General features: G+C 49.1%; 7 protein-coding genes across 13 annotated transcripts; 4 read left to right on the top strand and 3 right to left on the bottom strand.

Moving 5' to 3' along the window:
- Positions 1-8172: 8172 nt before the first annotated feature.
- Positions 8173-33179, top strand: JAM3 (junctional adhesion molecule 3). The gene is made up of 9 exons (XM_088534549.1): positions 8173-8257; positions 27695-27760; positions 28662-28775; positions 29014-29166; positions 29409-29611; positions 29942-30041; positions 30617-30746; positions 31469-31523; positions 32172-33179. Exons 1-9 carry the CDS (start codon positions 8221-8223, stop codon positions 32205-32207), a joined length of 894 nt encoding a protein of 297 aa, XP_088390675.1. The 5' UTR covers positions 8173-8220; the 3' UTR covers positions 32208-33179.
- Positions 33180-35689: 2510 nt separating this feature from the next.
- On the bottom strand, positions 35690-61397 carry NCAPD3 (non-SMC condensin II complex subunit D3). Of its 2 annotated transcripts, none has more exons than XM_088534559.1 (34): positions 61251-61397; positions 60951-61113; positions 60645-60826; positions 60010-60189; positions 59507-59568; positions 59147-59234; positions 57810-57943; positions 57022-57094; positions 56522-56647; positions 56093-56345; positions 55539-55601; positions 55260-55343; positions 52466-52539; positions 51461-51595; positions 50528-50748; positions 49152-49343; positions 48736-48833; positions 48489-48604; positions 47257-47364; positions 46608-46722; positions 46406-46513; positions 45156-45394; positions 44350-44429; positions 42715-42852; positions 42231-42364; positions 41874-42073; positions 41475-41585; positions 40946-41101; positions 39648-39817; positions 39272-39411; positions 39069-39146; positions 36258-36332; positions 36101-36161; positions 35690-36007 (listed from the first exon to the last, which is right to left on the bottom strand). In XM_088534559.1, exons 3-34 carry the CDS (start codon positions 60807-60809, stop codon positions 35884-35886), a joined length of 4101 nt encoding a protein of 1366 aa, XP_088390685.1. In that variant the 5' UTR covers positions 60810-60826; positions 60951-61113; positions 61251-61397; the 3' UTR covers positions 35690-35883. The 2 variants fall into 2 exon arrangements, with proteins under 2 accessions (XP_088390685.1, XP_088390684.1); XM_088534558.1 differs by having other exon boundaries at positions 40943-41101.
- Positions 61398-61892: 495 nt separating this feature from the next.
- On the top strand, positions 61893-70125 carry VPS26B (VPS26 retromer complex component B). The gene is made up of 6 exons (XM_088534555.1): positions 61893-62146; positions 64463-64619; positions 64908-65072; positions 65508-65683; positions 66446-66588; positions 67002-70125. The coding sequence occupies exons 1-6, from the start codon at positions 61924-61926 to the stop codon at positions 67146-67148; spliced, it is 1011 nt and encodes a 336-aa protein (XP_088390681.1). The 5' UTR covers positions 61893-61923; the 3' UTR covers positions 67149-70125.
- Positions 70126-70631: 506 nt separating this feature from the next.
- THYN1 (thymocyte nuclear protein 1) lies at positions 70632-80111 on the bottom strand. Its single transcript, XM_010215752.2, has 8 exons — positions 79978-80111; positions 74947-75030; positions 73895-74121; positions 73388-73456; positions 72567-72659; positions 71796-71891; positions 70991-71141; positions 70632-70864 (listed from the first exon to the last, which is right to left on the bottom strand). The coding sequence occupies exons 2-8, from the start codon at positions 74987-74989 to the stop codon at positions 70818-70820; spliced, it is 726 nt and encodes a 241-aa protein (XP_010214054.1). The 5' UTR covers positions 74990-75030; positions 79978-80111; the 3' UTR covers positions 70632-70817.
- ACAD8 (acyl-CoA dehydrogenase family member 8) lies at positions 75806-80926 on the top strand. The gene is made up of 11 exons (XM_088534560.1): positions 75806-75895; positions 76212-76312; positions 76669-76838; positions 77489-77598; positions 77842-77918; positions 78266-78403; positions 78801-78936; positions 79039-79136; positions 79236-79388; positions 80049-80151; positions 80815-80926. The coding sequence occupies exons 1-11, from the start codon at positions 75814-75816 to the stop codon at positions 80865-80867; spliced, it is 1221 nt and encodes a 406-aa protein (XP_088390686.1). The 5' UTR covers positions 75806-75813; the 3' UTR covers positions 80868-80926.
- A 1411-nt stretch (positions 80927-82337) lies between these two features.
- GLB1L2 (galactosidase beta 1 like 2) lies at positions 82338-100697 on the top strand. 2 transcript variants are annotated; one of them, XM_088534556.1, is made up of 20 exons: positions 82340-82433; positions 87213-87272; positions 88047-88244; positions 88481-88549; positions 88847-88942; positions 89768-89876; positions 90112-90204; positions 91855-91936; positions 93663-93727; positions 94996-95080; positions 95232-95369; positions 96030-96110; positions 96381-96487; positions 96904-97050; positions 97455-97526; positions 97662-97740; positions 98333-98420; positions 99456-99570; positions 99907-100023; positions 100463-100697. In XM_088534556.1, the coding sequence occupies exons 1-20, from the start codon at positions 82351-82353 to the stop codon at positions 100547-100549; spliced, it is 1971 nt and encodes a 656-aa protein (XP_088390682.1). In that variant the 5' UTR covers positions 82340-82350; the 3' UTR covers positions 100550-100697. The 2 variants fall into 2 exon arrangements, with proteins under 2 accessions (XP_088390683.1, XP_088390682.1); XM_088534557.1 differs by lacking the exon at positions 87213-87272 and having other exon boundaries at positions 82338-82433.
- Positions 100698-104313: 3616 nt separating this feature from the next.
- Positions 104314-109877, bottom strand: B3GAT1 (beta-1,3-glucuronyltransferase 1). 5 transcript variants are annotated; one of them, XM_088534547.1, is made up of 6 exons: positions 109759-109877; positions 109455-109601; positions 107408-107504; positions 106996-107335; positions 105776-106072; positions 104314-104432 (listed from the first exon to the last, which is right to left on the bottom strand). In XM_088534547.1, exons 1-6 carry the CDS (start codon positions 109760-109762, stop codon positions 104346-104348), a joined length of 972 nt encoding a protein of 323 aa, XP_088390673.1. In that variant the 5' UTR covers positions 109763-109877; the 3' UTR covers positions 104314-104345. The 5 variants fall into 5 exon arrangements, with proteins under 5 accessions (XP_088390673.1, XP_010216981.1, XP_010216982.1 ...); XM_010218679.2 differs by having other exon boundaries at positions 106996-107504; XM_010218680.2 differs by having other exon boundaries at positions 106996-107504; positions 109742-109851.
- Between the last annotated feature and the right edge of the window lie 28608 nt (positions 109878-138485).

Below are 138485 nucleotides of genomic sequence, written 5' to 3' on the forward strand. Positions count from 1 at the left end.
CGAGCCGTGGGGACGAGGACAGGGCGGGAGCTGCGCGCAAGCCCCGTCCGGCTGCGATCCCCGCGCGCCCCGAACGCTGCAAACTGGCATTTCTTTCCCCGGATGGCACTTATTTATAGCAGCGCTTGACCTTTTCCCCAAGTTGACATCCTCCTTTCCCTTCCTCTCCCACCCACGCGCCTCCCGAAACAGCCCCGGCTCCCTCCGCAGCCCGCTTGCACGCGGAGATTCCCGCCAGGATGCTGCACGGGGAGCAAACCCCGTGCATGAGCCCCCTCCTGGGCTGCAAGGAGCCGCTCCGCGTGGCGCCGGCTGCGGCTGCGTGGGTGGAAATCGCCAGCAAGACGCGGGGAGGGCAGGGGGAGCCGCAGCAGCCGCCGCGGCTCTTCCCAGACCTGCTTTTCCCGCTGCCGTTTCCCGAGGCTGCGGGGAAATTAATAACCCCCGTGCGCGCAGGCAGCCGCCTGCCCCGCGGCCCCAGCCGCCTTCCCCGCCTCTCCGCTCCAATTCCTGCCCGGGCGCGGGGCCCTCCGGACAAACTGCAATCGATCCTGCGCTCCCGCCTGCTTGATGCACTGGGAAGAGGAATCCCGGCTCCTGCCCCAGCAAGGAGCCGTGGGAGCCAAAGGCCAGCCCAGCCTGGGATGCATGGCATGGCCTTTGCTGAATGCTCTCCGCTCCCTAGCGCCATTCCAGGACTTTTCCGGGAATCCCACGGTGCGGCACGCGAGCCACCAGCTCAGGCCCAGGCCGGGTTTTCCCTGGAATCCATGAGGAAGCCAGCTGTGCAGAGCAATCGCACGAGAGGGATCATTGCCACACACATGGGGCACGTGCCCGGGTCACCCCTGCGGCCGCGGCTTCCCGGGAAGCAGATGATAGGCCCCCCGCATGAGGAAATTGCAAGGAATTTGCAATCCTGGGGGGAGCCGCGAGAATCCTGCAAGGAGCATTTGGCTCGTGGGGATGGAGCAGCTTAGAGCCGGGCAGAGACATTAAAAACACACGAGGGGATTAAGGCAGGGGCCGCCACGGGAGAGCACAGCTGGAGAGCAGGGTGGCCAGGGCCACCAAGAGCTGCCATGAGGTGCCACAGAGGAAACCGGCTTCAGGAAAAGCCTAGAGGTCCCCAGGGACCCATTTCCACCCTTGGAGCCTGCAGGCCCTGGGGGAACACGGGGATGCTGCAAGGAAAACCCCACGCGCACCCCACGGGGCCGGGTCGGCCGGGATCAACTTTGGCGCCGTCCCTCATCCTTTGGGATTTGTTCTCGGCAGCTCTAATCCTCCGCCTTGATTGCCGAGGCTCCCGATCTCATTAGCCGGGCTACGCGGCCCGGTTATGTGCGCGGGGAGGGGAAAATTGATATTAATCCCATCTCAATAATCTGGCATTTATTGGTTTTTATTTTTAACCTGCATGGAAGCAAGCCGCCCCGCTTGCAAAGGCCGGGCTTTTCCCGTGCTCCGGATAAACCGGCCTTGGCCTGGAGGGCCGAGCATCCCCCGGCATCCCAGTCCCATGCCAGGAGCCGACCGTTCTCCTGCAAAACCCATTCCGGATTTTTCCCCTAATTACAAGGGAAAGCAAGAGCTTCCCCGGCCCCACTTGGGGACATCCCCGCTCCCGGCTGCCTGATTAAGAGGGAGCCATTAACATCCCGTCAAAGCAGCTTCTCCGAAACCAGCTTTGACAAAACTGCCACCGCAGCGGCGCGGGGAGGCAGCCGGCGCAGGCGCCGCGCGCGGTTTTCCATCATTTTGACAGCCTGCACGCAGGCGACTTGGGCACCTTTGGGAAATTCCGGCCCCGCGGCGAGCGCCAGGGCACCATCCATCTCCACAGCAGCGGATCCGGCAAAGGCACCGGGATGGGGCGGCCGAGGGGGCTGCGCAAGGCCAGGGCTTCGCTCCGCAGGATGAAGCTGGAGCTGCGACGTCCCAGCGCTCCAGCTGCATCCTCAGCGCTCGTTTAAAACAGAAAAAAAAAAATTGGCATGAAAAGCTATGTATATTGCAAACCAAAATGTGTTGCGTTTTAATATGTTTTCCCAGCCCAAACAAATTTGTTTCTTACTCTCGCAGGCTGCAAGCGGGAGCTGCCCTGGAGCAACACACCGAGGAGCCTGCGGCAAAGAGCCCGTGTCCCCGAGGAGCCCCTGTGTCCCCAAGGACTCCTACCTGGCGGGAGAGCAGGGCCCAGCAGCAAAGGGGCTGCCCTGGCCCCCCAGCCCCATTTAAAGGCTCGGGGGCTGCAGCTGTGGCCCTGGTGGGGTCCGGGCCTCAGCTGCCGCCTGTGATTGCTCCGCATCCTTTCCAGCATCCTGGTCCCTTGGAAGCGCCCTGGGACACGGCGTCCCCGCTGTCCCCAATGCCAGAGCGGGGTGGTGACTCGTCCCAGCTCCGCCACACGCTGCTGGTGGCCTCTCCGAGCAGCCCTGCGATGCTCCCCAAGGTGCCCTTGCTGAGAGATGCTTAAAACACCTGGAGAACCCTTGGAGCGGACACATCCCCCATGGTCGGGGGAGCCGGGCTCCGGGCTCAGCGTGTTCCCCCCTCCGCCGCTCCTTCCTCCTCCTCCTCCTCGCGGGCGCCCAGGATGCCGCGCACAGCGCGGGGCCGCAGGGCTGAGTAACGCGCTGCCGGGCTGAGTAATCCGCGCGCGCTGCCGCCCCGGCCCCGCATCCCGCCGCGCTGCCCGCGCCAGGGCCCCGCCGGCCCCGAGCCCCTCCGAACCGGCTCCCGGCCTCGGCTTCCCTCCCCGTCCCGCAGGGATCCGCGCTCCTCTCCGGGGGAAACACGGCCCCGGCATCACGGGGAGCGGGAGGGAAAGGGAAGCCTATAAATAGGAGCCGGGAGCGGGAGGCGGCGGCCGCCGGGGTTTTCTGCGGCAGCGAGCGCAGCCGCTGCCTCCCGGACGCGGCTCCTCTGCGCTTCCCGACGGGGCATCCCTGTTAGCCCGGCGGGAAGGCAAATCCGCAAAGCAAATGCCCGCTGCAAACCCGGAGCCCGGGATGGAGCGGGGTGCCGGGTGCCGCGAGCGGCCGGCGCGGCTCCGCGAGCCGAGGGACGCAGGACGGCAAGGAGACAGATGGGCAGGAATGGGAACATAAGTTAACTAGAAGGAAGCGGATAAACAGCAGGCACGGAGCAGATCCGCGCGCATATGCCGCTCCGCACGCGGCCAAGCGCCGCGAGGCTCCCGGCCCGGATCCCGCAGCCAAGCGGGACGGGGGGCCCGGATTCGTGCTGGGAAGAGGCACCGAAGGCCGACAGGGAAGAGGGAAGCGGTGCCGGGAGCCTGCGGAGCCCGCAGGGCCGCAATGCCAGGGATCAGCCACCACTGGGCACCGCTCCTGCCGCGGGCACGGTGCATGCGCTGAGTTTGTGCAGGCTCAGAAGCACCCAGGCACATTCCTGGGAAGATTATATATAAATATATATATATCTATATAAATCTCGCAGGGGCTGTTAAACCAAGCGATGCCACCTCCAGCCCACGACACCCCCAGGCTGCCGATGCCAAGGGCTGCGTGTGCCTCTCCATATGCTCATCCCGCTCTCCCGGCCCTCCGGAGCTGCTGTGAGACCCGCAGCTCCGCTGGCTGCAGCGGGATCTGAGCTCATCCCTGCGGCTCCGCGGCGGCTCCCCGGCACGCGCGGAGGGGGCGGCCACGGGATGACTCAGGAGATGACGAGGCAGCTCGGCCTCGCTCCGGCAGAGCCTCCGGGAGGCCCGGCCTCCTCCCGCTCCGGGCGCGCTCCGGCATCCGGCCCTGCAGCCGCTGTGGTGCCGGACGCGCCGCGGCTCAGGACTCCCTCTGGCGGCCCCAGGCCCGCGCGGATGCCGGATGCTTTTTCCTTGGAAAACGCTGCCCGATGCTGGGGAGCATCTCCAAGGTCCTTGCTGGAGGCGAGTCCTCCTCTTCCTCGCAGCCCATGCGCAAACACGTTGCAAACTCCCCCTGCCTTTGCAGATCGCGGCAGCCACAGGGGACCTCGGTGACAGCAGCTCCCGTCCCCAGCATGGGCTCCGTTTTCTTTGCAAAGCATTTTGCTTCCAGAAGGCAGGAAAGATCGCTGGAAATTTGCAGGGTGGAGGGGAAGAGTTCCTATATTTCCCCCCCAACCTGCTCTTATTAAAACATCCTTCAAACAAATAGACGTTTTGTCTCCGATCTCATGCAAGTTTCATGTCGCCACAGAGGGTGGAGCTGGAACCCTGCTGTTAGCGCGGGCAGCAGCAGCGCTCGGCCCTGCCGTGGGATTCTCCATGCGCGGCGGGAATGCCGCCCCTTCCCAAGCCCTGCAGCCCCGGGATCCCGGCGCCCCGCGGCGCTGGAGCGGGATGCGAGCGGGGAACCTCTTGCCACCAGAGGGAACCCCTGGGCTGGAGAAGTCCCGGCTCGAGGTTCCTCAGTGAAACTGGTGACCCAGTTTCCGCGTCGCGCCGGGCCCGGCGTCTCCGACCTCCTTCCAGCGGCTGATCCGTGCGCGGGGATGCGGCGCAGCCGGGATGCGCTGCGGATGCCGAGGAGTGCGGAGCCGAGCGGGAAGGCAGAGCCGGGCAAGGGCTCTCCGGTGTTTATTAGCACTGCAGGGAAAAGCCACTTAGTGTGTGTGGGTGGATCAGGCGAGCAAGGACAGCTGGGACACTCGCAGCAGCACTGGGGTGGAAAACCAGCAGGATTTCCAGGAAAACGTAGCGGGCCGGGCTCGGGTTGCTGTTCCCGAGCACCGTGGCTGGATCAGGAGCAGCCTTTGCATCCAAAGTCACGCAGAACCCCTTGCTCGCTGCATAGGGACCATCAGGTGAGGGGCATTTCCAAGCTTTGCAGCCATGGTTTTCCTGCATGGAAATGGATCTTCCCCTCCACTCCCAGCTGCTGTGCAAGGCCGCAGTCTGACCCGGGCAGATCCGGGCTCCCAAACTCCCTCTTCTTCCCTTCCAAAGCCCCGGCAGGTTATGCAGCCATCGGCCGTCCCTCAAAGCCGAGCACAATATTTAGCTTGGCCGCGTGGCTCTCCAAACAACAGGCTGAAACTCCCCACGGTGCCGTTAGCAGGAAGCCCAGAGCAGGGTCTGTTTAGGCAAAAGATTCAAATAAACCCCCGGCTGGGCCGGCTCCAGCACAAAGCCCAGCAGAACCTCCTGGCCCGGCCGGAGAGACAAAGATGACAGGAGGAGGGAGAAGCGGAGACGCGGAGCAGCGGGATTAGCAGCGGCAAACTCGCAGCTAAACCAGGTTTATGTCAGGATGCATTACCCCGGAGTGACAGCGCGGATGGGTTTGCTCCTTTGCCATCTATAAGTGGCAACTTCGGCCCCCATCCTGCTTGCTGTGAATTAGCTGGCATCTGCCTGATCGCCTTTGCAAGCACAACTCAACTGGCAGAGGTTAGGGCCCTCCAGAGCGAGCACGGCGCTCCACGGCAGGCGGGAGGAAACTCCTCCGTATCCACCTGGTTCGGGATGCCGAAGGGAGGGCCTTGCACCAACACGGAGGAAGCAGGAGCTCCTTCATGCCCGGGATACCAGCAACCTGCCTGTAGGACCAGCCCCCTGGGAGCCCGAGTGCCACGGGGCTCCCTAAGGAAGCGCTTTTCCCTCTCTAAACCTCGCTTTCCCTCGGGAGCAGAGAGAACTCCAGGAACGGCCAAGCGGAAGGAGCCGCTGGTGGAGACGGAGCACAAGGTGCCCCCAGGTCGCAGCTGAGGACCCGGAGCGGTGTGAAGGCCGGAGCCGGGTGTCCAGCCCGACGCGCCGCTCCGCGCGCCGCTGCCACCACCGCGGTGGCCCCGGGCGAGGGGAGCGAGCGGCGGGCGCGCTGCCCTGCCGAGCAGCTGGCCCCGCCATGCGCAGATGTGCCGGGGACTTGGCTGCGAAGAGGGCGCGCGGGCAGCACCCGCGGCCGCTCGCCCAGCTGCTGCAGCGAGGAGAGAAAGGGCCCGTGCGCACCGGGCGCGTGCGGCAGCTCCGTGGGCACCGGGACACACGCGGGAAGCCGCGCCGGGAGCTGCGGGCCGGGCGTTTGTGCAGCCTCCACGCGCTTGCTCCGCGCTGGCCACAGACGTGCGATGCCCTGTGTGCAAAACGTCCAAAGTGCCTCTAATTAGAGGCTTGCGATAAAAATACCCGTAGTCCATAAACAGAGCGAGGCAGACGGGGAAGAGGCACATGCCAGCATGACTGACGCCCGGGGAGCGAGACAAGATTAGGATCAACGCGGCCTCACACATCCAAATGGTTCAAAATAGATGAGCATATGCCTGAGAAATGAACTAGGGGGAAAAAATGATGGGACTGCAGGAGGAGCGGGGTCACGGTCCGTGACGCTGGGTAATCAGCAGCTTGTCTAGACGACGGCGAGCAAAAAAAGACACGTGAAGGCATCCTACTGCCTCTGCCATCTATGGGCTTTCCTGTGCCAAAGGAAAATGACCCTAGAGACACTTCGGATCTTCTAACAAAACTGCGTCTGCTGGAAATTGTCCCTGGGCCCCTGCCCTCTTGCTATGTGCAAGGAAAATTCTCCTTCCCCCTGAGCAGAGGGGGGTTTCACCAGGGCTGCTCTCCCCCATGGGGACTCTGCAAGCAGCCCAAAGCTTCCCAGACCCCTTCTTGGGACAGGAAAGGAGCCTGTCACAGTGACTGCATCCAAGCGGGAGCGAGCTCAGCGGTAGGGAGGGCTCCAGATGGACAGCCCCGAGGCCTCGGGCAGGCTGCTCGTGCGTGCACAAGGTGATGCAGCCCGTTGGCAGAGCCCTTGGAGCCTGGCGCCTCCCGTAATGACATTCCTGCCTGCCGCGGGTGTTGGATCGAGAGCTCCTCGTGACAGGCACAGCCTGTTCCCCCAGGTCCGAGCAGCTTCTCCGCAGCAGGGCTTGAACGGCAGAGTGGGCCTCCAGGCTCTGTAAGAACTAAACGAATCTCTGTTTCATTCAAGCTGCCCTCAGCTGCCATCCGATCCCGAGCACTTGGCGCACGGCGCGTTCCGCACAACCTTGAGGAATCCCCAAGGTGCGGCCTTTTAGTCCTTGGTTTAGTCCTTGGGAGGGCTCCGGGGTTGCGCATCCGCTCCCTTCCCTCCCATCTTGCTCTCTCATCTCTCATTTCGAGCATCATTGGGAAGCTCTTCAGAGAGCAATGAAATCATAGGAAGAGACAGGTTTATGCTGCCCCTCGTCACGCCTGAATAAATCTCCGCACGAGACAGGGCTGCTCTGAGCCCATATTTTATTCTAGTCACTCGTTTCGACATTAAATAATGAAATGGGAGCTCCATTTGGGTGTGAAAACCAATGTTTTACATTGCACAGCTTTGCTGTCCTGATTCGAGGGGCACTGTGTTGTATTTATGGTGGCTCCTTTTGCTCGCTGGGCCGTCCGCTTCAAACGGCTCCTTCAAGTGGCCGCTCTTCAGCATGGTCTTAATCAGGTCCCCTGCACCGAGCGCTGACAGCGGGTGACGTGGGAACCCCAGTCACCCTGGGCTGACTCTCAACGCAGAGCACGTGTCCAGGCCCATGATTGTTTATTTATTATTTGTATTTATTTGTATTTATTATGACTAGGCGGGGGGAGTGGGATAGAAGGTCTTTTTGGTGCTTGTGAGGAGCACGCAGCGGCTCGGGATGTTTTTGGTGCAAAGCGACTTCTTGGAGCCAAGGATGCAGGGTTGGAGGCCATGACCCTGGGGGCTGTGGGGTGGAGGCCATGGGGTGGAGGACGCAGAGCGGAGCCTGCAGGGATGGAGGCCACGGGGATGGAGGATGCCGAGTGGAGGCCGGGGACGGAGGATGCGGGATGGAGGCTGCAGCATTGGAGGCTGCAGGGCGGAGGCCGCGGGGCAGAGGCCGCGGCACTGAAGGCTGCGGGACGGAGGATGCTGAGGGGAGGCCATGGGATGGAGGCCGCGGGGCAGAGGATGCCGGGCAGAGGCCGCGGCGCTGGAGGCCGCGGGGAGGAGGTTGCAGGATGGAGGCCGCGGGGTGGAGGCCGCGGAGTGGAGGATGCCGAGTGGAGGCCGCGGGACGGAGGCTGCGGAGCGGCGGTCGCGGGGCGGCGGCTCCGGGCGCGGGGCGGGCGCAGCGCGGGGCGGCGCCGGGCGGTACCGGGGGGGCCCGCGGCTTCCCCGCCCCCGGCGCCGCCGCCGCCCCCGCGGGCGGCCGGGCGGGCAGTGCGCACGCTCGGCGCGGGGCCGCTTCGCAGGGCGCATCATGGCGCTGCGGCGGCTGCTGCTGCTGCCGCTGCTCGGTGAGTGCCGCGACCGCGACCGGGAGCGGGGGGCGCCGGCCCCGGGAAGGGGGAGGCAGCGGCCGCGGGAAGGGGGGATGCGCCGGTCCCCGGGATGCGGCGCGCGGGGCACGGGGGATGCAGCGCGGCCGGCGCGGGATGCGCTGCCCCGGTACCGGGTCGCTGTCCGGGCCCGCAGCGGGACGCGCTGCCCCGGAGCCGCCGCGCGATGCGGGAGGGGGGAGACGCGCAGCAGCCCCGGCGCCGCGGGGATGGGCGCCCCGGGCCGGGCGGGCGCGGGGCCGGGGCGGGAATGTGCGGGCTCGGCAGGGCGCACACAGCGCCTATTCACGCGCCCGCACAGGCGCCTATTGTTCCGGGGGCCCCGCGTGGACGGCTGCAGTTTTAATTGCGAAAACATTTGCTAATTCCGCGCAGGAATGAGTTGGGGCTCGTTTGGTGTCCGGCTATTAATAGGGCCGGGGGGAGCAGGGCGACAGCAGCCGGAGGGCTGGCGGCAGCAAAGGGGACGCAGGGGGTTCGGGTGACACCGGCAGCTGATGCGGAAAGTTGGGCTACTAAAGTACACGGGGAGGTGCACACAGGTACGTATTTACTTATACACACACAGATAACTGTTCTGAGTTAGCTCAGCACTGAAGTTTATTGAAATATTTCAAACAGGTTATCTTGGGGGAAAGAAAAAAAGAAAAAGAGAGCAAGAAAACCAGTTCTCTAGCTGCACATAACTCTCAGAGCCTCTGCGGCTTTCGGTGAAGGGGATTTGGGCACTATTTACAAAAACATGAGTGGAAGGATGACAGGATGACTTGGAAAGCTGGAGTGAGGAGATGGTTCCAACGCTGCACCCCACAGTAGCCAGAAATAGGGCTGAGAATAGAAAAGTCTGGGAACTGCTCCGCTATGCTTGACTTTACATCCTGGAAAGCACCCACTAAGCTCAGGAGAGGCTGTCAGGGGCACATAAAATCATAAAATCCAGCACGTACCGAAGCCTGGAGGGTTGGTGCTGAATAAGTCCCACAAAGAAGTAAGGTCGAAACAGCCCCTTCTCTTCATCATGGTCTTAAGTCGCTGCCATGAAACACAATTTGGTGAAACATGGATTCAGTTCACACCAAGCTAGAGCACCAAAAGCAGCTAGAAACTCTGAAGGGGAAATGGCCATGTGGATCTTGAGGACAGAGCCATGGAGCCCTCCCCAAATCTCTCAAGCATTTCCTGGTCAAAGTAACATATATTGATACTTTATTACCCGACAAGTAGGTATCTCCCTGAGGTTTTGTTAATACACCAGATTCCGCAAAAAGCCTTTTCATGTAGTAGAAATGAGTAGAAGGACTTTTTTAAAAAAAAATATATATGAAGTCCATCTGTCCCAGCCACCAACAACTGTTCGAGTCAGCTGTCAGTGCCAAAAATCACTTGGTGGAAATGTTGTTAGCTCCATTGCAATTATGATAAGTCGCCTGCTGGTATGTTCTGATACATTTGCAGTATTACTTTCTTTTCAGCAGGCAGTAAAGATCAGGACAAACAGCTCTCAGAGCTGGCCCCAAATCAGATGCTTAATAACGTCTTCAAAAAAATTCTTTGGAAGGGCAGGGTTGCTATTTGGGCAAGGAATATCTGGCATCACCACCAAAGAGTAGTTTGATGCACATCTACTTTACAGCTGCTGACAAAAACATGACACCAGCACATTCCCTCTTGCCCTGAATACTTCCCAGAATTATTTGGTTACTGAGGCACAAGTAGATTGAAAGAGTAAAATGTTTTTGTGTGTGATGAATCAGAGCAGCGGAGTGAGGTGCTGTCCTGATCATGAACTTGGGTTCTTTTACTGACCTGTTTATTTTCCTTGTAAAGTTCAATCCTGTGTCTCTTGGCCCAATACACTGAGGATTTGCACCAGAAAGGCACGCCGAATTGCCCAAAATCACCTAAGCGAGTAAATAAAGCAGAATGAGCATTTGCATCCAGCTTCACCAGGGAGGACAAAACCTGGTGCACAGAGCGGCCAAGGGTGGGTCTGTTTGCTGAGTCTCCTGCAATATCTTTAGCCTGCTCCAAAGGTAAAACACTGCTTAGCCCCCACTTACTCTTGCTTTCTCTGCAGCTCATTTAAGTAGTTATTTCTCTAAGTTTCTCCTGCAAATTGTGCTCTCTGCTTGGTCCTTTTTTTGTGACGAGCGCCTGTGTGCTGGAGCAAACTGGCCTCTCAGTTGTATATTTAGAGCTAATGCTTCACAGCTGATTGCACCAAGCCCGGATGATCCAGAGGAGGAGGATGATGCGGGGAAGGTTCGTGAACTCCTTGCACAACAGGCCTGAAGTGGTGGGAGGGAGTTAGGAGGGGAAATTTCCACAGTCCAACTCGTATTTTTTCAGGATCCCGAGTTCTCGACGGTCCTTTTCTACAAAAGAACAACATTTTTTATTACAAAGATGCCCCTCAACAGGATGAAACAACTACTCAGGGCATAAAAGCTGGAGGCCTGCTTTGAAACTGCTGTTTACTCAGAGATCCAAGATATAAAATTAATTAGGATAATTACATTCTCAATCTGGCTTCTCTATCAGCTAGACGATGAGCTGCAGCATCTCCTTCCCCTTGATAAAGGCTGTTTGCCTTCTCCCTGCACCCTTGGGGAGGATCATGTTTTTGTAAGACCCAAGATCAAGGGTGTGCGCCACGCAGGGAAACCTGCTCTTCCCCAGCTGGGACACTGCCCAAGGACCAATTAAAGGTTGAATTGCACTAATGAGCGCTATGGACACAGCCTTGATTTTCGCCCAAAGGGGCTGGATTGCTGGGTGGGTGCAATTCTGTCCATAGCTGTGCTTGGGGCAGGAGAAATACCAGTTGGGTTGCAGCTCGTGTTCTCTTGTGCTGGAAATGGGGAAGTTCAGTGCAAGAAACAGAAAATAAATAAAATAAAATCCCAAGATTGACTTTTGGGTGTGTGTGGAAGCCTCGAGTCTGTTTTTTTCTTAATACCCTCCAGAGTGCTGACTCTCCTTAGTATTAACTTGAGATAGGGATATTATTCAGAAACTTGAATTCTTTTTTCCAGTGACTTACCCACTTCACCTGAATGTTGGCCTCAAGGATAACTGTCTCCTAAAAACTTCTGCTTCTCACTTTAGATAAGCAGAGGTTAAACAGGCTTCCTCTAGGGATAAATTTGGGGAAAGGTTTATATGGGAGCTGTTCCCCGCACAAGAATGGTCAAGTGAGGTTCTGTTATCGCCTCTTGCTCAGCCCTTTGATTGCCTGGCTGCATTTCATGCTGTAAGGAAGCTTTGTGTGGCTCCTCTGATGAAGTTCAGCTGTTTAACACATGGCTGGGAAGCACAAAAACAGCGAGACAGCTGCATAATTGAGCTGCTGCCCAACTCTTATTAGAGCAGCATCCTAAGCCAAGCCTTCAAATTTCTTAGAGAAAAACTCACTAAAGTGCAAGGAGCCAGCTCTCGAGAGGGTGTTCTGAAGCATCTCATCAGAACTACCTCTCTGCTGCCTTGGGTGCTGAAGGAAATGGGTTTTGGTGTTGATGAACTGCGGGTAAACCACACAACTTTTAGGAGGGAAAGAAACACAGATGCAGAAAGAAAATTTTATAGAAGAGAGTTGACAAAAAAAAATAAAAAATCAAAAACACTTCTGCAAATTTGCCCGTAGCTGAGAGCACAGTCAGATTGGATTCCTATGAGCTAACCATGGCAGCAAGAGCCATCGATGGGAGTCAACATGGAGCTGGCATTAACTAATTAAAAAGAAAACCAATCATGTACATGCTGGAACCTGACAGCCCACAGGTACTCAAGATAAGCTTAAATAATAATAGCAATTGCTTTGTGCTGCAAGAATCACTTCCCAGCACAAATAAAGCACTGCCCTGGGTAATGTACACCCCGTGCCATACCCTGCATGAGGGGTTTGGAGGGGCCCCGCTGTGGGACAGGGCTTAACACACAGTCACTCAGTTACAAACTCAAGGGGAAATGAAGGTTTCAGCACAGCAATAGATGAAATAGATGAAATTAAATTGTGTTCAGATAAAAAGAAGAAAACCTTGAGCATTAAGTAATAAATCCCAGGGATTTCAGAATTAAAGCCGGAACACTCTCTAACCTACTCCCATCAATGTACCTGATTACAGCATAAATGTAAGATCATTGCCTGTTTAAGAGTCCTCTTAATTTATTTGCGCACAGCTGGCGCATCTGAAGACACTGAGCTTTAAAAACTGAGATGTGCTCGCTCTCTCTGTCTGACATATGGTTAAAAGGTAACATTTCACAATATTCAGCAATATTTCAAGATTTGTTATCATGCTATTAAAAGTATTTATGGGTAACTTGGGTGAGATTTTCTGCAGAGCTGGAGAAACCCACTGAAATCTAAGGGAATTGGTTCCCATTACTAGGCAGTGCTTCTAACTTCCACAGCCGTTGGAAAATCCCCATCTAAATGAACTATCAGGAAATTCCTTTTCTAAATCATCAGCCTTATACCAGGGAGATATAATTTGGTGCCCTCTGTTTTAAAGGCTGTTTTTCAGAGAGCAGAAGTGTAAGAATTCGAAAAATTTGGGTCCATTCAAAGTGTTTCTGTTTGCCTTTCACCCCTCATCTGAAACACCTAATTCACTGCCATTTTTGACAGTCCTGTCCACAACGCCTCATGGTGTATAATAATGTTATAATAGTTTATCCTGAAACCTTTAGTGATTGCTGGTTGGGAACCCAGGGTATTCTCCATATCCAAAGTCAGTCAGAATTTTTGTTCCACGAGCAATAAAGAATGAGAGCAGCAAACAATGCAGAGCTGTTTTGAGAAGCCAAGGTTACCTTTTAAGAGGGCCAGCAGCGCTGTGCATAGCAGAGCTGCTTTTCATTCCCAGCAGGAAGGTTCCTGCCACTTCCCATCTCTCCGGGGTGGCCGCGTACTGTCGCAGACCTGCTCAAGTGCAGTCGATTGCACAGCTGAGGACTTAATGATTTTGTCTGCACAAGGCTCTGCTAGGACTTTTAGGCCAAGGTCAACCACAGAGACTGTTTGTTTGCTTTGCTAGGTGCTACCCTTGGAAAGCAAAGACAATGATTCTGTTTCAATAGGTGTCGTTGCTTGTACCTGCATTACAGTGCTGTATACGGCTCCTCATCTTTCTTTGCTAGGAAGAATATATCTCACTAAACCAATTTGTGTCCTCGGTCAATGAAAGCTACCCAAGGGATGCATTCCCCGCACTACTGGCCTGCCATATAGATTAGGAGCATTCCTTAGAGAATCGGATGGTAATAGCTGCTCGAGCAGCCTTTGAATCACTGCAGTGAAAACAAGCGCGTGTCCACAGGCAAGGCACAATGTCTACTCCTTACCCCAAGGATCCATTAGGGAGATTGCTGCTTGCTAATGGACTTCCTCCTGAGATGCTTTGGCTGCCAATACCCTCTTGAATGATTTCCGACAGCTTACACAGTTAGCAGCAGGGAAGGTGTTGCAAAGTCCTGTAGTTCTTGCTGCTCCTGTAAAATAGTTTTTATCCCTTAAATAAATCTTATCAAGTACTGTTTTTAATACACATTTAAATCAGTGAGTCAGTCTTCTTCTGCACTGATCTCTGCAAAAGCTCCAAGATAAATCTTCCTTTATATTGATCGTGTTGTTTGGAGTTAATTACTTTCAGTGCCTGGAAAACATCCTTTCTCTACTATCCTTGCAAGGTGATGTTCCTTAAAACAAGAACTCCCAGCTCCCAACCAGTCCTCACTTCCCTGGGCTCCCGGAACCCCCCAGTCTTTGGAAGCATGGGGTGTTTTTGTTAAGGTTTTTGCAAAGTTTAGAGACCTAGAGCCAAGGTGAAAGGAGCAATACACAACCCTATTAGCATGAATGATAAATGCTTTTCTGACAGAGCTGGACACTCATGCCGTGAAATTGGGCGTGCAACAGCTTAGCCTGAACCACCAGGCATCTCCTTGCTGATCTGCGGGTTAGTAACCCCAGAGGAGGTGCTGGTTTCCTTCTCCCTTGGGTCTGAGCTACTCTGCTGAGTTTGCATGCGGCACGTCGATGGGTCTGGCCCGATTTCTCAGGGATCAAGGAGACAACTTATCTGATTTCTCGTGTGCCAGCGCAGGGCTATTAGTTGGCTACAGGTTGGTCAACGCTGCGAGAGCTTCCTTTGAACTGGGGACCTGGAGCTGAAAGCCGGGGCGCCTCGTCATCCCACAGGTTCTCCCTCCAACAGGGCTCACATTTGAGTCGCTCGTGTCCATATGTACCCGGCGTTTCCCTTGGATTTGGCCAGCGTTCAGCATCCCATAAAGAAGAGGGCAGCGCAGTGCTCCGGCTGCTAGAGCAGCCCCGTGCGTGCCAGGAGGGAGATTACCCCAGGTACCAACTGCTCTCTCCTTCCCTCAGGAATCCTCCCAGGAGCCCGGCTCAGCAGCAGCTGTCCTCACGCGCGGCCCTCGCGTGCTCTCCCACGCAGGCCAAGATAAGCCCCTTGAAGTCTTGCTTCTTTCAGCTGGCAGCAGCTTCTGAGGCTCCAGGGCCCCCTCTCCTGCTTGCCAACTGCTCCGTCAGGTCTGTGCGAGCAGCTGAGCTCGGGGCAGCGCTGGGGACACCAGATTGCAGGACCCGTGCGGTGCTCTGCGCACATGGGAGGGCTCGGGAGCCTTCCCTGGCATGTTTGCACCCTGCCAGCAGCCCACTGCTGAGCAACAGCAGCAATTGTGCTCTCCGAGGCCTTTTTTTTAAAGTCAGATATTTGGAACTGCCTCCGTTTGGCAGTCCCGACAGCTTGACTCAGCTCCTGAGGGTAAACAGAGGCAAGCTGGGCCCGGCCGGCTGGAGATTCACCTTGGTAAGTCGTTCTCCCAAGAGCAGAGAGGGTCACAAGACTTGTCCCGTTAGCAATGCCGTGCTCGACACGCTCTCCCAGCCCGTTCATTCGAGTTTGTGGAGAGAGGCCCGCGGCACCGAGGGGATCGCCGGCTGTCCTGGCTCTAACACTGCGCAGCCTCCAGGAGTGCCTGTTTTGGGAGCTTCTTGTGGTCTAGCAACAAACATACCATAAGTCTAGCTGCTTAAATGTCTTCCAAGTGTTTTTCAATTCCTGGCTCGTCCTCGGGCATTTCTGAGCCACACATATCGTACGTCTCACATCTGTCACTCAGCTTCATGTTCAGGACACGAGGGGAAGTCCTTTGCTGCAAAGCCTTTTCCCTCTCCCTGGTTTCATTTTCATATCTCTATCCCTCATTGAGGAGCAATATCCCTTTCAAAGAAATGCCAGGGAACCCATTTGCAGAATTTACTGCTGCTTCCCAAGGCTGGAGTGTCCTCCTCTTTAGCAACAAGCTGTTAAGCATGTTCTTAAGTGGCAAGATAAGTGTTACCATCCTTTCATCTCCTGGCTCAGAGCATGCTGGAGATAACTGATAAGGGGATGACAGCACAGAAGATGCATAGGCACCTTTGGATTTAATTCCTACTTTGCAAGGCAGTCTTTAAAGCACAGCTGCGGTGGGAACACAGGCTGGTAAAATAAAGCTGGTCCTTCCTTTTTCAGCATATGTCTTTTCCTCATGTCTCTGCAGCAGATCTGCTGTCAGTACCAGCAGAGCCCATGCAGAGATGTGGAGGGAGTTAAGTTCTCCACTTCAGACCCTTTCTTTTGGTGCTGGCATCCAAGCGACTCCACATGATTTGGAATCTGCTAAGAGATAGTAGTGCCAAGACAGTCCAAAACAGCCAGTGATTTGGATGCACTAGACATGCTTTGAAGGGGAGCTGATCCGGCGGGGCAGATGTTCAACATCTTTGGTGATCACACTGCTTTGTGGCATCTCAGACTGGGCTTTCAAAAAGGAAGACTCCCCAGATCCCGAGTTACTTTGGGACTGTGTCTAGACGCTGCTTTCGTTGGTGCTTTTATTTCCACAGTTCTTTTTTTACAGCAGTCCGTTTTGGATTCGAGCTCTGCCTTTAGCAGGGCTGTGTGAGCAGCGTGGAGCAGCAGCCTTGCACACATTCCTGTGCCTTGGGTCTGGGGAGAGCATTACATCAGCTCCAGCACCACGTGGGGCGCAAGGCTGCAGACCACACTGGAACAGGCTGTGCATTCAGCTCCAGAATTCCTGCTCCGCTCCTGCGTCTGCCGCTGGGACAGGTGGCCAGCACATGCTTTGGGAAGGGTCCTGCTTGGGAATGGGCTTCGAGGCCAGCTGTATCCGGCCCACATTCCAGCTGGGTCCTTGCACCCCAGCTTCTGGCCTCAGTGCTGGGGATTCCTAGCCCTGGGACACATGCCGGGCATGCAGTGCAAACTCCTTGAAGCGCTGTGCCAACCTGCTGCTTTTCCCTGCGAGGAAGGAGGGCAGAGTGGGTGAAGCAGCTTAGCAGCTCCTCCGGGGCGCAGAGCCCAGCGAGATGCTGCTCATCCCACACGCACCCGAGACAGTGTGTGTGAGGGAGCTGGACGCAGGTGAAGCTTGCGAGCTGTTGGCATGCCAGCCCTGGGGACATCAGAGGTGCTGGGCTAGCTGAGTGAGAGCTTCGTGCAAGTTTTTGGCAGGGTTTCCAGCTCAGTTTGCGAGCAAGCATGATCCGGAGCAGACAAGGCCTGCTGCACTGAGGAGACAACATCCAGGTGCTGCAGCTGAGGCCATCGAGGAGCCCTAGTTAGAGCCAGGCTGTTAGAGTGGGCAAAATCCTATTTCTGCACCATGCATGTGCTACATGGTGGCAAGTCTTTTAAAGATCAGGCCACAAACCTTCCCATAGCAATACCCGTTTATCTGCCTGACAAGCTTCCCATCTGCTTTGTCTGGGGAGCTGCTGCATGGCTGAGCAGTGCTGGCTTTTCCAGCCTCAAGCTCTTGCATCACAGCCCAAAGTGTGAACAGAGGCCACAGCCTCCCTCTGCAATCGGCCCCCAGTTCCTCTGTGCCTCGCTGTTACTCAGCGCTTCTCAGTGACAGGGAATTAAGTAGGATTTCTAGGTCATTGTGGGCCTGTCAGGAGGAATTGTCTCCTTTAGCCCTCATTATGGAAGCTCTTTCTGCAACACCAGACTTCAGAACAATTGCAGCCCGGTTCCCTAAACATCAGCTAATGAGACAGAGCTGTTAGCAGCAGTTTGCTAAATAAAGGCTGCTTCTGCCTGAGACAGAATAAATCCAGAATGGATTTTTCTTAGCCGTCTCTCACACTGAAGGTATTTCAAAGGACCCTTATTAAAATAATGAGCTAGATGTTCCTGTGTGGTGGCTGCATAGGGCCAGCGCTGGATGATTGTGCCAAGTACTTCCCCGAAGCAGTGACTTCAAGTGACTTGTGCTCAAGTGACCTGAAAACATTCCCAGCTCCTTTCATGCTTCAGGCCCCTCTGATTTTGAAATGTCTTGAGCGCTTACCCCGAGCTTCTGTGACCTTGTCCCACTCAATGACTTGCTGCCTCATGGTAGGGAAGTTACTTGTAGCTCTTGGTTACCTCAGCTTCCTTCGGTGCCATAGGACAATATTCTTCATCCTCGTTCTGTAGCAAGGCACGTGCAGCATTTGTGTGGGGAGGCTCTGGAAAGGTGAAGGATCCAAGATCCGAACAGATGCCTGCCCTCGCGTTGCCATCCCTTTTCGAGTGCAGAACTGTGTCCAAAACAGCCCATGGTTGCTCAGCAGCAGTGTTTGGATTGCCCTTCAGTGTTTTTTTGGAGCAGAGCACTCTGTCTTGGCCAATTTCAGATGAATCCAGCATGCTGGCAAGCCACACAAGAGTGACAAGAGACAGCCTGGACAGTCACTGAATTGTACCCAGGCTCAGGGAGTACTGCAGAGAGGGTTGCCTTGCACAAATGCTTCCCAAAGGTGCTGGGCGTTTGCAGCTTGCTGTTAGGAGGCAGATGAGCTTCCTCCTTGCATTGGATGCCAAGGAGAAAGGACATAGCCCTCACCTGAATGGTCTGAGGCCAGGTAATACTGTGGATGCTTCTGAAGCAAAAATTTTCTTTCTACCTCTTCCTGTTCTCAGAAAAGATGGGATGAGAGGTGAGCTCTGAAGTGTGATGGGTCTGAGTGCCCTCTGGCTGGAGCAGCCATAGGAGAGCCAGGAGCTATTACCTGGCCAGTTTGCAGGCTCGTTTGAAGTGGTGCTTTGATGTGGCAGTGGGAACAAGGAAGGTAAATGGTGTCTAGACAGGTTTTTCTCAATCTCTGTTGCTGTCTGTCTCTGCAGCAGCGCAGGCAGTGCCAAACAGGCTGAGCAGCTCCAGGATGCGGGAAGCAGAGCTATTTTGAGGAAGGTGGGAACACGGCTCCTTCAGAGGGCCGGAGGCTGCCCTCGCTCAGCCCCAGTCCAACCGTGGCTCTCATGGGCCATCTCCCTCAGGCTGCAAGGAGCGGAGCCGCTCAGATTCCTGTTGTCCCTCCCTTCAGCTGGGAGCAGAGCCAGGAGAGGCCCTGGCAGCATCTGCCATGGGGGGCAGATGTTAGGGGAAACACAGTCATCCATAAAACACTGTGGCTGGGATCTTCAACGGAGCCTCAAAGGTTAAGTGCCCATGGAGCAAAACGCGCTGGTGAAGGTCAAGAGAGAAATCCTGGCTCCTGGGACTGCTGTCTCGCTTGGAGAAGCCTTTGGAAGTAGCTCTGGCCCCTGGGACCAGTCCTGTTGCAGCATCTGCGCCTTGTCCAGGTGAATGCAGCTCTTGGCCTCATTTGTTGAGGCATGGCTGGGGAGCAGGAGGAGGCTGCGCAGCGCCAGGTTTCAGCTCCTGGGGGGGCTTTCAGAGGTGGCAAGTGACTGTTTACAAGCCAAGTCTGGCTTCTGTCTTTTACATCCAGCTGCCAACTTGTGCAAACGTGAGCTCACAGCAGAATGTTCCTGACCCTGCCTGTCCTATCCCCTTCACCCCTGCCAAAGTAGGGCTCGGCCACAGGTTTGGAGCAGAGCTGGAAACTTGGCTCTGAGGCAGGGAGCAGAAAAGAGCCCAGCTTGCTCTCCTCTGCCTGCACTGGCCTCTGCGCTGCTGTGGGGAGTACAAATATGTTCCCAATCTGTTTGTTTCACTGACATGACTCCAAGACACACAGAGAACCGATACACTCACCAAGAAGGGGCCATTGTTAGACGGACCTTCTGCTGGAACCGCTGCTCTCTGGCGCTTCCCTCGTGCTCCAACCACGGCACCAGGAGCGCCTTGTCCTTCCCCGGGCCCCAGGTTTGGCTGCAGATGAACACAGACCCAACACAGGGTTAGGCTTGCTTCCCTCGGCGTGTCCATCTGCGTGCCCCGAGCTGGCTCGCTGATTTACGTGCCCATCTTGCAGGTAATCAGGGCTGCGGGTGGAAGAGGCTCCAAGCATTGCCTCCCCGTGGAGCACCCCAGCTTGGCACTGACACATGGCTAATTGTGCCCAGGCAGGCAGCCCAAGCGGGCGGGCAGCCTGCTCTGTGCTCCAGGGAAAGGCAGTGATGGACAGGTCAGCATTTGGCTCAGGAGGAAGAGTCCCAGTGGAACCAGGGAAGAGGAAGGGACTTACCTCGTTTCATCCTCTGGGGTATATTCCCTCCATCCAATCCAATTTTGCTTGCAACTTTTATGAACAATAAACCTGTCCACTATTTCCCTTGAAGGAATTGGCACAAATCCAATAGATTGCCATAGCAGATCCTGTTATTAATGTCAGCCTAATCATTCCTTTCTATGTCCTTCCTACCTTCTTTGCTATTCATACTCCTAAAAAGCCTGCAGGAAGTTAAAAGTCCAGCCCAGCCTCTTCTCCAGCTGCTCCTGAAGCTGCCACTGGATGCGGGTCCTAACCCTTCCCTCCCTTGGCTCTTGGGGCTGTGATACCAGGCAAATTGCCTGTCCCAAACCCTCATGCATCATCCGCAGACCTCAGGAGCCACCTGGCAGCTCAATACATAGCCCCCAAGCTGGCAGGACAGCGAGCAAAGCCACAGGCAAGGGGACAGCACATCCCCAGGACTGTTGTTCCACACAGGATGGCAACGCTGCTGCTGCCGGGCCGGCGTCTCGCTGGGAAAAGGGCCTCTGACCAGGACACAACCGGGAGCGCTCGGCTGAGAAAATTCTCTACTAAAAATAGCAGCAAGAGATGTTTAAGGAGAAAAACAAGTCAGGGCCTTGGGAGAAGCTAGTTCCCAGATAACTGGCTAATTGAACTCCCTCAGGACAAGGAGTCTTTTAACTCTTTCGTGCCACAACTCCTTTCCGTGCTGCTGGGCGAGGTGACCATGGTCAGGAATGCAGCTTGGGATGCACCAGCACGGCTTTCCCCATCCCTCTTTGCTTTGCCATTGCATTCTTTTCCCCCCTCTAACTCATGCCACATCTTCCTATTAGCGTGCTCGCTGTGTCAAGCCTTTTATCTTTGCCAGCCAGTGACTTCATTCGGGCTCCCTCTAATTCTTGATGCGCTTCCTAAGAAAATAATCTCTGCTGAGCCCCGCAGCGCGACTCCCTGTGGGTCGGCAGCCCGTGCTGGGGCTGCGCTCAGCAAGGTAAGTGTTTCCACATCTGCTAGCACGATGCGGGGCTGTCTCTGGAACAATATTCCCCGAATCCGCACGTCTTTGGGCCTGCACGTGGCTGGTGCGCAGGCGCCTGCGGAGCGCCCGTTCCCGCTGCCGATCGCGTCCTTTGTTCCGATGGATTCACGGGCCAGCTTCAAAGCCGGGCTCCAGAGCCGGCTCCTCCTCTCCTCTCCTCCCGGCACACGATGACGGCAGCAGCTTCCGCAGGCTCCTGCTCCGAGCTCAGGGGCGGCCGTGGAAGCGCCTCGGCCGCGCGCGCTGCCCCAGCCCGGCGCTCGCCACGTTCACACTGAGGGGCTTTGTGCTAGACAACGGCGTGTGAGACCTGAGGGTGAAATTACACACACAAAGGGGGAGAAAATTGATGCCGTAAAACATGAAAAGACGTTCCTGAAAGGGGAGCTGTTTCCAGCCTTGTCATCCAGCAACGCTCTGCGCGCCTGCTCCCTGCCTCTCCCGTTCCCAGCTGGAGCCTGTGCCTGCAGCTCTCGGCTCTCACGACTGCTGCTCTCCTCCCAGCTCCTGTTTTCTGCAGGAAGAAGACATATCTGGTCTCCCATCAGCAGAACTTTCTATCTGTGTCTTGGTGGTCAAGCTACAGGCTGGGGCCGAGTTGAGGATCAAGAGATTAGAGTCACAGACAGAGGAATAGGGGATTATAGGCTAAAACCCTGCGAGTCTCTGTATTGATGGTTGGGCCACAGCCAGACATTAAGGAGCATTGCAAAGCCTGCTGCTGATAGCGTATCCGCTTAGGCCCTCTCTTTGCATCTCAGGCAGCTTTTGATATATGCGTCCTCATCAAAAGCCAGGGTCGGGGAGGTGCTGAGCATCCCGGCTCCCGCTGAAGTCAAATACCTGCTGAGATCAATCTGTGCACGGGCTGGCGTTCAGCCTGGAAAACGTCACTTTAACTTATGAGATTCTCTGCAAGCTCGAAGCAGAATTCCCACACAAGCCCAAAATAAAGGAACTTGCACCTTTTCCCTTCTCAGGTTCGTCCCGCCTCTCCGAGGCTGGCTGCAGGTCCCCACCACGCAGCACTGACCTGCCTCTAGTCTGGAGGATTTTCCCTAGCATCCGTCTGCTGCAAGGAGGGACCTGCTGGGAAGAAAGCAGAGGACAGGAAGGCCATTGCCCCTGGCTCTTATCAGAGCTGTCTGCTGGTTCCACCCACTTTGCACTAATTTGGAACCAGCATCTGCACCTTTCAGGATTTGCAGGAGTGAGAAATAACGTGGGATGTGCCTGGATGCAGTTCTTGGGGCTGGCTAAGGAAACAATGGGAGTCAAGTGGGAATAGGCAGGAAGGGCTGGTTGCCAAGCTGCTCTCTGCAAATATTCCTGCTTCTCTTCCAGCCCTCCTCGGTTTGGTTCTTGACCCTTAGCTCTTGCAGGACGCTCCTGCCTGCTAAACAGACCACACAACTGGGTATCCAGTGTATTCCCAAGTCTTCCTGAGACTTCCAGTTCCTCAGTTTCTCCCTCCTCTGAGCCGGGAGCAGAGCTTAACTGATGAAGGCAGAGCGCTCTCACAGACGGTCATTGGGGAAGGCCACATTTAAGGAGCTGGCCAGCTACACTGCCTGTGTTTTCGTGCCCTAAAGCAGATAGGGTGGGCATGAGCTGACCTTTGGAGGTGCCCTCCTGTCCCGTCTTCCATGAATGCATCAATTCTCCTGGGCAGGACTGGCCGTGAGCCCGAGCAGCTTGAAGATGTAATTGCTCTGCCCGTTTGCTAATGAGAAAGGCAAGAACAGCGCTCAGGACAATGCGCCTGTTTCGGTGCATTGGTAGCCAAGAGCTCTCTAATTGCTTCCTTGCTGCCTTATTTCTCTCCTGGCTTTTGCTGAGGGCTCAGCGTGGCCATCAGGAGAAGCTCTCCTGCCCCTGGCCTCCCCCCCGAGCCACCTGCCCCTGGTTTTCCCTGGAAAGGCAGTGCCGTGCTGCAAGCCCCAAGCAGCTGCGTGCGGGGATTGACCTCGGTGGGCAATAGTAAAACACAATAAATGATGTGGAGGACCTAATCCTCCCGGTATTAGTATCTGACACAACACAGAAGCTGTGTGCCCTATTCCCTGGTGCATATCTAAGAAAAAGACTTTAGGTTCAGATTAGTATTTCTTTCTTGGGAAGGGGAAAATGATTCAGGAACCCAAGGGTTTGTAATAACAGCCAGCCTCTCCAATGCACAGTTTTCCTATTCTTGTTTCCTTGCCATTCCTACTCCTGGCTCATCCCAGACTTTCAGGGGCGAATCCTAACCCCTTGCACCTTTTCTCATTGCAAATTGCGTTATGCAAGGAGATGCAACCAGACAACAGCATTTAAATGCTACCTCTGTGGTGCTGCCTCTTAGCCTCTCTGGCCACGTCTGTTTTGAGGGCTGAAAAGCTGCCTGAAGATAACGGGATAGGTGTGCTATGCCCTTCAACCAGGAGCTTTCTCCCCATGTTGCCAGCTCAGCCAGGAGCTGAGGCTCACGCTGAGGCACGGAGCGAGCTCGAGCTGTCCCTGTCCAGACAGCTCTGGAACGTGGCTCACGGGGCCTCTTCGCACGGGCCCAAGGACTTGGAGAACTCTCAGATCTGGAGAACAGGCTGTCTCCAGCTTCTGTGACGGCGCGGATTGCGCAGGGCCTTAACACCTCGACTCTAAACACACGCACTGCCATGAGCCAAGCTGCAACCAAAGACTGTGAGATCCGGCGCGCCAGAAGCCCGTGACAGATGGGTACTTGAGGGAACGTGTCTGCAGCTGCCTCGCAGCCCCGCGAAGCAAAACTTTGGAAAGCCAGCAGCAAGCGCTGCGTGATCCCCACCAGCAAAACCTACGCGTCCCTCGCGGCCTGGGCGAGAGGAAGAACGTTTGTCTGCACAAGGAGCCTGTTCTGCAGAGACTTGTGTCTAAGGGGGCTCTGCTTCTCCTCGCATCTCTCTAGCGAGCTGTGTCGCTGCTGAGCATGGCTGCGTAGGCTGTCTGCATACACATGGCTTTGCTGCCTGATTAGGGGGTAGAACAGTAAATCCTCCTGTTCGGAAAGGAAAAAAAGAAAGACAAGCCAGGGAAAAGGCTGTGTGCATGGCCTGGATGCTAATGGACCTTCTCTGCAGCAAATACAGACAGGTCTGTAAGGTGCCGGGGTGTTCTCGTGTGAGATAGGTACCATCACCTCTCTACCTATGAGAAAAGCCAAAGTCAGTGCCACGTGAAGCACCATTTGCTGCTCCTTAGCACTGCATCTGCCTTCCCTTGGCTAATTGTGCTCCATGTCCCCCCCAGGAAGGGGCAGCTCTGTTTGCAGGTGCCCCTCAGAGATCTGGCACCCTTTTAGGTGAACAGTACAAGCCATGCATCTCAAGCCACGCTGCTTTATGACAGCTGGTAAAAATAAAGCACAAGCAGCTCTTACAAACAGCACAGAGGATTTATGACTAAGTGGGGTGCTTTCCAGGGTGGGCTGGCCACGGTCTGACGATGGCCTTTTTATAACTTGTTATCAGCTCCCACACAGACCAGGTCCATCTGTTACTTAATTTGACCCGAAACACTCCTCAGCTTTTGTTCCCTAATCTCTGGCTGCACATCTACATTGTTGTGCAGCAGCGCAGCCCACCCGCGAGCCGGGGAGGCGCCGGGAAAGCCGGGATACAAGGGAGGAATGCTGCTCTGCCCGACACTTGGACGCCCATCCGCCCCCCTGCTGCCTTGAAGCAGCTCGGAGGGGCTTTTAACCTGCCACTTGGATGCCAGGGCAAATATATAGCCAGGTCTGCCCGGGCTGGCACTCTTTAGAAAGCCAGGCCTTGCATCTCACATGTCCATACAACTGCCTTAAGCTACTGCAGGAACTGCCACCAAAGGCCCCAAAGCACAGACGTGTTGACACGCAGAGCAGTGAGCTAACACCATCCAGCACCAGCAGTGCTCCTGCTGCACAAAGTAGCCGTCCAGAAAGCAAAGATGCTTAATAAGGCATGTGCTTCACAGCAGCATTCCCACGTGGCTTAGATGCATTTTGAATTTCAAATCAAGCAGCAGGGTAATGATGACAGGCACCTCAAGCAAGGCATATTTTTGCTGCATTAGTGGGTTGTTTAAATACAGCTATGTGGTTTTGCATGGCTTGCACCAAGCTATGCATTACTTAAAATTACTGTACCAGAGAACTGTGATATCAGCAAAGCAGCACTGAAGTCTTTCCCATGCTCCAGCATAGGGTACTGGCAGCAACTGATTTTAATTTGTTGCCGGCCGTCTTTTTTTACCTCACATATAATACTTGAGGAATATTTTACCTCCTCTTATGCCTGCCTAGAATTTTTACACAGATCAAAGACTAGGATGAAAGGAGATGGAAGGTCAGGCTTTATGTTAAGCCCAGTAAAAAGGGGGATAGAAGCTTTAGCACAGTTTAGCTGCTTGGGAAAGCTGCTATTTTCTTCTGTACTTTCTGTGCATCATTTAAAGTGATTCAGATAACATGAGTCACAGTAAAATGCATGGGCTGGATCTCTCTGACTAGAGCAAGTGCCCTAAGAATATGCTATAGACTTTGCTGCCTTGTGCCACATTCCGTATGGGAGAACTGATGGCATTTGGGATTCAGCTGTACGTGTGGCCCAGTCTATGGTACACAGGGACCTGGTGGGTACGAAGGTGAGGGAAGGAGGGCACGTCTATGCAAGGCTAGTCCACAGGCCCAAGGTGCTGAGGCCTTTGAAGTGAGATTTACATAACCCAAAACCTTCGCCGTGTCTTTGCACTGAGCCGAAGGAGGCCTGAAGGAACACTTGGGAATACGTTTTTCTAAAGGATGACAGTTACCCACTAATGATGGTTTAACACACACAACACAGTGCAGCCACCCAAGAGCTAGTGCCTGCCAGCGGCAGCGAAATCCAGCTCAGCACAGATTGTCCTGCTGCTGGAACCCGAGACTGGAAACAGCTGGGAACTGTTGGCTTGGAGCAGATTTCCCCAGCCTCCCGGAGCCCGATGAAGGAATCTCCCAAAGAAGTGTTAAGAGGAGGGGGAGAAGACATTCTCCCCTCCGCTGCTTTACCATCTTTGTTGATACTTAGGATTTTTGTCTCCCCACATAGCTGTAGTTTTCCTGTTATAAATAACCTGCAATTTGCAGTGTTTTTGTGCTACACAGAGCAAAACAAGTCTAGTTTAGCCCACAGTCAGTACACACAATAATGCAAGACTCTCTCTCAGTCTCCAAAGTCTCAGCTTCCATCTAAAATCTGTTGACACTGCACTTTGGGGCTGAGGATGGACCTAAATCTCTTGCATTTAATGGGTGGGAAAGATCCTCCTGTGAATAATCCCTAAGAAACAAGATGGGGGCCAGAGTTTGATGGAGTCCCACATTCCCAAGTGTGTCCCCAAATTCTAGGGTGGTTGCCTACTTCAGATGAACACATCTTTGGGATATCACTGTCTTCTTCTTCCACTAAACTGAGATAGTAGCTGTAGATGTGTTTTAGTCTGTCACCACACTAGCTACTTGGTTGGACACTTTTTCTGAGAAAGGATCTGTTATAAACAAGAACATAGAATAAAAAACTAACTGCAGTTATCAAATTTCTTTTAAGAAACAAAGCAATCTCGACAGGGTCCCTCTCCCACCCTGTTTTTCTCTAGCACTTGAAAAAAGACAGACTTAAAACATATGTTGGTACAGACCAGATAAACGCTGTGCAAGCTGTCTTCTGCAGCACAGCAAGTCTCCATCGTCATCTGCTGCTTCAGCTCACGGGGAAAGCAATCATCTCGAGAAGTGGTTAGTGATGCAGCTCTTCAGTGAAGGAGGTGCTGGCTCACAAGACGAGAAGGGCCTTTTTCTTTCTTCCTTTTAAAACCTGGGTCAAAGACCTCGTCAGAGCCACCTGTCCCCATCAAGAGGCAAATCAGGGTCTCCACACTGAAGAGGAGTGCTCAGCTTGAGTCATCAAGGAAAAAGCGCTGTCAGTTCCAGAGGCAGGAATCTCACTGCAGTGAGAGGCCACCAAATGACTTCTTTGCGTGCCAGGCCCTGGAGCGCTGTTGAAACGTGTCAGCACGTTTCAGAAGGGTTTTCCTCAGCTCGGTCCTTGTCTTCTTTTGACTAGCGACTTCTAATGCTCTGAGGCTTTGCTGGGATTAGGGAGATCTGTTTAGGCTCAGCAGGGAGGATCACAGCCCCGGGTTCGCCATGTGCTAGTTCTGATGGAAATGAACTCTGCTTCATAGCAGATTTTGTCACCATCCAAGCCTGGAGCACCCTCTTTGACATGCTCTGACTCTGGGAGATGCTGACTCCAGCTGGGACTGTTTTCTCCCAGGTGAAAGCCATGAAACCCAGGTCTTTCATGATTTACTCACCCCACATTTTACATTTCTACACTATGCCTAAGAATATTTAAACATATAATTGGTGAATGTTAGAGACTGGCACATTTTATCTACTTGGAACTGGCTGGAATGCTCGAGACTGCTCTGCTTCTTGTCTTTTCCTGATCATCAAATGCATTTGGAAAATAATATGTTCAGTCCTGGAATATCAGGATGAGAATTCGTCACGATCTAAGCAAGCATAAGGCACAAGGAAATGTCTTGTGCTGGCACTGTTTTCCCGTCGTTATAATTGCTCCATTTAATTGCCATGTCTAACAATTGCGTTTTCCTGTATTTCCATCACATCTTCTAAATAAACTTAGGCCTGCCGGCCTGGCACTTGAAGTCAGGAATAGCTTTTATCTAGGGAAGTTAGTTGTTGTAGCTGGCCGAGAAGATTTCTCAGCAGGCAGCATGCTTCTAGCTGGGTGACTTATGAGCTGTGCTATTTCTTATTACCTTCTGTTTGTTTTTCCAGGCTGCAGACTCTTGGCTGTGGAGCTGACATCCAGCAACACCAAGCCCGTGGTGCAGGAATTCCAGAGTGAGTGCCGCAGGGCCGCTGGCTCCGGAGCACAATCGCCGCGCTGTCCCTGTGCCGGGAGATTTGCATCAGTTTAAGCAATTGAGAAGAATTCTGCTTGTTGCTTGTGGTATCTGGTTTCTTGGGTGAGGCAGCAGAACGGAGCGTTTGAGATTCAGAAAAACGCTTAAGAATATGCCTTTGTCTCTCCCTGTTTAGCAGTGGGGTTGATTGATAGGGTTTATTGGAGTCCCATGAAAGGCACTGGCACAGCAAGGTGTCTGCCTAAGTGCTTTTTTGAACGGGATCCCAAATGGAGCAAAGGCAGCCACAGCACAATTAATACAGCGGAGAGAGGCTCAGGAAATGTATATTTTATCGCGGCCCTCTTTCAGGCCTGCAATGTGATACGGGGCGAGGCGTCTGTCAGCGCTCCCCTTGTGCAGAGCGGAGATGACGGTGCCCTGCCTCAAAGGGGCCCGGGTTTGCTGAGTTCATCCGCAGGCTGCGCGATTCCTGGGTCTGACGGGAGCGTGAGGCCGTGCCGAGGGCCTTAGCAGACACCTCGCAGCGAGATCCTGGGCTCTGCAGCCCTGACTCACTCCGTGCGCGCTCATTAGCAGCAAGGCAGCGCTCCGGACTCACCCGCTCTTGTTTGCCCTGCGTTGGAGCCTGCAGAGAACAGCGTGTTCGTTTCTCTCCATAGTCGATATCTGCATGGCTATTATTTTTGCTGGCCAAAATCCATCTTCTCCAATAGCTCCTGGAACGCAGCACTGTTTCTGTTTGTAATACAGATGAAAGAGGAGGCCTTGCTTTGCGGGCAGCATCTCCTAATAAAACAGTGCGCAAGACTGCTCAAAGCAGAGCAAAAATACAGCTGCTTGCTATTAATCTGTGTTTCCTTTTCTCCTGCTGCTAGGTGTTGAGCTGTCCTGCATCATTAAATCCACCGTAACGCTATCTCCCAGAATTGAGTGGAAGAAAATCCGAGATGGTGAAACCTCTTACGTATTCTTCGATAATAAAATGCAGGGTATGACGATTCATTGTTCTTTTCCTCTTCTTGCTTTAGAAACAAGTAAAACTGAGAGCAGATAACTGTAAAAGGAAAGATCTCTGTCTGTCTGTCTGCTTTCTCCTGGGAGGTTCTTAAGAGCACAAAGTTGCTTTCAAATGGTTCTGTTGACTCCAGAAAGGAGCCTAAATGTGCCTAAAATTAGCCTGTATGACTATCCACATTTTTTTTTCTCTTTCTCTTTCTTCTTTATCAGGAGACTTTGCAACTCGTGCAGAAATTCTGAGCCGGACGTCGCTGGTGATTAAAAACACCACCCGGATGGACACTGCCACGTACCGCTGCGAAGTGGCAGCACCTTCTGATACTAAAACCATAGATGAGATAAATATCCAACTCACAGTCCAAGGTACTGCCTCAGGCCCCGATGCCCCTGCAGGCGTGCTGGCTAAAGGAACTTGCTCTGGGTCTTTCCAGAGCTGAAGCAGTGGCACTCAACACAGTCTTGACACACTCTGAAACTTGTTTAAACCAGCTGGAAGTAGCTGAAAGTTTTGGTGCCTTTTTAGCACAGTCAGTTTAGAATGTGTGTCAGAAATGATCTAGTTCTCCTCACCAGGATGATTCACGTGTTTTTTGTCTTTGCCACAGTGAAACCCGTGACTCCTCGCTGCATAGTGCCTAAGGCTATACCTGTTGGTAAGACAGCCGCTCTTCACTGCCACGAGAACGAAGGTTACCCAAAGTCCACGTACAGCTGGTACCGCAACAGTGAGCCCTTGTCACCCGACACGAGGTCGAATGCCAAATTACAGAACTCCTCCTACACCATTAACCCCACCACTGGCACTCTGGTAATGCTCTTACAGATATAATTGGGACAAGGGGACTTTTAGGGTTGCTTTTGAAAGAAAAAAAGATTCTTTCACTTTACATTGCATGGCACGCAAGGGATAATTTGCAGAAGGCTATGTGCTCTAGGATCTGGGTGACTTTGGGACATGAAAGATTAACATGATGGAAGGACATACAACCCTAGCTGTTTGATTTTGAGGCACTGCCTTGTCACTTGCCTTTTTAGGAAGACGATGAAATGGCTTCCAAATCCCACTTGCTGTCTTGCACCCCTAGCTGCTAAATGCTGTCGGTCTGCCACGTTTTCTCTCCCCTTTTCTCCTCATCAGGTCTTCCATGCTGTGCACAAAGGCGACACGGGCCGCTACTCCTGCATCGCAACCAATGATGCGGGTTTTGCCAAGTGTGAGGAGCAGGAGATGGAAGTCTGTGAGTGCCTCTGCAATGTTCAGTCACGTATCCTCTTTAATATATTATCATCGCTGTAAGGCAAGAGGAATCCTAGACCATACCGTCTTCCCAGATTTCCTATAGCCCCAAAGACTGGTTCTTTTCCAGGAGAGTATCAAGACGGGGCTTCCCTATGGCATTTTCAAAGCTGAATGGCATCACGCGAGAAAAACTTGCCAATAGGTGCATTATGGATCTCAAATTTCCCAAGTTTCCTGAGTTTCCTAATACCAGTACAGCCAGTCCCTATTGCTGAAACATCCCTTTAAAAAAATAGAGAAAGTCAGAGATGAGAGTAAGATAAAAAGCAATTCTAAAAATCAGGGAAAACATTAAAATATTGTTCAGTTCCATGATTGGTTTTGTCTCAAACAAACAAGCAGGGACTGGAATGCAACCAGTCCAAGTCCTTCCTTAGTGGAGTGAATCAGGGACTGAGCAGATCCTTATGAATTCTTGGTGCTTGCTTAGAATAGTTGAGAGAGACAGTTTTAGTGTGTTAGGCTAGGATATTGCAACCGCCTTAAGAAAGTCCTGATCTTTTCTCTTGCCAGATGACCTCAATATTGGTGGGATAATTGGTGGAGTCCTGGTGGTCCTTGCAGTTTTGGTGCTCATCACTTTTGGTATCTGCTGTGCCTACAGAAGGGGCTACTTTGCAAACAGTAAAGAGACTGCAGAAAGGTAAGTTGGAATTCACAGTGATCTTGTACATGTCCCCGTGCCCTCACCTGGCATGAAGTGATCGGAAGGCAGGAATTCATGGCCAAAATGTATTTCAGTGCATGACTTGGACATATTCCTTACTAGTCCCTTACCAAAGCCAACCCAACTCTTGAACTGTCCAGTTGCCCACTGCCAACACTGCACCATGCTGGAGCCTTAGGTGCTGGGGGACAGTTTTGATGTGGCTCCTCTTATGGTTCCTGCCAAGACTTTGCAGGGCAGGTGAGCACAATTCTGAGCCTATTGTGCATATAAGTGTTTGCCCAGGAGGTTGTGTGGTGTTGGCATAGGGAGGTCTACAATTTCATGAGCAGAGCGCGCTGCCTAATCAGCTCAAAGCATTAGGACGGGCATTACATGTGGAAGAGTAACCTCTCTGCAGAAAATCTCACTAGCTGTGACTAGGATTAAAAATGAACATTACAGAATGTGCACTCGAATTTTAGAACAACAGTATTAGGATTTAAAGTGACAGTTTCTCCATGGATCACGGATCCGAAACAAGCCTTGATATCCCTACAAAATCTGTAGAAGAAATAACATATGTACAAGTAGCATTCTTACCAGATAGGTTTGTCTACGTTAAATGTTTTCTTTTAATTGCACCCGTCTTCCTATATTCTGTTCTTTCATCTCCCCTCTTTCTTGCCCCAGAAATGAGATCTTTTCCTTTATTTCAGCTACAAGGCTCCAGCAAAACCTGATGGCGTTAACTATATCCGAACAGATGATGAGGTAACAAGTGATTTGCATTTAACATCTCTCTATGTAGGAGAGGCAAAGGACTACAAGCTTTTTTTAGGGAATGTAGTCTTCTTCGAGTGGGCACTGCTCAGAAGCGAGCATGTATAACAGAGAAAACAGAAGGGTAAAGGCTGAGTCATTTCCTTAGAAAAGATGAGCAGTTTAAGTTGTCTTAAGTGACTGATGCCAAGAGCTATCAAAAGCAGCTCTGTTCTGTCTCAGTTATCTCATGACTTGACCCCCTTAGGATGAGTTTCATTGGATTAAGTGGGCAGGCCATGATGCTTTTGTAAGAGAATTTGCATTTTGGGATTTGAATAGCTCACTAAGCTTAAGATCAGAAAAAGCCTCTCTCCATTAGCAGAGATACTGAAGAGGCAATGAGAAAGTTCACTGCTATGTATTGCCATGTGAGAAGGGCACATGCAAAGAAGCAAAGGAGCACGTGACTGGTATGACTGGTGTCTCCCCCTCCTTACCAGCTAGGAGAGGGTGCTACCTAGACCCAGTGCTCAAACTTACATGAATAGGGTTTACCTGTCAAGGGCATTTTCCATTTAGAGGTATTAAGGGGAAAAAAAAAAGAGGTGCCTAAAGAGCCATTAGAACCTTCTGACACCCAGAACTGTTTCATTGCAGGGTGACTTCAGACACAAATCTTCGTTTGTCATATAAGATGCCAAAAGAATATTACAAACCAGCAAAAGCAAGTGTGAAAATACCTCCTCCAGGAACTCAACACAAGAGCAAAAGATGAAATAAGTGCGCTTGGAAGAGTTTGGAACACACCAGGACTTGATAGATAGCTATCTATGTACCTTTTTTTCTTTGCCAAAGTTGAAAGTAACTCCTCACTGCCCAGCCTGCATCTCCCCTGCCTCTGGAGATACCGACAGGATCACCTAAACCTCTCCATGGAGTAAGAAAGAGTTTTAACACTTCTCAAGAGACTGCTGCGGAGGTTTGCGGAACTGCCTTCTATTTGTGCTGCAGGGACACAGCCACGAGGTCCAAACCAACCAGGGAAGCAGCTTTAACTAAGTGCATATCTCAACCCGGTAGACAAAAAGGGTGCTGACACGGCAGTAGAAAGGCCTCAAGGAATCAGATTTGTCCATGCCAGGGGGACTCTCTCTCAGCAGCTTGCTGCCGAATCACACGTTTGTGATAGTCTGACGCTTTTGACTCTTAACTGCTCAGGTGCAGAATGGGTATCTGAATAGTTTACAGTGGCAGATACTGAAGCAGTAAGTGCAACTAACGTTCACAGCCCTTTCGTCAACTCCCTTAACTCCTTTTAACGTGGAACCTGATGCAGGCAGCATCAGTCCAGCAGGACTGATTCTGTTCAGTGCTTTATAGAAACTCACTGCCCGCAGGTAACCCCCAATTCTAATCTGCACGAAGCAGACTTGCCTCTGGCGTCTCTTCCAGAGGCTCACATTGGAGGTAGAGAACCTAGTGCTAAGACATCCCTTTCAGGAAAACTAAAGCCAAATACAGATTCCCAGAAAAGGTACTGAGATGTCTTGAAGCTTTTTTATCTTCTGCATTTATTTTGTAAAATCCCACATTCTAAATTTTTTGCAAAGATATATTTTGATTACTACAGAAAAAGGTAACATTTCTATTTAAAGTGTAAATATGCGATGCCAGCAGGGTTTAAGTAACGTAGCTATTTTTTTACTGTCTCAGCTACAGAGAGGAGCTCAAATTGTTGCTATGGTATGGCACTGTTAGAGCATATCCAGAGAGGTTGTGGAGTCTCCTTCTCTGGAGATCTTCCAAACCTGCTTGGACGCAGTCCTGTGCCACGTGCTCTAGTGACCCTGCTTGTGCAGGGGGTTGGACTAGATGATCTCTAGAGGTCCCTTCCAACCTTATCCATTCTGTGATTCTGTGCTTCTGTGATACCAGTATTATTGCAAAGAGTAATACAAAATTGCAGGTGGAACAGCATCTCTTTCCTCTTAAGCTAGCTTCAGCAATTTCCTTGTCACAAGAGGTCTTAAAAGACACAGAGCAGAGTCACTCAGGGATAGTTTTTGTAAATTTATGGCAGGAGCTATCAACTTTTTTTATATATAAAAATTACCTTTCTTGCAAGTGACCAACATGTAGTTTTTGTTGTTGCAAGAAACATTGAGGGATGGCTTTCTGGATTCAGGTCTGACAAGGTGACAGAGTGACTTTATATTTGCTACCCTCCTCTAATGTTTGCTAAAGCACTAACACAGTTTGTGACAGCTCGGCCAACTTGTAAAGTTGTAAAGTAAAGCCTGTAAGGCTCAGATTGCAAAGCAAAGGCAACTGTTTCTGGAGTTGGGAAAGCAAAAGCTCGATACAAAAGCACTTTTGTAGTGTCATTTGCAACTTTTCTCTAGACAACAAAAGAAAAATAAAACAAACAAAAATTCTCATAGCTTTAAAGGGAATAATTGGAACCCCTTGTTTCTTGAAAACATATATATTAACAGTGTTGAACAGCATTGGATACTGTAAAACTGCAAGATGTGGATGCAACACTAGAACTGTGCTGTGGTTTAAGATTTTTTTATATGTACCATAATTTAGTGTTCTTGTATTTCTGATATAAATTGAGTTGTCTTAATTTTTCATGTATACAGTATTTTGAATACTTGACAATTTGGACTGTCAGTGTTATTTTTTAGTGTTCTGCATTAATCTGCTTTGAACTTTTCACCAAATAGTTACTAGATCATCCTAGGGGCCTCGCTGGACATGCCATTGCTGCATTTGTTTTGCCTAAAACCTAGCATTAGCGCTTTTCCTTTTGCTAATGAAAGTAAAAAAAAATGGGGCAGCCCTAACCATACGTTCTCTCTGGAACTGGGACACGACCACTGCAACTGAGTTACGGTTACCTTTTAAAGAAATGCTCTTCAACCAAGCCACACAGCATTGATTACTGTCCGAGCGCTGCCTCTAATCATCCTGACAGTAGTGAGGGTAACATTCCTTTCCACCTTCTGTATATCCACTACTCTTTTATATTTTGGGTTTTTTTTTTTCTGCTTTTAAGATACCTATAAAAAGGGAGAGAAAGAAAAGGTTTGATTCAGGGTAGCTCTGGGCGCTATGGGAGTACAATCTACAGCCTCACCGTGAGCTGAGGGCAGCCTTCATGTGCAAAACGTGTAAGCTAAGAATCAAGACTATGGTTCAGTTCTAAAATGTGACAGTGGCATCTCTAACGAGAAAAGGGGAGATGATCCCCTAATACAGCTCACGAGACCTAATTGACAGAACTCATTGTATCTTTGTGAATAATATTCAGGTTTGTACTAATGTATTGTTTAACTTTACCAAGAATGTTTTACATAAATACCAAGTTATAAAGTATTCTTGTGGGTTTTTTGTTTTGTTTTTGAACAGTCACATTAATGGTAGTCTTTGCTTTCAATTGACAACTGAAGAGCTTCAGTTAGGTTCCCAGAGCAGCAGAGTTGCTTGGGAATGATCAGGATTCCAGCACTTACCCGGCACATTCATTATAAACCAGTTTTCTGGATGGAGCAAACGCTATGCACATGATTTACCAACCTTGATTTCAGTGATAGCTTCTCATATCCTGCTTTCAGTCAAGTAAGAGTCTATATGTAAAAGCTTCTGGGTCCAACACTAATTGAACCGAGTGCCTAAGATACCAGCGACATAGTGGAAGAGGCTTTGAGGCTTTAGCAATCTATAGAAAAAAACATAACTTCTCTCTCAGATGAAGAAGAGGGGAGAACTTGTGGGTGGAATTAATTCTCTAACCATTTATTTTCATAAAAATTTAATAGTTGGAAATAACATAGTTCACAAATGGAAATATTCCATTTAAAAGCGAACACTACGAGGCTGTTCATACACACAGGAGTTTACACAACAAATAAGACCCGCAGCAGCGTGTAATTACCAGATTTAGGGGTGTGGCAGTGACAAGCTGTTCCACCTTTGTTAAAATTAAAGCAACTATAGTATATCATCAAGAGGGACAACATGGCATCAAGTGAATTAGGCTGGGCGACTCGCTTCCCTGCAAGCTGTGATAAACACTTCTATTGCTAAGCTCGTGGCAGCACTCTGCTCTTGCTTTTCCAAATGGACAAATTATACATCCTGTGAGGGAAGAGAAAGCCTCCTTTTTGTACTGGAGCTTTTTAACACTCCAGTGAGCAGCCACCTATTACATATACATGTGTTAATGCAAGCTTTGCAAGGCCATACACAAGACAGTTTCACGTTAAAGAAAAATAAAAGTAGATATGGAAGGAAGGACATATGTCCACAGTGATTTATAATTACAGAGGAAAGAGACAACATGATGAAGGATCTGTACAGGAGTTCAATGAAAGGACTGGTTGTCTGGTTTCAGAGGAGTTCTCCGCTGGGACCGCCTCAGTGGGACACGTTGCTTGGTTTTTTTCACGGCTGGAGATTCTATTTTCCACTCCCGTGGCAAAAATGGTCTAGAAAAAGGAAGCAGAACCACCATTTATTTTTGCAATACTCTACTAGCCTTTCTTACTGTGACTGCTGTTTCAGACCCAAGCTGAACTTACGGTTTCTCCGGTGATGTCAAACAGATAATATCTCTTGGCTGGTCCTCAGCCTCTTTCTTCTCTGTAAATAATGCATATATTTTCATATTTTTAAAAACGTCAGACTAGATCATTTGAGTTCCTGCCCCCTCAGGTTAGAATCACAAAGATAACTTGCCTGTAGCCGAACCTGGCGTGTGCATCAAGCTGATGTAACTGACCCCAGCACCAAAAGTCAAGTCATTAATGGTCTCTGAAAGAAAAAACACTTATTAGCAGTCATTGCTATAACTTGATGGGTCATCTGTGCACATCAGTTACCAGGAAGGCTCTGAGTGGGGTATGTAAGTGGAGGAATGGAGATTAAATTTACATGTAGGACCTCAGTTGTGCCCACCTCTGCCCTAGCTAGACAGGAGGGCCACAGCTTCCAGAGAAGCTTAGCTATCTTCCACAACAACTACACCAGCTCCTGCTTGGCTGAGGGAATGTATTCACTCCTGCTGGCACTCACCCCTGAATCACTTTCAGGCCTGTTGGTTTCCCAAGTAAAGGCAGAGCACAAAGCCCTTGAAAGCTGACAAAATACCTAAATATCCCTCTGTGAGGGGCTGCTGACGGCCAGATGAGAGGAACCACTTGACAGGGAAGCAAGGAGGAATTGAGCCTGCCTGAACAGGCCATAGTTGTCAGCTGTCTTTTTGCTGTCATTTATCTCAGGAGAGATGTCACAACACTCAGATTTTACTATACTCAACTCTCTGCTTTATGTTCATATTTCCCAGAACCTTTCACAAAGAATTAAGGTAGAAAGTGCCTTACAGGAGAGGAGATGGAAACTCTGCTTCTCTCTAAAGACCGACTGCATTTGTTCTCAAACTCTTTCTCTGTCCTGAAAAGGACTCACTGAAGCATGTAGAGGAAGCCCCATTTCCTATGGCTTAGCTAACCTCTGAATCTCTCATGACTGACTTGCAAGCATTTCAGCTTTGCACGGGGTGTCTTGAGAAGACAGCTTGGCTAAAAAGTTTATGTGAAAAGAGAGAAAGAACAAAATGGCAGAGAACCACCAGCAGGTAAGGCTTCCCATGCAACCGACAGGCCTGCCTTTACATGTGCTTATGTACACAGTACTACAGTGAAGCAATGTACACTTACCCAGGTCCACTTAGCCAATCTCAAGGTTAAAAGCAGGAGAGGTGAGAAAGCCCCAGAACGCAGGGAGCAACTGTCAGGCAGAACAGCTTAATATGGTAGGGAGAAGAGAAATCCTTGCTCTTAATAAATAATTTTGTAAATGAGAACTGCAGCTCCAAGAGTTTCAGAATGACATATCAGGGAAAGAAAGAAAACATTTCTTTGACTGTCTGTCATCTTGAAAGGGCCAGCACCACCAAGCAGGTGGCTCAACGCACGCTAGCTGAAGTGATGATACTGTTCTGTACAGTTTGTCTCCCCACTGAAGGACAGATGCTTCCTCGAAGCAAAGCAGGAATTCAGCCTTAGTACCACTGCAGATTAACATTCCCCCTCTTTCTTCACCATATGGTGCTTAAGAGAAACAGCAGTGCAAGCTTCCAGACAGAGATTCAGCGCTTAAAGATGTCTGCTCTCCAAAAACATACCCTCTCAATTCCTGCACAAAGATCACTGCTTGCTGCTCAGACAGCAGAGAGAACATTGAGTCAGACAACTTTAGCAAAGAGTGGAGCATACAGGGAAGAGAAAGATTGGATTTTCCAGTGGATGCACATCGCTACCATTGGTTTGCTCCTGCCTGCTCATGAATGTCAGGTATTTGCAGACAGCTGCACAGCTGGCTGCCTCATTGGCCATATGCAGTTGCCTTTCCTGTGAATGCAGGTCAGGTATTTGCACGGATTTGGGCAAATATTGCAGTCGGATACATATGCCTGTAGAATAAAAAGAGCTCCCAGTTGCCCCATGCAACGTGACCTGTTGGACACTCCTGTACTCCCAGTTTAACTGGAGCTTTCTCCTGAGCATGAGGAGGAGTTAATCACATGCAGGCCACGCTACAGCAGAGATGCCCTAAAGGAGTTTAGCAAGGAACTGACATAAAGGAAGGAAATCTACTGCTGAAACTCAGCTCTATTTGTTTTCTTCTATAACTGTCTTTTGTGCCTGTACAAAGGGACACCACAGAACGCTCCAAGACTGTAAGAAAGCATTCCAATAAAACGTAACTTTTGAAGGTCAGGCTTTATGAGATGGTAATTCAGCTGCAGTGGGCATAAGCACAGCAGAATCTCCTAACTTGTGTATCAGCATTAGACTCCTCTCTCTGCGTTTCTACTTCAGTTTCCACAGCAGAGTAGGAAAACAAGTCATTCCCTCTCCAGTTCTCAGCTCACTTCTTTCTTAGGAGTACAGCACACACGCAGAAATGATTGTGTAGGTTATTAATGCCAGCTGAGCAATCTCTTCCATTTCTCACACTTGTCACAGCCCACTGCCTGCCTTGCTAACAGAAGCAGGCCCTCCTTCATGTGGGATCCTCTGTTTAGATGGCAGGAAAGCATGTCTTTGAGGACTTCCCTCTGCAGCAGGGTTCTGTAGGTCAGTTTTTCAAAATGCTAAACTGTGCTTCTGGATTTAGAAAGAGTATCCCAAAGCAATAGAAACCTGCAAACCCCAGTTAATACATGCTGCTAAGGAGCTCAGCACCCCAAAGCTGACAAAGAAAGAAAGGGCAATAATGCTGTTACTTCAGCAGTCAGAATAGGTACTCACCTGGACTGACTCAAAACTGTAATACCCTGTGGCATGTGAATGGAGATTGTCCTTTCTTACGTATATCACTCATTGCAGACCTTCACCTCCGTAACGGTTTGTCCTTACTACCACCATTTAGATAAATAATTGGTTAACACTAATTTTCTCTGCTCTATAGCGGGGCCACACATGGCAACGTCTCTCAGGATGGATGTCCAGCCCAGTTTGGAAAGGGCTCCTTTGGGTTACTCACCTTCTGGGGTGCTGATTGCACGGCCCGCTACAGAAACGTTCGCTCCAACAGACTGTTGATTCAGGCTTTGAAGGGATCCTAGAAATAACAAGGAAATAGTTAAGAACAGAAGAGCATTCACTGGGAGCCACCGAAGGTCCAACAACTAAGTTGCATCAACTGGATCTAGTCCTTTATCTACCTGTTTGCAGCAAGCAGCCTACCTTGCTTGCTGCCAATTGTGCTCGATGGAAAAGCTACAGCTGACAAAGCTCCTCCAACACTCTTGCTGCGTTGCTTGCCTCTGGCCTCCATCGCTTTCTTGGCCGAATTCAGGATGGCAAACGTGCTCAAGGACGCTGGTCTACAGGACAAGAAGACACCAGAGAAGCACAGAAGAGATTTCTTTCTTCAAGGCCAGATGAGAAGCATGTGATGAAGGAGAGTCCTATCTCCTCCCAATTACTTACAGTCTCAGACACCAAATGCAAGAGAAGAGTGTGGGGAAATATTGGTAGCATTCATGATGATAAACAAGGAGGAAATAAGCAATAGCCCTGCAGAATAGCATAACCTGCAGTATCAACAGGAAGCCCATACCTGTGACTAATTGGTGGCAGTTTCACAGCATCACCTTGAGGTACAGGAAAGTCAGAAGAGGCAGAGGAGAGATGCAATCCTCCCGGCAAGGACTGCCTGCGAGTAGCAGGAGACTCGGCATCGTTATTCCAGCCGCTGGAAGGTACAGCTGTCTCCAAAGACGGAGGTGGCTACAGAAAACAGGAGACAAGACCATATATCTAACAATGGATGCAAGTGTGGAAAACCTACACACTTAGCCATAAGTTCTGTCTGATGAAGAAATGTCCTTTGTGTGCTGGGCATAAATGGGGTGCCAGGGAGAAAGAATTTAGCGGCCAAAATTTTAACAAGAAGTGCAAAGTAACTTGGGATGTGACACAGATGCACTAGTTTAAAGGTCTACATATAGGCGCTCTACAGAATCAGAGAGAGAAAAGGTACTTCCAGGACAAAAGTCATCTCAAGGCAGGTATTAAAAATATTACAGGACAGTTTATCCCAGTACATTTTTATTTCTTTATGTTGGTTTTAAAAGAGGATTTGTCTAGCATAGATGTACATTTCCACCTTGTACACATCTGAAGTCAGGTAAAATGAACCCTTCTCTTTGTGACCTGTCTATCTTCTTAACAGAGGGGCCTCATTTTTTTCAAAAGACAGGGCCTGAAAATAAGGCTGCCTTGAAATGCCATAGTTTGCAGTCAAATACTGAGGCATCAGAAAGGCCATCACTTTAAAAAGCTGTGACGTAGAGGAATGATAATTAGATCTTCAAGATGACACAGCTGAATCATCCCAGCTCTGATGAAAGCATCTGTACAGCACAGGTAGGTGTATGGAAATAGAGGGACTATCTATGTAACAGCCACCAAGAGCCAAGTAAAGGAGTGGTTGCTGCTGTCAGCTCCAAACAGACGCAGAATTGGTCTGGCATGATACAGCCTGCAACTCAGAGTGGCCAGAAATCCAGCTAAATATTAACTTCTTTTCTCTCTTGGAACAGAGAATAATACAGGATATTAACGCAGCCAGTAGCAAATTAGACTTGGCCTTCCCTTTAAGCTAAATCATATTTAAATTAATTCTTTGCTGTTCCTCTTTGGTTTTGTTCTTGATTTTGTTTTATTTAAATGTATTTAATGACTTTGCAACCAAATATTCTGTCAGCTAGTATGAAAGCTGAGAGAACATTGCATTAACCATCCTGTTAAGAGTTATATAAAAAGGTTCACAGACATACAAGCCCTGGGAATTATCTGCAGCATAAATTTTAGTAGAGGAGACAGGACGTGTAGAGAGCAAATGGCAACAACCACCTCTGTCTGTGCTGTCTTGACCTTGTCTTGGTCAGATTCCTTCTCCCTTGCCAGTTGCTCTTCATATTTCTTCATGTCATACTCTAGCTCAGCTGCCAGCTGCTTGTCCACAGCAAAGAAGTCTTTGATTTCATTTCGGTAATCTTGCATCATTTCCTGGAACAATAAGGAGTGTTTAAACTCTTAAAAAAAAATTCTCTCCTGACTGCTGATTCATGCCTCCATTCAGATCACAGCTGTTTAACTGTAAAAGGAAATACCAGTTGGTACACCAGAGATGTTTCCAGCAGACTAAGAGTTTCAACTCCAATTTGTACTTTGGAACATGAAAAAGCTTTCTGCCCACATCCCAGTGAAGAGACATGTAATGCACTGCTCTGCCTCCTACATAATTTAACACGGTGACAGTGTCACAGCATCACATGCCTTCAAAATTGGCTTCCAAGAAGGCTGTTTTTCCACTACTGGTCACACATCTAACACATGAACTCGAGAGGGGAAAAAACAAAACAAATGCACTTCCACCTACCCGTAGGTAGTTCATGAGGTCCCTGAGAGCTGGAATTCTCTTCTGTTCCATCAGAGACTTCAGCGAACTGATTATTGGGATGATGTTTTCTATGAAGTTTTTCTTTTGAACCTTTTTTTGAACAAGGCACAAATAGTTAGAAGACACAAAAAAAGGAGAGGTCACACGGTTGTTAGATGAATGGCTAAGTGAAAAGTTACTATTTCCTAGCAAAGAAACACACAGTGCTTCCACAGGCGCCCTAAGGTCAGAGAGGTGCTACAGACAGAGCCATAAAAACAGCATATAGGCCCAGTGGGTCCTTGGCAATTCTTGCACAAGCCTCTCTGACACAGAGGGTAGCATTTCTCCCTGTATGGTGAAGAGCGCTCTTTCTACCCCAGACCAGGTGCTGCTCACCTGTGAGATGAGCTTTTTTTGTGCTGCCTGCATAACCGCATTAGCCATTGCCATTTCATCTTCGTCAGGCTGCACGTCCTCTTCGGGTTTCGATCTCATAGCGGATAACTTGATTTCTTTGCAGCTAAGGATGGCAAATGTATCCGACAGCAATTCACTAGCTTCCAGGTCCAGTGGAAGTACATTATCCACAAAGCAGGCTGTAACAGGGAAGAAATAAGAGAATATTCTCCCGGGAACAGCAGTGCCAGTAAAAACACAAGGATATCATTGAGGGATCGAGAGTCTAATTGTTTCATAAAGACACCAGTTGTTTGCCAGATTTGTTATCTTATTTACTTAGAGAGAAACCCCTACCTAGAACACTGTGGCTAATCTTTGTTGTAATGCTGAACCTCTGCTCATCTGTGAAGTGGTCTAGCAGGAACTTGTAGATATGCATCCTTTTTCCTTTGTTATCTTTTCCCTTCAAAGAAAAGAGATTCTTCACCCTGTAGTAGAGGAAGATTTTTACAGGGACTAAGTCACATTACACAAACCTGCAGAAACAGTGAGACTTTAAACTGCAAGGAGACTTTGAACACCACTTCCAAGACCTATAAACAAGTCAACAAAACAATGTGTGCAACGCATTGGCACAAATTACAGAACGCCTCTCAAAATCGTCACAGGGAGGGCAGGACCCTCTTAAATTTATACCACCCCTCTCTACCTCATTAATCCCACCCTCTGCCCTGCAGCAGCTATATGAAGCGTCAGGAAAGCTTTGCTGCAATCCAGAAGGGCACGAGCACAGAAGCCATGGCTTTGTGGTAAGGGAATACAGAGGTGCTCGACTGACCGTTCGCTCTGGGGGAACCTGTTGTACTTCTCGTGCTTCTCGTAGCTGTTGAAGTGGAAGATGCACTCAATGAAGTGCTGCGAGAACATCACTGGATTTCTCTTCAGCAAGAGATGCACCAGGCAGAATTCCCCAAACCTAAAAAGGAGCAAGTGAAAGAACTAGTATGAGGACAAGTGATAAATGCTTCATGGCAAGTTCAAAAGAATCGTCTCCCTTTACTGTGAGCCACTGTAAACTGAGCGTTAAGCAAAGGTCTGAATACTATTTGTGCTGGAATATATGCTTGGGTGTGATACACTTACTATTTAAAATGCCAGCATTCATTTTGGCATTGACACATGCAGTCTGATGCCTGCGCACATGCAGAAATCTGTTGGCTGCTTCCTGAAGTCCCTACAACTGGACTGTATTTAATAATACTCTCCTTCTCTGCTCAAATCCAAAGCTCCCAGTCATGCTCAGGATAATAAGTGTTAGACAAATCAGTTTCTACTTGGCAACAGGACACAAGGTAGCAGCTGGACATCAAGGCATTTTTATGTTCTCCTTCCTGCCACTTCAATAGGAAGGGAACTCAACAAAAATCTCATTTTCTCTATTTTGCAAAGTTAATCATCACAAGACCTGCAAGAGCTGGAAGTTAATCCCAGCCTGGAAGAAAGTGTTTTTATCTGGACGCATCCACTGAATGCAGATGCAAAGGAGGAGGCTCCCAACAGAATAGCAATGTGTTCCTCAGCTAAAGCACAGGGAATGTGATGTTGCAATGCCACCATCTACTGGAAAGACATTTTTACATATTAAAAACCATGTAAAAGAAGCAAAGGCATGACTGTGCACTAATCAGCAATGCTCTGTTCACTGTCCTGGAAACACCAGTCTTCATTTTGACTGCTGCAGGAAGCAGCCTAAGCTTCAGCACCCCCCACTTGCTCCTGTTCTCAGGGGAACCTGTCCCACTTCAGCCCTCATCACTCGTGGACTAACAGTATCAAACAGGTGCTGCTGAGAACATTCAGCTTGGCCTTCAACCATCTACTCTCTATATCCAGATCAAGTGTGTCAGTACGGAGCTGCAAGAGACCTACTCTCATTTCTCATGTAACTTCAAAACCTACAGGATCTTTATGAATGTGCACTTCAGGCTAATGTGCATAATTGCTCTTACATATCCAAGTACTATAAAATGTGGTACAAGCCTTACAAAGACAAGGCTTGCCACAGGAGAGAAAGACAGCATTTAATCCTATTCCTAGGACAAAAAACATCACAGGGCAGAGTCTACTAGAAAATGGGGAGGCAGATTTAAGCCATGTTTCAAAAAACGCCTTTTTTTTTTTTTTGTGGATGAGAGTCAAAAAAGGGTGTAGAGCTGCAGGCTTTGAGAACAGCGGAGACCACACAGCTTGCTACTTTGGGACCTTCAACTGGCTTAGAAAGTTCACCAGTCCTTTTTGTTACCATTTCAGACCCTAAACCACGACTGCAGAAGTTAAGAGAGAAACGACAATGTCACCTGCTGTGTCTCCTGGAAGTTTTTCCATATACGCTGAACATGCAAGACTGAGATTGCTTATGAGAACATCTCTGACCTTTCAACTCCTTCCGTGTTTTACAGAATGAATATTTTACCTGGCAATATCTGGATTTGGATCCACCAAGACACTGACGAACTGGAAGAACAGACAGTCTTTCCATTTCACAAACTCCTCCTACCAAAAAAAAAAAAAAAAAAAAAAAAAAAAGCAGAGTATAAAATATCAGCTTGAACCAGGAAAAAGCTAGTGTGAACACTCAGACTGCAGCCAGGGAATTGCATGGAACCTAGGAGCACACACACATCAAACAAATGAGCAAGCTACACAACCTCACCAGGAGTCAGGCAAGACAAACTGCACCATGACAATGTTCTGGGGATGCTTTAAACAGTAGCACAATGTCAAGCATCCAGCTTTACCCCAGGTACAACAGAAAAATCTGTTCTCCAACACCAAGGCACAGGTGCTCCTCCATACTGTTCTCAGAGCCAAGCGCACGGCAATCTGCCTTGGTTGGGTTTCTATGAACACAGGAGGGCAAACATGTTCTGCCTCTCAGTGTTTATTTACATCTCCAGAGCAATAAACAGAGACAGCAGGAGAAAAAAGTGCTGTGGCACTTATTACATTCCCTCACACAGGCGCGATATGGAAGAGAATTCACAAGAAGCAAAGACGGAACAAGACGACAAACATGGGAGGAAAATAATTTGGTTACCCAACTGTAATAAGTGCATTGGAAGTGAATCCTTCCTAGCTAGCTAGGAAAGAGAAAAGTAGCAAAAACATAGTTTAAGATCTGCTTGAACTAATTCTAGAATCAAGCTATAAGCAATACCTCTGTGCTGAGTGAGTGTAAGTGCAGCGGGTCGCCAAATACACGTCACACTTTCTATTTACCTGCAGCAGGTTGGTAAGCAGGATCAGCGTCTGCTTACGGATGAAGGGACTGGGGTCTTTCAGACACATGGAAATGTTGGGAATGTATCTGTCCACCATGGTGGTGTAGCGGACACACAGGTCGCACATGACAATGACCACGTTGTTGCGAATGGCCACATCATCTGACACCTCCAGCTCTCGAGCCAGAGCTGCAATGCATTTCTTTGCCAGGTCCTCATGCTGTAAACACAATTTACCTGTCAAACAGGGAGGAGAGGGTCAGCGTGGTGAATATATTCCTGTTCCTCACCACCACAGCCCAGCCTACTGCCTCCTTTGAATGCAGTGGGGGCCAGGAGGGAAAGCAGAAGGTAGAGAGGGCATAAATAAGAAACATGCTGAAACCTGATGAGCAATCTGTCAAAGAAATTAGACTTCAAGAAGCTCCTTCTAGAGTTTTCTTAGACCTAAATCCGGTCTAAGAACCTGCGTACATTCCTGAGTACAAGTCAAGTAGCTAAAAGGAACAGCCCAAGCTGTCATAGGTATATCGGGGAGAAACTTACCCTAAGGAGCATCACCAAATCAACTTAAAATAAGAATAACAAAAAAGGCTCTTGTAGACAGTTTCTAAGCTCTGAACAAAAGTATTTAGCTTCCCAAAGCAAGTAAGGAAAGAACAACAATATCCAGGTGCACGAGAGGAGGCTCGTTCATAGTCACAGAGGTGCTACAAGCACAGAAGAAATTTCACTTAACACTCTTCATGGCTCTGCAGATGCAGATCTCACCAGGCCTCTATCGCAGAGAAGCTCTCCTAAGCTCCTCCTAAGGAGGACAGGTAACCACGCACAGCCACTCTGCTCTGAAGTGCATCAAAGTACTTTGTTTTTCCATCCTGTGTTGAGCACCTTGGTACAAAATAATCCTTCAGGCAGACAGCAAGCAACTCCAGGAGTACAAGGGTAGTACGAGCCTGAAGGACACGTTAACTATTACTCACCTGTAAGCCTACGTCAGTGTGCATTAATCATGTATTAATCAATTTGAAAAAGCACATATATGGCAGTACGCTTATGGTTTGTGCATCTTGCTGCCACAGATATCTGCCTTACTAAGAGCTCCAAGCTGGAGCAATACAAACACTGAGCACTATACATTACCTGTCCTAAGTGCCACGCTTCTGAACAGAATTTCCACCAGGGAAGAGACAGAAGGGTGGGAAACAGAGGCACGAGGGCATGTCTCTGCTGCAGGACTGTGCTTACCCAGAGTAATGAACGCGTGAGCTCTGGCCACCGGAGGCATGGTCGATCCTCTGAACTGGGACAACGGCTGAGAAGCTGGAATTTCCTCATCATTTAGAGCACTAGACACTAGGATACAACAGATCAGGAATGAAAACGTGCTTTTGGAGCAGAAAGTGTTGTCTGTAAATCACTATTAAAGGGAGTAAAGACTGCGACTCACGCTGGTCCACGTTGATAGAGGAAGCCAGAATGGACTGAATCAAAAGAAAGATGCGTTTCTCAACCTTGGCTGGACACAGCTGCGCAGCCTCACCCAAGATGAAGAGATGTTTCACCTACAGACAAAAGCAATACAGCAGTCAAAAGGCAATGGCTAAGCTGCCAATTAAATCAGCAGGAGTCTGCACAGTACTTCTCCAAAAACAACTTAAAAATCTCTCACTCCTTTCAAGGGGCAGCGGCTAGAGAAGAGAAGCTGAAGCTTAAAAACAAAAGTGTGGGTGTGTGTTAAATAAACTCTAACTCCCTCACACCCACTAATAATATTGAAATAATCCTCAAAGCATTCTAAGCATTTTACATCTGTTCCCAAACAGCTACTTGGAAAAGTAAAGCAGCAAAGGAAAAACATATTATTAAAAATACATAGGACATCACCTCCCTATAGCAACTTCTTATGAAAAAGCTCCTGTAACTTCCCATGCTCATCTAAAAAAAAAACCTATCTCCTATCAGATTATACACAAGGCATACACATCAATATTTCTTATACAACACAGTTATGTACATGACCCTTAAGGAATTTTCCTTTCAAGAACACATACACTCCTGGATCAATCCTAGAAGAAATACCAGAATATCAAACTTACCAGGAGATCCTCTTGTAGCTGCTCTGCTCCATCCTTCCTGAGGACTATATTTGAGATATAGCTTTCACAAGCAGATACTATGTCTCCAAACACCTGGTTGAGCAGCTCCTATTCCACAACGGAACCAAATTAGTTCAGTGCTTTATCCATTAAAACAAATTCAGTTGCAGTAGCTCTCCATACATAAATCTCTAATTTGAATGTGCTCTTCTGCTTAAAAAGAAAAATCCAGGTCCTACTGACATCAATCAGACACACTGCCTGGGGTTTTAAAGTTCTTGCATATCAAGGGATGCATCCAAGTGCCAAAACACCTTGAAGAATCTGGCTGGTAATGATCCACAGGCCTAAGATTACCTCATTATAGAAATCACATCCGTTTAAAGAGAAAGCATTTGGATACAAAGGTACAACTGCATTTGTTTGCAAGTCACACTGTAGCAACTGTGCTTACCAGTGGGGATTTTCTGAGCATCAATTTTAAAGAATGCAACAAAGATCCATCAGCAATTGCTGCCACATGAAAAGCTTTGTGCAGCCTTCCGTACTATCTGCTGAAGTTTATTAGGATGCTTATTTTAAAATAGCTGTCATCAGTATTAAAAAAGAAATAACCCATGAATACACAGAATTCATTAGCAAGGGAAACTTCCACCAGTTTTAACGTCTTTGTGACTGTATTTAGATTTTATAGCAAGAGATACCTCACCTTCTAACTGCAGAAGTGAAACAAAGATACATCATAAAACAGATGGGGAAGCAGGCAGAAAAATGTGCAAATAGTGTTCTATTAACTCCCTACTCAGGCCCGTGAAAGACAGCCAGAAAACATCAATCTACAGCAGCTCTGACACAGAACAGTTTGAGTTTATAGTATAAGCTTATAGCTTCCAATTGGACCAATTCCAAGCAGAACTGGTGTCAAATGGCACAGCAATAGTCATCTTTAAGACCTCTGTAAACCCTGACAGAAGGAAACGTAGGGTATTTCAGATGAAAAAAGTCCTTGTTAAGAAAAACCTTTTACAAGTCCATCCATAGCTGCAGTGTGCCTAGAGAGCTGAGCAGCAGAGATGCAAGTTGCTCAAGTCAGAACCTTTTTGTTTAGTAAGCTAAAGCCTGCAGATAGGAGACAGGAGCTGCCTTCAAAAGGCAGCCCTCCAAAGAAGTGTGGACAGCCCTGCAAAGAAGTGTGAGGCGAGCCATTTTAAAAGATTCATTTGAAGTCACACCTGTGCCTCCTCTGGGACATCTGCATACGCATGGCAGAGCTTCTGCAGAGCTTCTACAGCTGGGCTAATCACCTCCAGGGGACACTGAAACTCCCGCAGCCAGCACTTGATATCATCTGAAAAGGAGGTCACACACCTACGATGAGCACTTTCTAAGCTAGTGAAATGCTTAAGAGGAAAAATACTGTCAAACTGGAAAGAAATCTGAGCTGTGCCTTGGCCTCTGCAGTTTCTCCGGGCCACTCACCGATCAGTCTCTCACAGGTGCTCCTAGGGAGGTGCTTTGCAACATGACCGATGACACACAGGATATGTCCAGTAGTATCAGCACTTGTGTTCTGCTGCCTGAAAAACAGCAGAGGGGACAAGCTAACATTAATGCTAAGAAACAATGCTAAAGCACAGTAGGAAAAGCTTTTCAGCCAGGATATGTATCATCAAGACTGATGTGTCAAATCAGAGGAAAAAACTTAAAAAGCTCAAGGTAACAGTTGGTTGTTGCACAGATCTGCAGGCCATACTTGCCTCCAAGCCTGAAGGGAAAACCGATCTAAGCAGCTAAACAGCACTCTGCTCGTGGAAAGACAAAAAGCACTCACTTGCTTCGTTCCCCCTTTTCATCCCCATCTTTCATGGGCAACGGGGTTCAAAGCACACGTATACCTGCTGATACTGTTCCAGGCTTCAATGATCTTGGAATAATCCAGTTTGGGTGAAGAACTGGCCACCTTGGCGAGCAGCATCCAAGCTGGTGCAGCATGGTCTGTTTCTACGTGGGACATGACATTATTGACAAAGGTGGAGGAGAATTTATTCTGCTGGGACCAAACATGGAAAGCTTTGTTCAAATAACGGCTACAAGGAAGAAAGAAAAGAAAAAATAAGTTTCAAAAGGAGTAAACAAAATAACTAGTGTTTGAGTCTGCCAGTAAAACCGACATATCTATCTGAGATACACTAGGCAACATAAGAAAGCTGCTAATACTTTGTATTCTCACTTCTCAGAAGAAGTCAGGATTTTCCAGTATATTTTTTACCAATATTTACCACTCTCAGTTACCAGCTCACAACTCTGATGCACTTAGACATGGATGGCAAATAGGCATAGATGCCATGCTGTTACGCCACCAAGTCAGAAAGCCTAAATGGCACAACACAAATCAAGACAGGGTAATTTCAGCAAGCTTTAAGGCAGGCTTGCTGGCAGTTTGACATCTGTAATGGGTCAGGATATAGTGATGTTAAGGAACCACAGGTTGCTCCTTTCTCTGTTTACCTCTAGTTACCTATTTCATGTTGAGAAAGTTCTGAGATTGATCAAGCTGTGAGGTACTTTAAGGTCATCAAGTAGAAGGTGCTATGAAACTGTCTTATAAAACTGCCCAAATTGGAACATTGACAGTTTCACAGATTGGCAATGCAGCACAACCAGCAGCTCGTTTTCTATTTCTGAGCTATGCCTTGTTGACTAATAAACATACAGGTCTATAGTCAACTGATGTTGTATCCTTGCCATACCGTGTGTCACCCCTTTTCTCTTTCTGCTTCCCACAGTGTTCTGCAAAAGGCAGAATAATACTATTTGTCATAGCACAAGCAACATATTGTACATCAGAATTACTAAAAGGTGCTGTTCACCTTTCTTCATATATATATATATTACCTTCTGTCATCAGAACATCATTTAACTTAAATATTAATTCGGCTAAGAACAAATAGACAGCACATGCCATTTAAGCAGCACATGAATATGATACTTAGCAGTCCCTGGATATACAGTAAATGAGAAAGCCAAGAGAATAACCTCAGACTTGCATCTTAGCCCTCCAATCAATAGGCAATTTGCTACTGTAAAGGGAAAACTGCATATTCTAACAGGAATAGAAACAAAAACATCTAGATTTTTTTCCATGGATGCTAATATTATAGAGGCACTAAAAGCTATCCCACACACTGGACAAGAGGGCTGTTCCATATATGCCAGCAGAATCCAAGCTGGCTTTCACAGATGATAATGTGAGGGGAAGACAGGTACTTACCACAGCTCCTGGCTTTCTGAAGTCAAGAGGGTAAGGAGCTCCCACGCCAGAACCTGCTTTTCATCATCACTTCGGAATTTACTGTAATGCTTTATATGTTGCAACAAGAGCTGATCCAGACAATCCAAGGCCTTTTCTTGGACCGAACTTTCAGTGTCCATCACAACAGGCACCACTCCGCACAACCAGGCCTTCTGCACCAGAACATTATGGTGCTGAGACTGAGAGAAAGCAGCTTTGTGTTAGAAATGTTTCCAAGTCCTGTGTGTTTGGAGAAGATCAGTAAAGGCCTAGAAACCTTCAGAGTCATCTGCCACCTATGTTGCTTACAATAAGGCAACATATGGAGCAAGGGGGCTCCTTCACACCACGCGGTGCCGATCACATCTGTGAGCAAGCTCCCTGGTATTCCTGCACAAGTTCTGTAAAGCTTTGTTTCACAACCCTATAAATAATTGTAAGTGTCCCAATAAAGCTGTACAGCAGATGATTCAATACTAAAAACAGGGAGCTGTGATTAATATAAACCTCATGCTCTGAGTCTAAGCTACTAACCCTTTGTGAATAAATAGAAAAGCAGGAAAAATACTGCAGTGATACCCATCTACACATTACTTCTCAGTGAAGTGATTCAGATTTTTTTCAACTTGATAAGGCCAACAATATAAACATTTTCTCCATGACACACAAACCAAGAGCCAGGAAAATAAATGTATCCAGCAGTTGGAAGCATCCTACATAAATCACAAGTTTATGTGAGAATGAGTCATGACTTGCAAGTCAAAAGGTAATAAAAAACTTAAAACAGAGTCATAAAAAGAATGTAGATGAATGAATAACTGACATGTACCAGATTTGTCTGTTTCTTCCCTCCTTTAACCCCCACTTTGCCCCTCTCGGGGCTGGATGGGAATTTGGGCTGTTTTTCCTCACCATAAGCAGCTCTGTTATAGACTGCAAGGCCTGTTTCCGTACGGTGATAGCAGGGTCCCGGCACCGATCTTGAAGAGTGGACAAGTCTTCTGGAGCACAGGGAATCACGTTGTTTTTCAGGATGCTCATAAAAACCTGCAAAGCAAATCCAGGATACCTTTTTTTGGATACACCGGCTGTGAGAATTTGGTAGCAGATCAGAAATACAACCCACACCCTACCAACCTTAGCTAGAGATTAACTGATTTCACTGACTCTGGAACATCACATGCACAAGCTGGAAGAACTGGGCAGAACCAGAGAGGTAGATGGATCAGAGAGCATCTTTTCCATTTAGATTTTGTACAAAGTCAGCTTCACATTTTCCCCTTGAAACTGATTATGTCTTTTGTATGAACTAGGTCTTTCATCCAATACAGAAAGAGGGGAAAAAATCCAAAGCCTTGCAACAAAGAGCTAAAAAGCCATAAGCTAACAAACTCAAATCAGTGGGGGAACCGAGGGGAAAATTGGGAGCAAACAGGACTAACACAAAGAAAGGCAGTTGACAATAACATTTCCATTAAACAATGCAGTTTTTAAAGCTAATGACTTCATTAAAGAATTGAGCAACAAGCAGAGAAATGCATTCCACTGTTAGAGGTTGAATATAACCTAGTGTCTTTCTTAATGAGGTCAAAGCAAACTAAGCAGCTAATATGCTTGGGTTTATAAAGGAAGCTGCTTAATTTAAATGTCTAATGACAAAAGAGGCTCTCTCTGTAAAGGACTGAATATGGGAATGTGAGCAAGAGTACTAGAAAAGGTTTCCATCATCATATTTGTACTATTCACTTATCAGGAACTGGTCAACAAACCCTCTTTAAGGCCTGTCTGCTCTCTGCAGGAACAGCCAGAAGCTGCGGGTGGACACACTTACACACACATTGCCTCAGTACTAGGGCTTATTTCACTTAATGCCACTCCTGGTAATCACAGAGAGCAAAGAAGCAGTCAAAAACATACCTGCAGAGCGGATTTCCTCACATTGGTCTTCTCATCCCCTGCTCTCAGTCTCAGCATGGCCATGATCTCTCTTCCTATCCAAATCCACAAAGAAAAAGAAATTAAAATAGACTGCCCAGAACATCACTCTGCAGGGCTAACACAGGGAACACTGTGCAGCAGCAGGGAGAGGCAGAGCTCTGCACTCAGCTGAGCAGCTCTTAGTGCCAGAGGCTTTCAGGGAGGAAGAGAGGGGGACTGAGCAAAACAGGATTATCTGGGGCTTTTTGTCCTGATAAGGCATAAGCAAATGGAATTGAAAAGAGAAATCTTTTTTTTTTCTTCCCCATCAAAAAAAAGGTATTTTAGGACATATCACAAAAGAAAATAATATGTCAAGTCATTGGATACATGCAGCAAAAAGAAATAATCTGTAATTTCCAGCCCAATTATTTTTCTGCATAAGAAATGTTAGGCTGGCATTAAAGTTTGAAAGCCTCATCAAATGAATCATGCACAGCTCCAAAAGTCTGTAGCACACATAACCTTGCCATCTGTGGGAAAAACACTTTGAGGACAGCCCACAAACAAACGAATCCAGTCCACACCCAAGATAGGTCGACAGACTTCCATGCAGAGAGCTGCTCATGACTACGATCTTTTGACTAATGCCTCACACCTCCACACAGCACGAGCACACGCACTTCTGTACTTTCTAGAGGAGAAATTGTTCCTCCTTGCAAACCGCCTGAATTTCCTTGGGCTTGCAGGAGAAGAGCCCGAGAGCCCACATGGATAACAGGAAACCTCTGCCATGAATGGAAAGTTGGGCCTAAAAGGTTACTTTTCCTAGCCATATGCATATATATTTCTGTACATTTGTGGGAAAAATACTTAATCAAGATGATGGCTTGCTCAAGATGATTGCTTATTAAGTGACACATAGCTGAATGCATAAAGCCACAATCAACTGTTTCTTAGCTTTCAAACCATTCAAAAGGACTGATGACAAGCTGGCAGTTGCAATCATTTTACCAGTCCTCCCAAGGCTTGTATCATCCCTGTTATAATTGTGCCAATGATTTTCCAGACAGACACCAAGTTTGGAGATCTGCTGGATACAGAAACTTATCTGAAGATCTACTGTGCTGCCATTAAGCAATAGCATTAGTCACAGGGGACTGCTGAAAATTAGTTTGAAGATTGATTTTGACCAGAGAAAATAAAGGGACTTTGATCTGTGTGATTAGTGTTTCCCTCCTGGGCAGCTAACTACCATCTCACCTTCCTCCTGAAAATAGCTTGACAGAAAAAGCACAGAATGTTTTCATTGCAAGATTTTTGCCTTGAAAACAGTTCAGCTTTTGTGAAGGTCACCAAATCTGCTGAAACAATCACATTTTGCCAATTGGCATTAATTTTACTCACAGGAACACAGGAAAAAAAAATCAGAGTTCTAAAAAGCTGAGAACTAGCAAGGGAACACAATGTGCATACACTGCTGGGTACTGCATATTCTGCAGCACATATTTCTCTCTGCATACTATCCCTATCCTTCTCATCTTTGCCCACATGCATTTAGCACATCCTGCTTAGCCTTGGCTGAGATTTATTTTGTGTCTGAAATATGAGCTGTTTGATCTTCATAAAAGTGCAAAATTAGTACAGGCACAAGCCAGACACCAACGAGTGCCAGAAAGCTTTGCTAATGCACCTTGACTGACTCGCTGAGCCCTGTATTTCAGCTATCCTCTGGAGCCCCAGACAGTCTTTTCTCATTCAATCCCTTTCTCAATATCTTTAGCCAAGTGCCAACTGTATGCTCAGCTGGGGATCAGACACAAAACCAGGGATCCTCTGCTACAAGGAGCCTGCAACTAACCAGGGAATACACAATACCATAAGTGGCCTGGAGGACATTTCTATCTGAGGAAGCAGATTAACAAAATTTATGAGTGAAATGTCTTTTTTTTTTTAAAAAAAAAAGGCTTTGAAAAGAAAAGATGGCAGCCTGGCTCACGGAGATAGCAAGACAGATCCCATGTGAAGAGCAGCAGGAGACGTGCGACAGACACAAATGCAGGACGTGGACTGACAATGGGCTGAATTGTCTGCAGCTCAAGGGAGGCCAACAGCAAGAACGGAGAGCAAAGGGGATGGCAGAGGCTTAAATGTTAGAAAGGAAAGCTTTTGCATGAAGAGGAAAAGAAAGGAAAGGATTCAAAGAGGGAAAATAATGGCCAGAACAGCCAACTTGCATGTTGATTTTATGCTATCAACAAATTAAGACTAGCAGGTTGCCATTCTGCATCAGTCCATTTAACCTCACACTCTGCTTTCAACTCCAGCCAATACCTGATGCTGCAGAGAAGTTAATTCTTCCCTACATAACAGGGCTAGTCAAAGGTACTCTGTTTTATGTAGTGAAAATATATTAGTCCTTTGTGTGCTGAACCAAAAGGAGATTTAATTACCCTTAAATTTATAGACCCGCAAGTATTATATCCCAACATCAATTATCATCCTTTTCCGAAAGGATAAATTACCTGATTTTCAACAAGTGTTGCTACCCCATTAGTGGAAATGAACATCAGTATTTCGAGATTAAATGTATTTTTCAGACTTAAGTGGAAAGAGTATTTCTTTATGGCTGGCAAACCCACTCCCTTCATCACCTGCAAGTGGTTTTTAACAGCTCTAGAAAAAAATCTCTCCACTTTCTCTGAAAAACGGACAACGAATACATTTTAGAAAATCTTATTTCAACTAAACTTTTGAACACCCATGGAAGAAAGATAGCATAATTTTGACATACCATTAAGCACAGCACTATCGTTGCTGTCTGTCAACTCAATGGTTTTGAAAGTTGCTAAGGTCTTCAGTGGCTGGCTGGACAGAACTGAAAGAACGGTTGAAAGTTTAAGAATAAAAATGGCACATGTTCACTCAGCAATATGGTTCATTGCTAAACAGAAAGCTTTAGGCATTCTCTAAGCCTTATAAATATATGGATTTTCTTTGTCTGTTTGTTTTTTTTTCTTAAAATGCATGTCAAGAAAAGCCCAAGACTAATTATAAGAGAAAAACTCTATACCTTCTGCATCAACCATCAAACTCGCTGTGTTTGGATTTGCTTCCAAGTCTGTGTGGTCAGAGGCTGCCAGAAAGAAATTAAAAAGAAAAGAATTTAAATTTAGCATTTCCATTCAGGATAGTCTGTCATTCCAAATATTCTCAGAAAAGTAATCTAACCGCAGGGTGCTATATTCACACTTCTGAATTGTGCCATCTGGCTTTCGCTGCACCTGAGGGAGTTCAGAATGCCAATCATGAAAAATGCAACTCAGCAGAGGCAACTCAACATTTTATCAACTGGCAGGCAAGAATTAACTTTTTTCCCCTCATATGTCCAACCAAATGATCATCTCGGGGAGGAAACTATTCAGAGCAGAAACCCCTCCAAATACAAGACTTAAGGAGTAACAAGACTCTTTTATTACTTCCCTTTATGACAAACTACACAGGGGCATCGTGGCATGATTTTTAAGTTCCTGATAATCAGCTCCACAACCTCCCATTAACTATTCCCCCTCACTGCCCCTCAGTTCAAGAATATCTTAAAATACCTAATTTACCCACAATACTTACATTTCTGTAGCAAGTCTTTTATACTCTCCAAGGTAGTAGAAGATGTCATTTCCAGACAGTGTGCAAAACTGCTTAAAGCTTTGCTACGAACTGCGGGCGCTTTGTCGCAACACCGACCAAATACCATGACCTGAACTAAAAACTTATGCTTTAGAAACCTCTGCTGCTCCAGGGACAAGGAGCTATCCGAGTTCCTCTCCGGCACATCCAACAAAGCCAAAGCTACATCAAGGGCAAACACTCTGTAGGAAGTCTGTTCAGAAGAAAAAATACACAAGAGGCTGCGTTAAGTCACACAAAGTGCCTGCTCAGTTCGCCTGCCTTGAGCTTTGGACAATAACAACAATGATGTCCAATACTGATGCTGAACTCTTCATCTCCAAAATGCTGCTGTGTTAGAATTCTGGAACATTAAGGAGATGTACTTACTTTGGCATTGTGTGAGTATTTATAAAGCCAAGCAATGAAGTCAGCAAACTCTATACAAGGGAGTTTATTCAGCAAATTCACCAAGGCCTGTGCAGCATGTGTGCGATACTCAGCCTTATCTGGGACCTGAAAAACAAGTGCAAACAACCTTGCAAATCATAATATTCCAATCCTCTGCTCTAATAGCCAAAAAGGCATTTGAGGGCTCAAGACGAATATTTGTTTACTTAATGAGGTTACATGGTCACATTCACCAAGCCCTGGGAGGAGAAACACAGCTCCTCAGCCACAGCCTCAGCCAGTGAGGCACAGCAAGCTCCCAGGGCAAAGCTAGAGGTTAGATCAAATCCTGAGGCAACCAGAGGTTTCCACATGGCAGTCTTCAGATAGTTAGCTGGGCAAAAAATTCATACAATCTTCATTTTTCTCTACTAAAACACCGTTAATAGGTCAAATTTTTGGAAAGTTCAGAAGCGGGCTGAACTTAAAACTTAGCATACCTTGGTACAAATGTGTTGCAGTAATATTCGAAGCACAGGAAAAGCGACTTCTTTCAGCTCTTCTACTACAGAACTGCACAGAAAAAGAAGAAAGGCACATTTGTAAGGTTGGTTTTGTACCAGAGCAAAGCTCAAGCCAAGGACAGTGTTTTTGAAGACACACACTGAAAATCACATTGCAGAGTCACAAGTGCTAGCGCAATAGGACATGGTCAGAGGACAGATGTGCTTCCTTTCTACATTAATCTGCCTTTGCAAGCATAAAATATATTTCCAGTGTCTTTCTACAAGTGGAAAGACAGTATGAAAAGCTGTTTTATTTTCACTTTACTTATTAAATGTCATCTGTGGATCTCTGCACAAACTACACTTCAACAACGTGGCTCTCCACATAGGGTGACAAAGGAACATAGGCAAAAAGCATCATTAATCAAGAGAAGGTAAAGAATTAAGGAGAAACAAGGTCCACATTCACACAGCATCTCCTGCACAATGCAATGCAGTAGTTATAAAACCTGAAAAAATGACAGAAAGCCAAGTACTGGAGAAGGCACGTCCTCCCCTCCACTCACTGCCACTTTTCTGTCAAGCATCATCTTCTTCCCTCCCTCCCAGGCAGTACTGTAATTACCCTTACAAAAATTGAAATTAAACCTCCACTGCACAAACAACTTCAAAACAAGCTCCGGTTACTCTCATCCCTTTATCAACTAACAGGAAGGAGAAGGCATGCCAGAAGGAAGAGCAGACATACCCGAGAAGGGTAGTGCCAGAACTCTGTACTTCACCTGATGAATTTTATAGCCTGATTCCTAGCACTCATCACTGAGGATGTGATTGTAAGGACAGCACGTCGGGAACCTCCACCACCTTCCAACATAAGAACGACATTGAGGAGTCGCTGGAAGACACGACGAAGGATCTGGAAGGGAAAGGTATCTTCAGGTTTACTTTCAGTAGCAATTGCAACTGATGGATAAACATCCTGACCCCTTTTATGAAATAAACCTGAGTCAAAGAAGAAAAAATCTTAGATGTGAATTATCTCGTCTGGCAAAATAGGACTCCTAACAGAACAATTCAAAAGGGAACCATTTATACACCTTTCCTTGAGGTGCTGCTCTCCTACAAACCCAGCGAGGCTTACGAGTGACTTCCTGACAACAAATCACCTCCAAGGCAGCGGACTGCTCCCCTTAGCATCCTTCTGGAACCACAGTATGGCTCATTATGCTGATATTCTCCGAGCGGTCAAACAGGAGAGACAGGAAAGATTACACAGGTCTGAAGAGGGGAGTCACTAAAGCTTCTAGGTACTATAAATGTTAATGCTTCTGAAGACTTTATGCTGCACTGTGAGATAAAGCCATTTGAATCATGGAGGTCTGAGTCTGCAATCCTTCCTGGAAAGCAGGACAAATCCTCAGGCATTTATCAGGTTTGTGAGTACTGAGCTCCAGCCTTCCCCGGCCAGACAGCTGCCAGTACCCTGGCTTGCTAACTCAAAATTAATTAATATATGTTTATAATATGTGATATACAGATTGGCTATCAGAGTAGCACAGTCACACCCTAAAGCTCAAAGCCTCCCATAGGAGCAGCGCACAGATAGGTGCGAGATGAATTGACAAAATAAAAACATGAAGCTGCAGAGAGATTTCTGGTAGAACTGGCTGCTCCATCGCAGCAGAGCGTTCCGTGAAGGAGCATCAGCCTTGCTTCCCAGCATCCAGGAGGCACTTCCCGGCTCCCACCACGCGTCCCTGGCAGTGCTGCAGCTCCACCTAGCCACAAGCAAGGATAGGCCAGGCAAAGGCAGCAGCCTGGAGCTCTCCCTGCTGAGCTGCAGGGATGTCACGTCACTGTAGCCATCCTCTGGTTTGAATTCACTTGTCTGGAGAGTCACTAAAGCACAAGCATGGTGTGATGTGCACCATCATACAAGTCAAAACAAGTGTCAGGTAAAAAAGGCACATTACCTCTGAAGTGACAAACACACAAAAAAAGTGAGTGCAGAAGCAATGTAAAAAGTACAAAATGTTCGAGTGAAAACAAACAAAGGAAGAAATAAAAGACTACTCCACTACAGCAGTGAGGATTTTAAGGACTTTAGGCCAACTTTTACCTTATCTTCTGTACTATGCAGAGGGGAACACAGTAATCGCAGTCCGTAATAGGCCAGCTCCGGGATGTACTTTGCTTGATTAACACTCCTAAACAAAAGGAGACAAAGAGATGTCTTCACCTCTCATCAGAGAAATATTTGCTACACCTATTACAGTTAAACACTCTCATTAACTGGAAAACATTGTTCAATAATTGCTAACAGCTGTTTTCTGTCAGCTAGTTAGAAAAACTTCCAGTTATCTTTGGTAAAAGAAATCACTGCTCTCGTTTTGATATAAACAGCCTAATAGCAATAGGAGTGTTGAGTGCTTTACCGCTTCAAAGCAAAAAGCATAGGCATTAAGAATTAATAGCTCACATAGTTGCTGAACACTCGAACTCGCGTGCCACTGGCTCAAAGCTTGTCATCTCCACAAAGATCTGCAAGGAAAGAGAGCCACGTTTAGCTAATTCACACAAGAGGAAGGTTGCCTCCCTTTGGAGCTCAGCTCTTTGAGCCACAACGGGTCACACTGCCATCCGCTTCTGACCCCAACCCCTCAGGCCGTTCCTAGCATTAGGTGTTGGCAATTGTTTTCCAAAGGAACGGAACAGGACTCACTCTTTCTAAAGCAACAGCAGTCCCAGACTCACTACGAAATAAGCTCCAGGTTAGAATGCTTGCTCAGGCCACGGATTAACTCTTGACTATAAAAGCAGGCAGGCAACCCATGCCAAAATTTATACTGAGCACAGTCTGACCTGGGGCTGTTTTACACAGGCAGGATTGTGGTCACTTCTGCAGCATGGCTGCAGCATTCTGTGTTGGCCAAGAATTTGTGTTTGGGGGTGTACGATTCCTCGAGTCCATTATGTTGTTACCTGGAGGCAGTTCTGCACACACTGAGGCTTTTCTTTCAGGGAGAACTTTGGTAGAAGTCTCAAAAAGTTTTTCAGAAGAAGGAAGACTGATTCACGAATTTGAAGACAATCTTGACTTGAAAAGTAAACCTCTGCATCTTCCTCTTCCTCTTCTTCGTCCTCTCCAAAGATCCCTTCCATCTATATTGGTATAAAACAAACAGAATAACCCCGTCCCACAGCAGTGACTGAAGCATTGTGCGCATCTCTCTCAGTGTTTAACAAAGCTATCGGATCCTATAGGACTTCTCATACAAAATTCTAATTATTTTCCTTTTAGATTACTTAAATCCATTTAATAGACAGAAAGTGGATTTTTAAAAAGGAAGAGAGTTGGGTATAATATAAAAGAGCTCCAACATAACTTATTCTTCTTTTGAATGCTTCAAAGGAGAAAACCCATCTGAACCGAAGACACAGCATCAGCAAGTTAGCAAGGAAGCTAAAATAACATTTGTAAGCCTGTCACTTAGTAACCTGCAGGTCTCTCAAAGAAGCAGAGACAAATGGGTTCCCCTCTCGGCTTGTCAGTCCCTTGTGAATAATTTGCTCATTAACAGAGATTTTTATCTGAAGAAACTACACAAATATCTTACATTGGAGTTCTCCTTTCTGCTTGGCTTCCCTTTCTTTCTGTTTCTTCTTGCATTGGCTTGAGAGCTTTGAGCATCAGCCTTTTTCCTTTTCCTCAGATTTGGTTCTTGAGGCCAGCTTTTTACCAGCGTTTGAAGACATTTATCAAACATCACTTGGTGGAACATCTGGTTAGCTACACTACCTGCCCAGAAAAGAAAACATCAGTCGTCTCTCAGGCAAAATAGAGAGCATGAAGACATCCGGGCACGTCTTCTATCTGTTTCTTACAGTTACTGCAAGGGCCAGGACAGAGCCATTTTGCTCACCTGGGATTTCAAGCAGTAGGAAGTACAAGCTGGCAGCCTGCAGAGCACAAACGCGCTGCTGGGCACTAGCTCTTTTATCCTGGCCTGCGTGGACGAAGTGGTGCAACACAGCCACGAGGGCGTTCGGAGAGAGGCTGTTTTCAGCAAACACGGTCCAGATGCTCTGAGGCAAAAGACAGGAGTAATGCTGCCTTAGATACTCATACTAACTTGTTAAAAACTCAACACAGGATAAACATGAATAATACAAAAGCACTCGAATCTTTCCTAAGCAGAACGTATTCCAGTACCTGGCCTTACCTTTCTATTCTCATGGTCCTCCGCAGTGAAAGGTGACAGAGACTGGTACAGCCACGTGAAAGCATCGGAGCCCTCTTCCGTGATGCCCTCTTCAATCCTGGAATCCAGAGGCTCAGTCTCTGTGAAATCCAGATCCCAGACTGTGCTCACCCAGACTAAGAGGAAGAAAACCAAACGCGTTATAAGCGTCGGAGGCCAAGTCTCCTAAACAGATAGTTTCAACGGGAAAAACGCTTCGAAGCGAACATGGAAGGCGAGAGCGGGGGCAGCCACGCCACAGGGGAGCGCTGGCAGCTCGGGACGCGGTGCCTCCCCACGCTCGGGTCCCCACGCTCGGGTCCCCGCCGCCCGCCGCCCGGCCCGGCCCGCCGAGGCGCCGCTCACCGGCGCCCACGTCCCGCAGCCGCCAGCAGCCGCTCAGCGCCGCCGCCGCCGCCGCCTCGGCCGCCATCGCGCCGCGGCCGCCGCTTCGAACGGGCCAATCGCGGCGCGCGCCCGGCGCCCTCCCGGAAGCGGCGCGGAGCGGGGCGGGCGGCGCGGCCGCGGGGCCCGGCGCATGCGCCCTGCTGCGCCGCGGCCCGGCCCGGCACGGCGCGAGCGCCCGCGCGTCGCCGCTGCCGCCGCCGCTGCCGCCGCCCGGCGCCGTCCGTGCCGCATTGCGGCCGCCGGTGCCATGAGCTTCTTCGGGTTCGGGCAGAGCGCGGAGCTGGAGCTCGTGCTGAGCGACGGCGAGAGCCGGCGGCGCGTGGAGCACAAGAGCGAGGAGGGCAAGAAGGAGAAGTACTTCCTCTTCTACGACGGCGAGACCGTGGCCGGCCGCGTCCTGCTCACCCTCAAGCACCCCAACAAGCGGCTCGAGCACCAGGGCATCAAGGTGGAGTTCATCGGGCAGATCGGTGAGCCGCGGCCTGCCGCCGGGAGGGAGGGCGGCAGGCCCGTGTGCGGGGCACGCTCCCTTTCTGGAGCCGGCGCCCGGGCCCCGAGACGCGGATCCACGTTGATGCGGTGCAGGGATGACGGCGGATGCGGCGCGGTTCCCTGCCTTGTCCCTGCGCGTAGCCAGCTGGCTGTGTTTGGGCAAGGAAAGGAGGTGCAGATAGGCTCGGGTGCTGGGTTGCCGCTTGGCGAGCGGAGCTCTGTGAGGGCGATGCCTCCCCTGTGCAGCAGGCCAAGCCTGCACGTCACCGCCAAGCAGCGGGCTTGCGTGTGGCACCCTTGTCCTCCGCGGATCCGGGCTTTGTCACAGCGAGGATGGCTCCCAGAGCAGGGACCAGAGGGCAGTGTGGTCCTTGGGAGCGCAGAGCCCATTTAGGTTGTCCATTTGCTTGTGGTTAGTGTCCTGAGCATGTCCCTGGAGTGTTGGCGGATTATTTATGCTGATGTGGGAACCTTAGCTTTGAAAAACTGACATTACAGCTTGTATGTGTTCGACATGTTGGTATCTTCTAAAGCATGGAAGCATCAGCCTTTCCTCTCAAGACTGTAAGTGCTTATCTCTGCCCTTTGGAGGCTGCTGAGGATGCACGACACTGGCACTTGCCTCTCCTTGCTTTAAATTCAGGCGTTGCCTTCTGCATCATGTGGGAAAATGATATATTCCTCTTTTGAAGTGCCACATGGCTGCTTTCTGTCCCATGGACAAGCACTCTCCTGCTCTCAGTGGACGTTTATTCAGTGCAGAGAGACTTGGTTTATTTATTTATGTCACACCTAAAGGGGTTGGTGGCGCTTGCTGGTCTAAGTGAGACATGTTCTAGTGCCAGTTTCCACTAGAGAGAGAGTGAAGAAAATGGTGTGTGGAAATGACATTACTTAAAAGCTCAAATCTCATCATGGGTTTTATGGAGCTCTGAGTGCCTCTCCAGTTCCTGAACTCAGCTAGTACCTCCCAAAAGGCTGCACTGCACAGCTTAGTGCTGACAGTGAATTTGGGTGCATATGAATGTTTGATGACTCAGGCGTTTGCTCCCTGATCCAAAGGTATCAGATTGGCCGGGCTTTAGTTTTTTCAAGGAGTGTGTGGGTGCCTGGTAGTCACACGTAGCTCACGCACGGGGTTGTGCAGGGCAGCGTGCACTGGCACTTGGGGTGATGCAGCTTGCAGAGTGTTTCTGCTGCTTTGGTTTGGGAGGGAAACTGCATGGAAGTGAAGCAAAGATTGCTTTAATTAAACAAGGCACACAGGGTAGGGCCCTTGTGGACGAGGGAGGTCGAGGGGAAAGCTGAAGTCATGTCACAGCTTCAGCTGCTTTAGCTGGCTTGAGCAGCGCTTCCAGAGATGAATGTTCTTCCCTCATTGACGTTGACAGGGCCATTAACGTGTCACCCAGGGGCCCGTGCTGCTTGGCTCGTCTTCCCCCTCTCCCACTCAGTTGTCATGCACTGAGCGCTGCCCTAGTGTGGAACCAGGGAGGTTTTCCACCACAACTTGTTCCCTGGAGCTAATCAAGACCTCTCAAACTTGCTGTTGTCAAAGAATAAGCAGGGATAGTTGGAAACCTCCTAGCCCATCCCTTTTGCTGTCACTGTTTGCTGTGTTTCCATACAAGCGGTGGTGTTTTTGTCTCTCATTAGGGCATCAATGTCTTTGGCCTTTTCTGTAGAAAACTATTAGAAGGGATTATATGAGCTGCTGGCTCCTTTTCTCAGGCAGCCTGAACTCAATTAATATTGGCTATAGTTGACCTGTGTCAGTCTAAGACAAGCCAAGTTCCTGATTCATTGTAGTAGGTGAGGCTGTGCTGCACTCTTCCCTCCTGTTTCAGTGCTCTCTCATCATCTATGGAGGTGGGATATTTATAGACTGTTACAGAACACCTTTCTTGTACCAAGCTTTGCCATCCCCTTGTGAAGAACTGTGGTCAGTTGAGGCCTCTGTTAATATGTGTAGCTCTGCTGATTTATACAGCGAGCAAACAGCTAATTGTGCAAAACCGGCTCTTTCCGAACTGAGCCTTGGGATAGCCCTGCTGGGAATTGTGCTGTCCTATCTGCCACGGTGGCACTTGCTCAGGTTCTGGCTTGCCTCTGGCTCAGAGAAAGCAGTGAGCAAGTGCTCAGTTTTGCAACCACAGGCTCCCCGGGGGGTTCTCTGAACAATAGGTAGTAATCTGAACAAAGCAGTTGTTCCTAGCTGTGAAGTCTTCTGCATTTCCTTGCTCTACTGTGTGGGATTGAGCATCACTGCTTAACCTGGCCTCATATCTTCCTAGAACTCTACTATGACCGAGGGAACCACCATGAGTTTGTATCTCTCGTAAAAGACCTGGCCCGGCCTGGTGAATTCACTCAATCACAGACATTTGACTTCGAATTCACACATGTGGAAAAACCTTATGAATCCTACACAGGGCAGAACGTGAAGTTACGGTGAGTGTCCTCCCTTCGCTGACCCCCGTTCTTGGTCCATGCAGTGTGCAACTACTGATGTGCACCATAAGGCTAACAGGCTCACAAATGCATGAAACGCTTATACAGGTATTACAAGAATCTGCTTTTTCATTGGAAAATTCTGTTCTGTCTTTTCAAACATGGGGAATTGGCTGCTCCAGTAGCCAGGGTACCAAGAGGATAGCTCAGAGAGCCCAGTCTAATCCATTCAGCCCCGTGTTCCTCCTTGTGCTGTCTCTGTTGCTATCTGTGCTGTTGTTCTTGCAGGTATTTCCTCCGGGCAACCGTCAGCCGCAGACTGAATGATGTCGTGAAGGAGATGGACATAGTTGTGCACACTCTGAGCACCTACCCAGAGCTCAACTCCTCCATTAAGATGGAGGTGGGGATTGAGGACTGCCTGCACATCGAGTTTGAGTATAACAAGTCCAAGTAAGTGTCTCAAGAGCACAAGGAATCACAAGGCCATTGCAGTAATTTCACAGTCCCAGTATCCTCAGTGGCATCAGTTTCCAGGTGTCTTCAAGGCAGCTTTCTCAGCTGATGTGGCAGATCTCCCTGCAGTATAACCTTTGGGTTAGTTTTAATTGAGCTAAAAGAGTGTTTCTGGAGCCTTTGCTATCACAGGGGTTTCTTGCAGATCTATCTGATCATGCTGAGTGTTCTTGTTTACTTCCAAGGGGCTGGTGGATGAAACCTAATGTATTGTTTAAAGCAGCCTGGTTGGGGTGTGGAAACAATGTGAAATTGAGTTTTGGGGCTGAGGATGAGAGGGAAGTGCCGGAAAATTGAGTTGCTGCTGTCCAGCCTGAATCCTGGTCCGCTGTGGAGTGGTTGATCATGGTGCTCTCCTCCTTCGTGTGCTAGGTATCATTTGAAAGATGTGATTGTTGGAAAGATCTACTTCCTGCTGGTGCGGATCAAGATCAAACACATGGAGATAGATATCATCAAGAGAGAAACAACAGGGACTGGACCCAACGTATATCATGAGAACGACACAATAGCTAAATATGAGATCATGGATGGGGCACCTGTGAGAGGTGAGAGGGCGGATTATCCCCTTCAGTTTCCTCTCCTTAATTCTTTGGGGATAGGAATGAGTCCCACAGTATCTGCTGCTGATTTTCTCTGCTCAGCACAGGGATACGCATCCTACTTCACTGGTGACAGTTTATATAGGGGATTAAATATGATCCCCTTCCTTCTCTGGAATGGTGGGGGAATTGAGATACAATGAGCTGCAGTGATTTTTTTTTTGATGAAGCAGTGGCAATAAATTTAGGAATCAGGAATAAATTTAAATTCACTGTTGGCATGGGCTACCAGCTGGCATTGCTGTAGCTCAGAGCAGGAAGACTGGCAGTGAGCTAGAACACCATCTCCTTCGTCACTTGCTTTGCCATTCTGTTGCCCAGCAGAATCACCATAGGAAAGGTCACCTCGTTCGTTTTTTTCCTGCAACGTTGTCTTGGTGCAGGTGAGAGGAATCCTGTGCTATTAAATGGAGATGTCAGCAAGGGCAGGATCTGGCTATGGTGCATGCTGATAGTTTTTTGCAGGCATTTGAAATCTGCCACGTGCTCTGGGTGACCCTGCGTGTGCAGGGGGTTGGACTAGATGATCCCTAGAGGTCCCTTCTAATCTTAAGGACTCTATAATTCTATGATTCTAGTCCACCCTAGGCCACTTGTGGAAATGGTCCCAAGAGCTGATGTGCCCTTGTGAGATTTTTGTTTAGCCAATGCTCTCCTACTTTGAATCTTTGCCTTTTGCCTGCACTGATGCTTCTGTGGTCCTTGCAGGGGAGTCCATTCCCATCAGACTCTTCCTGGCTGGCTACGAGCTGACCCCAACGATGAGGGACATCAATAAGAAGTTCTCGGTGCGGTATTACCTCAACCTGGTGCTGATTGACGAGGAGGAGAGGCGCTACTTCAAACAGCAGGTGAGAATCGGAGCAGTTAGGTTTTGGGGAACCTCCACACTGTTCCTTGGGGTACTGTTTTAAGGATCTTTGGGAAGGTGGGATTCCCACAGCTGGGGGGATCATGTCCCTGAGCTGAAAATCCATCAGGACGGGACCACTTGGGAAAGGGTCTAGAAGAGATGACCCCCACAGTTCGCATGTGCATGGTTGTGTGGGGTTGTGTGTACGAGGGTGCCTACATGGTACTGCTCTGCCACTTCATTGCCTGGTGCTGAACTCACCTTACCAATTCTAGTGGGTCGAGTTGTCTCTGGGGATGCAAGCTGCTCCCCTAGCATCCTGGCTTAGCATTTTGGTTCGAGTGGCTTTGGGTGGAGCTGGGAAGAGGTCTCCGAAAGCCCTGACGAGCCCTGCTGGCTGTGTTACTACAGGAGGTGGTGCTTTGGCGGAAAGGAGACATAGTGAGGAAGAGCATGTCCCATCAAGCAGCCATCGCCTCGCAGAGGTTTGAGGGGACATCCTCGCATGCCGAGGCCAAGACCCCCAGCCAGCCTGCAGAGAACAACAGCCGGCAGTGAGAGGCCACGCAGAGGAAGGCAGGCTGCTGCGGAGCCGCTGGGGGCAGCAGCGAGGAGGAAGAGAGAATACTTCAGAGACTTCATGAAAATAAATATCCGTTTTTGACTTAATTCCTTTCTTCGAAGGACAAGCAGGGTGGGGAGGGGATAAGAGGGCAAGGCAAGCGGGAGCTCCGGTGATGCGGAGTTGAAGGTACCTCAGTGCTTCCCAATCAACTACATTCCTCTGGGGTGGGCTGCTTTGACGCGTGTGTCCGGAGCCTGCGGAGCTGCCTGATCTCCTCTTTGCCCCAAGACCCTTTCAGCATGGTAGCGGGGAGAGAGAGAGCAAGTGAAGGCCAAATCCGCTGCTCCTCCTCAGCAGTGTGGATATTGCTTTGGGGCTGGCTAGGATAACTTTTCCTGCCTTCTGGAAAGGTAGGGAGGGAGCCAGACTGAGGTGCATCTTACCTGAAATAGTTTAATGTTGTCCCCTCTCTCCCTGCCCTTCCTCTTCATGATGTTGTTGGATTCTTTGTCATGAACAGTTACGTCACGTGGTTGAGTCAGCCCTGGGACTACCGTGGAGCCACTTGCTGGCGGAGCATGGGCGACGGGAATGGTTTTGTGTCCTTGCCGTGGGAGCTGAGGCTGGATGCTGAGGAGATGAGGTTAGCAGGAGGGGGGAGCGTGCGCACGTGGCGGAGCGTGGAACCGAGAGGTGGCACAGGCTGCACGGTGGCCAGCAGTGCTGCTGGGTGGTGGGAAGCGAGGACAGCAAGGCTGCTGGCTCTGACAGCAGTGCCACCTCGGCGGTTGCATGATCACCCCTGAGATTCGGTCTGTCTTGTTTTGGCACTTGCACAGGTCCCAGCTGGTGCTGCTGCAGGGCCAGACCAGCCTAAGGGCTAGAGAAGAGTGTTGGAATGTGCGAGAGGAAGGGGAGCTCCCTGTGGGAACACGGGTTGCACACACTGCCCTGCTCATCGCTGTGTCCTTGTCACAGGGCAGGCTTTGTAGTGGGGACAGGCAGCCGCATAGAAACGTGCTAGTATTGCCTTGTTTTCTTTCTCATGCCTGCCGTATAAAGACTGGTAATCCCAGAAAGTGGGCTGCTGTTTCCGGAGCTCGTGGCCAGTATGTGTGTGCTGCTAGACGAAGCCCAGCCGCAACTGGAAGGATGGTAAAGCTTTTGATTCCAGAGGCAGGTTCCTGAGGCCTGAGCTGGATTCACCAGTGAGGTCTGAGGCTTTGGCGTGAGCTGAGAATGAGAGTAAGGGTCTTTTCTATTCTGAGATAATCTGTTTACCCTTCCGCTAAGTAGAATCATGACAACATTCCCAGAAGGAAATCACTTCTTTCTTAAATTTTAGATGTGACTTTGTAGACTTGACAGAGTTTGGCCAATACCCATCCTTTTTTAGATGTCCTCCAAGGAAGCAGGTGGTTAAACCTCCTACTGGATGGAGAGAAGATTGAACTAATATGAACTCCATCAAATGGGATTTGTTTAGATCTCCATGTGAGTTTGTAGCTCACTAGGGTTTTGTCCAGCTTGGTTTTGACTCTGAATGAATCTCCTCTGCCTCTGTCCTACAGCTGGATGTAGAGCAGTTGTTTTGCAGCTGAGAAACAAAAGCATCTGCTTTGTTTAGTAGAACAGTGCTGGTGGAGGGAATGGGGTCTGGGTGGGAAGGGGAGCTTTTTATGTAATAAGACAGCTACTGTATTTCAGTGATAAATGTGTGTTTCTGCTTGCCAAAGTAAGTTATCTTTTACTCACCATGTGTAAGGTTGTGGTTTTTAGTAGAGTTGGCCAGTCTCGCTCTGTTGTAGAGGACACTAATGACCTCATCTCTGCTGAACACTCTTGTCCCACCATGTTTCTGCTCTGTGATAGTGAAGACGTGGCTTGCTCTTCTTTACAGGAGAAGTCTGTGCCATGGGCTGGAGCCATGTCTTCCTGAGCCTGAAGCAAAAGCTGGCTTTAGACAACAGTTTGCTATGTCAGGGCAAGGGGAGCTAAGCTGCTGAGTGTCACAGGGGGCAAAGGAACCTGGATGCTATTTTGACACTAACTTACCCCCCCTCTACGTAGGGGGACCCACCCGTGCTGTGGCAATACATGATGTTTGGGAGACAAGCGAAGCTCCTCTGAGGAGCCTCTGGGGAGGGCAAGACTACCTATCTGTGGCTCAGTTGAGCACAGCAGCACCTTGACCACCCTCTGATTCCCTTGTTTCCCAGCCCTTCTTTCTTTTTTTTTTTTCCCTTGCATATTCCTCTAGATAGTACGCATGTGGTATTAAAAGAAACCAGGTGGATAAAGATGTCTGTACATTCCAGGAGTGGTTCATTTACTGGCCAGACTGCATCATTGCTGGATATAATTGTTTGAAAGGACAGTACCTTGTAAGGAGATTTCTATTCAACATCTCTTTCTGGAGGAAACAGATACTCCCAGAATGCTGCTGAAGGGACTAACGGAAAATGTGCATGATCCTGTACATTGTTTTTTTCTGTACTTTACTTTGTGCCCTCTCCCTTGTTGCCTTAGTTATATAACAAGAATTTAGAGATTATCCCCATTTTCTACTTAATCTAAACAGACCATTCAACCTGTTACCCACTAGGCCCTCTGTTTGTCTGGGGTGGAAGAGATGTGCTGAGCATCTTCAGAGAGAAGTTGAAGCCTAAGGTCACTCCAGGACAAGGTACTACAGAAAAGTTTTCTTTGCAGGGCAAGGGGCAGACACTACTTGGGCTGTCACATCCCCTTGAGCAGGGTGGTTCTGTTCAGTGCTTGGGCCATTCCCTCTCTTCCAGGCAGAGAGTCAGGCTGGGGGGAGTGTTCAGGTACTAAACCAAGCAGTGCAACTTGTAATTAAGCCTCTGCTGTGTTTACATGTTTCTTAATTCATCGTCTTTTCAATGGCTGTATTTTAAAACTCGGGTTTTTTGTCTCTCCAATTAAAAAGAGCCATCCCTGGCTTTCAAATGCTGTGTGTGATTTGTCTGATTTGATTTATATTGCCTGTTTAGGGGATGGATCCTTTGTGATATTAAGACATTTTTGTTTTAGGTTACCTCTTGTGCCCTGTTCTTCACCCCTCCAGACATACCTTTCATTATCTTCATAAACACTTGGTCTTTCTCTAAGTCACTATTTATAAGCTGCGTGGGTGGAAGACCCACGCAGGTGCTAAAAGTTAGTTAGCTACCATTGACATCAGAGAAACAAGAAAATAGAACTAAAGGAAATGGGTAAGTTTTCTATTTGCAGGAAGTTAACAGTAATCTGCTTTGCTGCTGTCTGGGTGGGTGTGTAGTCCAACTTGTCTTGCTTTAGACAGAAGTTTTAATTATATTTTTCTGCAGAAAAAAATGTCTCTCTGTAGTATGTGGAACTGCATCAGTGAACCTCAGGAACTGCTGTAGTAAACCTCCTCAAGTAAGATGCACCCACTTGCTCTTGAAATTGCAGGATTTTTCCACTGCTCAAAATTGATTCTAAGAGGCTTTATTCAAAAAAAAGCAAAAATAACAGTGTTTCAAAGGAGGGAACATGAAGCTTTGAATTATGTGCACGCTTGTTCTTGTTGCTGTGATTGAGCAAGTGAACTTGCGGATGATGCTGGTTTAGGAGTAGGCAGAAGCAGGCTGGGTGGAAGCTGTGCTGCTGTCAGCTTCTTAATGTGGCTTTTCTTCTTCCAGGCTCAAGACAAAATCAAATTCCTCTGTGTTGAAAAGGCAAGGAAGAAAAAGCCATAAGTGAACTTCCTAGTTCTCTGGGTGAGGGCTGCCTCTCAGAAAACCTGGCACAGAACTGGCACCAAAATCCCAGAGAAGGAGAAAGTTCTTACCTTGTGTCAGTGGTTGGATGGAAAGACGTTGTCTTGTGAAGAGCATCATGTTCTTTAGGGGCCCTCCATCTGCTTTATGTGCCAGGTGGTGGGCCTTGATTTCAGAAAGGGGGATGAAACGTTTTGTCATCCGCACAAACTGGACATCCACCTGGGGAGCAATGGGCAGCAAAGAAGCACAGTTGGCAGGGCTGGACAAGGATATGGCCTCTGAATGCCACAAAGGCCTTGGGGAGGGGAGGGGATGAAGATCTAAAACTGAAATAAATGATTGATGTCTTATGGAAGACGTCGTATGGAAGCTTCTTCTTGCTCAAGGCTGCAAGAGCTCTCAGACACTTCTGGCAGGCCACTTGTTTACATGGATCATAGCGCTGTCTACTAACAACATACATTCATGTGGCCACAAACAGTAAAAAGTAAACATGTGGGTTACAACCACTCTGTGAACAGGCGCTTCCCTATAATTTAGTTGGCCTCAAAACTACAGCTTTGTTTGCTGTAGACCCAGAATGGTGCTTAAAGATGTTGCCTTTCCTAACGCACAGCTATGCAATCCAGGTAACGTTTGAAAATTTAGAGAACTCTTTTTGGCAGCTGTGTAAATGAGATAGGGGAAAAGGCAGGGGAAAAGGCAGAGAAAACAATCGGGACTGGATTTGCCCTGGAGAGGGAAGGATGCCCTAGGAGATGCCCTAGGATGGGACAGACACTTAAGATCATCTGTGATATCATGAGAGGAAGCTCCTAACTCAGCTGGACTTGCACCCATATTGAAACTGAGGTATTTTGTTTACTACATTACCATGGACCATTTGGGGTTCTCTTTTCTGCTGGTGGAATCATAATGAGGATCCTTCTGATCAAACTGTGTGTGATCAGGATATGCCTCCTTTACGATCTGCAGCAGGAGGAGAACAGAATCAGACACGTTCTTGTCAATGAAATACTGTTAGCAAAGACCACGAAATGCCCATAACAAAGCTGTGACTAGACATAAGGAGTAAACCTGATGTTAAAATCAGCCTTGCTTCCTCTGAGCTCCATTCCAACCGCAAGAGGCATCTCCTTCCTTCACGTTTCTTGGCTCAACACACTCCAGAACAGCATGGATGTCAAGGGAGCATCATCACCCCTTTGGAGAGCAATGTGGAAGGAGCACGTACAGCGGAGGAAAACCGGATATGCGAGGATAGTATCTATGGCAAGTACTGCTCTTAATGGAAAAAAGAGGTGTTCGTGCCCTAGGTTTTAGGCTCAGCTCAGCAGAACTTACTGAGTCACATTTTACTTGGATGCCCTGAGTATGGAGCCACAATTGACCTGGCTGGCAGCACTCTGAAATGACAGCAGGAGCAGAGCAGTTTGGTTCCATTCTCTAGGGAAAGACGACTGGCTGAGTGAGCCCTGCTGCAGTATGTCCCGTTGAGCCTAGATACCCAAGGCTCCTTCACTGCTCTGGTGAGGCTTCTCTTGCACTCCTTTTGTTTTGAGACAGAAGTAGAGCTAATGAACTGTTTGATAACACGCTGATTTCTCTTCCCTCTGAACCACAGAATGAGCAAGAGGCTCTCACCTTGACAATGCCAACGACGCCGGGCTCTTTACAGTTACTGTGATAGAAGAAGGCCTGCTGCCCAAGTTTCATTGCCCTCAGGAAATTCCGTGCCTGTCAGATTTAAACAAGAGACTGAGCTCTTTGTAAGAGACATGGCAGGCCCTCTCAGGGCTTGACTAGAAACAGATGAAAACAGGAGCAAACAACAGGAGAGGGATGTGTGCTGCAGAACCATTCAGATAAGCTTTTCTACAGTTGTCCTACAGATGTTTCATGCTGCAATGAAATGAAGTGAAAACAAGGCTAAAGAGCAATATCCTGATGGTTAGAAAGCATTGGGAATTTAGCAGCTTGGCCATCCTCATTCAAGGATAGCAGGAGACTTAAGTTTGCAGCAAATAGGAAGCACAGCTGGTCTCTTTTAGGCAGAGGAAGTGTCCGTGGATCTCCTTTGCACATGAAGGCTGGCACAGAAAGCTGTACACTGACAAGGTGCAGTACTTGGTTAAGCAGAGACTTGCTGGAAAGCGTCAAGAAAAATAAAGACTGATGCTCATTTTCAACTCCTCAGAGACCAGATTAAAGGAGTTTGGCAGTATTGCCTAACCTGATGCAGGCTGACAGGAAGTTTGAGGTAGAGGCAATCAAGCATATATACTCTGGTCAAAATGCAACTGTAAAAGCAAGCAAAAAGTTATTTCCAAAAGGAAATAACCTCAGCACTGTAACAGGTGAAGGGGGCAAGCAATCTGTTGGGAAAAAGGCCCCTTTCATTTTCTGTGCATTTCCTACTGATTACTTGAGTGATCCCATCTTTAACACCGGATGCTGCTCCTTACCTGGTAGTTTCTTACTCCTTCCCAAAAGGTTGTCTGATTGGGCTGAGCCTTCAAGTCGTCAATGCTGAACTGCCAAATGGAATGAAAATGCAAGGTAAGCTCAGGTATGAGACTGGTCTTTTTTGTCACAATGTCTACATTTTTCTTCATTTGTTTTTTAATTGATCCTTCCTTTATAGCACTAACTTCACAGAACCTTTTGGTTCCCACAGGTTCTAAAGTAGATAACTATGAATATCAAATCATCCCTAGGATCTGCCTCCTTCTCCTTCTACATGGATCAAGCCCTAAGGCTGTTGTGCTGGAAAAGAACAGCATTACACCTTTCTCTTTCCAGAAGGAGAGATCATTGTTGAGAGGCAGTAAAGAAACACTATCATGTTGATATTGCAAACAGCCCAAGCTGCCTCATCCTGTGATTCGGTGTTTAACTAATGCTGTGGTTCCACGTGGAGCTGCTTACACACTTTGCAGGGTAAGAACCCTAGAATGGGTGACAGTGCTTACTTTCATATCCACTCCCTTCTCGAGCCTGCTCTCTGGCTCTGATTTCAGAAGCCAGTGACAATATGTTTGCTTGCTTTCCTCTCCGCCAGCGTCGCTTTCTTTTGCTTTTTTCCAGTTTTTCCATCCTGACTTGGAACTCCCAGCTGGAGGTTTTGTGGACTTCTCCTCTTCCTCTTTTTTCTGAGTTTCCTCAGTTTTTGCTATTTTAGCATCAGGCTCCTTTTTATCTGGAAAGAAACAACAAAAAAAGAACCATTCAGGTAAAACATATTTTGTTTCTGATAAGGACTGACTGGTGCTGAAACAATGTCATTGTCCAAGATAGTTTCACAAGCTGATATTTGCCTGCAGCAGAAGTTCGGACCTTGTGCTGGGTTTAACTATTGATATTACTCATCAGAGTTGCTAAGCATTTCTAACTCATGTGTGAAATGAAGATTTTTTTGTGGTGTGCACAGGTGTGGTTTTTAAATAGTCATAATTCTGCTTATACTTGGGTTTAACAGAAAAAAAAAAGAAGCTAGGAAAGGTCGTGCTGCCTCAGTGAGATATAGTTGATTTTTAAAAATTAACAGCAGAGTTACAGGCAACAAAGTTGATTTAAGTGAATGTGGTGAATAATAGGAAAATTGAGCAGCAAAGCAAGCTATTTCAATTACTGCAGAAGCTGGAATCCTTAGATTAAGCCTCCACCGTGCTTGTGGTTCGAGATGCTCCATATTCCTGTTTGTCTCGGACCCAGAAAACAGAAACAATTAGTGACAAGTGATTAAAGGGTAAAAAAGATAGTTATTTGCTTGAGTTGCTACTTCATAAATGAGAATGAGTTGCAGTTCTTAGCTGTCTTGTGCTGAGAACACCCCCCCCGTCCCTGTTGTATGTCTGTTAGACTTGTCTCAGTCACACATGGATGCTCAGCCCATTTTTGCAGAGGAAATGGTGTCTGGAAGACCCGTTGCTCTGAAAGACAGACAGTTAAGATGACTGTCTGCACTTTCACTACAGCCTGGAACCCCAAGTGAGAGCTGCTGAATTAGGATGTCTGCACAGACCTGCTACTGCTCCTTTGTCTCTCTTTCTGCTTGGCCAAGGCATCTCTGGTCTCTTCAAACTATTTTCTCTTCACTGAGAAGCACCTGTTGAATGAGAGAAGGAAGAAAGAATTACTGCTTATTGAGGCACGCTGCAAGAAGGGCAGTGAAGGCAAATGGAGAGCAGATCCCTTTCCCTCGCTGAGCTCACTCGCTGAGCACCACTTCCTGCGCTGGTTCGTGCAAGCGCTGGCGCGGGCCGAGCACCACACCCTTGGCGGGCCGCGGGCAGGCAGGCCTCCAGCGCGGGCCTGATGGACGGTAGCAGGAGGGCTGCTGTTCTCCCCCGCGGAGCAGCGCGGCGGGGGAGAGTCCAGAAGGCGCCGGCGCCAAGGGCCGAGCGTGGAGGGGCTTCCCTGCCGTGCAAGGGGCACCCCGCTGCCGGGGAAGTGCGCGCAGCCTGTTTGCAAAGCCTGCTCTAGGCTCGCGCTGGCAGGGAGCCTGCTGCTCAGAGCTGTGCAAAAGCCTTTCGCGAAAAGGGAGCGGGTGCAGCCCCTGCTCGCTTGGGCCAGAAGTTCTCTGGCTCTGGCCCGGTCCCCTGCTGCGGCATCAACTTGCGCGGGTCCCGCGGGCAGGCTGAGCCCTCCCTGCCGCTGCCGCCGTCCCGCGGCCCGCTCACCAGCTCCGCTGCGCTCCGCTCCGCGCCGCCGGGGGGAAGGATGCTCGCGCCGCCGGGGCAGGGCCGCGCCGCCGCCGCAAGCGGTGACCCTTATGCAAAGGCGGCCTCGCCCCGCGGGCGCAGCCAATGTGCGAGCGGCGGGGCGGGCAGGACTACGGCTCCCGGCGGGCCGCGCTGTGCCGTGCCGTGCCGTGCCGCGCAGTGCCGCCATGGCGTGGCGAGCGGCCGCCCGCCTCGGCGCCCGCCTGCTGCCGCCGCCGCCGCGCCGGGCCCTCGCCTCCTGCATCGACCGTAAGGCCGCGCCGGGGCCGCGGGCGGGCCGGGCCGGGCCGAGGCCGGGCGGCTGCGGGCCCTGGCCCGGCCTCGCACTAGCCCTGCGGCTGGGGACACCTTCTGAGCGCCCAGCGGGGACCCGGCTACCCAGGGGGCCGCCGCGGCCCCGCCTGTGCTCTCCTGAGGGGTTCCCAAGCACTTCATCTCACCAGATTAAGTGCTCCAATGTTTAAATGTAGCCGTACGCGGGGCAGAAGAGCAACAGCTGGATGGAGTCCAGGAGATGAATTATACAGATTATAAAACTATATCTGATCTGTTCCTGCTCTTCTAGCATCTGCTGGCCTGACCGAGGAGCAGAAGGAATTCCAAAAAGTTGCCTTTGATTTTGCTTCCAAGGAGCTGGCCCCGCATATGGCAGAGTGGGATGAGAAGGTATGGCAGCTTCTGGAGGCTTCGCTGCCTTGGGAAGCCCTCATCCTTAGGCCTCCTGGGGACATTCCTCAGGGGCTCCTCACTGCTGCAGTTCTCTCTGCAGAGGCTTTCCCTGAAGATGCTCTGGTAGCTGGGGTAGGCAGCCATCAGAAATATCCATGGAGCTTTCCTAGTTAGGCTCTACAAGCACCTGGAAACTTGCATTTACTCCTGAAAATGGTATCTGGCTAGGGAGCTCCCCATGCCTTCACCCACCCAGCCAACTTAAACTTGGCAGGAGTTTGGCCTTGCACTTGGCGGCCTAGACGTACCAGAAGTTGAATATTCACTTGTGATGTCTCCATTTGCTCCATTAGGAAATATTCCCTGTGGAAGCAATGCGGAAGGCAGCCCAGCTGGGATTTGGTGGCATCTATGTGAAACCGGATGTCGGTGGCTCCGGCTTGTCACGACTTGATACCTCCATAATCTTCGAGGCTCTGTCAACAGGCTGCACCAGCACCACTGCCTATTTGAGCATCCACAAGTGAGTGTGCCTGCGGAGGGTGGACGGCGCCAGCCTCATAGAAACACACAGTTGTTCTGTGGGCTCCAAATCCTGCTAGAGACACCCTTCCTGAGGCTGCTTGTTATCTACACTTGGCACCCCGAGGGGACATGTCACCGTAAGAATCCCCAGGCTGCAGTAAACAAACAGGCTACAAACCTGAGATGCCAGCAGGAAGTAATTTTAGCTCTGTGGTGTGCAAGAGGGGATCAAGTCCTGGATTCTGTTCCCTGCTCTTCCACTTGAGCCAGCTATAGATAGTAACCTGCTTGGAAAAATCCCTTGCTGTGACAGAGCCCACAGGCTCCAGCTGGGACCAGGGCCCGTCCTGCTTGGTAATACCCACATGTTCAGAAAGGACCACATTTGCACAGTGACTGTGGCAGGCCCTCCTTCCTCCCAGCCTCTGTGGCAACTCATTTTCTTCCATTCCAGGGTGTTTGTGCAAGGAGGACAGAAGGTCCTTTAACTGCAGCAGAGATGGAGCAATAAGCTTCGATGTCTCGGTGCTTTTGACCTGGAGCTTTCTTGTTCTGTTCAGCTGGGGATGCTCTTGTGTGACCCACCTTGCTCCTAGGGCTGTTTTCATATGCACGTGCTGCAATGCTGCTCCTTCTCTCTTGCTCCAGCATGTGTGTTTGGATGATTGACACCTTTGGGAACGAGGAACAGAGACACAAGTTCTGCCCGCCACTCTGTAGCATGGAGAAACTTGCTTCTTACTGCCTGACTGAGCCAGGTGAGTATCCCGAGTCCCAAATGTCTTTTCTTTTCCCTCACTTGCAGCATGGACATGAATATTTGTGGGAGTCAGTGGTGATGATTCTAATCTGTTATTCGTTTGGGAAATCTGGAAAGGGCATGTGATGGTTGCTGTAATGCCTGAGGTACCAACCTCTGTGTCCTAGAGTATGACTCACAGGAGAATTGGCAGGTTTTAGAGACATGCTGCTTCACTGGCTGCTTTTTACCTCCCGAACAGGAAGCGGAAGCGATGCCGCTTCCCTGCTGACCACAGCCAAGAGGAAAGGGGACACCTACGTCCTGAACGGCTCTAAGGTACCTCTTTGCTCGCTCTAAGGGGGCCTGGATCTCACAGGCCTTTCCCTTTCTAGGAAGCCCATACTGTCTCCTCCTCCCTCTGTTGCTGTCAAGACATGCGGTGCTCTGCAGAGCAGCCATCCCACCCTAGTCCTCTCGGGTCCCTGACTATCTCCTGGCAGCTGGGCACGCACCCCTCCGCACCTCTCCCTGAGCTGCAGCCAACCCTGTGCTTTACAGAACTGGCTTCTGCTATTGCCGGCGTTTCTCCTGGCAGCACCTGGCACAGCCCTCGTGCCCCAGCTGCTGCTGCAGCTCAGCGCTAGTGTACGATAGTCGCCCCTTCTTCTCGTGCCCCTCCGCAGGCCTTCATCAGCGGGGGCGGCGACACAGACGTGTACGTGGTGATGTGTCGTACGGGAGGCCCGGGGCCCAGGGGCATCTCCTGCGTGCTGCTGGAGAAGGGGACACCGGGGCTCAGCTTCGGCAAGAAGGAGAAGAAGGTGAGGAGCTTGTTCTTTATGTCCTGTGTTCCCGAGGGGGAGGCAGGCCGGAGAGCGGCCGTGCCGTGCAAAGCACGAGGGCAATATTTGGTGGGACCAGAGTCGCAGCCTGGCCTTGGTTCCTCATTCCCTAGCCGAGGCCTCATTAGGCTTGGGGAAGTTTGTACACCACCTGCCCTGAGGTAACTGAAAGATTTTAATCTTGGGAATATCAAGATTCTCTGGCTCTGTGCCGCTTCTATAACTACGTGCACACGGAGACAAAGCGCACAGAACACAGGCCCAGCGGAGCTCTGGGACAGCCTGGCAGCAAAAAAAAGGGCTTGAAAGTAGGCTGAGTGTGCCAGGGCGCTGGCTGTGCCCCGAGCAGTTTGGGTGGCATTCTGCTTTTCCTCAGGTGGGCTGGAATTCCCAGCCAACGCGGGCTGTGATCTTTGAAGACTGCGCTGTTCCTGTCAGCAACTTGCTGGGAGCTGAAGGGCAGGGGTTCAACATTGCCATGAAGGGGCTGAATGGAGGCAGGATAAACATCGGTAAGAAAGAAGTGCTGAGCCAGGAGAGGAGAGCCAGGATCATTTTGCTGTCAGTCTGCTTTAACTTAACATTCACTCTGTGCCCTTGTCTTCTCCCACCAGCTTCTTGTTCATTAGGAGCTGCGCATGCCTCTGTTCTTCTGACCCAGGAACATCTCAGTGTCCGCAAACAGTTTGGAGAACCCTTGGCCAACAATCAGGTAAATTCCCTAGCAGGGAGAACCGTGTTCTTCCTGGCCGTGGCCTCCCTGCAGAGGCCCCCTGAAGATGCTGACCCGTGTCTCCTCCGCGTGCTGCAGTACCTGCAGTTCAAGCTGGCGGAGATGGCCACGCGCCTGGTGGCAGCACGGCTCATGGTGCGCAACGCAGCGCGGGCGCTGCAGGAGGGACGGGAGGACGCGCCTGTGCTGTGCTCTATGGCCAAGCTCTTCGCTACGGACGAGTGCTTTGCGGTAGGTTCCTCTGACCTTGCTCGGCGTGGTGACCAAAAGCCCAGAGACCCCTCTTAGGGCCCAGGTTGTTAGAAATAACTTTGACACTGCAGGACCCAGGCCTGAGCATGTTGATTGAGCCAGAAACCTCATTTCAGGATTAAGATATTTTACAGGACAGAAATCTGCATCCTGTGGAGGCCACAGCCTTAGTTTCTCCACTCTTTAGGTCTCATCTTTCCTAGACCACTTCCTTGTGGAATTATATTTTCTATCATAAGCTGATAGATCTCGAGGCATGGAGTCATGTATGACTAGAAATCAGAGCCTAGGCAGATTTTCCCTGCCTGACCGCTAGATGGTGAACTGGCATTTTGAATTTTGCATGAGTGGCTCCCTGGAAATGCAGCAAAACCTGCCTTGGTTAAGTAAAGCATTCCCTGGGTATTTCTATCCTATAGTGTTCCCATAAATGCATCAATAAATTCGAACGGCACTTAAGTAACACGGTAGCACTGAGAGCAGCACGGGCTGGTGCTGAGAGCTCCTTGCTGTCACAGCAGCCTCTTATTAAGAGAAGAAAAGTGAGCCCCAGCTCCTGGGGTCTTACCGAGCTCCTGTCACTGACTTATCCTCAGCCCTGAGCAAGTCTCCTCACCAGCGATGATATCTTCTCCTTAGATCTGTAACCAGGCTCTACAGATGCATGGAGGCTACGGCTACCTGAAGGATTATGCCGTGCAGCAGTTTGTGAGAGACATCCGAGTCCATCAGATCCTGGAAGGTAAAAGAAGCTCTCACTAACAGTGATTTGGCTGTGTACCAGGGGAAGAACAGGTCTGCCAGAGAGCCCTTCCCATAACACTCTCTGAATCTAGGGTTTCAGAATCCAGGTCTGTTCCGAGCATGAGGTTTCCTGGTGGTATCAGGTGTGTGAACCCCCTGGGCAAGAGCACTCAGCACATTTTCTCCACCAAGTCTTTGGAGAAGTTAGGGTGTATGGTAAGAGTCTCCCAGCAGGGGAAGATCTCTAGCTTTTGTGTTGGCAGCCTCTTGTCTAATTTCATTCCATTAGCCCTACAGACATGTGCTGACACTCCCCAGCAATTCCTTTCTTGTGATAATTTTGCCTGTACTGGGCAGGACTGCAGTCTTTCTTTCTGTGTGATGTTACATGGTAAACAGTAAAGCAGAGAACACAGGTGTTGGCAGGTCACAAGTTCTGTCTGTGAACAGAAAAAGGAGCACCAGCTCTGAAGCCTTTGCTGAGGACTGTTGGCACTTGGCAGTTATATTTTGTCCCAACACCTACAAAATGCGACCTCAGTTTTTCCCCTCTGAGAAAAACTTTTCTGTGCCGTAGACTGCAGAATTTTCTTTGTCTTCACTGGGGGCAGAATTGGACCATTTCTATCTGTATTTCTTTTGCACCCTCATCTTGCTGCAGGTACCAACGAGGTGATGCGGATGATTGTGGCCAGGAATCTGTTACAGGAGTGAAGCCAGGAGCTATTCTCCAGCCTTCGTGCACTTCCTTTGCTGCAGCATCATCTGTTTCCCTCCTCTGATCACCAGCTCTCCCCCAGGAATTGGAGAGGGGGATACCCAAGTGGAAACAGTGTGAATTATATGACCCGGAGCGCAGCTGGATGCCACCCACGTGCTATCACAGCTGCACTCAGTGCCTGGCAGAGCTGCTGTCACTAGGCAAGTATTGTGCAGCCTAAAGATATAAATCACAGCAGTGAATAAGAGCATTGGGCTCCAAATGGATGGTTCCCACCCATCCCTTTTGGAAAGGGAAACACTAGATTTCTTGGTCATCTCTGCTGAGTCAGGACTGAAACAAGCACTTCAGGGAGCACTTGATCTTCCTTTACCAAGGAAACACTTAGCTCCACAGACCTAGTTGTCCTGTTTAAAAGCCTGTTGTCCAAGGTGCTGAGGGTACCACCAGGGACAAGGGAGCCACAAACACTGCATCTCTAATCACTTGCTGAATGCTTTTTAATTGAAGAGCAGGATGCCTCTTGTTTAGCTAGAGGCGTTCCTCTTTGCCCAGCACTTTTTCTAATGTACCAAGTGCATGTTCTGCCTATTCCCACCATCTACTGGTGCTTTCTCTCTCAAGGATGCCCTGCAGTGCAGAGGTGCAAGCCAAAATAAGGTCAAGCACAGAAACTTCTAAACTGTTGTCTCAAATCACTAGTCTCTGCTGTAGAGGGAATAAAAATATTGATCAATTCGACTATTTTTTCCTCAGACTGGGAATCAGTAAAGCTACAGTAATAAATTTATTAACTGTGTCAGAGATGATGATAATTCTCTTGTGAAGTGTTCCCAACTTTTAACCAGAGGTAGCAGAGAAGGTTTTCCACGGAAGGAGCTTCAAGAAAAGGTTCAATCTCCAACCTCCCCTGGTTATGGAGTCTCTTCAAAGGAGAAGCAGCTCCTCTTTCCCCTCCCACCCCGTGCCTAGTCCCGGGCGCGGGGAAGGGAGCTGGCAGAGGCCCCGAGGAGGTTGGTGGCCGCTGTGCGTGTCCTACGTTTGTACTTACTGGCTGATCGGAGGCCATTGCTACGGGCGCCGCAGGTCGTCTCCCTCCTGGACTTCCTGCCCGTTCCGCAGGGCAGCGGAAGGCAGGAGTTCTCCGGCTTTACGGAGGAACGAGGGGGCCGCTGGCCGTTAACGGTCGCGGCGGCCGTTAACGGTCGCGGCGCGCGAGGCGCCGCAGGACCCCCGTGCCCGCCGCGCGCGGGGACCCGCCCCCTGCGAGCGCTGAGAGGCCGAGGCGGGGCACGCGGCGCGTGACGGGCAGCGGCGCGGCCAATGGGCGGCGGGGCGCGCCTCGCCCCGCCCAGCGGCGCGGCCAATGGGCGGCGGGGCGCGGCGAGCGGCCGTGCCGCAGGCCGCGCTAACGGCGGCGGCGGCCGCGGGGGCCGGGCCGAACCGGGCCGGGCCGAGCCGCGCCGAGCGGGCGCCATGTGGCTGTGCGGCGGGCGGCGGCAGCGCCGCCTCGGCGGCGTCGCGCTGCTGCTCGTCGTGCTGTGGCTGCTGGTGCGCAGGTGAGAGCCGCCGGCACGCGCACGGCGGGGACAGCGGCCGCGGGGCGGCTCGGCGCGGGTCCGGTCGGGTCGCTCGCGGCGGGTGCCGGCTCCGGGGCGGGGAGCGCGCAGAGCGATGCTGCAGAGGTGACTTAGCCGTCACCCGTTGCACAGCGCTCGCCGGGCCGTGGTGAGAAGCAGCGGGCAAGACGCGGCCTCGGCGGCACCGCCACCCCTGCTCGGTGTCGCCCCGCGGGGCCGTGCGCTCTGCAGAGCGGTCGCGCTGTCACATCCAGCCCGGCTCTGAATCTGCGCGGGCGTCCCGCGGCAGAGCTTCCCTTCGCGCTTCGCTCTGGGGCAGCTCCTGCTCGTGTGGGTCCTCTCAGAAAAGCGTGGACTCCTCTCCTTTCTGCCGGTCCCATTTCCAGCCCGCCGCTGCTGACAAGAAGCTGCTGCAGATGCCGGTTTAGACGGTGTCTGTTGTGGATCTGGCGGTTCCCGAGAGCAGAACTGCCTCCCGGAGCAGCGTGTCCTGCATTTCAGCACGAGGGGCAGGCTCGAAGGGAGCCTCTCGTTGCCAAGTGACAGCAGCTCCTCACTCCCAGCCCCGTTGTCCCTGACAGCGAGGCCCTGGAGATGATATTCAGCCATGGGAAGATGTATTTGTTTATTATCATCCCCATCTTTTTGTATAACCTGGATACTTTATAATGGGCTTTTAAAATTGTAGTGGGAAGTTCCTGGTCTTTGAAGATGTGGAGAGCCCTTGATGGCTCTTGGCTTAATTGGAAGCAGAATTCTTTCTAGAGTAGGTCCTGGAACTGAGCCACGTGTGTTCTTAGCAGAGGATTATTGCCAACTAATACCTGACAAAAGCATAGGAGCCTGAGCCTTCTGGAGCAGCATATCTGTTAAACACCAGACTCATTGCTATCTAGTGTTTTATCCTTGGCTCAGGTCATTGGGAGATAAAATGATCTACAAAATGCACTGAGCATTCGCCAGGTTATCCTGAATCTGTCCCTGGGCCTGGTGTGACAGAGACAGCTGTGGTTGCCACAGAAGATGGGGAGCAGCGAGTCCAACCTCAGGCTTTCACTTTTTTTTTTTTTTTCTGGGCAGAAGCAGCCCGGAACAATAGTCAAGTCCTGTGAGGCTGATATAAGCAGAGTTTATAGCTTAACTATAAAGTCCCTTGTCCTCTGAAGTCATCCATGTCTACATGTCCTTTAGGACTGCCGAAGAAAGCAAAGTGTCTCTGTGATTTCCCCCCCGTTCTCTCTCAGCTCTTCTGGGTATGTTGTAGGGCAATACCAAAGCTAAATATATCTCATGCAGAGAGGATTTCGTCCAGGTTTTTTTTTTACAGACACAAATGTGTTAGTATAGCTGTCTGGTTTAGGAATTAACTGCTAGCTTTCCTATTCCCCTTGGAGTGTTTGCACTATATAGGTTTTATAAAGACAAATTGCTGAGGACTAACTTGTCCAACCCGGTTTCAATGCTTCTGCTCTAGGGAATTGGTGATCTAAAGCTATTTTTTACAGCCCAGACTCCAGTTGTGGCCCTGGCTTTGCAGCTTGTGTTCTGGGAGTCCCGGTGACTGGTCCAGCTCTGCCTGCCCTGCAAAATGCACAGAATTCTGTGAGCCACATGAAACGCAGGTCTAGAAATACTTCTGTGCAGTGGTGGTGGTGATGGTGACCTGTGCGTGTGCATGACAGGAGGGAGAACCAGCTGCAGAACGTGCTGTGGTGTCTCCCTGTGCTCGCAAGTGACCTTACTTTTTGGGACAGGGGCAACTTGGAGATTAACCAGGAAAACCAGTCTTTGCTGGAGCAGGGGGGGAATGGCTGCAGAGGGACAAAATAGGCCAAAGTAGAGCTTTAGGAAAACGTCAAAAAAGATTACTTGATGGCTCTGTTCCTGTTACAGCAGTGAGAAGAAGTCTCCTGGGAGCTGTACAGTGCTCTCAAGAGACAGCACAGAGCCCAGATGGGCTTTGGGCTGTGGAAATCCAGATCATCAGTAACGAGGTGATCACAGAATCACAGAATGGCTGAGGTTGGAAGGGACCTCTGGAGATCATCTAGTCCAACCCGCCTGATCAAGCAGGGACACCCAGAGCACGTGGGACAGAGTGGCATCCAGGCGGGTTTGGAAGATCTTCAAATGACTCTTTACGCTCACCCTACTCCTGCTCAGGAGATATTCAGGGGAATACATGGCAAGGTCACTTACAGTTTGACTTTGTGTGCTTTCTACACAAAGAAAAGCACACAAATACCTAAATATTACAAATATTACAAATACCTAAAACAATTCAAACACAATTAAAAAAAGAAAAATCAAACAGCAATACTTTGGAGTGGGCCTATACTCTTTGTTTCCTTTTTGAGATAAACTGGTGCAACTCCATAAACTGATGGTTTGAGAGTTGAATCAAGAAAAATACACTGGTGTTCAGTGTGAGGAGAACAAGAAGGAATAAAGAGGAGGGGAGGGCACAAGCGTGGGGCCCTGCCCGCAGGAAAAACCATGTTCAGACAAGCTCTGAGGACAGACATCTGGATGGCAGTGGCAGAAATGACCTTGCTGTGAAGTAAGGACAGCAACAGCTCTCAAGTACTGCAGGGGATGTCCTAAACAAGGACCATGTTTTCCTTCCAATGATATAACTCACAGTAATTCTACCTCCTTTCAATACTATCTAACAAAAATATTCAAAAAGTATTGGGGAAATGTAAAGCAAATTATGGGCAATTCTCAGTAACCTCTAAAACTCTAAACAACCTATGACATTATAGTAATTTTATCACTCCTAACTTGCCTTTTTAACCTCCGTTTACCTTCAGTCCTACTCCCAGTGTCTACCCTCATTGCTACTTGCCAGTTGCCATTAAATTCTCTGTCAATAGTGTAACCTTACTTGAAAAAAAAAAAACAAAAAGATAAGAGAGAGAGAAAGGAAGAGAGAAACAAGGAATTCCAAGAGGAATTGTACCAGGATTTTTGGATTTTTAGCATCGTTGCACACATGGTACAGGAGACACGTGAAATACCACCACATAGCAAGACTATTTGAGAGATGTTTCTGTGCAAGAAGAGGTCTTCCTGGACAGCAGGGTGCTGTTCTTCTCAGAAAAGGGCAAAAAGGGCAAAAGTCAAGGCTATTCCCAGATGAATTTGACATGATTTGAAGTGTAAAAATGATACTCAGTGCATTAAAAAAAATCTCCCTTTAGTCAATGATTATCAATAAACTGTAAAGACAATCTTAATGCTAAGATCCCTAGATGATTTGAAGCACAGTGTATTAAAGAGGTTTTTGAGAACTTTTTTGGCTAGTAGAAAATGTTGGCGCTATCACCAACTTTGTGGCTATTGTCCCTGATGAAACTGGCTTTTGCTATTTCCTCTGCCACACAAGGCCCTGTATAGTCTCTTTTCTCCTTTATTTGAATGCTATGATGAGAGATTCAATTTTTTTGTCCTGCTATACTTAGTATCTATACATGTATGCAGTAGTTTTCCTTCCTTTCCAGATGTTATCAAAGTCTAATAACTGCTCTGAGGAGCCAAGATAGATGTAAGCTATTTTTTAAAACACAATGAAAGCCAACTCTTTCCTTCTTTGAGATGTAAAAATATAATGAAACTTTATGAATGCCTTTTAATGCTAAAGAAATGCAGAAAAAAAGTGCTGTAATAGTCATTAGATTATTTATCATTGTTTTTGAAGACTAAATCCCAGCTCTAATAGCAATCCCCATGGATAGACTCCAGTGCAGTCATTTTCAGGGACCTGCTCCAAGGACCATCATCAGGATCAAGGGGAAACTTTCCCACTGAATTCAGGGTACTTTGGCTGGGGCTTTGGATCAGGCCTTTCTTTAACCTCTGCAATGCAGCCCCTGCGCTGGAGGGACACTGTGTTGGAGCAGTCATTTCTCATTGCCACTGCACGTATTAGACATCTAGAGCATCATTAACCATTACCTTTGGAGACCATCTTAGCTGGAAAATTCCTGATTATTATGGTGGATTACAGGATAATCCAATTATTAGCCTCAGCATAAATATTTCTTCAGCGTTGCTCGCCCTGTCACCAGCCTTGCACACTACAGTGCCAGGAAACACAGGAGGCAGGGAGTTTTTGAGGTAGGAATCTCGAAGGGAACTTGCCAGCTAAGTTAGGTGCAGGATTAAGGAGATAAGCTTAAGTGATTTGTTTATTTTTATCTGGCCTCGAATACTTCCTGAGGGCCGGGCTCATGCCGCCCGCAGTGGCCCTGGCAGCGTTAGTCCTGTGTGCAGGTGTAAGCTTTAGCTAGGGCTTTATCTAGGTCAGAAACTGATTGAAAATTAGGGGTTTTGTTTGTTTGTTTGTTTGTTTTTCAACCTAAACTTCTGAAATTGGAATGTTGTATTTCCTCTCTCCTCTGGGCTTTCTGCCTCCCAGTTGCCACCATGCAACAGACGGAGGCGCAGCTGTGATTTCCTACTCTTCCTTTGCTTTCCTCATTTTCTTGTGCAGAGGGGCAGTTTTGATTCTTTCCCTGTTCAGGCGACCTCCCTTTAAATGCAACAATTCTGTCTTTCTCGCCTCTTTTCCATAATTAGAGCATTGCCGTGTTCGCAGCAGCGGAGCTCTGCCCTTGCTGCACCTTCCTGCAGGTTCCGATCGGACCACGTTGCTCTTCCCTTGCTTAGTGCTACTTGTAAATGGTTTGGTGATGAATCCAGCCGCGTGCTCGTTGACTGAAGGCAGTGATGTCTAATCCAGACTTCCTTTTCCAGGTATTACCCTTGCCTGCTGCCGGTTGTTTCAGAGACCTGTGAGAATGCTGTGCTACACAGGTACCCTCTGTGCTTGTCAGCCAGCCCGGGCCGTGTGCTGGAAGCCTTAGGTTTAGCTCCCCTTAGTGTCCTTGTGTTGGAGGCCAGGTAGTCGCTGCAGGCTCCTGCTGACCCATCCCTCTGAGCCACGAGAAGTCCTTCCTTCCACTACTTCCCTGCTTCGTGTAGAGAACAGCCAGGAGTTTAGCTATTTCCCGCCCCAGATAGGACATTTCTAATGTGTGGGTCGGTCCTGCTGGCTTGGGCCTGGAATTTGTTTTCTTGCATCTGGCTCTGATGACGTCTTAGAGGAACAAGCTGCTATTGTCGGGGCTGGGTGCAGATGCCAAGTTCTGGAATGGGGACTGGATTTCTGGAACTGCTGTGGATCCCGAGACTCAAGGAAATTGATTCAAGCAGGACGAAATCAGCAGTGTCATAAGGCAGTAGGAAGTAGTTTCTTGCTTGCAGGAACCAACCTGTTGTGAGTGATAACCGCCCCATCTTGTAAATCCAGCAAGTTAGTTTTGCAATCTCTGCCTGAGAAGTGCCACGTTTCACTTGTGGAGAGCGTTAGAGGCGCTTGGGGCATACAGGACAGGCACTACTAGGGAAACGAATGTTAAACACGCAGCCGAGGCAGCTTCCAAAATCTTCTGGAAAACCTGTATGACAAAGCACATACCTTAGAAGTAGGAGGGCCAGCGCTATCCCGCCAAGCGGCGTCTCCCGCAGGGGCCCCATTCCCTTCCTCCCGCCTGGATGCTGAGACGTTCCCTTCTCCCTCTCTCGCAGGTTTAACTGGAGCGAGCTGGTGCCCTTGCGGCTGTGGGGGAGGACGCTGGGCCTGCAGACGGAGAGCTCGCACTTCCTGCTGGAGGGAATGCCCTTCCGCGTCTTCGGGGGCTCCGTGCACTACTTCCGAGTCCCCAGGGAATACTGGGAGGATCGCATGCTTAAGATGAAAGCATGTGGTTTAAACACTCTCACGACGTAAGTGTCCTCACTATTAAACTTCCTAGCAGTCCCCATGACCGTGGTAGTTGTTGGGGTCTTTGCCATTAACTTCAGTGGGCCATAACAGTATCTTGGAGCACTTGTAATATCTATACGCAATCAGCTCTGCATCCGTATTTGACTAACAAAGTATATGCACAGTTTTTTCTTTGCTGAGCAAATGCAGCGTCCTTTTGGCACTGTATCTCCACTGCCCTAATTCTGCATTTCAGGTATGTGCCATGGAACCTTCACGAACCAGCAAGAGGGAAGTTCGACTTCAGCCGAAACCTGGATCTAGAGTACGTGGTGCACACAGTTCTGTGGTTGAATGCTCCTGCTCTGAGGGGAGGGTGTATGTGGTGGCTCGAGGTGAAGGATGCTTCTGAAGCTAGGCTGCTGCCTTTGGCAATGGAGACTCTTCTTCCCTTGCTTTCTGGAGTCCTGGGAATGAAAAGGTTTAGTATCAATCCAGTATAGCTGCTTTATCAAGCACTTTTCTGCTGCTTCTGGTACCTAAGGTTCCACAGTGTTAGGTATATTAGGAGTGCATGGAGTGTGGGTTCTTCAGTCAGTAATTGTGCTGTCTGGATCTCTAGGGCCTTCCTGTCACTGGCAGCTAAAATTGGACTGTGGGTGATTCTGCGCCCTGGACCTTATATCTGCTCTGAATGGGACCTTGGCGGCCTGCCCAGGTAAGTGTGCAAACAGTAGAGGCAAGTCTGGTAGGACAGCCCCGATCATACAGTTGAGCCCCCTCCAGAGATTCAGAATGGGTGTCTGTTATGGGAAGAGTTGATTTTCTCTGTCCCCAAAGCAGATGAATATCCATTTTGTTATTTCCTAAGCAGTGGAGCTAGTAGGCTTGGAACCAGGATATTTTTTGAGCAGTTGTTTTTTAAAACAATAATTTTGTTATGGCATAAAAGTTATGGCAAGAAAATGGAATTGGGAAACCCACCTTCAATTATCTTTGTAACTTGACTGTCTCTAAAATATGAATAGTAATATTTGCAGCTCGGCTTAAGTATTTGCTGTGCCTTGGGTTCATTTCAAAAGTCTTTCCAGAACATGCAAATGGAGAGCTGGCAGTAATAAAGGCCCATAACTTTTCTAAACTCCTGTGTTTTCTCCTAAAGGACACAGCTTGTTGGTAAGAGACTTTGGGAATTGAGCTGAAAACATCCACAGAGACTTGTCTGGTTACTAGATCCCAGTGCAACCAGTGCCACATTTCATATCACCTGTTTTCTTTACCTTCACAGCGTGAGCCTCAGAGGAGACACCTGACTCAGATAAAATATGGGGATTATTTCTCATAATTGTTACCATTTTCTCATGTCTCAGAGCTGTAAAGGTTTGTCAGGAACTTGAAGATGATAGTACAGCTACTCCTGCTAAGAAGTGGTAGTTAGCCCTCCATTATAGTATGAGCAATGAATATGTCATCAGTAAGGCCAGAGATGACTGAATATTGAATTCCACTCTTAACACATTTCCATTTGCTGCTTTTCTCACAGTTGGCTACTGCAAGACCCAGAAATGCAGCTGAGGACAACCTACAAGGGCTTCACCGAAGCTGTGGATGCCTATTTTGATCACTTAATGACTATTGTAGTCCCTCTTCAGGCAAGTACCACCTGTCACCCTCTCTGTCCCCAAGTGGGGACCACCTGCAGGTGAGCTGCACACATGAGTGTTGACGTAGTAACAGCAGCAGGTCAAAGCAACAACAAATCCACTAGCTTTAGTTTAGGAAGCAACGTGGGTTATAGTTGTCCATGTCATTCCTTCAGCTCTACCTATTTTGTTACACGTAGAAATCAGGGTGACCAACTTCTCTCTTTTACTTTCCCCTAAACAGTACAAGAAAGGAGGTCCCATCATTGCAGTGCAAGTGGAGAATGAATATGGTTCCTACGCCAAAGACCCCAACTACATGACCTACGTTAAAATGGTAATGTTGGCACATGTACTCTTTTCTGTGCTGAATCCCTTTCATGAGCCACCTTCCTTGTAGTACTGTATCACTTCTGAATAACCTTCAGCATCTCTTCAGAAAATGGGATGGAGGACAACTGTACTTTCAAACAGATGATATCAGCTGCCATTCTCCACTGTAACTGCGTGATGATGCTGATTAGCTCAAGTTTGTTGCATAAATTTTACACTTGCTCTTCTGCTACAACCTTATCAGATCTTCCTGAAACCCTTTGGGGAGTTGAGCATCCAGTTGAAAACCTAACTGGGTTAACTCTAGCTCAGGTCATTTTATTGCTCGCAAGTTATAGAGGCTCTTCAACCAAAGAAACTGTGACAGGAGTCCTAATCTGCTTATAGTGGTGCTTGCTTCTGCTCCTCCATCTTGTACAGTTATTTAAGGCTGATTAGAGGGCTAAATATGAATACATCTCATATGAGCAGATTCAAGGCCATCTGAACAAATCTGTCAAGGTTTTCTGTTACATCAATATGGTTTCCCTCCCTGTATCACACACCCACAACAAGCACGTAAGTAAATGGCTTGTAACGGGTAGGGCATGGAGGTGTGTTAGCTAAAAGCATTCTGCTCTGCCTGCACAGTTCACCAACACAGTGCATGCTTTTCCTGTGCCAATGACTAAAGAGCTCACAGCGTTTCACGGACGTGTCAGAACAGCTGACGTTTCCTTTCCAGCTCCATGGGCATATTTCTGCCACACTGTTTGCTCATATTCTAGTATTGTGTGCAAGAAAATGAGGGAAAGCAGCACTTGCAGGACTTCCTTTTAGGTGTGGGCTGGAGTGGGATCTTATGTTAGCACAGGTGGGCTGGGACTTTGGACGCCTAGACTGTTTTCTGGTGTGGACTCTGAACTTTGAATGTGGCAAGCTGATTGCTTCACATCTGCACGTAGCATACATTATGGTGTTGCAATCTTTCTGAGATTTATATAGCCATTAAAAAAAGAAAAAAAAAGCCTTGTCCTTATCTCACCCTCTCAGTGCAGTATCTTCCCTTCCCAAGATCGCTGTGCCATGAAAGGGAGCATTCACACCTCCCTCCGTGCACAGTACATGAGCTGGGATTAGCTGAGCATACACCTGTGTCTGACTCAGACACTGTTTCTATTCCTGGGTTCTCTCCTGCAACTTGCAATCCTGTGATGGATTTTGGTGTCTCATTTCTTCATTTTACACTCATACTTAAAAAAGAAAGTGAGGGGGAGAAACTTAGTATAATGCAGCCCTTAAAGAATTATCTTAATACAGTTTGTTAGAAATTCCAGCTCCCTCAGTAGCTGAGTTTTGTCAGATACTAACCTCTGTTAAGGTTTAAATTTAGTGACAACAGAAGGATAAAATCCTGATGCTTGATGGGTCAGTGAGAGATTGATCCTGCTTTGTAAAACAAAGCAAGATTTTCCAGACATCTTCAAGCTGGAAAAATTGGACAGGGATGCTTCAGGAGTAATGGGAGATGTCACAGGCCATCAGAGCACAGAACTGCTCAAGGCCAGTTCTGTTACCCCCTAGGGAAGAGAGATTTTATACTTTAACCACTAAGTATCTCAACAAACACTAAACACAATGTGTTAACACAATGTCTTTGCTCTTTTTAATTTAGGCTCTGCTAAGCAGAGGGATTGTGGAAATGTTAATGACTTCAGACAACAAGAATGGGCTGTCATTTGGCTTCGTGGAGGGAGGTATGTGCTTGTAGGAGAGCAAGGTAAGAGATAACTAGAAAGAAAGCTTTTCCCTGCTCTTCCTTCTCCTCTTATTTTTAAATGGAAACATGAGAAGAGCAAATTGAGTAAGTCTGAACTCATGGTCCTTCATCACAAGTCGGATGGCCCTCTTCAAAATTATTTTTTTTTAGAATGCAGCAGTTTCCAGCCATGACCACGTAGGGTCACTCTCTCCCCGCCAGTGAGCTTGTGTTCAGAAGGGCTGGTGTGGAAATCCCTATCCAGACCTCACCATTTTCTGTGGGAATGTTTACTACCTCGGAGCTCGTGCGTGGTTGGAGTTATCTTTTCCAATGTGTTGCATGCTCTTTGATATCGATTTGCCTCTTAGATGTCATAATAGTCTATTCATTAGAGTCAACATGGCAAGTAATCAAATGTGTGGAATAACTAGGGCTCAAAGTAACATAGTGGCAAGGTGGTTATGAAACCAACACAGGAAAGAACAGAATCCACCATAGAAATGGGTAGGAAAATAGAGAAGAGTCCAGATAGGAGTTGAAACGTAATGCAGTGATTCCGCTCTTGCTTGTTCTTCTTACTAGTAGCAGCTCAATTTCTTTCCGGGAAGCGTTTCTGGATTCCTGTTAGTTCCAGGAACAGCCACTTTGGTGTTCTGCAGAGAAAAAAAATCCTGGGCAGGGCTCGAGACTTGGCCTTGTTGGCTAGCCTTTATTCAGTGGTTGCAGCATTTTCAGTGATGTACTTTTGATATGTGTCAGGAGCAGAACTGCGTTTGCCTTCAGGGCCAGCTGATGTATTACACAGATGCTTAATCCTATTTTGTTGTGCTCTCCCACCTTGTTTGCCCATGCCAAATCCTTCATTTTAGCATGCTCCATAGAGCAGCCTATTAAACAAAGGTATAAACAGTGAGAAGTCAGCTTTTGCTCCTGTAAATATTCTGTTTCAAGTTCTCTGTCTGACAGAACAAGGGCTGGGGTTGATACCAACTCTTTTGTAATAAGTCAGTTTTTAATATAGACTCACACTATTTCTCCTGAAATTTCTGAGGCTCCTGGAAGAAATGCCTTCAGTGTGACGACGAGCATGTACCAGGGGTGGGGACACTGGTGCATCAGTGTCTGCAGACGGGTCTTCCCACACTCCTGCTTGAAGAGCACACAGCACTTTGCTAGATGTCCAGGTGCACAACCCAGTTGCTGCTTTGCCCATGCTGCCCAAGGCAGAAGCACAGCTCCACCTTCCAATTACAGCCTCTATCTGCTTCACCTGTTTGTGGTTTCTGTCACCCACCCCCAGACATGACAAGCTGTAAGATACAGCCTGCCAGCCAAAGCCTGGGAGATCACTGTGACATCCAGATATGTCTTTCTAATAATAAGTTTGCCTTTACGTGGTGCCTTTTATCTGAGGATCTGCAAGTGCTTCAGAGCCTCTAATGAAGGCTTGTGACACCCCATAAGGTGCTCTGATGCTCTTTCAAGTATCTGAATATTCAAGCTAGAAAGTTGGCCTGTGAGGATTCCAGTGTGTGCCGTGGTCCAGGTTCTGCATTCTAGGTGAAGGCTTGGATGGGAAATTTCAAAGGAGGATTTTTGGTGATTCAGAAGATGTTACAGCTCTGCCTGACCTGAGGCTGGCTGATGCCAAGGAAATGCTTCTCCAAGTGAGAGCTTTTTGTATGTGTCTAAATTAATGAAAGCTTCTTCTTTTCCAATAGCACTGGCCACTGTTAATTTTCAGAAACTGGAACCTGGGATCCTGAAATATCTGGACACAGTACAGGTAGAGTGCAGAAAAGCTTGTCTTTGTTCTTACAGATGTTCCAGGCCAGCATTAGAAATGCAGTATGGATAGTCTGGTAGGAGGGTTTTGGCAGATACTCTGGACTTCCTTCTCATTAGACTAAGTCCTTCTGGAATCAGTGAAAACATTCCTGCTCATTTCTCTGGAAAAAGGTTATAAGGATGCTGTTCTCTAGCACCTGCTGAAAGGCAAGAGAGTTTCTGCTGTTTGTGTTTTCACCTTTAGGTCTTACAATATTCCCTAAACTCTGCAAAGGAAGAGCAAGTAGCACCTTTCCCACAAACTGAATACACAAACACGACACGGCCCAGCAGAAGCCAGTACCTCCTTTGCCACACTTAATAATTGCAAGATAGGAAACCTGTCATCCATTGCCTTAAGGATGCCTTTTCCTTGTTATGGTCTCTTATTCCAGAGGGCAAAAATGCTCCTTCTTTGACTGGTTTGCTGAGCTACTGATTTACTGATGATTAAACATTATGAAGAACTGGCCCGAACCTGCAGCAATCAGACTGTTACGTGCACCTGCAGTTGTTTCTCCTAATGAAACATGAGTTTCTCTAATGCTACTAATCTTGGCCATTTCGTTTAGCACAGGATAAAGCCCCTATCAAGTAAAGGGCACAACTGCCTTGGCTAGAAATAAGTACAGGACAGGGAGTGCCCGGCAGGCCTAGGGCATCCTGCTCTGGGCCAGGCTGGAATTCTACAGGAGAGCAGGGAGCTGGCGAGCAGTGACGAATGGGAAGCAATTGCTCTGTGTGCAGGGCCTTTTTAATGAAGACCTAATTTGTGCAAAGGCTAATGCTTTCCTGCCAACACCATATGCAGCATTAAAAAGGCATTAAGCTGCTAAGGTCTGCTGTTCCTACCTTGGCAAGCAGTGGCTGCAGTGCACCTGCAAACTGTCAGCTGGCAGTGCCATAGCTGATAAGGAGACATTTATAAATGTGGATTTCTAGCACAAGCTAAACAGTGACAATTTATTTGTCTTTTTGCTACAGCTCTATCAAGCAAGTATATGCAGCATTGTCTGTAGTACCTTTGCTGCCCACGGTAGCTTGTTCTGCACTTGTCCAGAGCTCTGTAGCTGTTTTTGTTTTCTTTTTCTTCTGCCAACTTGATAAGAAGCCTGTGTTGTAAACCATGTGTCCAAACTACATTGGAACAATGCTTCTGTAGAAAATAGGGATGAGCACTGAACTGCCCTGTCTGCATTCTAATTCTTTGCCTTTGTTTTGATACAGAGAGATCAGCCCAAGATGGTAATGGAGTACTGGACTGGATGGTTTGATAACTGGGGAGGCCCTCACTATGTCTTTGATGCAGATGGTGAGCACCAAATTGTGTGTTGTACATGGAGAGCGTTTACTGCTGCACAAACAGCTACCATTAAAAACAGCACGCTTTTGGTTAAATTTCGGGAAGTGTGTTAGCCTAGTTTCTTGGTCTCTGGCCTTCCTGGACTGTCCTTCTTTTACAGAAATGGTGAATACTGTAGCCAGCATCCTCAAATTGGGAGCATCCATCAACCTCTATATGTTTCATGGAGGCACCAACTTTGGCTTCATGAGTGGTGCTTTGGAGGCTGACGAATACAAGTCAGATGTCACCAGCTACGGTGAGTTTTTGTCCCTGCTGTTCCTATGCAGCTGTGGTGACAGTGCAGCTGGCACTGCCCCGGGTTGGCGCAGGTGGCAGCAGCACTGAGACACGATCAGCACAGCACTTCGTGCGGGGGCAAGCTGCAGCACAGCCCAGACACGATGCCTCTATGAGAGGGGCTCACCATAGTGTTTCCTATTTCTAGTCCCATTCCAGGATGTGAAGGAGCCCCTCATTCTGAATTGGGAATAGAAGTTGCAGATGATGGCTTTACTTCATGTTATCTCCATACTGGCTCTTCTTTCTAAGGAAAGATGATGATCGAAGCTACTATTTTGTTTTTGAAGTTTATCAGGTCAAATTGTACCTTAAAGCTCTTTTCACCCCAATAGTCCTTTGCTAGAATTGTTATATTTTGAATTTATCATGTGTGAAATCATAGACAGTGCAGATTAGGTCCCTCTGAGGATGTTACTCTACAATGAGTGGGTCCTCTCCAAATTAAGTAACTCCATGCTGGCCCAGCCACATTCACACAGATGGAAGGGTGTAGATTTCCATAATACAGCACCAAGAATACTGTGTTTTGGGCTCTTATTTCTTAAGGTGACAATATGAGTGGATGCTGTTCTAGAGACTCTGTGTGTCTTTAAGAACATATGTGCTGCTTTTTCAGATTATGATGCTGTGCTGACAGAGGCTGGAGACTACACGTCCAAATTTTTCAAGCTCCGACAGCTGTTCAGCATGATCATTGGTAATTATAAATCCAAGAGCCAAAATACTGTTTTAGCCTACAGTGGTAATTCACAGGCTTTTTTAAAGTGGCCCTTCTGCTGGAGCCCTGTGGCTCTGCTCAGTTGACTGGCTGGGAGCATTTTCCTAAAGATGGGAGGGAGATGGTCAAAGGAGGTCTAGAGGAGCCTTAAACCTGTGGGTCTTTTTTTGTTTTGGTTTGTCTTTTGTATCGAAAATAATTCCTAAATGTATCTCTTTTTTTTCCTTTTTCTTTTCTTTTGCAACATAGGGCAGCCTCTGCCTCTGCCTCCCATGATTGAAAGCAAGGCATCATACGGTGCCATCCTGTTGCATCAATATATCTCTCTCTGGGATGTGATCCCATCTCTCTTACAGGTAGTACTATCAATTTCTGTGTATTTCAGCACAAAGACTCACTGCCTCTTAGGTGGGAAAGGCCATTAGTGCACTGGCATGTTACCTCATTAGTGTAAGGGTAGGGAACATTTGTCAAGGATATTCAAAGAAGAAAACCCTTTTTTTTTAACCTGACCCGTTTTACTCCTACTACTTCTGTTCTTTGGGAATGCTAGTCCTGCAAGTCCTTGGCACCCTTTCTTGGTACGTTTGTCTTCATTGCTGTAGTTTTTATAGAACCACAGAATAATTCAGAATGGAATGGGCTTCTGGAGGCCTCCAGGGTAAATGCAATCTGTGGGAGAGTGGAACCACCTATCTAAAGTGAATGCCCCTCTGTGACCTGTGAGCACCGAGAGGCTGTGTCTGCAGTTAAACTTGTGTCTTCTTTGCAGCCCATTAAATCCGAGTTTCCAATAAACATGGAAAACCTGCCTCTGAACGACAGCAGCGGGCAGTCCTACGGATACGTGCTCTACGAGACTGTCATATTTGGTGGTGGACACCTGCATTCGAGGGACCATATTCGTGACCGAGCACAGGTGAGGCAGGCGAGGCAGCTATGACTGAGCTCACACAAATGGCAGTGCCTGGGGCTTGGCAACCAGGCAGGACATGGGCTAGCTGTGAGTTGAAATGGAGCGTTTTCTTACATCAGAACTAGGATTCGCTCTTTCACCTCACAACTAAGCCCAAACCCTCATCATTTGTAAATTTTGGCTTGAGGTTCAGGTCTACTGAAGCTTAAAGCATCTTTAAATGTCACAGTATTGAATGTTCTGAGAACTGTGGTTTGTGAGTTTTTCCCCCACATATATTGATCCTGAGTTCTCATCCCAAGCAGAGGTAGTTTCCGCCCCAAAGAGAGTTCCAGTAACCTGCATAGCATAGGATCTTAGTCTGCCTGCTGAGGAATTGCTCTGCTTTCTTGTGCTTTCTTCTGCAGGTGTTTGTGAACACCATGTATGTTGGTGAGCTGGATTACAACACAGTGGAGCTCTCCCTTCCTGAAGGACAGGTAGGTCCTTCCTAGGTGGAGAGCACTCACGGCAGTACTATGTGGATAACAGAACCTAGAGCTCTAAAGAGACATACCTGTCAAGAGGGAGCCTTCCACCTGATGCATTTCTCTAGCTGCTCCATTTTTTTACAGGGATTCAGGCAATTAAGACTTCTGGTAGAGAACCGTGGTCGTGTCAATTATGGCCTGTCTTTGAATGAACAGCGGAAAGGTCAGTCCTTCTTTTCTTGGAGTCTCACAATGTCCCAGACAGTTCTCTGAGTTTAAGCCCTGTAGAAATGCCAAGATCCTATTTCAGTGAGGAATTGTGTGCAGAAAGTATACAGAGTTAAGCACGTGAGTGGACTAATTTCATTTTACTGCAGCAAAGGTGAATAAAGTCTCTGTGTTTCTAGGCAATCTCAGCAGCAGCAATCCTGCAATTAGGGGGCTGGATTCCCCATGTTTATTTTACTATTAGAAAATTAACTGATCTGCTACTTTAGAAAAATCCATATACGGGCAGCTAAGTAAAAAAACAACATTAACAACAACAAAAAAAATCTGCTGTGTGTGCCAACAATCTTTTCTGCTTGGAGGATGTTTAACAGCTTAGTGAGTTAAAGCAGAGGAGAGAGTGGAGAGGCCAAAGTATAGTAATGTTCTTCCCCTCTCAATCTGGATGAGCAATGGGACCATATGGACTCTAATTCCATAGCAGAATGTGGCTGCTTTCCATCTCCTGCTGTTCCTCGTGTTCAAATAGGAAAATCTATCAGCTTTAGCTGCTTTTCAACTCTTCATTACCCCCATTGCTCTTGCAGGCTTAATTGGTGACATTTTCTTGAACAAAACCCCCTTGAGGAACTTCAAGATTTACAGTCTGGAGATGAAACCTGGATTCATGAAAAGGTTTGTTTGATTTCTTTAAATTTTCTTCCTCATTTGAAACTATTTTGCAAAGGTACAAAATCTAGTGGTTCAATTATCAGAAAGGCACTAGGCAGGCAAACCTCTGCACTCTTAAGTCCCTTTCTGGTCGCTTTGCCCAAAGTAGTACAGAAAATGGCACCACTTTATCTATACCGTTATTTAGGGGCAAAATATACTCTCACTGTGGGGGACTTAAAGGCTTCCTCAGCACCTGTGTAGCTGGGTTAGATCAGGCAGGTAAAAGCGTGGCTTAGCTGAAGCACTGTGTGCCAACCTACCAAGAGGCTGGAGAAGTTTGGATCTTTCTTGGAATTCGCAGTCTGGCTGATGGATTTGATAATTGCAACTCACAAGGGAAGGATTAATTCTAGGAAGCTACTAATAGTATGTTAACAAGTCCAGATGGCTTCCTCTCTTCCATGCTTTTTAAGTTATTTTGCTTTAATTCAAGAAAGACCGAGGAAGAAATCCAGCAGAGGTTGGTCAACAAGCCTCTCTCAGTGGATATAAAAAGCCTTACCATATGTTTAAAGCCCTTCCTGCAGCCTGTGCAGGCCATATACATTTAAACCTTGCACCATGGCATTAGCATTTGAAGAAGGAAGGGCGCTCTGCCACTCAGCATTAGGCAGAGATTTTTTTACTTTGCCGTGAAGCACTGGAGATGGTGATAGCCCCATACATTCCTTTTTGTAAGAGACTCGCAGTTCACTGATGTGCCAAGCACAAGGTAATGAAGACTGAGACAGGTACCCCCAAACAGGTACCTTATGTGGAGGCGAGAGACCAGCGAGGTGCTTGCCTGGAACATTTACAGCAGCTAAACAGCCTGTCCCTTTGCAGCAGGGTAAATATTAGCAGCAGCAACTACCAGCAGGAAGCAACTGCTTGGTGTTTTGGCGTGAGAGGAAACAAGGAGCCCTGCAAGAGACTCTGTCCACACGAGCATGAAGTGCTCTCGCAGTGTTCCCGGTGCTTCCCTGCTCTTAGCTGTGCTTGGTCATTCCCTTGCAGCCTGCGACATGTTGCTGGATGGAGTGCAGTCCCAGACTACTTCGTTGGGCCAGCTTTTTTTCGCGGAAGGCTGTGGATAGAGCATCAGCCACAGGACACTTTCTTGAAGCTACAGGCAAGTCTTTTTTCTTCTTCATTGCATTTTGCTGAGAACGCAATGTTTTTAAGGCAAAGACTATCTCCTCCGCAACAAACAGAGCAAGATCCCTGGTACCTGACTGAAATCTCTAGATCCTGCTGCAGCAATACAGTTAAGAGATTGCATTAGTGTTGCCATTTTGCAAATGTGGAGGTTGAAAATCTTTCTCAGCAGAAGAGCAGTTTTGCTCGCTTGGGTCTGCAGCAGGTGGCCTGAAATAATGCAAGTGTGAAAGTAGAGTTAATTTCCTGTGGGGATCCTAACGAGGTAATACAGCTGCATCAGTAATTGTGTGTACTGTCCTGATTCTAGGGCTGGGAAAAAGGAGTTGTGTTTGTCAACAGTCGGAACTTAGGCCGCTACTGGAAAATTGGACCTCAGGAAACACTCTACCTTCCTGCCCCTTGGTTATGGAAAGGGAGCAACGAGGTGAGAGGCTTAGGTGTTTTTTTGTTTGTTTTTTCTTCCCTTGTTTGCATGTCTCAAAACGTAGGAGTGTGCTGCACGTTAACTGCTCATCTGCAGCTGAAAATCCACTTAAAAGCCAAGAAAGGAGAGCGTTACCTCCCAAGCTGTGTGAAGGACAGGGAAGGTGCTGGTCTCGGGCTGAGAGGATGGCTCTGGCAGCCACTAAGGCTTGACGAGGATGCCAGCTAAACTTCAAAGCACAGCATCAAGTTCAAAACCAAGACTAACCCCATTTGATGCTAATTCATTTTCCGCATCATGCAGTACTGTAGCATCATAATAACTGTTAAAGCTCGTATCGACTGATCTCTTAAACAACCCTCATGTGCCATTTCCCCCTAGAAAGTCAAGTGGCTCAGCCTGTGTATGTAGGAACTTTGCATATCTTTCTCTTCCACAGATCATCATTTTTGAAGAGCGAACTGCAGGACGCATAATACAGTCTGTTGACATACCTTATTTAGGAAGGACCCAGTATGTGGACTGATGAGAGCTTCTTTTCCATGTTTGGTTCATCTTGGATATTCATGGTTGCATGTCTAGGGACACGATGGCCCGGGCACTTGGGCACGATAGTTTCCACTAGACCCAGGTTAAGGATTTGCCCTTTGGCAGTAAGTTCAGGTAAGAGAGAACAGGCCCCCAGGAAGCAGAGCCTGTTGTTTCATTGACGGGTGTGGAAGCTCATCTCCCTGCACCACGGAGCCTGGGTGGCTGCATGTTACGGGCAGCCCAGTGATCGTGGGGGAGAAAAAGGTGCTGGAGGCAGGAGACAGAGACAGAACAGAAGCCACCTGAACTGAAGACGGAGCGCAGCTTTCCAGTGACTTTACAAATGTGTTACTACTGGCCTCCTCCTTTTTATAATTAGACAGGGAGAAAAGAGGTGATGAACATGTGAGTAGCCAGGTGTGGAAAACCACTGTGTTGCGCTTCCAGGCAGAATTAAACAGCTTGCTCTGCAAAGAGGCCACTATTTGTTCGCTTGTTGGAAGCCAGGTTGGATGTCAAATGAGTTAACTTGAAGGTTTTTTCCACTGAGTTTTAATATGGAGGTTGTCTCTCTCTCAGAAAGATATAATTAAAAAAAAAAAAGTTCTAAAAAGTCAACTGTGTTTTGTCCTTTGTCAGAGTCATAATTATGCCCAGGTCAGCCTGGAGGGAGAACTTCAAAGAGGAGATGCAGGAGGGGAAAAGGACTGGTTAGTCTTCGAGCCTTCCTCTACCCCACTCTCATTTTCAAGCACCCCAAGATGAAATTCCCCATTTGTAAATGACGAGGGATCAGATTTTTGGCTATGAAAGAAGTAAAGGGGTTACATACAGAGTTGCACATGGGGGTAACTTACTTTCCAGTTAAACTTGCTATGAAATTGGGATGGGGAGAGGCAGCACTGTGTTTTTTTACTTTTTTTAAAAAAACTGTGCCTTGACAGCGAATCAAGTGATTTAGGAAAACACAATGTTTTGCTGAACTCACCAGCTCTGCAGCACTGAGGAGCTGCCATCCTATCAGGGAGAGGAAGCTGAGAATCTGCCCAGAACCCGTGACAAGTCACTCAGCCCCTCTAGTTTTCTGTTCCAGCAACCTGAGGATTCAGGCAGTGAGAGAAACACCAAACGCATGCACTGCCTCTGCTAATGGAGTTGCATGGGATTCTAGTTCTTAGAAACCATACTTAATTTTATTTAACAAATTTAAATACAGTTTATTTAAAACTGAGAACAGACAGCGCAGCTGTAATACACTCCATCCTGGCCAGAGCTGGTCTTACTAAACCTATATACGTCTGCTCCCAAGGCCCACGCAGCCTCCATGCAAGATGTGTGACCAGCCCTCTGAGGAGAGGGGAGCATTTATGCAGGGGTGTGTTTTGGACTTGGTTCTCTGCATTCTTCTGAAAGTTATTTCCTTCCAAGGAGGGAAGGTTGCAACCCAGCAGGGACTAGAACTAACATTAGTGGAACTAAACATGCAGCTAGAAGAGGACGTCAGTTGGAAACTATTTGAGTCGCATGAAAACTTTGTACTCCTTTAAAAGTGTCTCTTTCCACCCTAGGGTATGCAGCCTGAGCTGAACCTGGGGTGCTACTACAATAGAATAAATCTGCTCGAGTGCAGAGAGCGACTGCTTTAATACAAGATAACGATACCTGTTCCCAAAGTGCAGCTGGCGACAGGTAGCACCGAGTGCTTTCTATCCAAGCAGCGTTTCAGCCGTTGCCTCTAACAGAACATTCTTGAAAGGGCTACATAGCAAGGCTTCCGTGACGGGGATCTAAAGGATGCAACGTTCCTCCAATGATTTGGAAACACAGTAGGAGAAAATGACTTACCAAAATTTTTTTTTAAATGTGAAATAGATGATGTCATTAGTCTAAAGGGAGACTTCTGCACTGTGAAGCTAACAATCAGTTCTATGGTATTTAATAATTGTATATGTTAAGGGGTAAAAAAGCTCAGTGTCTTTCCAGAATTATATTTTCCTTTAACTCAAAGGTAAAATTGTGCTTCAGACCCTTTTGAAAGAATTGGGGCAGTGTAGATTGATCAAAAGTTTAAAACAGCTATGAAGGGGGAGGGAAGATTGTTGTAGAGGGATGGGAGGTGGGGGAAAGGCGTAAATTATACCTTAATTTCTTCTTCAGCAAGTTTGTCAACCTCAAATACTGAGCCAACCAAGGTGGTAGCACCCAGGTTCCTCTTCTGCACTGCTCTGTCTCGTGTCTCACTGAGGAGCAAAACACAGTTTCATCAGAGAAAGCCCCTCCATCAAAGCTCTCAGATCCTCGATGGCAGGAACAGGGAAGAGGCGACTAACGCTCTACTTAGTTTTCAACCTACCTCAAGCCAGGTGCTGAAGAAACAGGGCACTAAGCACAGGATCCCTTCTACAAGGGCGCTGCTCTATCCATCAGAGGTAAATTCTCGGCCTGCTCCAGGCTGGCTTTGCACGCCACTAGCTCGGTAGTGGTATGGCATGGCCCTGAAAAAGGGGCTAGGGCTGAAGGACACATTCCACTTCAATGTTAAATGCACTAAAATCCCCTTTTATCACTTAACCCCTAGCTATACCAGTTTGTTTTTTTTTAAAGCAGGGAAATTTGGCTTTATGTAGGAGCACCTTTCAGAGAACCCCACACATGAAACAAATTAGGGCCAGAAAGAACCAGAATCTGGGCCCAGACGAACTGTTACCGTGTACGACCACACCAATCTCACTGAAAGCCACCTCCAGTTATTTTAGCATGTGTGAATAGAGAACCATGTTCTGTGAGTGTAACCCGATCCAGAAACAGGGAGATAAGTCAAAATGCCCTCCAAGCCATGAAGCTACTGAAGAGAAAAGAGGGGCTAGAAAGAGAACAGAAATACTTAGAGGTTTGTTCTAACCTGCCTTGCTTTTCACCCTCCCCTAAAACCTTCCTGTCTTGTGCAATGAAATAAACACTGATCAAAGTAAGTTTAAAATTAAGGGCTAAGGTGCCATCTCAGAAGGCAGCTGTCCCCTCCATGAACAGAGAGCTGCTTAGGCTGTTGCACACATAGCCACAAGGTACGTGTGTCTCAGGAAAAACAAGTCCCCGGGGGCCAACACGCTGCTGCGGGCGTCCTCACCCTCGCGTTCAGGTGCTGGGAAAGCAGCCCCCGCAGCCTAGACTGCCCTTCCAGCCGGGCCTCCTCCTCAGGGCATCCTGCCCTGCGCGCCTCTCCCAGCGCCGCGTCCTGCTGGGCTCGTACTGAAGTCGACGTCAGTCCTGTCTTTGCTGTGCTTTTTCTCCAACTCCAGAGCATCTGGCTCTGCTCAGAGTCCGGGAGGAAGGGGATGCCGGGGAGTTTGTGGATGCAGTGTTGCTTGATTTCAGTACGATGAAACTCTTGGCGGTCGGGAGAGGGCCTGGCTACTGCTGGCGGGATGCTGTGGAGAGGAGCCTCGCAGGCTGCGCGTGAAGAAACCTCCTGCAACAGAGACGCGACAAGCACTCGCATCACCCTTCTGCCTCGCTGCCCCTTGGAGGGCTCCCAAACCCAGCTGCTGTGGCCACGGCTGCCAGGGAACCGGCGGGAGGGAGAAGCAGCAGCGACAGCGCCCAGAGCCACGGCCTTTGTGGCCGCTGCGTGCGGCGTGTGCCCCATGCAGGGCCTCCTCGATGGCCTTGAGAGGTTTAACAGGATCTTTCTCCTATCACTGGCCAGCGTTTCCCCTTTTTTTGTTCCTTCTCATTGCAGCTCAAATGAATTAGTTCATACCTGATGTTGGTCTCCGCTCAGCCATGCACAGTCAGATTTCCACATTGGGATCTGTGAATCCTTTCTTCCCCTCATTCACCAGCACAGGCTTTTCAGTCCTCGTATGCCAGACTAAAATCTAAAGAAACCAAAAGAAGTCATTAGCTGCACCTCTTCACTGCACTAACAAATATTCTTGCCCATTAAATCAATAGCGCAATTTAACCATCTACCCTGGAGCCTAATGGTGCATTCACAGCTCAAAAGAGGTTTGCATAAAACTTCATTTAGCCAGGCTTAGCGAAATCCAAAATGCTCAGTGTGCAGAAATTACCCATTTTACAGTATACTGTCTTGGGACATTAACCTGCTCCTTCCCTGTAGTTATCCACCGTCTTCCTCGAAAGGCTCATCACCCTTTTCACTAATGTAAGCCTGCTCCCTCACCGCTGCACAACCCAACGCAGGTTTCCCTAGAGATGAGGTTCCTCGCCCTGGTCCTTGGTTAGCGTGTTCCTACAGCCTTCCTCCGCTCCCTGCTCCCCTTCACCTGTTTGCACTGGCATTTCCTGCCTCGCGGGGGTTCCCTCGCGTTGCTATGACAACGCTCCGCAGTTTTCAGCCCAGGATCTGCAAAACGGTTCCTGCTCAGTCCTCGCGTTTCTGTAGCACGCGGGCGGCTCGTTGCTACAGGAGGAACAAAGCACTCTGCCTTCGCTGCGCCATTTCCTGGGGCCTCCCTCTCCTCGTCCCCCCGCCGCGACTTATTCCCTTCCCAGAGCCGGTTCCGCTGCCGAAATGCTGCTGCCCCCGAGGGAAGCCACCTCCACGTAACCCCCGGAAAGCAGAGCAGATCCAGGAGCAGCTGCAAGCAGACAAGCCTCATTTACTGAGGCCTTTGCTGGGCCGCCTCGTGCGCGGGCTCCAGCTGCGGCTCTGTGAGGGCCGAGCCGTTCGCAAGGGCGCTCTCCTCCCCGGGCACTAACAGAGAACAGGATACAGCCCCATTGCACCAACCTCGCGGGAACATGCAGCTCCCTAGACCTGCCACTGTCACATATGATGTGTCTAAGGATTCAGGAAAGGGCTTTTTTCTGCTTGGGGCTGAAGCGGCGCAGTGGGAGCTGGCTCACGCTTGCAAAGCCGTGTTTCCCTTGGGCAGCAAGCCCAAGCACCAAGCGCACCAAGCCGGCGCTCCGGATGGAGGGGGAAGCTCCCTTTTCCTGGGCAGTCTGAACTGGCTCAGCACCGTATTCCAAACCTTCTCCAGGACTCACTTAGAACAAATGACCTACATTTCACCTGGGGCACTAGCAATGCCACAGGGAAGCTAATCATGAAAATAATAACGATATATAAGGTAATAGAACAAGGAGGAAAAGCTGTAGGGAGGAGAAGCCGCTATATTCCAAGGTCCGTGGCAGCCTCTCATTTGTCCTCTCGTTGTGCCCTCCCATCCCACGCCCCAGGAGCAGACGGTACCTTGGTGCAGTTGGCAGCTTTGGGCTCCAGATCGTTCAGGGTCACCAGCTCCCGCAGCAGGCTGCTCTCCTGGTAGCCCCCCTTCACTCCCCGCAGCTTGAAGTAGGCCTGGGAGCGCTGCAGGATCAGCCGGAGGTTCACGGCAAAGCCCGCCATGTCGATGGCGAAGGGGCGGTGCGGGTCGAACACGGTTTTCCAGCCGTAGACCTTGCCCGCAGCGTTCACTTTGGGCGACTCATAGCGCAGGCCGCCGACGAAGGCCACCGGCCACACCGACACCTTCCTGGTGCTGCGCATCTGCAGGCAAGGACAGAGGGGCGCGGTGGGCGCACACAGAAGATCGGTGACATGCACCCTCCAACGTGCCGCATGGCCCCGCTCCAGCCTGATAATGAAGCTCATTTTGATTTCAGAGCGGCCATCTGCCCGCTGCTCTTTGCAGAGCCCCTCCGGAAGCGCCTGCGCACAGGCCGGTGCTCTGGAGCGGGTCGTGCCGCACAGAGAAAGGAGGCTGGATGCCTGCGTTCCCTGTGGAGCCGCCAGGAATAGGCAGGACCCGCGGGGCACGCTCCAGATGCCCACGCTTGCCAGCACAGATGACTTGAACGCCAGCCCGTCTGCCCTCCCCAGTGCCCTGTCCCTTTCTGCTGGCGGCTCAGCCACGCTTTCTGCTCCTAGCCCGGGCTCTTAGATCAGGGATCTCCCAGAGCTAATCTCATCACTGCTAATTACAGCAGACGCGACCAGAAGAGCTCTGGCACTTGCCCTTCTGCGTTAAACACATGCTAACGGCAGCCCCTGTCTGCGGGGAACAGTCGTGCATGTCCTCGGTGCTTCGCAGCGTGTTTCATTGCTCCGGGTGACCTCAGCTGCAGCTACATAGCACAGAGAGGGGCCTCTCTGAGCCAGGCACACGGGTGACCAAAGGAACCCTCCCTGCTTTACTAACGTGCGGTGTCCATGGGCCAATGCTGCCAGAGGCAGCCTCAAAGGATTCAAGAAAGGATTTGCTGTCAGCTTTAGAAGCGTGGCTATTGTTGTGGCCATCCAGGCTCAAGCGAAAGCCACCAAGGAAAGGGGACAGGATTAAGCAGGAAATGCCTGTTGTGCAAAGTGGTGAGGGGAGGAGGCCATCCTCCTGCTCTGAGCCTTGCTGCAAGAGCTCTGCCTTGGAGAGCAAGGGCTCCCCTGCGCCTCTCGGCGACACGTCCCCATCTTACCTCCTCAAAGAGCTCCAGGCTGTAGGTGTTGTCATCATCGGCAAAGTAAACGATGCCGGGCTGGCTGCTGTTCTTGTTAAAGGTCTCTCTGAGCCAGCGCAGCGCCAGGTTCCTCTGCATGGTGCCGCGCGGGATGCGCGGGTCGCGCGTGTCGCCGCGCAGCTTGTAGTTGCGGGGCGTCTCCACGTTGAGGTGCGTGTAGTTGAGGCCGGTGTCGCGCAGCAGGCGCGTGATGAGGGCCGTGCGCCGCTGCGAGTCCTCCACGAGGATCCAGTGCAGGTTGGGCACGTGCAGCAGCGTGTTGGCCAGGCGCGTCAGCTCTGCCTTCTGCACGGGCCGGCTGTAGGTGGGCGTAATAACGTGGATGGTGGGAAGGGTGTCCGACCACGGGGGAGGCCGCGTATAAACGTACTCTGTCCTCACCACCTCCACAATGTCCCGGTCCGACAGGCAGTATTCCTTGGAGTCCAAGCCTGCAGCGAGATCACGCCGGGAGTCACCACCATCATCTGAGCAAGGGTATGAGAGAGAAGAAACAGCAGCATGGACTCGGTCCTGCAAGGGACCTGGCTTGAGCCAGCAGGCTGCTTGCTCATTGCAGGAGGTCACCCTCGAGGTGTGAGAAGAAAGGAAACAGGCTTGGATAAGTAAGTACACACATAAATACAGGAATCAGGGACAAACACCCATGAGAGAAGTTCCTGCTGTCAGAAAAGCAGCAGCAATCAAGGCCTGAGAGCCCAGGAGAACGCTGCAGCTGTGTATTCAGCACGAGCAGCCTCAGCAAGCACCCAGAAGAGATTGGCTTGTGCAACAACTGGGTCTAGAACACAGAAATAGCAACAAGGATCCAGGATCTTCCAGCCCTAAGGACTGGTTCAGTGCATTGGGACTGAGCAGCTCTGCACTGAGGCACTGGGGCACCTGGATTGGGAAATGGTGGAATAACTGGTGGAAAACACCAGGCTGGTGAAGCTCCCTCAGCAACACGGAGGGTCCAAGACGCCCCAGTACCACACTGTCCTCCAGATATACATATAAAACCTGTCTGCATTACACAGCACAGCTGTCTGAAAGCACCAGCCACTGGAAGGAAATCAAAACCAAAACTGTGAAATGCATTGGACACGGACACAAATGCAATTAGGCAGGATGGTGCTTGAGTGGGACGCCCGAGGTTGTTCGCAGTCCCCTGCAGGTCAGACTCTCAGCTGCAAATCCTGGCACCTGTAACCACTGCGCTCGCATGGCATAGATGAACATCTCGTTTCAGCTCCTGCTATCAAAGAGCCCCAGAAATGTATTAGAGGTGCAAAAGCATTTATCCTGAGACCTCTCAGCTGGTCTCTATCACCGCTCTTTTCCACCGAGGGTTCATAGAGGCACAGGCAGAGATAGTGTCTTACCGAGGTCATCAGCAAGTTCAGGACTGGGCCAGCGTGCAGCAATCTCTGTGCTGTAACTTCAAAGTCTGGGGTCATTTGCAAAAACAGCTCCTGCCTTTCGGGGCATTGAGTCAAGCTCCTGAGCTTTTTGACAGCATATTCTCAGCACTCTTTCAAGCCCTATTCTGGAGCCTGAAACACTGATCAGGCTTCCAGAGGGGATCACAGTCCCTTTCCCCAAAGTCTTGGGGGTGACTGTCAGTCAAGAGGCTTCCAAGGGAAAGGTAAAACTGCCCAGGACCGACGCTGAACTTCTAACACTTGAAAACACACATCACTGTTCGGTGAAAGGAGAAGCAGCAGCGGAGGATGAGGGTGAATGTTAAAAGGAAAAGGGAAGAGAAAGAGCCCAGGGAAAGGGAAATGAAGAGACCTTCTTCCGAGCTGACAAGCTCCTCAGGCTGTCACCTGCCCTGGTGCCCGGCAGGCTACAGGCCACAGCTCTACTTGATCCTTGTGCAGCGGGGGTGCTGGAAGCGGAGGGCATTTTAACTCCAAACCATCAGGGTGCTGGTGCTTACTACATGCCTTCCCCTTCGAGCCCAAGAGAACCTCCTGCTGATGCCTGGAAAATGCTCTTTGCCTTGTCTCTCACAAAGGAGCTGTCTTAAGTGGCAACTTTGCTTCCTCTGCTCTCCTTATGTCAGCCTTCCTATCGGACTAACTTCTTTGCAGCACACTGCACAAGCCTGCAGAAATGGGCTCCTCTCTTACGGATCAGCAGGGAACAAGGAGAAGCATCTTCGTTCAGTGCTCTCTCCCACTGATGCTGGATTTAGGCCCTGAAGGGCTCTCCAAGGGCAGCGACCACATGCCGTGGTTTGGAGGGTGACATCTCTGAAGAACCCCTGCAAGCCCCGGGCTGTTCCTACAGCAGAAGCAAGGAGCCCTCTGCATGAGCGTGGGCTGGGAGCTGAGATGAGCATGGCTGCCATGGAGGAATGAAATGAGAGAGGAGATGAGGACGAGGGAGGGACGCACAGATTTGGCATGGGCTGGTTTGTTTTCTCTCACCCTTGTGCACTGCAAGTAGTGGAGCAATGGTGCTCTGGTGCCAGACGGTGATTAGTAGTGTCCAGGGCAGAACTATCAGCACGATAGCCAGGATGTCCCGTCTCTTCGGCATCTCCAAGACTGACTGGACCCACAGCTCCTCATTACCTGACAGTGAAAACCCCAGAGACAGAACAGCAGAGCACATGGAGAAAAGAAATAAATGGGCAGGAAGGAACAAGGACAGCAAGAGAGAGAACGCGAGAGAGGGAGAGAGCAGCGAAGGCGACACGGCTCTTAGGTCTTACCAGTGCTTACAACCCACCCATTGCAGAAGCAGGTTTGGAGGGGCCTCGGCTGCTGGCGCCAGGAGCAGGAGGGCACCTTCACACGATGCTGCCGGAGCTGCCCGTGGGAGCCTCAGGGATCCATTTGGAGGGCAGCCTGCAACACAAAGCGGGGGGGAATGAGCACAGAAAAGTACTAGTGAGTTGCTCCACAGGGCTCACAAATTCTCCTCCAAAACAGCACGTCGAACAGCACAGAAGTGGCTCCCCATCCTGCAGCAGAGGTGCTCAGTGCTTGCTCAGGCCCCTAAGAGAAGAGATGGCTCCTGTGCTCTCGGGGATGTGACTCCAGTAAAGTTAGTGCTTCTGTGTTTCATCCCTGATCGTAACCCCCAGCTCTGCCCATCCTGACAGCACCTCTGATGCAGCACATTTCAGCTCTGGCTTCCAAAGGCCTGTTTGGATTCATTTCTTCTCTCTCAGGCGAGTTGCAACTGGAGTATATTAAACTGCCACAATGGCTTAGTTTGATTCAATACAAGCACATACAAGATTTAAACAGACTGTATTTTATCCGAGTATCTCGGCAAGGAGTGTACATCACTTAGCGGAGGGTTTGGGAACACGGGCAGCAGTTTAGCAGCGCTGCTCCCATGCGGGGGGATGCATCAGCGTGCTGCTTGGAGCGCTGCATGGCAGCCGGGAGCGCGCAGGGAATGGCGCATGGAGCCCTGCGTGGGGCTTGTTCCAGGAAACATCAACCTTCTGCTCCATCCCAGTCCAGCTCTTAGGGCCAGAGAGATCCTGCTGGCCAAGCACTGCCAGCAGGCTCAGAGCCCTCAGGAAAGAGCATCTGGCCTCATCCTTGCTATCCCTGAAGTGCCTGCACGGACGCCATGAGCACTGCCATCCTTTCCGACCCTGCTTGCAAAGCCAGAACATGCCCTTTGAGCACCCCTGCAGGGCAGAACTGCAAGGAGCAGCTCTGAAAGCACTGAAGCCCTTGCCTTGTAAAGCGTCCTTGTTGCAAATGCACCTCTGAAAAGGGGGTGGAAGGAAAAGACATCCTATAAAGCCCACCCAGCTGGTGGGCTGCCATGGTGGGCTGGCATGCATCAAGCACCCTGTTTGTCAAGGACAACTTCCTGTGAATCCAGTGCTCTTACCTGAAGGATGCCTTTTCCCTGCCTCCTTCCAATTCAGCCTCAAATCGCCTGCATCCTCCCAGCAGACAGGCCAGGCTTCATATGATAGAGAACCGGCACCTTGGGATGGGATGCTGCGCTGATTTCCATCCCATCAACACAAGGGAAAATGAGCAGCCCCCAATGATTTGTGCATTGCTCTTCAGCATCGATTCCTTTTAATTCGCTACAGAGCATTTAGCAGCTCCCCGGTCAATCATCTGTCACTTTGGTGACAGTTGGGGCCGCACGCGGAGCCCAAGCTGCAGTGTGAGCCGCAAGGCAACTGCTGCCACCCGTGGGCAGCCACACACCCATCATTCCCGAAGCCATCGGACGTGCTGATGATCCCGGGAATGCCGGACACCGCTGGCGCTGCAGATGAAATCCACCTTCTGCCTTGTTGCAGTTCATGGCAGAAGTGAGGCCAGCCAAAGCTTTTCTGGGGGAAAATTAACCTCTTCTTCAAGGTATCCACCCTCCCCTGGTTACTAAGAGAGCATAAATATTATTTTTTAGGTTGGAAAGTGAAAGCAAAACATGCAAAGCGTCAGCTCCAGAGAAAATGGTTAAAATATGTCGAAAGCAAAGGCGGTTTGCTCGGCTTGGAAGGCTTCTCCCTGTGCGAGGTGTGTTTGGCCGTGCTGCACATGCAGGTCTGGAGCACGTTGCGGAGGAGATTTCCCGTCCTCCGGCAGAGGGCAATGGTGTCAAGGCATGACGATATTAAAAGGGCACTCATCTAATAAAAACGCTTTCATAAATCCCGGAGCCATGTGTTAGTAACGTGTTGGATTATTAAATGCTGAAGGTTCTTTTTTTAAATCAAGTTAATTGGCGTCAGCTCTGCCACTTACTGTAGGAACTGCTGATTTGATCTGCAATCTGGCTTATAGGCAGCTTCTCCCTTCCTTTGGGGCGGATCAGCCCCATGAAATCTCTCCTCGATTTTCTCACATTGAAAAGAAGTGATTTGGAAGATGTTGAGCTAAAAATTGTCTTAATTGAGTTTGTGTATATATATATAAATCACCAGAGTGAAAAAAAAAAAGTCTAGACTTAAATGCACACAAAGAAACAACCATTTCCTTGCGCTACAAAACGAGCCCAGACCCAAAACAAAAGCTTTAGGGAGGAAAATAAACACACATAGAGCTAGATTCAAGGACACACAGAAAAGAGATACAGAGGATGTCCTCCAAGCAGCTTCCAACCCCAGCAAACCTGGAGGTTCAACGAGGCAATAGGGATGGGCTCTGCTGCCGGCTGGACAAGGATGCAGGATGGGCAGAGGCCACCACTGGTCCGAAGGAGCTCTGGGGACTTGGCACGCTCGTTCCCGTGGCACGTTCATCCCGCGGGATGGGATCACAGCCCAGCATCTCGTGCGGCTCAGCCCCGCGCCGTGGGGGCACCTGCTCGCTGAGATTTGGGGATTTGGCAGAAAAGGCCTGGAAAGCACAGGCTAAAAATAAAGATGGCAATAAAAGCCTCTTGCTCGTTAATTACTCTGTAAGCCATTACTGCCTAAAAACCCCATAACTTTAATGGGGGCTATTATAAGTATAGTAGCAAAACTGTGGAGCTAATTACTGTGTAGTTATTAAGCAGAATGGAACGGGCCTGCTTTCCCTTAAAGGAGCCAGAACGGAGAAAAGAGAAGTAATGAGCACGCAGAATTGCTTATTCCTTGAGGATTTAATCAGCGGGGCTAAGTCCAGCCTCAGATTTTCCCAAGTCACGGGAGAAGGGGGCAGGGGCTTTGCAGCCCTCTGCACGAGGCAGAGAGGGGGACTGCCCCTTCTCCAGAGGCTGTGGCTGTCACTGCGCCCGCCTTGGCTTTTCACTTTGGCTTGCAGAAATACCCCAGCCATGCAAAGGTTGGGACAAAATGCGACCTGCTCTCCCCCTTCCATTCCCCAGCCCCACTGCGGCAAATGGGACAGGGAACACAGGCTTTCCCACAGAAAAAGGAAGAACAAGGAAGTGAACTGAGCTTCTCGGAACACTTGAAATTTAAAGCTAGCATGAGCAAAGTGGATCAAGGGAGCTCAATACGAGCACAATTAGCTTCTGCAACTTATTGCCACAGGATACTAAGAAGAACAAGAACTTAACAGGATTCGCAAAAGGATTAGTTGTGTATGTGAATAAACTGCATATCCAGAATTAGAACGAACCACCCACCCGTTTGGGAAACGTATAAACCCTTGACTCTCAGCGCTTAAGCCAAATTTTAACGAGTCCCAGAAAGGCACTTTCCCTGTCCAGAGCAATTCCTTGCACGCGGCTCCACTCTGCAGATGCCAGGCGAGATGACCAGCGCTGCAAACAGGACGGGAGCCGTGATGGGGCTGCTCTTATGCAGCCTGACAACGCCGCCTAGTCCCATGACTTCACTGCTTCCCACAGAACGACAGACCTTCTGTTAAACCCTTAAAAGATTTAATGCTTCATCTTAGTGTGTTTGCTTCCCTGTGGAGGTTCTCATGCTGCAAGAGTCACTGCGGTGCCTAAGTGCTTCCCAGGAGCTCACAGAGCCCCTTGGCTCTTCTTCCCTGCCTCCTTGTTCCAGGGATACAGAGGGGAATGCCTTGGAAGGGGCTGGCATCGCTTTGTTGTCACACTGTTTTTGGAGGAGACCTCTGCATTTTTTTTTGTGATAAGGAAGGCATAATCAAAAAATCCATCCTGCCTTTGGAACAAGGTGGCTGATGAGACTCCTTAGCACCTGGAAAAGCTGCAGCACAGGCCTGGTGACAGTGCCGCCCTCCCTGCTTTCAGAAGAGGCACTGGTACATCAGGAAGGGCTGGCAATGCCTGGCCGGGACTTGCAAGCCAGAAAAGCTGTGGGTTGTCTCAGCTCTTGGATGAGAGAGCTATTACAGCACCCAAAACTTGTTGATAAATGGATGCGCTTCGCACATGGTTTTTAAAAAGCATCTTTCTTCCTATTGAGATGAAAAGCTGTTTGACTTACAGCCTACTTCCAAAATAGAAAGACAACTGGGAGTTGTCATCTTAGGGGAAATGCTGACAACGCCCATGAAAAGTTGTTTGGCTTTTTCTAAGGTTGCTTGCGGATGAATGCTGAATGAATGATGAAAGAAGAACTCCAACAACCGTCTCTTTTATGGGTTTCTCCACAAAACCTTCCCAAATTGGTGACGCAATGATCTTCACTCAGCTAAGACCATGAAAAATTGTCAAAACCAGCCAGGTTTCCACAGTCTCCATACCTTTCTCAGTGCTCTGCCTTACACGGAATATTTTGTGCACCACTAACTTCGGTAGATTTTAAAAAGTGACACTAACAAAGGATGACCCAATTTCAACAGGATTGGACTAAATTCCACGGCTCCATAATAAGCTTTGCATCTGCTTTGTCCAAGAGGTTTGAAGACAGGCGCTTCCACACGAAGTCACGTGTATCGGGGTGCAGGCCAGGAGGACCCAGCCTCACCTCTCTGGTCAGCAGCTGAGACCTCTGCGTCGGGCTCTGCAAGGTCCAGCTGTCCCGAACAGAACTGAACGGGGCTCGGAGAGGCCCGTGACCTCTGCAGAAGTTGCTAATGGGGCCGAGGCGGCAGCATCGATTCTTTCCTGCTACAGTGTGGAAGGAGAAGGGGGATGCCGAAGCAAACGCACAGCTCTAATCAATGGCTGCTTGCAGCTCCGCAGCCCATTAGCACAGCCGCAAACCTACGCAACCTTCTGCTTGCAAACAGCAAGAGCATTTCAGAATTACCTCCCTCATCAAATTTTGGTCGCTGCTGAGGTTCTGCAGGGCCTCCTAACCCTACCGTGCCTGCGGGAAGGGAGCACACAGGCTTCCTGTGGTGTGCTCGTCCTTCTTCCCTCCATCCCTTCTTCATGATGAACACGGAGGCTTTGCCTGCCAGGGAACTGCTTGCTTTGACATGCCAGAGTAAAGGGCTCTGCTGCCATTTGGGGGCAGCTGGAAGAAGATAATTTTTCCTCTATCAGTATTAAACCTCAGGCTGCCAATCCACCATGGTCCAAGGTGCAGAGATTTGGCTCTTAGTTCAGCTCTGGGTGGGAAAAGCAAGTGCTGAACCTAAGGGCTTGTCCAGCTTCCAACCTAAGCCTGGTTCTGACTTTGGCTCCCCTCAGGGCTTGTTGTTTTGGCTCACCTGCACCAAGGCCGGCTCCAAAGGTGAGCTGGAAATAGCTGCGTGTTCTGGACAGCAGTCTCGAGGCTCGAGGAGCTTACAGGCTAAATACAGAAATGACACAAACCCCGGTGCCCGAGGCGCTGGCAGAGCGCAACACACCGACCTGACGGCCTGGTGCGCGTGCCTGGAAAAGGTCATTTCTTCTAATTTTGGAATCCCCCTATGGCCAAATCGGTCCAGATTTTCTCCACATCAGTGTGAAATGGAGATGCCAGACAAAATCTAGAGAAAGAACTAAGCAGTTTCACAGCCCAAGTCAAAAAAGCAGTGAACAAGCAGGGAAGAACAGATACCAGAGAGGTGCTCTGCCTGCTGCCCAGCTCTCCAGTTCCATTCAGCCACTTCCAGCAGCTTCTCCATCACTTGCAGAAGTGTCAGCAAACTGGGCAGGACGAGGGAGATATTCCCCATGGTCCAATAAGTAGGAATCTCTAACTTTCGAGGGGTTCAAAGCATGTCCATGTAATCCGACAGATGCAGACGGGACTGATGGACAGACAGGTTTGACTTGCAAGGTGAGGAGTAAGACAAGCCCCTGGGGAGCTCTGAGAAACTGGAGGGTTTTGTAACGGCTGCTCTAAGAATATTGTAATCATGCAGTAATTACGGCGCATCTCAAATCAACCAAGCAAATTGCATCGTTATTATTACGACTGTCACCATCCTTGCATGGCAGGGACAGAGAGGCAACAGGTCATCCCCTGCCCAAGGAGAAAACGCTGTCAGGACAACAGAGAAACAGCACAGACCCATTGCTCTCCCTCCAGGCCTGCCCAAGCCCCAAATTACCAACAGCCTGGCAGTTTCCTCAAGGGACAAGGACTACATCTGCCTGTTTTCCAGGCTGTATCTCAAGGTACATCGCTTAATTAATCATGTTGATTTTACTTTTTAAAATTAAACTGAGATCTTTGAGCGCAAGAATTAGCAGCTCTTGTCATTTGATTGGAACTGTCAGGCTTGAAAATGTCGTTCCTGTAGATGACTAATCTTTAAAAACCAGACAAACTTACTAAACTGTTTGACTCAACCGGTAACGAGCCAAGGCAGTGAAGGTGATGGAGAAGAGAGTGAGGAACCAGTGCTGCCTGGATTCATGCACACACATGGTCCCCAGCAGTGCAAAACCCGGGTTTCTGGCACGTAACCCCTTCCAGGTACATGCAGTTGTCCTGGCTGTCTACACCAACCCGTGCTGCTCGGGTACCACCCAGTCTTTCTGGTGCTTCGAATTTTTGCGCTTGCAAGTTTTCCCTGGTAAAAATCGTGCCAGAAATACTGCTCATCTAACTGATGAACAGAGCAAATACTTCCAAAGCCGAGCAGCAGGGCCTTGCAGGAGCTGCATGCACTGAAAATGAATATGTTAGAGTCACACATTGTGACTGTGCCACCGTTATAGGCAAGATACTGTGAGAATTATTCATTACTAGTGACTTCTGCAGCTCTAATCTCCATAACCAGCTGCCACCCATTCAAGTGGATCACAACCCATCTGTATAGCCCTTTGAACGTCCATACAACCCCACATCACGTAGCCCAAGTCGGCCTCTCCTGGGCGTTGTATCCCTACATCAGCCCACTCAGACAGCTGCCTCCAAGCAACTGCCGTGTGCATCTATTATTCAGAAGGAATATCAAGTTATTCCCAAGTCAAAATAGGTTCCAGGTGCCACATTTGGTTTCCAGCAACACTCCTCCTGCTCTGCTCGCAGCAGGGAACGGCGCAGCGCATCCTTCTCTTGCTGATGGTGATCGGTGCTGTGCTTTTGATTCACTGAGTGCCGGGGTGGGCCCTGAATCGTGCTGGCATTATGTTATCATAATGCTGGAAGTCTTATAAATGCTTTGCGTGCCAGGCAAATCCTGGAGCTGGCTTCCAAATCCCCTCCAAATCCCCACTTGCCATTCTGCATTCATCCATTCATGAAATCCAGAGCTGCAGCGTCCAGCCTTTTGCTCTTGGTCTCTCTCCAGCTGAATGAAGGTGAAGGAAACGGCAGAGTCAAGATATTCCTCCCGGATTAGCCCTCCCTTGTCTCTCAGTGCTGAATTGGAGGCAGAGACTGTGCTAGGGTGCTGAAGAACCACCATCCAGCAGGGCAGTGGTGACAAATCCCTGTCTCCTGTCGCTGCGGCTAAGTGAAGTGGGTCTTGTTTTGTCAGAATTTAGTCAGAATTTGACAGAATCTGGGGTTTTGCCACCCGCACAATGCAAAGCGCAGCGCCCACGACGCTGCAGGAGTGAAACATCTCAGCTGGCCGGGGGAGATCTTCTTGTCAAGCTGCAATTGGGGCTGTCCTGCTCCGTGCAATTCCCCGTGCACCCAAGGTGAGATGAGGGCTGCCCTGGCATCCAGCCCGTTCACTGCAGTGCACATCTTCCATACCCAGGAGGGTGGGGAACCTGCATGTGCAAAGCCACATGCTGAGGGTGCACCAGGCACGTGAGGGATGCCCACCAGAAGGGCAGGAGGACGTTAGAGACTGCAAACATCATGCCTTGGCAAGTGCCGCTGGGTACAACCAATGCTTCCGCGCACGGAGAGGAATTAAAATAAAAACGGGTGGTGGGACAGAGGCAGCGGTGTTGCGAGAAGCTGGATTCTGCTCCCCAGCTCGCTTGTTCTCCGTCTCTCAGGGCTCAGCTCCCTGGAGGCGTGGAGTTCCCATTAGAAAAGGTAGGCGGATATATTCAATAGTGACTAATACACTGCAACACTCGGAGTGCTCGGGGGCGGCCCACGTGTCTCTGTGAGGATGGGAAGATTAATTATGGGCCACACCTTGTGATCTCAACTCAGCAAAGCCCTCAGCAAAGCATCCAAAGGTGAATCCAGCCCGGCGTCAGCTTGCCAACATAAACACAAACAGCTGGTGCTGGCAGGAGGAGAAGGGAGATCCATCTTCGCTACCCAGCCCTTGCACTTGGCAAAGACCGCTTTCCTTGCTACTGGAAAAGTAAATCACAGGTAGCAGAGTGGTTCCGGATCTTCACAAGCAATGCATAAGAGGCAACACGTAACAGGAAACCTATGGAAAGACCCTGCAGAGCCTTTCCAGTGACACTGCTTCCAGAAGATGCTTTGCTCCAGATGCTTTGGCACAACATTTTGGAGCTGGCAGCAGGAGAAAAAGGGCAAGAAAGAGCAAAGGCATTGCAAAAGGTAAGTTTCTAAGAAACGTTTAAAAAAAAATGTAACATTTGCCCTAATGTCCCTTAAAAGACAGTTCTTTTTATTTCCCAAGGCTTCTGTTGTCTCAACATGAGGGTGCTGGAGGAGATTAAAAGGGCAGATGCACTGCTTTCCTTTCAGAAAGCATTATTTTGATGCTGAGCAGCCAACTTTGCACAAGGGGACTACGTGCTACTTTGCTACTAGAAGATTTCTTGGTCACCCTAAGCAATCAACCAAGAGGATCTGGAACAAACCTGCAAGTCAAAGGAGGAAAGAGAGAAAATCCAGGCGTCTCCAGCTGGCTGGAGCTGTGTGAGATTCTCCTGGTCCTCCTCGTGAACACCCGCACCAGGAGGGAAGCTTCTTTCTTGCTTTTAGCCTAGGTAATCAGGAGGACTCAGGAGCTGAGTCCCCTCTTCTGCACCTTCCTCAGGTTGGTCTGCTCGGAAGAGATGGGTTTCACTAAAGGTCTTGCTGCAGTGCTTAATGATCTCAAGTTCCCAGTGCTTCATCTGGAAGAGCTGAGTGTATCATTATGAAGGCCTATTTTCGGGAGGGGATTTTAAGATAGTAAGTATTTAGAGCCAACATCACTCTTTTCTTTTTCTTTTTCTTTTTTTTCTCTCTATTTTACACCCCATACATGTCCAGCCAGGAAGATACAATCACTGGTCAGCCACCTTCCCACTCTGCTAGTGTCACAGCTCAGTCCCTTCACCAGAACATCTTCCATCTTCCTCAGTGCTTTGAAGCTGACATGGAAAACACAGTTGGGTGCTATGTCCAGGAAGAACTTCATCCTTTTTCCCCAGTGCCTCCATTTTCCCACACCTCTTTATCCCTATCCTACCAGCTCCCCAAGCAATCAGAACCACTGCAATCTTCCAGCCAGCTCATGGGCTGTTGGTTCATACTAGAGATCCGTGCACAGACAAGCGCTGAATTGCACCTACCAGGCAAGCAAGATGCATCTTTCTGACTTACAATTTCCTCTTCTGAGCAAGGATTACTCTGGAAACAAAAGGCTGCTGGCTCAGAGCCACGTAGAGCTCCGCTGTGCGTTTACAGAGTCCTTCTTCCACAGGTACATGCACACACACACGGGCACAGGCTGATACATTTATGCAAGTTGGCCACACTCGCTGTACAGGTTTGGAGACAGTTATGATTTAGACAAGCGCGTACAGATCTATCCTGTACATCAGTCTCTCTGAGGCCACAAGCACCAGGCCATGAGCTCCCTGGATGGGTGTACAAGCTCTTACGTCAATTGACAGCACACTGGGGCTCATGACTTTCCGCACTGTGTGCACATAAATGGGGACTTCTGCAACACGTCACTGTCTAAGCAACCAAAGCAAGCACTTCCCAACCCCACACTAAACTGGAGACCCATTAAGGAAACGCTGGGCAAGAGGAGGAGGGGGTATCCGAGGAAGAGCATGCAACAAATGGATATTGCAGCAGCAAGATCCTGAGAAAGACAAGGAGGGACGCCTAGCCAAGACACAGACTTCTGGGAATTAGGTGGATATGAGCTCCATAGGTGTAAACACCAGGTCCATCTCTCAGTAAAGTTGTGCTGGTCTGGCTGAGACAAATTAGGACTCTCAGGGACAGACACCCAGGAAGTGAGTCAGAGAGAGGCCCAGCACGGAGAAGGAAAGCATCATTTAGAGACATATTTATTGATCACTGGGGACTTTCTCCCCCATAATCTTTCTTTTTCATCCCCACCCACTCCCACGACATAGCGTGACACAGAGATGGCTCCTTGGATGGCAAGGCATCTCTCAGCCATCCTCCGAAAGACGGCACTCGGAAAGCTTCTCCCCTTAAGTAGCCTCAAAGTTGGCTGACACGAATGAAAGGCATTTCAGTTCTCCCTCCTCCTAAATGGCACCCCTTTCTGCCAAGAGGAAAAGGCCGAGGACGACAAGGGAAGAGCCAAGCCACTCGATGGTCTCCCCGCTGTCGCTCCGCACGGATGCAGCAGCAGGCTGGAAGGGGCCATTGTGGCAGCACGGGCCATGGCCACGAGCCGCAGCGAGCCCAGGAGCGGCGCCCGGAGCAGCGGCAGGGCTGGCAGGGCAGAGCCTGGAGCACGGGCAGCGCGGGCGCATTTCCCCCCAGCCCACCCACCTTAGTGCCTGCAGCCGGGGAAGGGAGGCAAAGGCATCTCCAGCCCCCACGACCCCATCTGCATCCTGAAATTACAGTGGGAGGAGGAGGAGAACTGCTTTGCTGCTCGCCCTCGCCGCCGGCCTGCCGCACGCGCGCACACACGCGTGCATCCCCAGCCCTGGGCATAAAGGAGCTCTGTCCTGCTCGGCTCGGCCACGCAATGTCTGCCAGAAGCACGAGTTACCTTGTTCCCACAGCGCCAACCGCCGTCTCTCTCCATCGCCGCTGGGAAGCTGCTCCCATTCACGCTTTAATCCCTGGGAACAGAGGCACGATTCAAAGCGGATGTTCGCCCACTGGAGCGGGCTCCCCCCAGCAACCTCCTCCTCTTTCTCTCCTCCCTTCTGCCTTGTTTGCTAGGATTTTCTCTAGGTATTTGTTCTTAATCCAGGCGGCAGGCAGGACGCTCCTTCATCGCCGCCCTGCCTCCTCGCTTCGCTCCCAGCGCCACAGCCGCGGCGAGCTCCTGCCTCCGTGCACCTTCGCGCCCAGGTCTGCCCGCAGCGCCCGCCGCTACGGGAAGGCTGGAGAGCGCGGGCGGAGGAGGAGGAGGCCCCGGGGTGCGGGAGGAAGGAGCCGGAGCGTGGCTGACTGCTTTGTATCCAGAGCAGCGCTGACAGCCCCTTCCCTCCCCCCTCAGAGGAGGACCTGCGCTCCTAATGGTCTGTACCAATTTATCCCGCTTAGGCAGGGGCACTTCTGGCTGCTGCGGGAGGAGAAGGCGGGCAAGGCTCCGCGATGGCCCCTCCAGGAATTGGTTCGTGCCCTCCTCGCTCGGCAGCATCAGCCCCCGAGTTCGCGGGCAGGGGCGAGGAGAGAAGCTCTCCCGGGCAGCGGGGCTGGGAAGGGCTGGCAGCGAGGGCGGGCTGAGCCCGCCTGGCCTGTGCACGCGGCGGGTGACACCTGGCACCTCTCACACAACTTCCCTGCCATCCGGCACGGGGCTAGTGCACCCAAGCCGAGGGCCCCTGTATCCCTAGGGGCGACGGGTTCTTCCACAGCGGCGCCGCGGAGGAGGCAGAGCATCCCTTGGTGCTGCCTTTAGCACTGCCCTAGGGAGGGCTGGCGTGGGGAGCACGCGGCCAGGCTGCTTTCTGCTCTGCCACTTCCTTGGCAAAATGGGCCAGTTCCCGCAGTCCAAGGGAAACGGCCTTTCCTGTCCTTGGGCTCACTTTCTGCAAGGTACCTAGGGAGAGATCAGCTCAAAAGACTCCTTGCCTGGGAATTTTGTGCCAATTCAGCTGGTAATAAGGGTTTCACTGAGCTCTGTCTCTATTAAAAATGCATAATGTCCACTTACATCGAAAGGATGGATTCAGACCCAGTGCTTTTCCAGCAAGTCCCAGGCTCCCTGTTGTTATGGCAGTCAGGAGAGGAGTACTGGGAAACTCTCCCTTGAGGCTTAAAGTAAAAGAAAGGGCAAATTCATGCACTGCCTCAGGGCTGGGTGAGAGGGGGGGGGAAGAGGGAGAAGAGACTGAAAAAGGCTCCTACTAAAAACCTAAACACATAAATCTCAGGGAGGAGGGAAAGCAGATGTGTTATACCTGCAGTTTTTAAGAATTATGGGTGAACAGTAACGTTTTGGGCTCAGGTCTGCATCAGTGTCGCAGGAGACTCACAAAAATGAAAGGCTGCAGGAGGAGTGTGCGGGAAGCTCAAGACAGGCAGACTGATACACACGGGGAGGCATCTCCGTGTCCTTCCCTGTACCCTCGCTTCAAAGCTACGGCCGCTTCACCCGGAGACCCTTCGGGCACAGCCGAGCGACGGCGCGGAGTCGCCGCTCCGGCGTTTCCAGGGCCGCCCCTTCGGATTGCAGCGTATCGGCCTGTTTGCACGCTGGGCCCCGGGTGCACCACGGTCCCGCGGGCAAAGCCAGGAGAGGGCCAGGCGTGCAAGGAGCCGCTCAAGCAGCCCTTATCCCGAGGAGCTCGGGATAACAGGGATAGGGGCTGCTTCCCTGGAATCCGGAGCGCGTCGCCGAGGATGCGAGTCTAAAACACGCAGCATGGCTGCTGGCAGCAGTGTATACAAACAGAGCAGTATTTTCCCGCTCCCTCCCCCTTCCTACTATAGCACAAAATACCCCGAGTAAAATACATATCCACAACAATCACTGTAAAAGCGGAACAGAGCCCCAAGTGTGTGCACACACAAACACACACACAGATATTCTTCTGGAGAAGGCAGTGTACATTCAATACCTCAAATGTCATTTTTTAAATATTAATGCTGCGCTTCTGGCTAGCTTTATGTAAGGTTTATCAGCACAGGATCGGCAGCACAGGGAAACCCAGATGAGGCTCTCCCAGCCCGACACAGCAAGTGCCCCCCACCCCAGTGGGCCAAATACAGATGCTGGGGGGCCTCCAAGCAGAGCCCTGGCTTTGTGCCGAGTGGAACAACATGCTCTGCTGTTCGCAGGGGGCATTTCCAGCACGGGTTGCAATTTGGCGTGTTGTAGCTGAGCTGCAGAGAGCAATGACCTGCTGCTTAGTCTGCTGGGCTTCAGGAGGAAAACACTGGGAGGCTCGGGAAGATGAGCAGTAGCGCTGCGCCACCCAGCATGATGAATGTCCACGAGGGCCGATGGAAGAAAACCGCTCCTGGAACGCCAAGGGCACTTAGCAGACCCCACAGACCGTCTTACTGCGGTGTCAAGGCAGGGAGCTGCTCTCTGCACCGCTCCAGGCCCCTGCACACACATGGAGAGCCCTTATGCACCCCAGAGGCCTGGGGACGGTGGGCTGGGATCGCCCTCGCGACCAAGGCCCAGCGCGGCCGGAGCCTGCGCAGGGGCGCCGGGGAGGACCGCAGGGATGTATCGGCAGGTGGTGCTCTCCCCTTCACATCAGCAACGAGTGCCGAGCCCGCGATTTTCCCACCGGGATTCCCCCCACTGCAGGAATCTCAGCCTAATGCAAGATCCGTCTGCCACTGCTGAGAGCGAGACAGAGCCTAAATCAGTCCAGAGCCCAGCAAAGAAGAGCCACAGGCAGCATGGAGCTTCCTACCAGCCTGGGAGAAGCCTCCTGGCATTTGACTCTGGCCCTTCATGGCTGAGGGTTCATTGAAAGTAGACCAACCGAGAGAAGTCTAAAAGGTTTTGCATGTTGCTGGGAGTCGGCAGGAGCGATTCAATAACCCTTGGACTCCTTGTCCAGCTACAGCTCTTCCCCAGTCGTTACCTTGGCTGGAATCCAAGGCAGAGATTGTTCAGAGACTAGTGCATCCCAGCCCATGCTAAATCACATACATCCAAACTGTCCTCCGAGGGGTTTTAATTCATTGGGAAGCACCCTCCTAGCAAACAAAGGTAAACAGTGATTCAGCTCCCTCCAGCTGATTCGTAATTAGACTCTGCTTCCAAACCCTCAACCCACTGACGCACGCAGGTCAGAAACTCTTGCCTTGGCTCTGGGCATCACAGCTTGAGACCAGAAGAGATGAGAGCAGGTGGCAAAACGCACGCACTGCTGCAGTTATCACTGGGTTTCTTAGAGGATCAGAAGAGACAGCCCCAAATGGGCACTACCAGATGACACAACAAGTCGTAGCCTCTTTGCTTTTAGGGCTCAAAAGCCCCAGATCACACAAGCAATGTGGACTCCTCCCCACGTGCTGTTTATAAATGCGTTTTGGGGCTGTTTTAAACAACAGAAGCCCAAGCAGGCGGCCGTTCACTTTCAGTACGGAGGCACCTAAACCTCTTTGCAGCCTCACCCCATCCTGCCAGCACGAGCAGGGCCCTGCTGCCTCTTCCTTGCAAATCACTGCAACACAGCAACAAATACCTCAGTGTCTCCTGTGGCTGCCACGGCCCTGCCACGTGCCCCCCTCCTGCTATTAACCTCTGTCTCGCTGCTATTATGTGACAACACAGGAATCACGTCACCTTGCCGGGTTCACCTAGCTGCCACTGAGCGGAATCACTTGGATCTATATGTATAAACACAAAGCAACTGCTGTGAGCATGCCTGGAAAAGAAAAACTAATATGCAAACACAGCGATAAATCCTTTGATCTGCACATTTATGTTTTTATCGTGTAGTTAATCAGGAAAGACTATGTTCAGTTTAGATACAGCTCCACACTTTGGCTCTGTAATCCGAATCCCAAAAGGGCCCTATAAAACCATAATCTGCAATGCAAAACTGCAAAGCATACGGGAGTGTCTATAGATTTTCCAAATCACCTGTGCCCTAATTTAATATGAATAACAATTAGTTTACTCTTATCAGTTAATTGTGCCCCTTGTGGATTCAGCAACACTGCGTCTTGTCACCAGCCGCCTTTGTCTAGGCAAACTTTAATTACACTTCCGTGCTCAGCCCAAACTGCTGCTAAACAAAAAACCCACCGCTACCAACAAGGGAAAGGGAAGCAGGGCAGGCTGGGGTTCACAGCAGGCAGCGTTGCTGCAGTTCCTCCAAATCAGCAGGAGCAGCCGACGTCCCCACCGCATCCATTTGGGCTGAACGGAGGAGGTGGAAGGACAAACCCCGCTGCAGCTTATTCTGCAGCCCTGCCAGCTTGCGTTTACTGCAGGCCTGCCAGCCTCACCCTGTAAATAAAGCGGTGCTCATGAAAGCAGAGCAGAGCTCTCCGCAGTCTCAGATACTGCGGGTCCGTGGAGGGTGTCCTGTTGAATGGATGTGTCTTTGGGAATGTATTTTATTCAGCGTTTGGGTTTAAGTGCAGGCACCCAAACCTGCCCTCCACCTGCAGAGCAGGAGCTGGAAGGAGATCTCTGGTTTGCACCTTGGGCCCACTCCAGCAGTGTTTGCGGGCACGCAGGCTATGTGGGGCATTCACATTCAGGAGCACCCCGTGCCAAGAAGCTGAGCCCATCATTTCAAAGGAATGCACTATTTTGGAAACAACAAACATCTCACTTTTAAATACCCACTTTGTTACTGAGTCTCAAAGCCCTTTTACAGGCTGCGATGCCTCTCTTACACAGACGTGATGTGGAGCCAAGAACAAACCTGGACCCTTCCTCGGGCCGCGGGGCTTCCCTTGCACAGAGGATGTTTTCCATTCAGCCGAAAATCGGCCCCAGGTGTCCAAGGCAGGGAACATAAATAAGGGAGAGACTCTGGCAAAGTCTACCAGCTCTGTGGTGGTGGTCAGGCTTCCTGGGCTCTGATTTAATTTCACTCCCATGTTGCCAGATCCATCAATAGCAAAAGCATCATGTTGCAGGAACGCTAACTAAGGAAGTTCTTCCCTCCTATTAACCCTTCTCCCCCCCAGATATTGACTGGGAGATTTTATGCTTTCCTGAGAAGTGACAGAGCCAGGACTTGCTGTAATTAACGGCTGGATAAGAGGCCACATTTTTGTTGTGGTGGTAGTTAAGTCAGCTTCCTATCATGGGCTAACAAAAGAAAATTTCAGTTTATATAAATTAATGTGATTATACAAACAGATCTCAGTACAAAGGCCCACTTATGTCTTCTTCCTTTGATAACTAACTGCTAGAGCCCAAATCAAGAGTCCTTAGCTCTTTCAATACTTATTGAATACCGTTCAAAGTTGAGAGTTCCCTCTAAAATGAAGGCCTTGTGGACCTTGACAACCTTGTAGACCTTGATATTGACCAAATACTGGTCAATAAAGCACTGGATTTTTCAAATTCAGAGCACCAACAGGACGAAAGGGCCTTTGAAGGCCTGAAGGAGCTGCACGGGGCCTGTCAGTGTCACGTCCATTCATGTAAGTTAGGAACAGCGGTGATTACTTCCTGATATGTTCCCGATGCCTGGGAACATTTGCTGCCACAGCTGAGAAGCAGTTGGGCAGGACAAGGACAACGGTTCTCCCTGGCAATCCACGGAGCAGGGGCAGGGCTCTGCTGGGAAATGGCTCCTGGAAAGACAGTCGCCCCTCATCCGAATGATGTACAGTGCCAGTCCCACTCGGGACACCAGCGCCACGAACACATCTGGGTTAACAGACAGGGAAGCTTCCCCGCAGCCACCCCGTTCCAGCTGCTTTTCAGTCCATATTCCTCCTGGGACCAGGCTCTGGATCTGCCCACAAAGCTTCCCAACGAAGCCAGTTTGTTCACAGTGCTGCCCGTGCAGCTAACCCTTCGCTCACGCCACGGCCTCGGGCGGGAAGCAGGATGGATCCCGCAGGTACTGGCTGGTGGGCAAAGCAGCCACCACCCATCAGAAAGCATCGGCCTCGGGAACTGTTGCCTACGTTCATCTCCAGCCTCCCCGCCGTGTTTCTGCTCAGAATGAATGCTCTTAACATTCCCTTTCAAGGACACATCTCCCCTTAGGCAATACTGACGGGTTTCATCCTCTAAATGGTAGGATTATTATTTTATGATAAGCTGGTTGGATGCAGAACCCACTTGAAGGGCTCCACCATAAATCAGGGAGGGAAGGACATGACCCAGAAGGATCCAAAGGCCTGGAACACAGGAGACCAGTTCCCTCATCCTTTCCCTGTGGTCCCTCATCCCAGGAAGACGGCGTTTTCTGTTTTAGCATGTGGCCCATCTAAACATCAAGCATTTTGCAACAACAAAAATTTCATTGAGAGAAATGCGGCAGAACGCAACATTTTGTGGCCTTTTTCTTAAGGTTGTATGAAGGCTCACAGACACACACACACACAGGGTTTACACAGCCATGCCTGTCCTCACTCGCACCTCTGCCTTCGCACATCTCCACGTTACAGCTGCTCCACGATGGTGTCTCTCATCTGCAGGTTGCAGCCTCTTCCCTCTCACCAGTCTAGGAGCTATGTCCAATGTCTTGACAAAGCTGCTTCAACGTCTCATCTCCCCGGCTAGGATAAGAGCAACTCAGGACACTGCTGAATGTCTACACACTCGGCTCATCAGCTTAATGGAAAGAGGCAGACCCGAGCTATGTGCCCCTACTTGCTGCTTTATACCCCAAGGCAATCCCACACAACCTCCCTGAAGTCCAGTTCCTATTTCACGTGGATCTCCTTCTTCTCCCTTGTTTGCTGACTACTCAGTCCGTCCAGGGCATCCCTGTTTACAGAAGCTGGCTTGTACCCTGGTGTCAGAGCTGTCAGTTGCTTGCAGCAAGTGACAGGCAGCAGTTTCGTTCGGCACAGTTGGGTGAACAGCCCCTTCCAGCACATTTTGTTATTCACATGCTCCGCCTGCTAATTGCTTTCTGAAATGGGGAAGAAACAGATGATGAGCAGAATGCAGCTCCTGACAAATTCCTCAGCACTGTAAATACGATTCACCTTGCTGTAAACACGGAAATGCTAAATGGCAGTGCTGGTTTGTGCTTACATTAAGAAACAATCCCTGCACACTAAAAAATGTCACCTCCCCACAACCCAACACACCTCAGCTAGGGTAAGAGCCCAGGTCTATTTTGGGCCTGTTTGTAGCAAGGAATTCCCATGCTGTAGGTTTGTCTGAGCTTCTAGCAAGCATGTGCCAACCCCGGCGCAACCGTGGGCCATTTTGCCAGCTCTGGTTAATGCCACAAGCTCTTTGCCTTGCTGAGCAGCCCCAGAATCAAGCTTAAAAACACAAAATAAGAAAGAAAGAACTTTCCTTCATTAACTCTCTTAAGTCTCTCAACATCAGCTATGTTGGAAGACCGGAGGCTTCTGCATTTTAAAGCAACATCATAGGAGCATGGATGTGGTGGTTCTTTACAGGCATTATTGTTCTCTGCTACTTCAAGGGAAATATAATTTGCTCTTAAAAATAATGAGATTTAAAATTAATAAGCTTGGGGCTTTCAGTCTTTTGGATCATGAATCTGTAGGTTATGCTTCTAACACATTTTCAAATATCTTCTCTATAGGCACAAGGCCTAAGAGTTTATTTAAAAGCAAAAGAAGTTGATTCCCATATTTCCACAAACAGAGGCTCTTCAGAGGAACATCAAATACCATTAGATTCACAATCACATTGCAAAAATCGACAACACTGGTGTATAAATACAGGATATTACTCCTTGCTTCCTGATCCAAACTGCTGTGCAATGATATGGTTCAACAGCATGAGTCATCCTGCCTCAGAGGCAATTGCATTTCAAAAGCAGCAGCGAGATAGAGGTGCACATCCACAGGGCTGCTCATCGGGGACAGAAGGTGCTGGAAGCACAAGGATTAGACAGGACTGCAAAGAAAAGAGAACTCCCAAGAGCAACAGATAAGTAAATGCTTGCTACGGGTTACTTGCTCCTGCTTGAAGAAAGATGTGAGTAGAAGAAAACTTCAGTGCACACAAAGTGAAGTATTGTTTGGGGCACAAGGAGATCTGCTCTGATGGAAGATATCAGCTAAAAGTCGAAGAGATTAAGCAAAATGACCATGGAAATTTTAATTCACAAGATCCTTTTTCTGCAGGCAGATGGTCATTTCAGGCTTTCTGTTCTCTAATCCCTCATTCTGCAAAGCAAACATCCTAAATCCCAGATAATGTAGGTTTTACCATCTCATATATTTCCCCCAGCATTATGTCTGGCCCCAGCGATAGGATACATATGCTTAAACATCTGGGTGCCTTAAGTAAGTTATCACCACGAGACGCTCTTACCTGGCTTTAGCTCAGAGGTGATCTCTGCACCCTGGCCCCCAGCCCCAGAACGCAGCAGGGACCCTGCTCAAACTGTCACCTTTTGGAGGGGAAGCGAGTGAGGGGAGCAGTGCTGAAGAAGACTTGGAGCTCAGAAAGCCCCTGCCAGGTTCTCCGGCCCCTTGGTTGTTAGCAGATGATTGGCACGGAGCAGTTAACACCTCAAAGCCTCGCAGAGAGAGCTCACAGTTAAACTCACATGGATGCAAATCTCATGCAATATGCATATTGTTTGCTTCTGAATAAAGCTGGTTTGTTCAGACCACGAGAAGACCAGGAATTAATGATTAGAACAACAGTCACCCTCCATTTGCCCTCTAATGAGCCCTGGATGGACATGGAACAAGGGGAGAGTCTGTACGAGCTTGCAAGAGACAGGAGGCCCAGACACACTCTCTACTGATATAAATCACCATGACAAATGTTCCACAGCTCTTTGAACCAGCTGAAGATTCAGCCTGTCTTCCACACAGGGAAAATCTGAGAAACCACAGTGACAACAACATTAATAATGGTCACACGGCTAAGTCCCAGGCAGGACTCAACAGATGTCGGGGACCCAAGTGCCCCCGACTGCCCCTCAGGAGGGTTTTGGACTCACCCACGAGGCCTGGCACCCCTCCCTACACACCAAGTGCTTCAAACCTGTTGCCTCTGCACCCGGCGGGACTCACTGCTTCCGAAGCTGCAGCGCAGGCCAGGGCCTGTCCTCCTGGCTGCTCAAACGCAGCCCGTCGCGTCCCGGGATGCCTCTTTCCAACAGGCTCTCCCGTCTCCCGTGGCTAATAGCTCATGGTTTGCATTCATGTACGAGGAGCAAATTCTTCATTATTGCGGAGATCTGACATGCACAAACAATTGAAGTAAATTGATTGTGTTTTCCAAATCATCACACAGACTCTAATTCTATCTGCAAGGCGCACTAATTTGCACTAGAATTACCTCCTAAATTAGAAATTAGAGCTTTTGACAGAGAGGAGCAGTGACTGTCCTTGTGCTGCAAGGCTCGCAGGGAGAAGGTGCAGGTCCCCTCCTCGGTGGCACCCCAGGAGCCCTTCGTTAGCATTCGGAGCCTACTGGGCTGTGGTGAGGGGAGCAGCAGAATAAATGAAGTTTCAGCAGTTTCTGGAGAGGTATCTCATTGGTTTACGTGCACATTTCAAGGTATCGGTGTTTAAATTCAATCCATTTTTACCCAGAACAGGGTCATTCTGTGGTCAGCGGCACTAGAGCCTCTGAACTTCCTACAGAAACGGGTTTTGGTTGAGTCTCTGCTGATAGTCTAGCGAGATGCAGGCTCACAAAGCAGCTTTCCATGTTCTTGGGACATTTGCCGTGTCTCCAGCACAGATTCTTGTTTCCAATAAGACTGAAACCCAATGAAAACCATCTCGGAGGGCTAAATATAATTATCACCAGGGCCCAGGGAGTGCTCACAGCTTAAGCTGGACCTGACACAAAGGAATAGACAAATAATGTAGAAGGAAGGGGGAAGGCAACATCGCCTCTCTCAGATATGCAAAAATAGCCAGCCAAACCCCAGGGAGTCACAGAACTGACTTTGTAAAGACATGATTAAAGACAAAACAAACACTCAGGGTTGTGTTTTTTTTTTCTCTGCCTTTCAACATCAGCAATTATAGAAACTTAACCTGAAGCACACTCTATGTGCAACCAGTTGAGCTACATAACTATTTATGTGCTTAATTTGAACAGAAAGCTGAGATATTAATATACTCATGCGTTTCTAGGAGCTGAAGATTTGTAAGGGGGGAAAAAAAAAAGATATCTCTTGAGTCTTGCAATGTTTGATGAAATAATGAGACAGTGGGAAGGAGCCGAGTGCCAGAGCCGTGGCTGCACACGCAGCTGCTGGGTCGGGAGGGGACACGTTTCGTCAGCAGCTCTTTCCCCGCGCATCGGAGGGTCCTTCCCCTCGTGCAGCAGCGAGGGGCTGGTCGGGCTCTTCTGGAGGCCTCGCTTAGAGCTGTGTGAGCGGCTGGAGCGTGGCCGGGGCCTGGGGACACGCACGGGGCCCACGGCAGGCAGGGTGGTTTGCTGCCTGCAGCCCGCGGGCTCGGCCGCGATCCCGCACCCTCGTGCCCGTGCAGACACGATCTGTCACCTTGCTCCAGAAACTTGCTCAGAGCCGCGCGCCGAGCGCGGCTGCAGCTGCAGCCCTCTCGGAGACACACACCATTGCCCTCCTTTATGAGAAGGAAAATTGGCCGTCGCTGCTCCTGCGAAAAGCAGCTGTTATTTGTTGTTTTGGGGTGGCTGTTGGTTTGGGATTTCTTTTCCTTTCAGCGATGATGATGAGCGTGCCTTCTCTTCCCACTTCACTGCATTAGGAGGTGTTTGTGTTTCCAGGGCTCCCGCGGCGCCGGGCTTGGCTGGGCCAAGCAGAGAGGGTGCAGGCACCTGCCTTTGCAAGGAGGGACAGGCCCGGGGCTCGGGGCCACCTTTGTCCCATCAACTGGGTCCGCAGCCCCCTGCTACCCCCCTCCTCTATAAGAGCAGAGCGAGCCTTAAATATCTCCAAAGAAAACCCGTGCGATTGGAGCCTACCCGCTGCTTTCCAAACAGGGAGTGTGTGGGGGGGAAACGCAGCTTTGCCTTATGTTGCAAAGCTGCAGTTTTTCTTCCCAAATGATCTTTTTTTAATAAAACCGCCTTGTCCATTTCATAAAAGCAACTCATTTTAAAATAGCGCTGCTTTTGCATTAAAAATGTTTCCCCTCCATAAAACACTGCTGCTACAATTTTAGTATAATAGCCCTTCATACTCTCTAGAAATATGCTGTAATTTATATTTAAAGGGGCCTTAAAAATGTTTCAAGACTCAGTTTTTATTCAAAGACATCTGTGCCTTTTATCTCCCCATACCAGGAAAAAAGAAATGTTTCTTTAAAAAGGCAAAAAAAGAAGCCATGAATGCTTTCCTTCCCAATTACAATTGTTACCTAAATTTTCAGTAAGGATTATGCAAGTCATGTGTGTTCCAGCCACAGAAAATGGGCTTGTGGGGTTATTCAGCAGAGTGAGGTCTGCAGTCCAAGCTGCAGAAAGTTTGTTTTCCTCTCTGGGTGTTCCCAGTTTCATTCCTGATACATCCACCCAGCCTGCGTGGACTACACTAAGAAATCACCCCTGAATTAAAATCCAGGTCACACGTGATAAATGCCTGGCATGAGAAGAGGTCCCGATCCCACCATCAGCTTCCTATGCTCAGATCCCTGCACACACACAACATTAATGGGGTGTTGAGCAGAAAGGCACAGGCAAACACATATACATTCAACTGGAAATCAAGATTTATCCTATTTTTCTCCTGAGAAGCAGGACATTTCATTAACTAAAAGCCAGGCATTAAGAAAAGCAGTAAAATAAGAAATGGGAAATCTAAATATAATTTTGCTCATTTTCAAATGGTGCTGCAATCACTCAGATGCACAGCAAAACATTGGCACAAAATTAATGTTAAAATGAGAGACTTACCGTCTGCTGCCAGTTGGCTCCAAACCCCACCGCTGCTCACAGCAATGGCAGAGGCTGGTTGTATCCTTGCACTTGGTGGTGGTCAGCCCACGTGTCCAAGACAATTCCAGCTATTGTCCTAAAATTGCTGTTCCCTGTGAGCTTTAGGCTTCTCTGTGCAATATTTCCCATTCATGCTGTAAATGCTTCAACCCTTCTATGCGATAGCACCTCTGAAATCACCTTCGTTGTGCCTGCTTTTTGCTACGTGACACTTCTTTCCTCTGCAACCAGACCCTGTTATTGACCCCAGCCCACACACCTCCACAGGCATTTTTGGTTCTGAGTCACATTTCTGCACAACCTGCACCGAACCTGAAGTTCCATTTTTATTAACGGCACTTTAGCCATCCCCCAACCTTTTTGCTCACTTTTTTCATCATGCATTTGCCTTCCAGACCCTTCACTCACATGTACCTTCTTCCTACAGCGCCTAGCTTTGCAGATGTTGGTGTTTTTCTCTCTGGCAAGTTCTCACCAACCGAGTCCAGCCTCATGGCCCACCTGCTGGGGAGTCTCCCTGCAAAAATTGAGAACAAGTAGTTACTACCTGCCCAGAACAAGAGGGCAATAGAAATTGGAATTACACAGCTAAATACCTAGATGCTTCTTCCCAGATCTTTATGGCTTTGCTTTGTTTTTAAAAGGAGAGGGGCAAACCTGGGTATTCTGACATTTCTTTTTTCTGTGGATGCTATATTAACCAGGCAAGGATATGGAGTTTATCAGACGAAGGCCTTAAATTATAAGATTGTGTTTTCCCTTTCTCCTCACAGTTCAAACCTCTGAAGTGCAGAGAAGGAGCTTTCTTGAAATACCACCATGGAATGACCCCTGTCCTCACAGGAGAGGCTAGGGAGGACACCAGAGTGGAACAAGGGTGTTTGCCCCGAACTCACTTACACAAGAGCCCAGCAGAAGAAATAGCAGCAGCAGATGAACCCTCAGATCACATCTCCACCGAGGGCCCGTCGATTGCCATATGTCCTGCTCTGACGACAGTGCTCCAGAGATTGACAGATGCTCTTTGCTCCCCGGTGGAAACCTAGGTTATGACTCTATCCAAATACTGAGCAACACTGCCCTTCTGCAGCCTTTGGGGCCACGTGAGACGCGGCCAAGGCTGAGGCAAATGGCCCCTGCTCATGGGAACTGCCAAGCAGGGGAAAACTATTCTGGATTGCACAGCCCGTCCCTAGAAGGTGCTTCTTGTGAAAGGGTTGTAGCTCCAAGCACCGGTATCCAGGGGACATTCGTATTGGAAGATGCAAATTAAACAACATTGCCCTAGCACAGGAAACTCTAATTAGCAAACAGTCCATCCAGGCCCAGTTAGCGGTGCAGATTGATTGACAGAGCTGAGCAGGTCTTGGAAACTCAGCGGCAGCGTTTTCAATGGCAGGAGGCCTGACCTTTCAGCATTCAGCTACAGGGGAGCTGAAAGGAAGCCAAGGGAGGAAAGAAGAAAACAAAGATGCATAGAGAGAAAGAAAACTAAATTAGAAAAAAAAAAGAAAAAAAAATAAAAGAGCATGGCAAATCAGGATGTAGAGAAATACAGGGCTATCTTTCTGCTTCCACGCATGCCAGGGCCTGTCTGAGGGCTTTGATTTCCCAGCCTTTCAGGCACACAGGGCTTTCGGAGGCGTGACTGTCTGTTTACGGTGATGAGCGTAAGACACGGATCCGTCTCCGAGTTTTCTCGAAGCAAGGGCTGGCTGGGCAAACTGACAGGGAGTTGTGTATAAACTGACGAGAGAGCTACAGGTGCAAAAAAATATATATTTCTACCAGAGCGACTGGAATAAACCCAAGCTCAACAAAGAGATCTCATTTCTGGGAAGCCGGGCTGGTTTATTTGTCTCTGTATCATTCATCTTCCTTGCTGCTCTACCTCCACCCATGGGCTTCTGCTGCTCCCTGAGCCAGTGGAACAAATCAAAACCCCAGGTTGAGCTGTTAGTAGCCTGTGTAATGCAAGTCAAGCTGCTTTGAACGCCCTCTTGTTGGGTATTAATGCAGCATGCCATTTGTTACACAAGTATTTTGCTGTGGCAGACAGAAAGTGACATTTATGGGTCTATCATGAGAATGAATTTCACCATCCATTAAAATGATGTACAGGTAAACACTCCATTCATTTTAAATCTATGAGCTTTGGTTCTTTCTCTGCTCTGGTAGATGGGTCCATCAATACAGCTACTATTAGCCAAACTATTTGCTGGGAAGTGAAAACTGCTGAAAAATGTTAAAGGCCTGTAATTAAAGGGACTATAGCTCGAATGGAGAGTACGGGAATTAAAGTTATTAGTGAACTCTCCTCTAGAAGATGTGCACGTGCAAGATCTCGGCTCCTAGCTGGAGCTGCTCAGTGGCCACGCTCCATGCAGGAGGGTGAAGATAGCTGGAGGGCAAATTCCTAACACAACATGTCACGGTGCTTCAGGAGGCTCTGCTGGGGCGGGTATTATCTAAATATTGGTTTTCTGGAGAATTGTCACTGGAAATGTAAGAGGTAGCAAGAAAGAACACTATAAATATAAGCCACTTTGCTTGAAAAATGAGGTACAGTTGTTTAGCTGCTGTAATTGTGGAAATTAAAGTAATAACAATTACAATTAAGTGACTCATATATACTACTGTGCAATTAATTTAGCCTTAGAGGGAATATTATTGTGTATTAAATAAAAGCCAAATGATGATATATAAGTTGTCTCCATGATTCAGTCGGTTGCACTGCCCTGCTGGACCCAGAACTAGGTTGTTTGATGCAACATCACGTCCAAGGAACCTGTACATACAGGAGAGGGCATCCGGCCTCTGAACTGAGCCCAAACCATGTCTTAGCTCTGCTGCTTTTTGCAAAATAAAGTTGTTACTCCAGCTTTCTTGGGCAACTACTAGCCTAAAAGAGCTGTATTTCAGCTGTTTGAACATCTATTTCAGATTCATTTACATGCTCCTAAAATCATCTCTAATAGCTAGACATTTCCATTGTCTAGCATTTCTAACTTGAATTTATGATTTATCAGCTGTGAGCTCCTACTTATTTGGTATCGAGTACAGAATTTAGAAGTTATGATGAGAATTTTTTAAGAAAGAAAGAACTTTCTTTTCATGAAAATATTCTTAAACTAAGAGAAAAAAAAGAATATGGAAAAATAAATGAAAAAAGGTATTTTTAAGTAAGATGTTTTATAAAATTCTCCAAGAGGCAACAGCAGGTCTAGAATCCTCATAAATATGTTTTCTGTAATCAGCTAGTATTTAATTAACACCCAGTAGCTGCCTGACAGAATCTAAATTGAATCTTTAAGATACTTAATTTAGAAAGTGCAGCTGAAATGTACTGAAAGTGGTTCTCCTGGCTTGGCCATCAGTTCCTTCTCTTTGATAGATGCAAAAGCTTTAGCTCATGGACAGCTTGTCTGAGTTTGAGGAACCTGAGAAGCTAAAATTCACTTTCCAAGTGGATCTATTTAATTCATTCTTCCCTTTCCTTCAATTACAGCCACTTCCCCCAGGAAAGGAGACCAAAGAGAGCCTCTTAGCTGTGGCTGAAACAAGGGATCATAAAAAACAAATTAGGTTGGGAAGTGTATTTCCTTAAAAGTGCTGAAGGAATATTCACTAAAACTGGGTAGCTCTTGTTATATTATGCATATGAACCAGGGAACCTCTGCACATATTCTACAGAACCGAGGAGAGCCCAACCTGCATTTGTCTCCACTATTTTACACCAATGCAAGAACACATTCCTGACACCAGAAAAAATCTTGCTCTGGGTGGGCATTTGAAATTCTGGGTGCTTTTCGCATGGAAACTTTGGCTGTTTTCCAACCTCATCTTCAATCCGCACCGCACGCAACCTGGGTGTTAAAGTAGTCCTGCAGCTTCCAAACAGATCAGCTACCACGATCACGTAAGGCAGAGGAGTGCATAGCTCAAACAGCTTTCCAGAAGACACTTAACTCCTTGCTGAGGCGTCCGGAGGAGCTTTTATAGGTGTCTGGCTTCATGTGCATCGAGGACATGCTCCTCACCCAAAGCCCTGTGGATGCCCTGCCATTCCATGACCTTTTTTCCTTGGAAAAGCGGCCGTGGCTGCAGCTGGGTGGCTGGGCTGCGTCCAGGCAGCTGTGCTCAGCTCAGCTCGCGGTTCAGCTGCAGACAGGGCAGGTTTGCAAACGTGCTCAGAGCTGCCCAGCCACAGCACAGGGATCTGCAGCAGGTTGGTTACCTGGTGGGGATGGGGCAGGGTGGCTCACACGTTACACGGGCTGCTGGGCTGCAATAAAGAAGGATGGATCCTAGGTTTGGGAGCGAGGCTTTCAGAAATGGCCATTTGTTTTTGTGAGACAGACGCACTCAAAGCCATTGACAAGATGGTGACAAACATGAGGACTCCAGGATCAGACGAGAGAGACTTCTCTCAGGGAAACCCTTGCTGGCCATATGTGCTTTTTCAGCACAGCTTTGTAGCAGGGTATGATGCACATTGCTCCAAGCCCAGAGCCTGTTCTCCTGCCACCCGAAGGAAGTGATCCCTAATCTCCATGTGCCTGAACCCAGCTTGCCTGGTCATCTCCTTCACATCCTGGTAGTACCATGACCATACTCAGGTAATGGAAAATGCAACTTTCTCTTCATCATTAATTAATTCAGTCCTGCAGAGCACTTCAAGGTTCTTGCATGAAAGGTACCAAAAAATCCAAATTAACAAAATGTTCAGTCCTTTTACAAATTAATTAATTTGTGATATTTTGTTAATGAGGAATATTATCTAGTGAAACTAACGCACTACATCAAACAGACACACACTACTCAACAGCTAATCCAGTAAGAGAGAGCGATAGGAAAATGTCTTTAGGGTTTAACAGGGGAATAACAAACAAACAAGCAATCACATATGTTTCATTTTGCTTAATATCTGGGATCTGTCTGTGAATAAACATTTCATCTCGCACCTTTTTGATGGCTGCCACAACAGTATTTCAAAGAGATCGCTCCGTCTTCACAAGACAGTGGAGGTTGCTCTTCTGTGGGGAGAGAGAGATGAAAGACAGCTTCACAATGCAGTTCCAGCAAAGCCCCAGACCTTTTGAACTGCCAGGATTTATATGTCATTAAATAATTAACTCAATGATGCATGATGGAAAGTAATGCGCCTCTCTGTGAAAGACCTCGATTAATTGCTTTCATTTTAGCAGCCACTGAGTCTTCATGATGAGATATAAGTGAGGTGAACTTTATTTCAGAGATTGTCTGATAAATGCAGCCATAAAGAAGGTAAAAAATGACTTGCTCAGATAAGACTTTTGTTTGCTGGAATGTTTTTTGTATTGCAGTGTCATTGGCTTAAATTAACTGACATAATCAGATGCCAAAAAAGTGCTAAGAGCCTTGCCCTTGTGCTATGAATTCCAGGGACAGTAAGAGGCATTTCAAGGCATATCTGAACCAGAGAGATGCCGTTCATTTATCTGATGACTTTTACCTTTCATCGTTCACAAGCTGGCATGCAGTTTGGTTTAAACTGTCATCTGCTGCATCCTGCCCCTTCTCTTGGGATTATCCTGTAGTCTTATAGGATACAATTGCTGACAGTGTAAAACTCTCTGGGTTTTTCTTAATCCCACCAGTTTTACTTACCCTTCACCGTGCCGTGTCGCCCACATGCCCCTTCCCACCTTGTGCACACACCATTTCGCACAATTTGCTTAGGGAGGCAGAGGCTGGAGGGAGGAACTGGAGGGCTCAAGTGCTAGACCCAATCCCAAGGCATTCCGCTCTCCCAAAGCAAGTGGGCAGGAAGCCAGGCTTGGAATGGGGAGAACTCAACCTCTTAGAAGTCCAAGACCAACCCTGAGGTCAGACACATGTTCAGCT

The sequence above is a fragment of the Tinamus guttatus genome, unplaced genomic scaffold (genome assembly GCF_059628265.1).
Source record: "Tinamus guttatus ecotype Peru unplaced genomic scaffold, ASM5962826v1 Tinamus_guttatus_pri_ptg000566l, whole genome shotgun sequence".
NCBI classification, from domain to species: Eukaryota; Metazoa; Chordata; class Aves; order Tinamiformes; family Tinamidae; genus Tinamus; species Tinamus guttatus.

Coding starts and splice junctions, on each gene's coding strand:
- JAM3 (XM_088534549.1), top strand. CDS start 8,221: ATGGCGCTGCGGCGGCTGCTGCTGCTGCCGCTGCTCG. Junction 29,167..29,408: donor TATCCAACTCACAGTCCAAG/GTACTGCCTCAG, acceptor TCTTTGCCACAG/TGAAACCCGTGACTCCTCGC. Junction 30,042..30,616: donor GGAGCAGGAGATGGAAGTCT/GTGAGTGCCTCT, acceptor TTCTCTTGCCAG/ATGACCTCAATATTGGTGGG.
- NCAPD3 (XM_088534558.1), bottom strand. CDS start 60,809: ATGTTCCACCAAGTGATGTTTGATAAATGTCTTCAAACGCTGGTAAAA. Junction 52,540..55,259: donor CGATAGTGCTGTGCTTAATG/GTATGTCAAAAT, acceptor GGATTTGGATAG/GAAGAGAGATCATGGCCATG. Junction 36,162..36,257: donor CACGCCAGGTTCGGCTACAG/GCAAGTTATCTT, acceptor CATTATTTACAG/AGAAGAAAGAGGCTGAGGAC.
- VPS26B (XM_088534555.1), top strand. CDS start 61,924: ATGAGCTTCTTCGGGTTCGGGCAGAGCGCGGAGCTGGAGCTCGTGCTG. Junction 62,147..64,462: donor GGAGTTCATCGGGCAGATCG/GTGAGCCGCGGC, acceptor ATATCTTCCTAG/AACTCTACTATGACCGAGGG. Junction 65,073..65,507: donor TTTGAGTATAACAAGTCCAA/GTAAGTGTCTCA, acceptor TTCGTGTGCTAG/GTATCATTTGAAAGATGTGA.
- THYN1 (XM_010215752.2), bottom strand. CDS start 74,989: ATGCCTTGGCCAAGCAGAAAGAGAGACAAAGGAGCAGTAGCAG. Junction 74,122..74,946: donor AGACAAAGGAGCAGTAGCAG/GTCTGTGCAGAC, acceptor GTTTCTTTCCAG/ATAAAAAGGAGCCTGATGCT. Junction 71,142..71,795: donor AGAACCCCAAATGGTCCATG/GTAATGTAGTAA, acceptor ATTGCTCCCCAG/GTGGATGTCCAGTTTGTGCG.
- ACAD8 (XM_088534560.1), top strand. CDS start 75,814: ATGGCGTGGCGAGCGGCCGCCCGCCTCGGCGCCCGCCTGCTGCCGCCG. Junction 75,896..76,211: donor CCTCGCCTCCTGCATCGACC/GTAAGGCCGCGC, acceptor CTGCTCTTCTAG/CATCTGCTGGCCTGACCGAG. Junction 77,599..77,841: donor TTACTGCCTGACTGAGCCAG/GTGAGTATCCCG, acceptor CCTCCCGAACAG/GAAGCGGAAGCGATGCCGCT.
- GLB1L2 (XM_088534556.1), top strand. CDS start 82,351: ATGTGGCTGTGCGGCGGGCGGCGGCAGCGCCGCCTCGGCGGCGTCGCG. Junction 97,741..98,332: donor TTTGAATGAACAGCGGAAAG/GTCAGTCCTTCT, acceptor TTGCTCTTGCAG/GCTTAATTGGTGACATTTTC. Junction 100,024..100,462: donor TATGGAAAGGGAGCAACGAG/GTGAGAGGCTTA, acceptor TCTCTTCCACAG/ATCATCATTTTTGAAGAGCG.
- B3GAT1 (XM_010218678.2), bottom strand. CDS start 109,641: ATGTGCTCTGCTGTTCTGTCTCTGGGGTTTTCACTGTCAGGTAATGAG. Junction 107,505..109,454: donor ACTACTTGCAGTGCACAAGG/GTGAGAGAAAAC, acceptor ACCCTTGCTCAG/ATGATGGTGGTGACTCCCGG. Junction 106,073..106,995: donor GCCTGGAGCTCTTTGAGGAG/GTAAGATGGGGA, acceptor CCTTGCCTGCAG/ATGCGCAGCACCAGGAAGGT.